This window comes from Salminus brasiliensis, chromosome 14 (genome assembly GCF_030463535.1).
Source record: "Salminus brasiliensis chromosome 14, fSalBra1.hap2, whole genome shotgun sequence".
Taxonomy (NCBI): domain Eukaryota; kingdom Metazoa; phylum Chordata; class Actinopteri; order Characiformes; family Bryconidae; genus Salminus; species Salminus brasiliensis.
In genome coordinates this window covers 14,847,963-14,960,134 of record NC_132891.1, presented here as the reverse complement: position 1 = coordinate 14,960,134, position 112,172 = coordinate 14,847,963, and the positions used below count along the sequence as shown (strand labels likewise).

Below are 112,172 nucleotides of genomic sequence, written 5' to 3'. Positions count from 1 at the left end.
CATTTACTCGGCAAAGGTAAAGAGACAGAGTTAGTTCTGATGTGTGAAGTGTTTCAACTATTCAATTCCTCTATTTACAATCAGGTCCATAAGTATTTGGACAGAATTCACACATTGTTTTGTAATTGTGTCTCTGTACCAGATTGGTCTTAAGAGGAATTCATTCATATGTGACTAAAATGTTTCAGGATTTGTACTATATATATATATATAGTACAAATCCTGAAACATTTTAGTCACATTTTAGTCACCAATCTACACAACGCATTGCCCGCTGGATCATGCATCAACGTCACCGCCATATTGATCCAGGCAATTTCTCATATTTTTTATAAGATTGTACTGGAAAAAATGTCCAAACCAGACTTTAGGGAAATACCTTTCACAAGCAAGACTGAGCAGTCCTCTTTTGCTGTTTTTGGCCATTAGTTCGATAGCTAGAATATTATATCACTATACTACCCATTATTTTATTTACTATAGTATACTACTATTTACACTACATATACTATTTACTATAGTTAATCTATTATTATTACTTTATTACGTTATTTATTAGACTACATCTCATTGTATTTATAGGCTAATAATATTCTTTACTGCTGTACTATACTTTATATTGTCTACCACTACATCTCATTTCTTGGGGTACACTTTTAGTTATTTATGTGTACATGTTTTATGAGATCTTGTTGTCTGTACAACTCCACTATGGATCCGAAATGAACCAATCAAAATGTGACTGAATGTAGACCTCCATCGATAATTCAAGGCCTTTAACAAAAACTATTATATTAGTAATTACTTCAAATGGCTGATTACCTAACATATGGGGACATTACATTTCTGCCTCTCTGCACCATACTATATATATATTTTTTTAAACTTTGACCCTATGAAATTAAAAATGCACACCAAGCAAAGGTCCGGGTGTGTAATAGGGTACCTTTACTTATTATTTGCTGGAACTTATTATCTACTACTTATTACTTTATTATGTTACTTTTTACAACCCAAAAATCCAGGTTGTCGCCTTATACATACGTATGGACAGTGGACAGTGGACAGTGACACAAATTTTAGTTTACTGTTGGGACTTTAGATATAATAGCTTTATAGAGTTATAATCTATCAGCAATGTTGGGGTTCTATGTTTGTGTAAATAAATGGATATGTCAATAATAATGAACCACCTGCTTGACTCTGATCATTTTGGAACAGCCCGTTTGACTAAGCTCTACTCTCTGATAAAAAAATAAATAAAAACAAGTACATAAATGTAAATGTAAAATGTATGTATATATAAACATATTGTTCCATGGTGTCAGGGATATGTCTGTGCTTTACTGGGGCCTCAAAGCAATGGAGACACAGCAGCTTTTGCAAATGCAGCGTTTTTTGTGAAGACCCCTCGACACCCTACTGCCCACATTCTGCTCACTCTCATTCTGCTATCAGTGAAAGACACTGATCAGTTCTGTGAATTACCGAGCTACGGACGGAGCACCAAAGCACAACGCATGACAGCAGTAGCTTTAAGGTTGTTTGGAACTGAGGACAAAAGAGGGGGGAGAAAGAGGTGCTGACTTAATGGTTTTTATTTAAAACTACTGCTTCCTGCATTATGGGGAAATCTGTTCTTTTAGCAGGTGTTTTAGTCTTTTTGTCCCAACACACACAAACACACACATGCACACACACACACACACACACATGCGCTCGCTTACATCTACGCCTGTCTAAACAAACTCTTGCAGCCCTTTCCTGAGGCCTGGGTTGGGGAGGCAATATTGACAGGATGCTCCCAGCAACAAAGTTTGGGAAATGGCACACACACTCTCACACACACACACACACACACACATTCTTACAAAAAAATGAGGAGCAAACAATAGCCGCTTGGCTGTCGCAATCTGGAGGAGCCGACGGCCGTGTTTTTCTCAGCGACCCGTGTCTTTAGGCCTGGTGTTTCTGCCTGTAAAATATTAAGGCATTGTTTGGCACTGGAGCCCCCTGCAATTCTTACACCTGCTAGATGCATTCCGTTTCATCTCACAATGCTGGCGTGCACCGGATCACAATGGAAGCCATCCATATTTTATACGTCTAGACGCCTCTTATCTCGGCACCGCACTACTGCATGGAGGAAGAAACCCATAGAAAAGAGTCCATGCAGGCTCTGGAGCTTTGGTGCGTGGGTAGAGGGCATAATGCACTGATGTTTAAGTGTTTGTTTTTTTCTCGTTGAACTGTTCTGAAGAACGGCATGATTAGTCTTTCAAGTGGATAGTTGTAAACTTGAACAGTATTCTTTGACCCCTTAAAAAGCCTATGGCCCGCCGGCGGGCCGAAAGTGTTATTGCGAACTTCTACTACCAAAGAATAGCTCCACCAGTTTATACAGAAGTCCCTGTAGTTACTAAGTAATACACTCTAGTGTGTAATAAGCCTTGCTGTGCTAAATCTGTCACATGAATAATTGACTCTCTAAGAATAGTGTCTGAAATGTGCCAAAACTAAGGCCGCTTTCGAGCCTAAAAGTCATGTTTTTTTTACTTTGTATACATTTGATCTGGTTAGTACTGGTTTCTGATTGTAGCTTAGCAAGCTGCCGGTACGTAGGTACTGTAGGTAGTGGATGTGTTGCACAGCTCCAGGGGCCTGGGGTTGTGAGTTCGATCCTCATTCCAATAGTTGTTTGTGTGGCGATTGGACCTCACAGGTCCACACAGGTTTCCTCTGGGTACTCCGGCTTCCTCTTACTTCCCAAAAACGCACATGATAGGTGAATTGGCCATGCTTAATTACTCCTAGGTGTGAGTGAGGCCAGGAAGAAGCAGATCAGAAGATGGATGATGGTAGGGACTAAAGAACTTGGGATGATATACCTACCTTCCATCAATATTTCTTTTACATGGACTACGTCTCCCTATACTGATCCCTATATTGATTGGTTTGTAGAAGAACATGCATCTGACTGCGTTTACAATTGGGTGGGCCTTTCTCAGTAAAATTGAATTCAACTGAATTTCTTGCCACTGTATTGATAATATTATGGCATTAATACCAGCAGCACCGACTTCAACGAAGTATTTATAACTAGGTCAGTTCTGCTTAAATTGTAAATCATTGACAACAGATATCATCGCTCCCCAAATCCCCCCCCCCCCCCCCCCCCACACACCCCCCAATGTGCTCCCATTATTTTGACTTCTTTTCCAGTTCTTTTTCATCTTCTTTTGTTTATTTGGATGATGAGAGCCTGTCTCAACTTCCTGTAATTGGTCCGAAAGGCTGAACCATCCAAACCATGGTTCAGTTTGGTATGGACTGAAAGCACCTCATTTGGTCCATGGTATTTCACACAAAACATCAGAAGGTCCAGACCAAACAAAGTAGGTGTGAAAGCATCCTAAAAAGCAGTGTGGCTGCAGAATCATCGTAAGGTGAATCCTTCTATATATAGTCCATCAGCCAGGACACGCTTAGCATTCAGGCCTTGCACCAAATGATGTGTGGCATGAGTAAAGATATGTGTCCATGAATGGATGCACATGGTCAGCAACGGTACTCAAACAGGCTGTGGCATTTAAGCAATGATTGAATGGTATCAATGGGCGCATGAAGACATTCCCTACACCTTTACATCACCTCCATCAGCCTGGACTGTCATTTGTCATGCCAAATTCAGGCCCTACCATCTGTATGCCTTCTGAACTCGATCAGAACAGCCTATGTGTTTTCTAGTCTTCAACTGTCCGGTTTTGGAGAGCCTGTGCCCACTGCAGCCTCAGCTTTCTGTTCTTGGCTGACAGAAGTGAAACCTGACATGGTCCTGATGTGTTTTGCAGTCTGAGATGTGTTTCTGTGCATCACACACAACTGTACAGGTCAGCTCTGTTGACCTTTTACATCATTAATTACACCATTCTGAGTAAACTCTAGTGACTGTTGTATTGAAAATCTCAGGAGATCAGCTGTTATAAAACCTTATACTCAAATCTTACCTTCTGCCACCCTCAAAATCACTGAAATCTCTGGTCCGTATTTGCTTGATTTTGTGCACTGCCCTGCTATAGTCCATGCAGTAACCATTAAAACCATTAAATTGATACACTTTTTGAAGCACTTGTTCTATTAGCTGTGTTGAACTATTTAAAGTGGTCTTGTTTGATTGGTTTATTGCAAACAGCTGAAAGTTTGGATATTTTGTTAGGAAACCTGATTCACAGTGGAGGTTCAATCATTTCGTTGTTGGGATTGAAGTGTTGAGACTTTCACCAGATAGTGTGTAAACAATTTGAACATCTGTCGTAAGATCTCAGTTTACAACACATCAACACATGTAAGTAATATAGGCTCTCATCTGGTCATACTGAGGACACGTTCTAGAGAAAAGTGTTAAACCTAAGTCTATCCAAACATCAAATACATTATAAGTTGATGTATGATGTAAACAAGTTCACGGTGAACACAGACGGATCACAGACAGCTCCAAATCTAGTGTACACACAATTGGGTACCGAAGGGAACAGACCACTTGCAGTGCAGAACGTCCTCTGGTAATTCAGTGATCACTATAGTTTTTATACAGTTCTAAAATGTACTTACTGTGATGATTTGGACCCAATTTTGACCACTTATGATTTTTTTTATTGCATTGAAAAGCAGTACATTGTGTTAAAGCTGTGTATGTGGATAAAATAAGCTTCAGCAGCTTATTTATAACTTTAAATAATTTAGAATCATTATTTTTAACGAGTAACGGCACATATCAGAAAGCACATGAGCATGAAAATCTCTGTCAGAAACCACAATAATGTCCGGGTAGTCTGCCAAGGCACAAACAGTGTGAATGTACCCTCAAAGGCACATGGTCTTTAAGGTCCAACTAAATGAGATCTGAGCCCTTAAAAGGTACATGAGAATACACTTCTGAAAAAGTAGGTTGACAAAAGTACATTGTCGCTGTCCAATGAAAAACATGGTTTTCATTGGACAGTCTTGTTTTTAGAGCAGCTTCCATTTTTTATTGTAAAGTATTTTAGGCAAGTGGCAATCTACAAATGTAATATAACTTGTTACAATATTAATACACTGCATGTGTAGCACAAACCATATGTTATCAATGTTCTGTCTTCAAACAATAAAGCTTTTGGATGCCTTTTGTGTAATGGCACAGCAATCCTACTTTTTTACTGTCTTAAAACCGATTTCTGCTTCTGCATCGCACCAACGCAGAGTCTACGCTGAAGCCTGTGTGAGTGGCCTACGCCGTTGTGAGCGTTTATACTTGTGTGCTGGCCAAAATCCTAGTCTGCAGATGGGGTTTCTATGCCACTGTGGTGACATCTGTGACATACTACAAAAAATGGCGGCTAAAACTAAGTGGATTATACGTTGGAGCTGAAGCTAAAAGCTGTTGCTACTTTTACTGAAAGTTCTGTGATGAAAGAGAAAGAAGCTGTCCGAGGAAATTGAACTGACTGAGGCAGAAGGAGGGTGATTTTTCTGTGATTGTCTGGCAACTTTGAATGGAGTAGTTCTGACCAGGGTAGGATAGTCCCCCTTGTGAGTCTTGGTTTATTATATGAACCTACACCTCAACCTAAACCTGAACTTAACTTAACCGACACCTAATTCTAAACCTTTTCTAACATACACTTACCCCAACCTTTACCCTAACTCATGTTATTGTATTACCTGAACCCACACCTCAACCTAAACCTGAACTTAACCTACTACACCTATTTCACTCCACTGCTGTGTTCTCTTCACTGGCTTCCTGCAGATTCCTTCCAGCTTCAAAACCCTGACGCTGGCCTACAAAGCCAAGAATGGACCAGCCCCTCTGTACATGATGGCAATGGTCAAAAGCCGATCCGCACCACGAGCCCTTCGAGCTTCAAGTATGGCTCAGCCTGACCCACCATCCCTCAAACCCTTAACCTAACATAAACCTACCCAAACCCTTACCCTTAACCTAACATAACCTTACCCAACCCCGTACCCTTACCTAAACCTACCCAAACCCTTACCCATGTAATTTTATTACCTGGATCTACACCTTGACCTAAAATGGCAATGGTCAAAAGCCGATCCGCACCAAGAGCCCTTCGATCTTCAAGTATGGCTCGGCCTGACCCACCATCCCTCAAAATCTGCAGAAGACAAGCGTCGAGGATTGGCACCAAAGTAGTGGAACTCTGTCCGAACAGCAGAGTCGCTCGCTGTCTTCAAATGCAGACTGAAGACCCACCTCTTCTGAGAATATTTGTGCGAATAGTAGAGTAAACTTGTGTTTAGTAATGTCTAAGCTTAGAGGCTTTGAATTATTAGTCTACTCAAACTAGCTGAGGTTATTATTGGGTAAATAGCAAAGCACTTTTGTAAGTAGCTCTAGATAAGAGCGTCTGCTAAATATCGTAAACGTAAATATAAATACCCAAACCTTGCCTTTAACCTAACCTAAACCTACCCAAACCCTTACCCTTAACCCAACCTAAACCTACCCAAACCCTTACCCTTAACCTAACCTAAACCTACCCAAACCCTTAACCTATAACCCAACCTAACCTAAACGTACCCAAACCCTTACCCTTAACCTAACCTAAACCCTTACCCTTAACCTAAACCTACCCAAACCCTTAACCTAACCTAAATGTACCCAAACCCTTACCCTAACATAAACCTACCCAAACCCTTAACCTAATCTACCCAAACCCTTATCTATAACCTAACCTAAACCCTTAACCTAACCTAACCTAAACCTACCAAACCCTTACCCTAACCTAAACCATTAACCTAACCTATCCAAACCCTTACCCTAACCTAAACCCTTAACCTAACCTATCCAAACCCTTACCTATAACCTAACCTAAACCCTTAACCTAACCTATCCAAACTCTTACCTATAACCTAACCTAAACCCTTACCCTTAACCTAACCTACCCAAACCCTTACCTATAACCTAACCTAAACCTAAACCCTTACCCTTAACCTAACCCACCCAAACCCTTACCTATAACCTAACCTAAACCCTTACCCTTAACCTAACCTACCCAAACCCTTACCCTTAACCTAACCCCTTAACCTAACCTACCCAAACCCTTACCTATAACCTAACCTAAACCCTTACCCTTACCCTAACCTAAACCCTTACTCTTAACCTAACCTACCCAAACCCTTACCTATAACCTAACCTAAACCTACCCAAACCCTTACCTATAACCTAACCTAAACCCTTACCCTTAACCTAACCTACCCAAACCCTTAACCTAACATGAACCTACCCAAACCCTTACCCTTAACCTAACATAACCTTACCCAACCCCTTACCCTTACCTAAACCTACCCAAACACATACCCATGTAATTTTATTACCTGGATCTACACCTTGACCTAAACCATAACTTAATCTACACCTAAATCTAATTCTAACTTTAACTTAACCTAACCTTACCCAAAATCATATATTTGTTTTTACCTAAACCTAAACCTGGACTTAATCTACATCTAAACCTACTACTAACCTTAACCCAACCTACATTTACCCAACCCCTTACCCTAACCCATATAATTTTATTACCTAGACCTAAAACTAAACTTAATCTACACCTAAACCTGAACTACATCTAAACCTACTACTAACCTTGACCTAACCTGAACTTAAGTTTTGTAACTGGCCTATTTACCTCTGTTTTGGTTGCTGCATTTTCTTCTGAATGAGTGAACAGTGTTTGAGGTTCACGGTGTGTCACTTCCATGTATCGAACTCTCGTCCTATTCAACTATTCCAAGATAAATACAGAGTTCCGTTCTAGGAACCGCTTTAAGAGTGAACCAGTGCATCTGATGTGAACTTCCACTGTTTCAAGCCCACCTTTTCTACCTTCCTGAAAGAGCACACTATTCTGACTGCATGCAGAGCAGCACATGTGCTCACCTGGGAGTCAGGCTGAGTATTTCTTTCCCCCGTTTTCACATCAAACCAAAGGGGCGCGTCATTTCCAAACTCCAATTCCCATCACATACACATGTGCGTGCACATGCACACACACGTACACAGACACAGACACACACATACATAGACTAAATATTGCTCCCCTGACGCTACTTTTCAAAGGATCCTTTCAAGATCAAACCACCACCGTGTTTGTGTGAGTGTGTGTCATGTGTGAACCTCCGCAATGTAGTGCTCACACCAGTAGGAGGCGTTCAGCCGTGTGGGAGAGTGGCCTACACGGACAGGCGCGCACACATACACACCTCCACACTCATCACTCACACTCATGTGCACACAGCGGGCCTTGGACAGCATTACATGGCGATCAAAGCTCAGCGCTACATGCGTCGCCATGGCATTCCGACATTTCAACCACATTTTCCTCACTCTTTATCTCCTTTAACCCCACCCTACCCCACTACAATTCTTGTTGGCGAGACCCCCCACCCACCCTTCTTTTCTCTACTCGCTGGATTTCTTCCCCTATTTCATTTCAGCACTCCATAATCAGCCCATCTTGTACTCCCTTTAGCCCTTAACTCTCTCTCTCTCTCTCTCTCTCATGCTCTATCATTTCTCTCTTGTGTTTGTTGTGTTGTGTGTGTGTGTGTGTGTGTGTGTTGCACTGGTCAGGCAGCTGCAGTCGGGCTGATAAGAGCTCCTGACCTTGGCAGATGGTGACGACTCCTGGAGAGAGCTAATCATAGCACTTCCTCCAGAGAGAGAGAGAGAGAGAGAGAGAGAGAGCGAGAGCGCGAGAGAGGTGAAAATGTGTGAGAGCACCACGCACATGCTCAAGTCGACCACTGTGTGGCGGCACTGCAGCATGTTTTGCAGAGCAGTCAAGGACCCTATATACTGTGTGTGAGGGAGAGAGAGAGATTGTGTGTGTGTGTTGGGGAGGGAGATTGGGGGGGCTGACTGTCTATAAAGCACCACCCAAAACATTACCTCAAGACTGAACAATGTGTGTATGGGAGAGTGTATGTCATTATTTGTGTATTAATGACCCTCTTTCTCTGCCGCCTCATACATCACACACACACACATGACATCACATTGTGTACCTGAGGTAATGTCTTGTCCATTGCTTTACAGAGACACACTCAAGTCTCTGTGTTTAATGTTATCTTCCTTTCCCTCCATTCCAGCCTCTCTCTCTCTCTCTCTCTCTCTCTCTCTCTCTCACACACACACACACACACACACACACACACACTCTCTCTCCTCCTGGGGTTGGCTTGGAATGACGACAGTCTTCTGCTCCACTGCTCTGATGAGATTTTGCGGTGTCTGTAACACTGCTGCAGTCACTCACAGAGCTCAGTGTGTGTGTGTGTGTGTGTGTGTGTGTGTGTGTGAGAGAGAGAAAGAGAGAGAGAGAGAGAGAGAGAGTGCTATATAAATGACATCTCAACCACATAAACAGCGCATTTGCTCGTCCCTTAGACTTCAGGATATAGGAATGTTTATAATCCAGTTTATTTCCCAACGACACCTCCATCCATCATTCGGACGTTTAGCGTATTCTTTCATTACCTCACTGAAGCATGCACACACACACACACACACACACATGCACATCTGCAAACCTCACACCTGTGACAAATGCCTGAAGGTTCAACACTGTCTCCCAGATCAGCAGAGAAAAATTAGCCACTTCATCCTCACTCATTCCGCTCCTCTGCCTTAATCCTCCTCTTCCTCCCCTCGCAGGAAATGAGTTTAGGAAGGCCCTTAATTAAATCGGGTGAGGAGAAAGCAGAGGTCGTGGGCATCTCTTTAATGCGGCACACTCCTTCGTTTCAGCTTTCTCTTAGGAACGGTTTGGGAAAATTTCGATTTGCTCTGAGATGTAGTCAGCCAACCAGGGCACGATCAGGGTCTAAAGTCTCAGACCTTGTTTACACTTCGCATAAATGTGTGTTTCGTGCCTGGACTGTATCTGGATATAATTTGGTAGGATGTTGCTTACCTTTCACAGTGTGACTGGACAACCATCAACATGGACAAAAATTAGTCACCTTGCGAGTTTCAGGTGGTAGTAATTCCAGGCTCCTGCTGATGGCGCTGCATGAGGATGACAGGGCTATAAAAACCTGCAGGGTGCGGGATAGGTGCTTTGCTGTTTACTGCTGTTTACTGCTTAGCTAGTTTTTAATAGCCTAGGGTCCACAGATACTCCTAAGCTTAGCTTAAGTTGGCCCAGTGCAGCAAACGTCTCGTTCGATTTGTGTTCTCTCTTGTGTTCTGTAGGGGGAGCCCAGGAGCAAGAAATACCAATTCTCACATAAAGCTGTTTGACCCTATCCCTGCAGTGAACCCACACACATACACACACTAGTGAGCACATACATGCTATGGAGACAGTGAACACACATGCCTGGAGCGGTGGGCAAACCTAGCTGCAGTTAGCTGTTGGGGGTTGAGTGCTTTGCTCAAAGAGTGCGTGCTATTGGTTCAGGGGATTGAACCAACAACCTTCCAGTCACAAGGCCACTTCTCTAACCTTCAGGTTATAGCTGCCCTACTTTCAGTTACCCACTGTAAACTGGGAAAGTTGAGGCCTAAAAGTTGGAAGCCTAAAAGAATGGGCTTGGCACTAGAAGGTCTCTGGTTTCGATCCTCTAAGTCGACAAGACGAGAGGGCAGGGGTACCGGGAGTGAAGGCACAGTGCTTTCTTCTCCTTAACAGTGAGAAGAAAGGCTGAAGTGCTCTTAAGGAAGGCAACTAACTCTCAATTGCTCCCTATGTGTGTGTGCGTGTGTATGTTCACTACTATAGATGAATGGGTTAATTATGAAGGCTGAATTCTATTGTACTGCTATGCATTGGCTATAAAAAATTATCTGGTTTGATCTAAAAATATCAAATATCACAAATCTGGTCATTCTAGCTTCACATCACCATTTAGGATGCAAAAACATGCACATTCTGATATGGGTCTTCACTCTAAAAATGTGATATATGAAATAGTGATGCATATATAAGGAAAATCTCTTTAATCTCTATAATCTATTATACCCCTTTCACACAAATGAAACACCATTCCCTGAGAGTTTATTGAGTCTGTGGCATGCTTTGGTCGGAATATATCAATGATTAAGCTCCACAGCACCCTTTTCAGCCTAAATAACCAGAATCTTATATATTATAGTTCAGAATACTGTAATGAACCACTGCTCACCCCACCCCCACGTTTGAAAGCCCATGCCTACAACATGCAGTAGAGGTTAATGCTTCTCTAATAAGCTTTTAAAGAACGTTATTCCATTGGAGGTTTAGTGTTTTACAGTGTTGCTTTTGGGCCAGTGTGAGCTTTACACAGCTGGTACAGTCAGATGTTGTTCATAGTTAGATCATAGTTTAGTTTTTTTCTCTTAGTGAAGATCTGAGGTACTCACACATTCTTATCAATGAGCCAGAGCTTCACAAGTCAGCAATAAACTTTGGCGAAGCAAGAAAAACAGTATTGACGAGACTAATGGCTGAGCTGCTCATTAAAGTAAATTAGGATACATAGAGTTGCAGGAGAGAACAGAGAATTGAGCAACCAAAGCTGTGTTCTTCTAACCAACATATCAATAACCTTCCTGAAAACAACAGATTCTGACTACGTTTTACTGTGCTTGTGTTTATTCTAATAAACCAAGCGTTGTGGCAACTGCAATATTTGGCGTTTAGGCAGCAGTGTTGTATCCAGGTGAAGGGACATGAGACGAAATGTGTCCCAATTCTGCTCTAAACTCTCAGGCTCCAAGATAGCGCCAAGCGTGACTGCCGTGTTGCAAACTCCTTCTAGTCTTGGTAGTTTTTTGATAATTGTGTGTTTGTATGTCACTTCTATTGCACTGAATATTACTAGAACCTTCATTCAGATTCAAAACCCTGACGCTGGCCTCAGATTCAAAACCCTGACTCTGGCCTACAAAGCCAAGAACGGACCAGCCCCTCCGTACTTGATGGCAATGGTCAAAAGCCGTTCCGCACCACGAGCCCTTCGAGCTTCAAGTACGGCTCGACTCGACCCGCCGTCCCTCAAAATCCGCGGAAGACAAGCGTCCAGGCCTTTCTGTGTCCTGGCACCAAAGTGGTGGAACGAGCTTCCCCTGGGTGTCCGAACGGCCGAGTCGCCCGCTGTCTTCAAACGCAGACTAAAGACCCACCTCTTCAGAGAATACTTGGACGAATAGCAGAGTACTTTGGTCATCTTATTGACTTGTGTTGAGTAATGTCTAAAGCTTAGAGGTATCTTTGAACTATTAGTCTATTCAAACTAGCTCAGGTTATTCTTGGCTAAATAGAAAAGCACTTTTGTAAGTCGCTCTGGATAAGAGCGTCTGCTAAATGCCTTAAATGTAGATGTAAATTTATGACCGACAAACACTGATCACTCACCAAAGAATTTTCCAACGCAGACCCTTTATTTGTAAACACTGAAGGAGCACCATTTATCTGGGCCGCCTGGCCCCACGCACCCGCCGGAGACAGTGGAGAGCTGGAGTATTCCTCAGGCTGAGGGGACACTGTCTTCGTCCACCTCTCCCTTACCCTAACCCTAATTTCTAGCTCGACGAAAGCACTATCAATTGTGTATCCTCTGACGGCAAAAGCGTTGACACTTGTATCTATACTACATCCTTCACACTTAAACTAGTAAATAAGCAATTGGGACACAACCAGTGATTTCAAAACGGGCTTAGTTTCCATATGTGGACTGTATGGACCTGAAAGTAAACAGTACATTTAAAAAGTACATAAAAATAATAATAATTAGATAGTACTTCAAAGCCCTTTATGATAATAGGGGTCTTTTAAAAGAAGAAAGGACTTTTTTTTAATGCTGAATGACATAGTGAGAGAGCAGCTGAGTCTGCCCTAAAGTTCCATCTCAGTAATCACAGCAAATGCAATTAAAAAAGTGGGTGAATGAGAGTGAGAAATAAATAAAGCATCAGTAAACACTGTTCAATAAGTGGAGTGAGCTGGGAATGGAAGGGAGGATCTGTGAATAAGTGTGTGTGTGTATGTGTGTGTGTGTGTGGTTGGCAGTGAGAGCCAAGAGACCGTTTTCATTAAGATATGGGTCGAGATGCTGGCGAATTGCTGACAGGGGTGTCCGTACCTTCCTGAAGTTAATCTCCTTCACTTGATAAAAACTTCTCCCCCTGTTCTGCTAATGGCCCATTAATTCATTACAGACCCCCCCCCCTCCATTCTTCCCCCCTGCACCTCCCTTTCTATTTTCATCTCCTACAGCTCTCCCCAGTCTGTCATTCTCTCTCCATCTCTTTCTCCTCCCCGCTGCGTGAACTCAATCTCGTGTGAACTCAATTCTGTCTTTTAAGACCTCTTCAGTTTTGCTCACTCACTCTCTCTCGCTTTTTCTTCCTCTCTCTCGCCCACAGGCTCAGTCACAAAGAGGGAAAGGTGTACAGTGATTAAAAAAAAAGCTAACACACAATTTGTGTCAAATCATATGCTTGGCGACGGAAAACATGGCATTCGGCTGGCATTTGCCAATCAAATTGCTTTGTGCTATGACGTCCGTGTCCATTCATCCCCGGAAACCCATTTCAATCATTAGGCTGACTGCAGCTACTTGAGTCATGTACCTCAACAGCAAGTCTCCAGTGGCTACAGCAAATGTTTGCAAAGGTGAGGTGTTCCATTTTGACTTCTTTTGCATAGTAAACCTTTCATGTGCTACTAGTTTAAGGGTTCGTCCAAAGATCATCCTACTATATGGTTCTGTACACAGTCTTTGTACACGTTACCTCTACAAACCAGTTCCAAGGTGGTTCTTTAGTAGCCACTTATGTAAAAAAATCTTTCCTTCTTGGCAAGGGTGCCCATTTATCATCCTGGGGATAGGGCTGTTAATGGAAAATTAATCGAAACCGACATGTAGAACCTTCAACCTCTGATTCTTCCCCCCAGCAATTTTAGATAGCCACTCACCCAGCCCACTCATTAATACTCCCCAACACACCCTATTTCACCCGACACTTTCGTCACTGGAAGGGTAAGGACTGACACCTCTTTTCAAACTGCCACCCACGCAACATCGCCGCCCGACCAACACGCTCACAGGAAAACACAGAGTATCCAGCTAGCAGACACTGAAATGATATGGGCAGAGAGAGAGAGAGGCATCTTCTCACCCGGAGAAAGCAAGGCCAATTGTGCTCTCTCTGGCTCCGACTGCTGATGGCAGGCAGCATGACCTGGGATTCGAACCAGCGATCCCCATAGTGCCAGCACCTAGTCCCCAGTTGATGTAGTTTTGCTTATCTTCATTATTTCTATTATTTTTCCCACTGTGTATAGTCACATGACTCCACCCAGTCCAGTCTGCAACATGGAGAATGGAGAAAACACTGAGCTTGATTCAAACAAATCAAGCTGAGCAACTCCAGCAGCTTATATAATCGTTCATTAATCGTTATGGAGGTTAAATGTTTGATTAAATGTGATATTGACACTACCTGGAGATATACCATCCTGGAGAGTTTAGATCTGAAACACCTGGGCAGCCCTGCTCTTTCTGGCTCCTTCATTTGTATTTTTGAAGTGCTTATGGCATCACCAGAACCTTCAGAGCAGTTACGAGACCATAGAGACGAAATATAAAGAGACTACTTGACTAATGTAATCTGGTCCATTCATCCCAGAAACTCATTTCAATCATTAGCCTGTCTGGAGCGACTTGAGTCATGCACTGCTACAGCAAGTCTCCAGTGGCTATGGCAGAAGCGAATAGGGCACGTTTTCAACCATGAACAGAGGGGAAAAAAACCCTCCAAAAAACAACCAACAACTGCAAATGTTCCATTTTAGCTTCTTTTCAATAAATGTGTCCATTTGTATGTGTGGGCATTCGAGCATGCTAACACATGGGCCTATACAGTTGCATAGAAGTCACTTAGCTGCAGGCACATTATCTTGCACATAGATTGCACGCCCTTCATCCAAAGAGTGTTTGAACAGTGTTCGATACTGCAGTGCTGTCTGTGCTTCCGCTGAGATGATCGACGTATTCACAATACACATGATTGCATAAGCCATTATTACACGCCTCCACTGACAATTTCATTCGTCCACCAGTCATGCTGGTCTACAGTAACAGCAGCCGTGGTGTATTAGGGTGAAAACAACCATGAAAGAGGACATTGTAGGAGTTGTATCCTGAATAAAGTGCTTTGGTGCTTTGCTGTGATTCGGTCTTACATGCCTGGGCCGCTCCTTATCCTGACCCCTGAGAGTCTGGCTTATGAGGCAAGCTAAGTATATTGGAGAACGGGGCACAGCCTAACACATTTTGGTTTTTGCTAAATCACTTTTAAAGTACAGTCAGGTTCATAAGTATTTGGACAGCGATAGAGTTTTGTTGTTGTTATTTTGCCTCTGTACACCACCTTTATAAATCTGAAATAAAGCAATCAAAATGGGATTTATAATGTAGACTTCAGCTGTAATTCAAAGAGGTTAACAAAAATATTACATTAACCATTCCAAAATTATGCCCATTTTTATATAGCCCTTCTGACTAATAAGCAGTTTCATGGCCAGGTGTGGCCTGGTCCTTCATTATTGGTCTTTATTAAATAAATAGTATTTATTAGATAAATGACCAATTGTTGAATTGCATGTGGTATCTTCATGGGATCTCTCACCACTTGGTCCCAAAGAGGTGATGGTGCAAGATGCAAGTTGCACAACACATTCACATCCATTGAGGTGGTGTACAGAAGCCAAATGACAAAAATGGTATCACTGTCCAACTACTTATGCACTTCACTGGATTTGAGCATGGTTAGTACTATTTCTAAGCAAACAACCTGAACATACTAGTATCTGCTACAAATGGCAGTTTAAACTTCCAGTGCCATAGCATTAGGAAGCTCTTACAAAGGCATCCACTTAACTGATCAGATGTTAATTGGTGCTAAACTCTGCAGGACGACAGACTTGGTCCAGGCACCAGATCTTTTTTAGATATTTTTTTAAAGACCTTATGACACCACCAGAATCTTTACAGCAAGCATAGGAAAGCATTATCTAGGTTGACCAAAATATCAAAGAAGAAGAGACTGGGGATACGTGCAGGTACATGCAGGGTACATGCAGGTACATGTAGGCCAATTATGGTGCTGAGAAGGCGGGACTTGTCTGAACAATGGCTGATGTAGATGGAGGCACACATAGACCAATAGTGGCTGTGAAAGGGCGGGGCTTAAGCAGACAGCTGTATAAATCCGCACACAGAATGACGACTGGCTCAGAGCATCTCCAAAACAGAAGGCAGGTCCTGTGGGGGGATTCCCAGTATGCAGTGGGCAGTACCTACCAAAAGTGCTCCAAGAAAGGACAACTGGTAAAACGGCAACAGGGTTATGGGCACCTAAGGCTCACTGAGGCAACCCATGGAGGCTCCACCTCACAACGTGCAGGACCTTAAAGGATCTACTGCTAATATCTTGGAGCCTGACATCAAAGGACACCTTCAGAGGTCTTGTGGAGTCCATGGATTGAATGCTCAGATCTATTTGTTGCAGCAAAAGAAGGCAGTTGGTATTAATGTTATGGCTAATTGACATATTACGAGACTACTGAGATGATTTAGAACATTTCATCATCAACAATTCATCATTTATTTATTTTACACCATATAGTTTATTTACAAATGTGAAAAGCCAAGATCCAGTTTATTAAAATAGGCTAAGACTAGGGGACTTCTTCCAGGTATACACATTGTAGCTCTACATTCCACATTTATTAACACACAAGTCATTCAAAATGTGAGAAGCCTGTTTATGTATTTGATCTAATATACTGAACAAGGCTCTTCAAAGACCATTTCATTCAGTTATACACTCTATTGCTCTCAGTTCATCATTTATTAACATGCATTTTATTTAAATATGTCAAACGCCAGAAAAAGCCAGTGAATCCAGCATAGCCAAAAAGTCTCTTTACAGAGGACTTTAAGTATGCAGACTATTGGACTTCATATATCATTTATTCACTAGCATTTTGTTAGGTTTTATTAACGTCTTTAGTGCTGTGGTGCTTTGGGGAAACTGGGCCCCATAAGACAACTAAACTAACAGAAAAAGAGAGAAGCAGAGGTATTCATACAATGCTTTGTGGCCTACATTTCAAAAACAGAGAAAAATAGAGGTGTAGCCAGAGGGGTGGTTGGTTTGCCACCCTGAGTGCCACCCCAAACTTTCTTTCATGTAACTGGCTGACTGGAATGCTGCCCCCCCCCCCCCCTCCCAACACTCATCTGGGAGAGAGTATTTCAGCACATCATATTGCACTCATTCCGACACCAGCATAGTGAAGCAAAAGCATTTTGAAAACTGAAAGTGTGATTGCAATGTTTTCCCCATGCCCTCCCTGAATTGGTGGCTTGCTAGCACCGGCTCTTTCACTGCATTCATTTCCAGGAATCTCAATATGAATGATGTGAGCCACAACTGCTCCACCATTTAAGGTGGAAAGGAAAGTTCAAGGAATAAGAGGGTGTAACTAAATAAGAAGCCAGCTAGAAGAAGCTTCCTTAGAAGATGTGATGTAAACATTTTGTATGTGTAGGGATGTGAATTAAAGACATGTGCTAGTACAGACCCCGTCTGAGGAGATGGTAAAGGGGGGTGAACTCAGTAGTCTTTTGGGCTGGAGTTCAGGGCAGCTTGTGGCAGGTCTGTGAAGCCTACCCCCCAACCTGCCTGTAGTTTAGGTGAGGGATTAAACAGAAGGGAGGAGATGAGGTGGTGGGTGCAAAGTGTTTTCATCACACAGTTGAGGTGGAACTGGAGGGTATATATATGGGGCGCTAACAAGTTGATCTTTTTTTCAACCTTTTTAGGGAACTTTTTTTTAATTGTTTACAAAAATGTTGACATTTACTCAACTGTTATTTTAAGTATTATGCCTATAATTACAAGTTATAATAATTTCTTTATTTGTTATACTCATTATACAGCATTTCTGTCTTGAATTACATGGAAATGTATGTAAAATTTATAATTTAATAATTCACTGTATTTAAACATGGCTAATTCTGTAAAGGTATGTGCCCATACTAATTATCTATAACTTTTTTTTTTATATATATATATAAAAACACCCCAAAAAGATCAGCCAAAAACAAGGTACCTTCCCCATGACTACCTTCTCATTTGTGTCCTTTATTAGATGTATTTTACATCTTCCTAAGACTACATCTAAGATGTAGTTTGACCTGGCCTTAGTGTTGTAGGCTGTAAGAGCAAGGTCCCATTTTCTGTGTTGTTGAGCGTGATTTGTTTCTGTCAGTGTTTGACAGAGCGTTTAGTGTTTATTGAAGGTGTTTAAAATAATTCAGAAAATAATTGTGAAATAATGGGTATTTCATTGGAGAACCACATGCTGTCTTGTCACTTTCTTGAAGGTGTATGATCAAAATAGTTACATATAGGATAAATCTGTAGAATAATGTTTTTTGTTTCCTGAAGAAAATGTGTTGTTTTTTCACTGAATCTGAATTAGGATATTTGACTTTTACAGTGTAGGTCCACATGTGCCACCAAAACAGCTCTGACCTTTCAATGTATGGACGCCACAAGGTCTAGCCAACTAATTTTTTTCAGAAATTTGTGCTTCAGCAGTTCCTCTGTGGGATCGTACCATATGGGCAAGCCTTCGCTCCCCACGCACATTAATAAGCCTTGGCGCCCATGACCTTGTCCCTGCTTCACTGGTCGTCCTGCCTCTGAGCACTTTTGGTAGGTACTAACCACTAACCACATACCAGAAATGTTTTGGAGATGCTCTGACCCAGTCATCTTGCCATCACAATTTGGCCCTTGTTAAAGTCACTCAGACCCTTACGACTAAATTTTTTCTGCTTTCAACACATTACGAGCTTCAAGAACTGCCTGCTCATTTACAGCCTAATATTTATACCCTAACCCATTGCAACAAGATCATCAATTTTATTCATTTTGCTTCACGTCAATGGTTTTAATGTCTGAGCAGTGTATACAACGATCAGCCATAACATTAACACCATCTGCCTAATATTGATTAGTTCTCCATTGCGCTGCCACAACAGACCTGACCTTTTGTGGCATGGACTCCACAAAACGTCTGATGGCGCCTTGTGGGATCCTTCAAGGTCTTGTAAGTTGTGAGGTGGGGCCTCCATGGATTCCATCAATAAGCCTTAGGTGCCCATGACTAGTTCACCGGTTGTCCTTTCTTGGAACATCCGACAAGACCTGCCTAATGAATTGGAGATGCTTTGACCACGTCGCTGTTTCACCCTTGTCAAAGTAGCTCAGATCCATATGCTTGACCATTTTCCTGCTTTTAACACATCACCTTCGAGAACTGACTGCCACTGTAGATGAAGATCATCTACAATGTTCTTCACAATGTTCTTCACTTCACCTGTCAAGAAGAAAACTTTTACTGTAGACCCCATAAAATTGTCTTGGCCACCCAGTTGCCACCCCATTCACACAGTCCTGGATATACTTCAGTCAGGATAGTCCTTCACAGAGATTTAGGTTTAGGTTTGTCGTCATGACTCACTTTGCTTGAGGGCCGGTTTGACCATCTTCCTGACCAGGCCGAGATGAACAGGCAAACAATGCAGAGAGGACATGACAGCTGACAGGCGGCACATGCTACTGATACAGAAACCAATGTTGAGTCGTTCACGTGATTGCACAGCATGCTGCCATGAGCATTCTTCTGCCAAAGGTTTTCGCATTGTCACCAGTAGTAGCTAGGTGGCAAATTCCAGGGCTTACTGTGCAGAATTGAAAGTGGAGGAATGCCAGACGAGGTTTTGACAGAGATTTTAGGACATTTCGTTTGAAACTGGTGAGTCAGAATATGGCTTTGAGTCACACACCAGCCGCTACCATGTGAAAGCAGGCTACTTGTGGCAATGATGTAACTGGGGGGAGGCAAGGTTTGACACAAGTGCTGACTCTTATAGTCAGCCCATCATATCATTCCACTACTCATCCATTACCTCTCTTTTACTCTAGTTAAGAACGTTATCAACGTCTTCCCAATCCTGTTGCTGCTGATTTTCTGAGCTAGCCTAGATAGCCGCCAGTATTTACAATTTATCAGATATGTATATGAAAATATGGATTATGTAGAATGGCACATGTCAAGGGATTAGATTAATGTGTTGGCTGCAAGAAAAACAGGATAGGATCTGAGACATTTTTACATGACCACAAGTCCAAATTGTGATTGCTAGACGTCTGGATCAGGGCATCTCCAAAACGACAGGTCTTGTAGGTTGGTACCAGTTTGTAATGGTCAGTACTTACAACAGTGAACCAGCGACAGGGTCATAGACACCCAAGGCTCACTGATGCACAAAGGAGCGAAGACTACCCTGTCTGGCCCGATCCCACAGAAAAGTTCCTGTAGTACAAATTACTCTGGCTATGCCTTGTGTAGTACAGGCCTTGACAGATGAAAGCTGGTTTTGTGGCTGATCTTTAAATTTTACACTACACTAGCAGGAGGGGGAAATCATATTAACCAATCCAAGCCAACACAGTACCAAAATATACATGCAATATTAATGAATGCATTTCCAATGGGATGTACTTTTTTGACAATGGCAGTCATACGTTTTTGGACTGCACTGGTCTGTCTCTGCACTGCATTGGTCATGTTTGCATTGGTCTAATCCTGTTATTTTTAACAAAACATATATCTGCTGTAAAGTAAAAATTACTTTAGCAGATGAAATTTGTCACTAATATTTTTTATTAGTATAACTCTTCCTGCTGGTGGCTCCTGAGTGCCATAGCTGTCTAATCATTGGCCATATAATGTTGCCATTTGTAACATAACTAGCCTAACGTTTTCTGGGTGGGTGGGTAGGTAGGTAGGTAGGTGGGTAGCATCACTCACGTCAGGAAAGCTAGCCACGTCAGGTTCCACTCAGTCAAGAACAGAAAGCTGAGGGTGCAGTGGGCGGTGCAAGCTCATAAAAACTGGACAGGTGAAGACTGGAAAAATACCACAACCTATTTGAGTATTGAGTATCATGACCATGTGCATCTCGTCACAGCCACAACTGACTCAGGTTCAGCTGAAAGCTTCAAAAAGAATGTTTGCAACATCTTGTGAAATCCATTCCAGCATGGATGAGGTTGTTTTGAGAGCAAAAGGAGGTCTCACCCAGGATTAGTATATTATTATTATTATTACTATTATTATATTATATTTAAGTGCTACATAAGTGGATTTTTTAATGTAACTCGCTATGTAATAAACATGCCTTCACATTCGACCAGAAGAACAAAGCAAAACCCACAGCTCTTGACTTCTAAGGGTTAACTGGACTGGCTTGATTAGGAGTGTAGGGATACACATATTGAAAAATGCTCTATCCATTTGCCTTTGTTTTCTCTAAATCCCCCTCAGGAGTGACCATGTGCTGTCAAGAGCAGGTCAGTGGCCTTGCTTGTCCCAGGCCAACGTGCAACGTTTAATCCAGGGCTGCAGCTTGCCTTTTGTTCAGGTTTGTAGCAGATCGGTAAGTCACACAGCAACATTTAGCAGGATTTATGTCTGCTGGATGTTAAAGAGCTTACCCCACAACTACTGCGCCAGTTCACTGAGTAAGCTACAACCCTAATAGACTTAATGGAAACAAGGATCATTAGCCCTATTGCACATTTCTCAAGCGCATAGGTTGGGCAGACACTGCTTTGAGATTATATGGACTTAAAGCGGGATTTCATAGTCCATTAAAACATGAAAACATAAATGCTGGCTGTAAATGAACACGCACCTTGCAGTTGCATGTTAGTCTACTAACATGCTAATCTTACTGTGAGCTATTATATCTGCAAACGTATCAAGACACCCCTTCTAATTAGCGAATTTAACTACTCAATTTAATCTCCATAGAAAGCCACTGCACATAGAATGGGAGTCCTTGGAGCAGCCATGCCCAATGCCAAGCACCAGCTAGAAAAGTATAAATCTGAGCGTGCCACCAAAACAGCTGCGACCTGCTGAGGCACGGACGCTGTAAAACCTCAGAAGGTGCTCTGTGTTGCGTGGCACCAAGACATTAGCAGTGGATCCTTTAAGTCCTGTAAGCTGCAAAGTGGAGCCTCTGCAGATCAGACTTCAGGAACATCCCCAGATGCTTGATCTGATTGAGCTCTGGGAAAAATGGAGGCCAGGGCAACACTAGCACTGTTCACCATGTTCTTCAACCATTCCCGAACAACGTGTGCTGGAGCCATAATCCTTCTAAAAGACGCCGCTGCCGTCAGGGAATATCACTGCCATGAAGGGGCTTACCTAGGCTGCAACAATGTTTCCACAGTCATGGAAACATTGTTGGAAACATTGCACACCATCAGACCCCTGCAACTTATCCAGAACACAGTGGCACGGGTTGTCTTCAACGTTTCTAAATTCAGCCATGTCACTCCACTGCTGCATTCTCTTCACTGGCTTCCTGTAGCTGCTTCCCGCATCAGATTCAAAACCCTGACTCTGGCCTACAAAGCCAAGAACGGACCAGCCCCTCCGTACTTGATGGCAATGGTCAAAAGCCGTTCCGCACCACGAGCCCTTCGAGCTTCAAGTACGGCTCGGCTCGTCCCGCCATCCCGACAAGCGTCCAGGCTTTTTTCTGTCCTGGCACCAAAGTGGTGGAACGAGCTTCCCCTGGGTGTCCGAACGGCCGAGTCGCTCGCTGTCTTCAAACACAGACTGAAGACCCACCTCTTCAGAGAGTACTTGGGCGAATAGTAGAGTGGTCATCTTATTGACCTGTGTTTAGTAGAGTCTAAACTTGGAGGTATCTTTGAATTTTAGTCTATTCAGACTAGCTGAGGTTTTTCTTAAGTAAATAGCAAAGCACTTTTGTAAGTCGCTCCAGATAAGAGCGTCTGCTAAATGCCTTAAATGTAAATGTAGTCATGAATACATGCCATGAGTCAAACTGATGGGGCCATCACTATCCCACGTAAACTAAGCTTCACCGGAGTAAGCATGGTTACCCTGGCCGAGCCATAACGCAGCAGGATGTGCAGCACTGTGTGCTGTGGCACATTCCTCCCATCTTTAAAAAAAAAAACATTCAAATGTCTGACTTGTGCCACAGTAGCCCATCTGTTGATTCCAGATGCTTGGACACCCAGTTGCCAGTAAGTGGATTGACCCTCCAAACACATCTGTCCACACAAGCCTTGCCATTACGGAGATGCTCCAATCCAATTGTCTGGTGGTAACGATTTGACCCTTGTCAAATTTGCTCAGGTTTTTGTGACATCACAAAAATAATCAATTGAAGCAGGCGGTTAGTGCAGCTTCATTTTCCAGATGCAGGAGAGAAAAAGAATGTTTCACAATATGAGCCCTTTAATACTCTTAATTTCAGGAAAAAAAAGACATTGGATGAACCGGTGTCTACAAACTTTGACATGCAGTGTCTGTTAATATACACTTGACTCAGCACACTGAACAGGTCTGGAGTGAGGCTCTATAGGAAGGGATATATTAGGCAGCGAGTGAATACTCAATTCTTGACGTTACAGTGGACAAATATAGGAATCAGAGACCCTGTTTACACCTGATTAATTATATACATATATATATATATATATATATACACACACACACACATGCATTTACACTGGGTTGTCAATGGATATTTGGTTAGACTGAACTCCAATTGCTGCATGAGACGAAATATGCAAATCTGGATGTTATGCAGCAAGCAGTTGTTTATCCGTTCAGCCTCTACCTGTGCTCAGCTAAAGATGGTTTCTGTCTCGAAACATACTGTATAGGTAGGTGGTTGGGTTGTACTGGGAGAGGTTTTGGCTGTCAAATGACTTGGAGAGATGGATGTGTTTACACTGCTGCAACATGTCTCAGGCTCAAATGCGTCTCAGACCACCTCCTGAAGTGGTTTGAGTGATGGGATTAGTATCTGGTTTAAATGAGTCTTGGGTGTGTTTACACCTGCATTTATATGTAGCTTGGCCTCATCCAGATATAATCCTGATACTCAAGACGCGTCAAGTGGCCTGAGAGACTTTGACAAGAGCCGAATTGTGATGGCCGGTCTTGTGAACATCAGGCAGGCCTTGAGGGGTGTTCCAGGTATTATTATGGGCACCTTAGGCTCACTGATGCACTGATCCATGGAGGCCCCACCTCACCTCACTCTTTGTGCCAGAGCTGAGCACCAAAAGCACAGAGCAGCCTTGGGGGCACAAGGGCAGCCTACACAATATGAGACCCTGGTCTAATGTTATGGCCGATCGGTGTAGGCCAAGCAGCAGTGTAAAAGTGCTCACACTCTCATGCATGGAGTTCATAGCTGCAGGCGTATTCCAGGCTTTTTCTCACCCAGCGCTTTCCTTAACTGTCCCGAGCAGCCTCATTAGAGCTGAGGGTCTTTTGAGGAGCAAATCTATTTATGACTCGCTTGTTTGTGTAGTACGACAATACGACAACCACTTCAAAGAGTGAACTAATTTGATTAATTATTCACTCCTAATTAAATCGTTAATTATTAACACGCCAGAGTTTTAATTATTACTGTAGAGATTTGAGGAAAAACATAGAGCCAAAAGAAGCCCCCAACCACCACCCATTAACAGATACCGTGGGGGGATGTGTATTTACAAATGTAAAAAAGAAGGAGAGGCTGGTTTTTGGGTTAGTTGAGCTGGCTATCTAGAACCAGGTTCTGTTCCATCAACCTATTGATCAATTGGATGGAACGGCTCAGCGGATGCGCGTGTATGCGAGCGTGCGCGCGCAGTTACTGAAGAGCGGCTGGTAGCCTAGTGTAACATAAGAAACACACAGCCAGCCTCTCTCTCTCTCTTTCTCGCTCTCTCTCTCGCTCGCTCGCTCGCTCTCACTCGCATACGCGCGCGCACTCACACACACACCCACCCCTCCCCTCTCATCCTACCTCGCGCTCCTTTTCCCCTACTCTCTTCCCCCCTCTACCAACCAACATGGCCGCTAAGTCGGACGGAGCGGCGGCGTGCGTGGCGGAGCCGGAGCGCGAGCGGGAGAGCCGCGAGGATGCGGAGGCACGGCAGGGCGCGCGCACGGGCCGCTCGCCGCTGCTGGACTGCTGCTGGGTGGTGTGCGCGCTGCTCGTCTTCTTCTCGGACGCCGCCACAGACCTGTGGCTGGCCGCCGACTACTACGCGCGGCGGGACTACTGGTGGTTCGCGCTCACGCTCGTCTTCGTGGCCGTGCCCTCCGCCGTGGTGCAGGTGCTCAGCTTCAGGTGGTTCGTCTACGACTACACGGAGATGGAGGAGACGGAGGAGCGGCCGCGCGAGGAGCAGGAGGCGACGGTTGAAGGAGGCGACTTCCATCACATCGGCGGGGGTAAAGGAGGCGCTGGAGGAAGAGGAGGAGGAGCGGGAGCGGGAGCGGGAGGCTCGGCGGCGCGCTCGACCAGCCGTACCCTGCGGTGCTGCAGGGCGTGCATGTGGCTCTTCCAGTCCGTCGTACACATTCTGCAGCTGGGCCAGGTCTGGAGGTGAGACAGCCTCACATGGCACCGCGACAGAGGGGGGAAATGCAGCAGCGTCGGCGTGCAGCGTGCATGAAATGAAAGGGGAAAAAGCGCTGCATAATATGAGTCGTAGTGTGTGTGTATGTGTGTGTGTGTGTGTGTGTTTGAGCGCGTTCACGCGTTTTCCTCTTCGTACGTGTGCTTGCTGGCTGTTGTAGTTTATATGAGACAGATGGGCGCGCGGCTCTATCGCTCCGCCTCGGATGCACGCGCCAGCCTGGACCTCGCCGTGTGTGTGTTTATGTGTGTGAGGGACTATGTATTTAGGTCATTGTGGGGACCAAATGTCCCCAGTATGGCGGAGAACCTGCACATCCTTAAGGGTCCCTATAAATCCGTGCAAACTCGGATTTATTTATTTTTTGTCTGTGATGGATAAGTGCTTGTATTTTTTTTTAAAGAAAAAAGTGTATGCTGCTCCACACGAGGAAAAAGTTACTTTATTTTAATTAATTTTTATTTATTTATTTGACTAAAATGCAGCTTTTGTAAAATACTCATTTTGGTAACAGTTGGCTTGGGGTCCATTACTGGCCTGCAGAGATACTGAAGTCAGTGGATAGCCTGCAAAGAGATAAATACACACTTGTGTGTGTGTGTGTGTGTGTGTCCGCGGGCTCCCACCCAGTGTTACAGTTCAGTGCTGAAACGGATACGATTGGCGAAGGCGGCTGTTCTGTGCGCCGGTGTCGGATTTCTCATATAAACAGGACCTGTGAGGGTGACAGAGCTGAACCAGGAACTAACGCTCAGTCCAGCGGTTCGACTGAAACAGGCTACGACAGATAGCCTACATTAGCCTTCATGAACACACCGGTGGTAAAAAGTAAGCCTACAGCCTGTGAGTAAATGAATGTGAGAGTACACACCTGAGTCAGACCCATCCACGTTTCAGGAGTGTGTTTGTTTTATTTCTGAGGCGTTCTGATTGGTCCGTTCGATGAGCATCACTTTGCTACTGGAGCTGTTAGCCAGCCGGGTACCGAAACTCCACAGAAAATAAAACTTCTCCTCAGGCTCGCAGAGCTCTGGCTGCCTGTTTTGTCCACAGTCTTCAAAACTGGTGTGATAAATAATGAATGTGGGACTACACCGCGTCTCCCTCAGAGAACACGCAGAACACACACTCTGCTCCACTCCGCCTCCGCAGATTTGGCCGCCGTCTCGCCGCTCCGTCGTTTTTGTGGTTTTTTTGCTAATGCTAACTGGAGGGAGGCTCGAGTCGCGCCTTCAAAGCGCCTCCTCGGTCGGCCAGCTTTCTTCTCCTGAGAGGAATCGTTCACTCATCTTCTCCTCGCAGGCAGTCTCCTTTTTGTCGTCTTCATGTCTTAATCTGCCTTCCCGTGGTTCTCTGTTCTCCAGTTTTGAGATTTAAATTGGAGCTACTGGAAGAAACGGGTACTGTAAAACTGGCACGCCTCAGTGTGCTTTTGGTCCCCTTAGCTTAGTGTGCTTTCAGTAAAGCGCTCTCACTCTGTGCTTTCAGTAAAGCGCTCTCACTCAGTGTGCTTTCAGTAAAGCGCTCTCACTCAGTGTGCTTTCAGTAAAGCGCTCTCACTCTGTGCTTTCAGTAAAACACTCTCACTCAGTGTGCTTTCAGTAAAGAGCTCTCACTCTGTGCTTTCAGTAAAGCGCTCTCGCTCAGTGTGCTTTCAGTAAAGCGCTCTCACTCAGTGTGCTTTCAGTAAAGCGCTCTCACTCAGTGTGCTTTCAGTAAAACGCTCTCACTCAGTGTGCTTTCAGTAAAGCGCTCTCACTCAGTGTGCTTTCAGTAAAGCGCTCTCACTCAGTGTGCTTTCAGTAAAACACTCTCGCTCAGTGTGCTTTCAGTAAAACACTCTCGCTCAGTGTGCTTTCAGTAAAACACTCTCACTCAGTGTGCTTTCAGTAAAGCGCTCTCACTCAGTGTGCTTTCAGTAAAACGCTCTCACTCAGTGTGCTTTCAGTAAAACGCTCTCACTCAGTGTGCTTTCAGTAAAGCGCTCTCGTTCAGTGTGCTTTCAGTAAAGCGCTCTCACTCAGTGTGCTTTCAGTAAAGCGCTCTCGTTCAGTGTGCTTTCAGTAAAGCGCTCTCGTTCAGTGTGCTTTCAGTAAAACACTCTCACTCAGTGTGCTTTCAGTAAAGCGCTCTCACTCAGTGTGCTTTCAGTAAAACGCTCTCACTCAGTGTGCTTTCAGTAAAACGCTCTCACTCAGTGTGCTTTCAGTAAAGCGCTCTCGTTCAGTGTGCTTTCAGTAAAGCGCTCTCACTCAGTGTGCTTTCAGTAAAGCGCTCTCGTTCAGTGTGCTTTCAGTAAAGCGCTCTCGTTCAGTGTGCTTTCAGTAAAACGCTCTCACTCAGTGTGCTTTCAGTAAAGCGCTCTCGCTCAGTGTGCTTTCAGTAAAGCGCTCTCACTCAGTGTGCTTTCAGTAAAGCGCTCTCACTCAGTGTGCTTTCAGTAAAACGCTCTCACTCAGTGTGCTTTCAGTAAAACGCTCTCACTCAGTGTGCTTTCAGTAAAGCGCTCTCGCTCAGTGTGCTTTCAGTAAAGCGCTCTCACTCAGTGTGCTTTCAGTAAAGCGCTCTCACTCAGTGTGCTTTCAGTAAAGCGCTCTCACTCAGTGTGCTTTCAGTAAAGCGCTCTCACTCAGTGTGCTTTCAGTAAAGCGCTCTCGCTCAGTGTGCTTTCAGTAAAGCGCTCTCGCTCAGTGTGCTTTCAGTAAAGCGCTCTCACTCAGTGTGCTTTCAGTAAAGCGCTCTCACTCAGTGTGCTTTCAGTAAAGCGCTCTCGCTCAGTGTGCTTTCAGTAAAGCGCTCTCACTCTGTGCTTTCAGTAAAGCGCTCTCACTCTGTGCTTTCAGTAAAGCGCTCTCACTCTGTGCTTTCAGTAAAGCGCTCTCACTCTGTGCTTTCAGTAAAACACTCTCACTCAGTGTGCTTTCAGTAAAGCGCTCTCGCTCAGTGCTTTCAGTAAAACACTCTCACTCAGTGTGCTTTCAGTAAAGCGCTCTCACTCTGTGCTTTCAGTAAAACACTCTCACTCAGTGTGCTTTCAGTAAAACACTCTCACTCAGTGTGCTTTCAGTAAAACACTCACTCAGTGTGCTTTCAGTAAAGCGCTCTCGCTCAGTGTGCTTTCAGTAAAGCGCTCTCGCTCAGTGTGCTTTCAGTAAAGCGCTCTCGCTCAGTGTGCTTTCAGTAAAGCGCTCTCGCTCAGTGTGCTTTCAGTAAAGCGCTCTCGCTCAGTGTGCTTTCAGTAAAGCGCTCTCGCTCAGTGTGCTTTCAGTAAAGCGCTCTCGCTCAGTGTGCTTTCAGTAAAGAGCTCTCACTCTGTGCTTTCAGTAAAGAGCTCTCACTCTGTGTTTTCAGTAAAACACTCTCACTCTGTGCTTTCAGTAAAACACTCTCACTCTGTGCTTTCAGTAAAGCGCTCTCGCTCAGTGTGCTTTCAGTAAAGCGCTCTTACTCTGTGCTTTCAGTAAAACGCTCTCACTCAGTGTGCTTTCAGTAAAACGCTCTCACTCAGTGTGCTTTCAGTAAAGCGCTCTCACTCAGTGTGCTTTCAGTAAAACACTCTCGCTCAGTGTGCTTTCAGTAAAACACTCTCGCTCAGTGTGCTTTCAGTAAAACACTCTCACTCAGTGTGCTTTCAGTAAAGCGCTCTCACTCAGTGTGCTTTCAGTAAAACGCTCTCACTCAGTGTGCTTTCAGTAAAGCGCTCTCGTTCAGTGTGCTTTCAGTAAAGCGCTCTCACTCAGTGTGCTTTCAGTAAAGCGCTCTCGTTCAGTGTGCTTTCAGTAAAGCGCTCTCGTTCAGTGTGCTTTCAGTAAAACGCTCTCACTCAGTGTGCTTTCAGTAAAGCGCTCTCGTTCAGTGTGCTTTCAGTAAAACGCTCTCACTCAGTGTGCTTTCAGTAAAACACTCTCACTTAGTGTGCTTTCAGTAAAGCGCTCTCACTCTGTGCTTTCAGTAAAACGCTCTCACTCTGTGCTTTCAGTAAAACGCTCTCGCTCAGTGTGCTTTCAGTAAAGCGCTCTCGTTCAGTGTGCTTTCAGTAAAGCGCTCTCACTCTGTGCTTTCAGTAAAGCGCTCTCACTTAGTGTGCTTTCAGTAAAGCGTGCTCGCTCAGTGTGCTTTCAGTAAAGCGCTCTCGTTCAGTGTGCTTTCAGTAAAGCGCTCTCGCTCAGTGTGCTTTCAGTAAAGCGCTCTCGCTCAGTGTGCTTTCAGTAAAGCACTCTCACTTAGTGTGCTTTCAGTAAAGCGCGCTCGCACAGTGTGCTTTCAGTAAAGCGTGCTCGCTCAGTGTGCTTTCAGTAAAGCGCTCTCGTTCAGTGTGCTTTCAGTAAAGCGCTCTCGCTCAGTGTGCTTTCAGTAAAGCGCTCTCGCTCAGTGTGCTTTCAGTAAAGCGCTCTCACTCTGCTGTCAGTAAAGCGCTCTCGCTCAGTGTGCAAACATTGTCACTCACTGCGCCTTTGATAAAGCTCACTCACTGCGCTTTTGGTAAAGCTCTCTCACTCACTGCGCTTTTGGTAAAGCTCTCTCACTCACTGCGCTTGTGGTAAAGCTCTCTCACTCACTGTGCTTTTGGTAAATCACGTTCTCTCACTTTTTTGTCTGAACACCACTCTCCTTCATTATGCTTGTGTTTGCGAGAGAGATTTGTTTATTGCACTACATTTTGTATTTTTGGGAAATGTTCTGAAGATCTATGAACACATGCTGATCGTGTGCTAAAGAGAGAGAGAGGTAGAGAGGAGTACACCAATCAACCAACCTCTATGTATCACAACAATGACCCTGTCGCCGGTTCACTAGTTGTCCTTCTTTTGAACACTTTTGGTGGGCGCTGAGACCTGTTGTTGACACAGAAATTCACTTGCACACATACAGGCTGTTTAGAGGTGATCATTACCAACAGAATGGGACACTCTGGAGCAGCCAATGGCAAGAGTCAACTAGAGAGGGATAAAGCCCCCTAGCATTCTCCAGCTGCATTCTCTGAAGTGATGGAGCATCTCTGAATACCACTGGGATAAGTTTCCTGATCCAAAAGAAATCATCCAGTACCTGACCTTACTGATGCTCTGCAACTTTACAGGAGAAAGAAAAGACCTTCTTAACTTTCAGTGGATGTCAATGGAAAATGATTTTATTTCAAGTCAGGAGCTTTTCTATTGGTCCATTCATCAGGGAATTTGAACACAATACAAGGTTTTTGTGATATTTGTGGCCCAATAGAGAAAGAGCGGGTGAGTGTTTTCTGGTGTACTATGCAAGCTCCTAAAGCTGAGCAGCGTTGATAAAGTAATCTGTAGATAAAAACTCATCATTGGCAGTTTGGCTTGCCTGCGTTCCGGGCCCTGGCGAGAGAGGCCGAAGGAGAGAAGATCTGGACCTCAGCCCAAATTCAGCCTTCTATCACAGGGGATCTCTCATACTGTGTGAGTGCCTGGGCGGGGAGGTAATTCACTTGTGTGTGTGTGTGTGTGTGTGTGTGTGTGTGAGAGAGAGAGAGAGAGAGAGAGAGAGAGTAAGAAAGAGTGAGAGGGGTTTACTGATAGTTAGTTGTTGAATTATTAACAGGGGGCTAGAGAGGACTTGTATGCCTCAGCGATTGTCTGGGAGAGGATATAGCATTTCCTTTCATCTTTCTCCTAAATGAAATTGTTGTCTCTTTCTCTCTCGTCTCTCGGTTTTGGTTCCCAACTCAGGTCAGTTTAGGTCATGTCCGTTACACCTTTCCACAATATTTAAACCAGCATCATGGAGAACTGGTATTTTGGCAGTAGTGGAATTCGCGTTTTGAGCCACCACTAAAGGACGCATTTCTGGACATGCTGAGAGATACAGTACCGGTCAAACGTTGGGACACACCTGGTTGAATGTGTGCTGATCATCATTTTAAAAACATTTGCTAGAGTGACCATATTTCTATTTTCAACATATAGGAGCTCGAGGGTTCAAGTAGACCTAAGTTGTAAGTTGAACTGAAAGCAGATGGTTTCGTCATATATGCTTTTAAGGCTGTTTATTGGTCTTGCTAAATGAAACTGTGTATGTGTTAATGTACATTAACATACTGTAGCTGCATGCTAAGAGGTATTTTCACCCCCATACATACACACTGCCACAGTCCGACAACTTAGGCCTTAAAACCCTCTTGTCACAACATCTCAACTGCAGTGGATACCAGTGTGTCCCCAGTGTCCTCTTTTTTGAAAACCAAAATAGGGTCACCCTAGCTTTTGGATTAGATGTTTTTAAGATGATGATCAGTACACATTCAAGCAGGAGTCCATTGTCTGGTACTGTATCTCTCAGTATCTTGTATCTTGTCAAGAAATGTGTCCATTTGTGGTGTCTCAAAGCGCCCAAAGCTCAAAAATCCCACTTCCCAACTGTAGGGGAAGCCCAGGAGCAAGAAATAGCAGTTGCCCATGATGCTGCTTTTGACCGGTACTGTACAGAATTCAACACAATTATGATTCATATACACAGCATTACACTTTACTCACAAGCATTGCCCTGCCCACATCATGTCAGAGTTACATAGTGCAGTTAGCAGTGTGCCGAGGCCGGTGCAGCAACAATAGAGACGCTGTTCTCCCTATTACAATAAATTAACTTAATTTTGGGAGGAGGACCATGCCCTTAGCTCCTCCTATGTACCCAGCCCTTACAGTCTATCCCTGCTCAACAAACTTCTGACCTACCTCCTCCACATTCCCTCTTCATCGGACCACTACTCTAATGGCAGGGGTGGGGGGGGTGGGGGGCTTCACACGCAGCCCACAGAAAAAAAAATGGCCCGGACTCCTTACCAAAACATCAAGTCCGCCCTCCCACTTCACCTCACTAGCAAAATAGGCATTAAGCACATCAGCCATCAATCTTAAACAACAATCAGTTGCCTATGTCGTCCAACATAATCTTCCAACTGTCAAAATGTTGTTTAGTGGAAAAGCTCTCTGATTCCTGTCTTGTCTCTTCCTGATTGTTTAGTACCCCTACTGCTAATTGTGCACCCCTAATGCTAACTGTGCACCACTAATGCAAATTGTAAGTTCAATTAGAATAAAAATGAACTGAGTACAAACAGTAAGAGGCTGCGCATAAGCAAAAGGTATTAAGCAGTGCCAATATTTATCACAGAATCAAACGTAGCTGGATATAAGCTTGTGTGTGTATGTATGTGCGAGTGTGAATGTGTGGATATGTGCTCGTCCATGCGTAATAGGGTCTCTCACTGTCTCCCGGTCTGGGGCAGGCAAGGACGTACTGTGCTGGCAGTGTACAGCACTACTTCTCTCCTGGCAGATAGGATATGCTTCCTGTGTTGGGGATTCTGCCCAATATGGATGTTTCTGGTGTGATTTTTTTGTGAAACCGATTCTGGGACGAAATCTTTTTTTTTTTCCCACTCACTGTCTAGGACTCCTCCCATCACACTATGCCACCAGCACTAGGACTGTAAAGGCTAGGCTGTGCCTCCTCCGAAACACGTGAATCCACTCAACTACTTCTTTCGACACAAGGGGGTGCCTAATTGGGGGATTTAGGATGATTCTAAGGGGCTGTGACTGACATGGGCCCTAAAATGTCTTAATTGGCAGTATTTTGGCAGAAGTTAAGGGGCCCAAAATCCCTGGCAGTGCCCCTTTTTCAAACAGCTGAATGTGCTTGAAGAAGAACACTAACTGCCAGTCCTGTTAAATTAGCTAACATATGTCCATGCCCACTATCACTGTACTAAGAAATGAGGGAGATGTAGGGTTAGATGTATCTACCATTTTAACTAGCAGGCCAAGCTACAAAGATAAGCTGTTCGCCGCTTGATAATGTCAATACAACGGCTAGATCAAAGCATGCAGGTGGCACTGAGGTGTGTTAACAGGTCATTTGTAAAGCTAAACTCAAAGGTAGTCTAAGTTTATAAGCATATCACAGACAGAAAACCCCGTTCAACTAGGGAGGGTAAGGCGTCTTACTACCTTTGTCCACCATAGCCCCACTGCAAAACCTTCCAGTTGATTTACAGTTGAACATTACTTACTACCATTTTTTTATTAATACAATATACTGGAAGTAAATTCATTATGGACCATTAATTTTTTTTGCTTTAAAAGAAAGTCGTCACAGAGTGAGGAAAAGAAAATCCTATGTATTAAATAAAGATGCATCAATATTAATTGATTATCATATTATCATCCCATCACCACCCGCCTAGAGATTCCCACCCCTAATACATTGCTTCAGAATCGGGTGGGGCAGGGGTAAGATTAGTCCCACTAACAGTGTTGAAGCAATGCTAATTAGGGACGCACTGATCGTATGTAATAACTGATTCCGTTTCTTTTCCAATCGATTTGGCACATAACTCTCTGTACGCTGTATGAGTGAAAATGTGTGTGCACTGTACCCCACAACATGCAGACATCTGTTGATGATATCTTTCCATACTTGGTGCTCATAGATGGCCAATTCTGTTGCACCACATACATGTGTCACATGCGTCGTGCAGAGCTCATCTCCTCGGTGGAACTGGCGAGTCAGCAATGCTTGGAGTGACAGCAGGATGCATGCGTGACGTCCTCCGCTCTTATTATTGAGGGTTGCATCGATCATTCATTGTTATGGTTGTTTCCCATTCCGATTTCGTGCCACATTGGCCGATGGTCCTTTTTTTGGCCAATTTGTATTCACCAAAGCCTCAGGCCGCAAACACAACAACACTGTTTATCTGCTGCTTTGTCAAAGCATGGCCTTTGCGGGCTGAATAACGCATTGAAACACACATGCTGGTGGGTAGAATTAACTCATGCAGGGACGAGGGACGCACGCACTTGGCATTCAAATGCGGCAAATGCGCTTCGGTGGCTCACGTCATTTAAAATCGCAAGACAGGTCGGCCCAAATAAAAATAAATAAGCCGACTGTCAATCACACGCAAGGAGCCCCGAATCAGTATTCTCATTCTCAGCGCCCTGCTCCCCTGCTTTATTCACGTCTTCTCACGTTTCAGGCATGCAGCGGCTTGACGCTGGAAGCTCCTCTGGGTCGGCACTAAAGCACCCGCGAAAAGGAGCGCCTGCGAAAAAGTGTAAATTGTCATCCAGAGAGTGATGCAGGGGCTCAGCCGAGCGAGAGCAGATGCAGATCCTCGCTGAAGAAGGGAGTCATGAGAGTCAGGAGGGAGCCCCAGCATCAGTCCGTCACTTCCAGCCCTGTTCGACCCTTACTGAAAGCACACCCACGCTCTCACACATATGCAGCACACCCGTTCACACACACACACACACACACACACGCACAGCAGTTGGTGGTGGGAGCGTGACGTGTGCGTTGCAGGTGTTGGGAAGCAGCCGCGTGTATCCGCGGGGTCATTAAGGGAGTTGATGGGGATAGTCTCTCTGAGCTGCAGGCAGCAGAGCAGAGCCAGCAACCGTGAGGAGAATTCTAAAGCAGGGCGGCCTCGCTCGGCCCCCTCGCCCCCCTCGCCCCTCAGCCTGCTCATCAATGCCACGCTTTCCCTCACCCAGAACGGGACTGCCCTAAACTGTCGCTCTTGGTGGTGGGAGCTTGTTTTTGTTGTCTGATGGTTTAAACTGTTTGTGTGATTTAAGGTGTTTACAGAGTTTGGCCATCCTTTGTGGAAATACCTCGATATTCCAGCTCACTTTCCGAACTTTGAGACACTTTTTTCGTCTGTCTGGGCCGCCTTCTTCATGCTCTTGTCTTTATCCTCTTTCTCTTTTGTTCTCTCTTCACTCTCTCTCTCCATCTCTCTCTCTCCTCTCTTTTTTTCCTCGATTTTGAGGCTTCCTGAGCTGACCTAGTTCTCTTCGAGCTCCTTACAGATGCTGGAAACACAAACATCACAGCAGAGTGACATGAAGATTGGTGTGTGTGTGTGTGTGTGTGCGTGTGTCATTCGAGAGTGTTGATTTATATGAGTGCTAAATGTTTGAGTACTCTGCATCTTTACTGAACTGAGTGATGGAGGATTTGTGTGTGTTAACAGCTGTAATGGGATAAGAGCTGGGAATGTCACATATGATACCGATGCCTCATAATGCAAGTGCAAAAATCAGGTTTTGTCTTAATGGTGTGTCTGATTTTGTGGTATTTGCGTGTGCAGCGGTTAGTCTGGTGCAAACGGGGTGGAGTAAATTAGTAGCTGCAGTGAGACTGAATCAGACCAGCTCTTCTCGTTCCCTTTAACCTCTGTCTAAAGGCCCCACTAGTGGCCATTCTGCCGGTGGAATGGAAATTAAATAGTAAAGCATTAATTGTACAAAAGATGCACAAGGTTTTGTAGCTTGTTGGATGTGCTGTGTTTTTTGTACTCTAAATGCCTTAATGTAGATATTTTAGTCTTTTGTTGTCTTAACTTTTTTTTTTAAGTTTATGCTTAAATGTTTTATTTTCCATTTCTTTTTTATTGTTATTTCTGTTTTACATATTTTTGTCTTGTATTCATTTTTTTCTTTATCACCCATGTTTTTATGCGATTATGTGCCTATGTGTATGAAATTCCTTTGAGCTATCTAAATAAACATGTCTTGCCTTGCCATTCTTCCAACATAAGCCATTATTTTGGGGGAAAAAATGGATTCATTACACTTAAAAAAAAAAACTAAGGGGGCAAAAACCAAAATGTGCTGGCCTATATACATGTAGAAATCAGGGGCTTCAGCGACCTGGGACTACTAGCAATGCGGCATTGCCGGGCAGCCAACACACTTGGCCCCCAGCTACACCACACCAGCTAACAGATGCCATCTACCTATCTGGAGAGAGCACAGCCAGTTGTTTGGCCACTGATGGCAAAAAAAATGTTCCGATTGCTCAAGGTTCAAACTCGCGACCGCTCTGTGCTATATTTTGAAACACAGAGAGTTAAACAGCACTGACTACACTGTAATGGAACATGGCCTTGGTCAGTTTCCTTGAAGCACTGACAATTTCCATGATATGCTCAGAAAAAGTACATTGTGTGTCACAGTTCATCACAATATGACGCAATGCCATATTGACCACTTCTAGTTTCAGGTGTCAGACAAATCTGAGGAACTACCAGATGCTGATCATTCATTTTTAAGCAATTGATTCTGATATGATTCCGATATTGTGCAGCTCTTTCTGAACAATACCCAGCCTTAGCCCTAGTGTTTCACCACTAGTAGAAGACTCTGAGGGAGATGGAAAAGGGGTATGTGTGTGTGTGCGAGCATTAGTTATCCTGCCCTATAGGTTGTGCTCGTCCTGAAGCAGCAGTAGATGTTAGTATGGGCCAGTAGACACAGAGCTGCAGGCACATTCTGGTTGAGTAAGCAGTGCAAATACAGTATAGCAGCTCCCAGCAGAACGCAGTCGCTCACTGGAGCTTTCATCTGGGACATTGTGGGGTTAACAGGGCTGCAGTCAAACTTTATGATGCCTTTCATTTAAAGTGTGTGTGTGTGTGTGTGTGTATGTGTGCGTGCATATGTGTGTGTGTTGCCCAGGTCTAGATTGAAACATTTAAGCATAAAGGCCGGAAAAAAGTCGCTTTACCTCAAGACGATGCTTGAAGGCAGCTCTGGAAACTGGAACGCTATCCTGAAACCATCACATCAGAGGCAATACATCCTGGTAAAAATAAATAAATAAATAAACAACATGCTAATTTTCCTAATCTGCTTAAGCGCTCGAGTGAGGAGAGGGTTAGCTCTTAGCGGTTACTGTAATGCCGCACAGAGGACGAGCCATTGCGTGTTCTGTTCCCTCGCTACTAATCCATCACTTTTTTCACAATTGCACCTGTCCATCACATTTGCGGGCTTTGATAGGCTGTGACGGTTTTGTGCTCTGAACATCTGGATTAATTACCAGTTCACAGATGTGGACAAACGATGTTTATGTATCTCTCACATGCTACTCACACGCACCCCGTTTACGGCAGGTGGTTTCATGTGGCAAGGGTACGTATAAGATACTGTTTGCATGATATCTGCCCCTACCGGCTGTTCCCGTAATTAATTAATTGTGCTGTGAGCAATTCATAACAATAAACTGTCATGTAAAAATGTAAAAGAGCAGCACATCACCTTCACACTCTACTAGTTTTCAAAAAAAAAAATAATTATGGCAGCTTTTTCTGTACCAGTGTCCGCAAAAGAGCTGTTTGACAGTTAAAAGTGAACAGCTGACCAAAGTTAACAGCTGACCAAACTAGCTAAACCACTGGAAAGCCAGTGGGAGCTAGGCTAAAAGCTAACCTGGCTACATTCTTTCAGCTAGCAAAACACACACTGCACTGAGAGGACACTGAGAGGACAGCAACACTGTCGGATAAAACTTAAAAATGCTAAATGCTACAAACAAAACTATGCTACGTGACTACTGTGAACCGTCATGAGGACAGGGGCGTGAACCGTACTGTAAAAGCAGAGCTCATAATTTTTTTCCTGAGCCTGTAAAATCAGCATTTTTCATTCTGAGTAATGTAACAAGGTTGTAAACAGGCTTGTAAACCCATATCTGAGCATTTCTGCTCCAACTAAAGTCACATACTTACTGCTTATACTTTAAACAACAGCTTCCACATCCATTCTGTGGCATGTTTAAGCTGACTAGCTTCACAAGGAGAACCTCATGTCAAGAGTTGGGCCGGGGGAAATTAGCGCCCCTTTAAATGGCAGCAGTCCTGGGACCAATCTCGTCCCCAGATGCAGAACAAAAGAGGAAGGTAGTGTCCCAGTACTGGCAGGGTTTTTGTGTGAATAAGCTCTATCCTGACATAATCCTGATACTTAAGGTGTATAAAATGACGAGGAATAAACTGGGTTGCATATATGCGCACAAGAACACACACAATCTATGCCTAGACTGGTGCTGCTAGGTGGGGCTATGAGTTGTACCCTCCCCCCCCCCCTCTCCCTCTTTCTGTCCCTACCGTTCTGCAACAGTGAGCTGTAGATTGTAAACCTTTTATGCGGCAGAGCGCAGCAGCCATTCCTGCTTTATTTGGCTGATTGCAGCATGTTGAAGGGTTTCACGTTTATTTTCTCCCTACCTCCACCAGCGGAGGGGGCACAGTGCCAACGTGCATTTGGTCTATAAAATGTGCGCCCGCATCTGTTACGTTAAATATCAACATCCCCCGGCGCTGCTCTCTTGTCTTTCCTCCACCCCGACTTTCACTCTGCTGCTCTCTATTTTTGTCACCTTTCAGCAATACAGTAGGGCCTCCCCGTGGCGTCCCATGACATATCTCCATTGCCATCATCGCCAGAAGACGAGAGCGCGAGAGAAAAACAGACCGAAGGAGGGAAAAAAGGAAAAACATCCCACAGAGGTGCAGTGACAAACTGTAAAGGCCTCAATATAAGATTTGTCTGTTTATAATAGGAGGAAATTGTAAATGGTAAAGGTTTCTCTGGAAAACGTGCCAGCTTCACCTGATGGTTTTTTTATTGTTTTTTTTTTTTGGAGCAAGGGTTTCCTCCTTGCTCACCTCCCATTTAACCTCGAACGTGTACAGTCTCTCTGGCTGATGGGAGATGCTGTATTTTGACATTATCAGTAGCTAAGAGCTTCCTGTAGGTCCTGTATTGACGCTGTGGAACTGTTGAAGACCTTGTGGTCTGCTCTTAGGCTGAACTAGCTACGCTATGTGTCCAAATGTGTGTGGACAACCCTTCTAATCAATGCAATAATTCAGCTACTTTAAGGGGCTCCCATTGTTGGCACAGATGTGCAAATGCATATACACACACACAGCTTGTCTAGTGGCTGTAGAGAAGTACTGTCAATAGAATAGGACTCTCCGGAGCAGATAAACATGAACCTGTTGGCACCTTGCCTAATGTCAGGGGTGGTCTAGAGGGGTATAAAGAGCTGTTGAGCAGTGGAACTGTGTTCTCTGGAATGATGGATGGTGCTCCATTCAATACGTTTGAGTCCAGATGAGCTGGAGACTCGTGGATGAGAAGGAATGGGCAATTGAAATTTGACCGTGAGCCGTCCACCAAAAACGAATGTAAATCCCAGGTTTGAACAGGTTTTAGATAAGACATCCTCCTCCAAAATTCTCTCTAAGGATGACTGTAGCTGAGAAAGAGAGTAAAGGAGTAAAAGTCTGGCAGAGTGTGTGTGACCTCTCTTTGACTCAGGCCTATACATATTCATAATCATCTCATAATGATATTCACGTTCATCAAGGCTGAGGTTTGATTACACTATCTGTAGCTCTTTCCTTCCCTCTGACTGTCTTAGTTTAGTTACTTTGTCGGGGTGTCAGGCTCGCTTAGTGAGAACCCGCTAATAACAGAGCGGAGGAGCCAAAATCACTGACAGTCTTGTAGAGGAGAGTTCATCAGCTATGAGAAGGTTTTAGACACTGCATAATGTGCAAACGCTCATAAAGCAGGTGTTGTGAGGAATGTGCCAATCTCTCTCTCTCTCTCTCTCTCTCTCTCTCTCTCTCTCTCAGTCCCAGATGGATCTTTAGTTATGGTGATGGAAATACGTTTCCAGGCTTTCTATGCAGTCTGGTAGAGTAATCATGGGAAAAGTCTCTTGTATTCCATCATCCATCGCATACTTTCCTTCTGCTGCTCCAGGCCTGCATGAAGTTGAAGTGTGTGTGTGTGTGTGTGTGTGAGTGTGCAGAAAGAGAAAGAGAGAGACTGTAAATCATTTTAGATCAGGTCAGATCTTGCCCAAAAGGTAAGTAATACATATGATGTGTGTTACAGTGTTTGTAGTTTGCCCTTTATTGCATATTGTAAGACTCCTTCCATTCGGAATCTAGAAGTCACACGGTTAGTGAACCCTCAGAAGTGGCAGGTTTAACAGCGGTAGCGGTTTCTGTAGTTGGATACTGCGATATCCGCTTGGAAGTAAAAGTGAAGTGCATTTGGTGCCACTACTGTTGTGCGGTGTTGTAGTGGAGACCATTAGAGCTGAGGCTGAGACACAGAAACACTGCATCTAAGTCAACACTTGCCTTAATGCGATGCTGGAAACAGGGAAATACCAAGTTTCCCTATTATAAATTACACTCGTGCAGCCAGTGAAGTGATTTTTTAAAGGATGGAATAGTCCATTCTTTAGATACTAGATGGTACACAAGATGTGATGTGTGTTGCACCTAGAGACGAAACAACTTGGTACTCCCTTGCCCTCTCACTTAGTGCCCACCCCATCTCTCTACCTAGGATTTCTTCCCGAGACATGATTAGGGTATAGAACCTCCCTATCACTACATGAGAGATTTTTTAACATGAGAGTGTAACTTAGGCTAGCGTATGGTGTTTACCAACACTAGTGGCCAGAATTTGAGGAAACTGAAACAGAATGGCGCTTCACTCTGTATAGCAGCGTCATCTCAACCAGCTTTCTCAACCAGCTTTGTTAAATGGGGAAGAGAAGCGACTGGAGAAACGAAGAAAAAGAAAAAAATAATCAATAGAAAAGCTAAAAAAAATAGACCTCATACATGAAATACATGCTTTTTAACGTAGCATATATTATATTGCTGCTGTAAAATGAAAAACATGTATCTCCATTTTTGTCTGTTGTGTTTGTGTATAAAATTCAGGATGAATGTACCAATAGAAATGCTCTAAAGTACTGGGGGGGGGGGGGGGTTCTTTTGACTTATTTGACATTGACATTGACATTAAAAGTCACTGTTTTGGAGATACATGTTTTTCACTGGACAGTGATGATATTGCACGCTTGTTTTATACCAGAACCATGCAGTTCAACAGTATAGTGGAGGGTTTCGTCAGTCACAAGTGCTTCTACACTTTACACAGCTGTGCTCTTATTAAAAAAACACATTTTCTTATGATTGTTACTCTCCCTTTACCTCAAGATTACAGTGAGTGTAATTACATGCACTTAATAATCTGATCATAATCAGATTTCTGTTAGCAGTTATCTGATTATTCAATTAGTCCTGTAAACAGCATACCCCTTAGATTGGAGTCACGTCTAGAAATCTAGTTATGTTACCTGGAATTCTCTTGGAACATAACCATTGTACCAGAAAAAAAGAACCATTTGGAGCAACGCTGAAACTTAAGCATTTAAATATTTTTCATCTTCTAGATGAAGTATGGTCATATTTTCAGCTAAATTTGCTCGATGTTGTAAAAGAAATGTTGCATGGAGTTTGGATTTTACATGACGTCTAATTCTGCAAGTATACTGGCTGGTTGTAAAGCAGAACTCTGATTACTGCCTGACTCATGTAGACCCAGAGTTTCCTATGATCTCATTACTCAGGTGATGTGAACACGGTGATCGGATTACTGACAAAATCTGATTATGAAGTACATGTAAATGCCCTCATTGCGAAATACCTAAAATAAGTAAAATTCTTTCGAAATTGGAGAAGTTTTGCCGACACCGACGCAAACAGCTAAATATCGTTTGTGCGGACGGCGTAGTATGTAGTGGTCATCTAATTTATACTGTTGAGCCAAACAACGCTAATACTTTTTGCTGCGAAACATCACATGACCAGTGAGGGCCAAACCCTTTGCTTGTTAGCCAGCTTACTGTGTTACAGTTCAGCTTGTATCCTCAGTTGTGTTCCTTTGTGAAGAATACAGTCACATGAGAATCAGCAGATAAATGGTTTGGAAAGGAAAACAGTGTCTGGAGTGTACAAATCAGTGGCCATCTCGCAGAGCCAAGAAATTTGGCCTGACCACATCCTTTATCATCATTATTCACACAATGCCACGGCCGTTAAAATGGAGCGTTTAGCTCTAATAGCACAGCCCGTTGCTGGTCGTTTGGTTTTGCGCCTGAGTGTCCTGATAAATGGATGTATAAATAAATGTGGAGTGGAAGGTGTATTTTAAGGCCAGGGCTGAGAGAGTGTTACACTTTATTCCCATTGGTGCCGGGTTTGCTGTGGAGGTAGTTTTACGGGCCAAACAATACATTGTGAAGAGTCTGCATTTCATGCACACACAAACACACACACACAGGTACACAAAAGGCCACAACTCGCCTGTATTTGCCCTCACAGCATACAAACGCCCTCATACAAACGCACAGCACAGTGCCCCTTTGGAAATGCTTTTTCATATACATCTTGTTTTTGCAGATATACATCACGAAAATACACATCCACATACAGTACAGTGCCAAACTCAGAGGCGTTGGAACGAGTTATTTCTTTTTAAGCAGAAAACACGGTGGTTAACAGAAAATCCCACAGAAGCTTCAGCAGCTAAATATAATATCAGATGATTCAGTATTTAGTGAGTCCAACCATTACCTTCATTATAGCTTCTGTTCTTCTTAGGAACCCACTTTCTGCTCCTCTGCAGGTGATTTTTCAGATTTTTCCACACATCCAAAGTTCAGCATCCAATGAATACCAAAAACATTCAGCAATGTCGAGGTCAGGACTGTGGGGTGGTAAGTCTACTGTTCTGAGAACACCAGCAGCTTGATTTGCAGATGTTTGTCTGTTTGCTGTTTAGCACTACACCCTTGAGTCTTCTTCTCACAGCAGATCTTTTCAGCTTGAACGGAGCTTGATTTTCTCCTCTTTCGTAAAGACAAAGCTATAAGTGCTGAGCTTTGAGGCTCATTTATCCTTTCTTCAGGTCTGAAAATTCAAAAGTTGTACCCGCTGCTGCCCACATGCTTTCATGCGTCCTTTGCAGTGGCATGGATGTAAAGCTGTACATCCACTAGAGGGTTTCTGACAAACAACAAACATGCCGATGCAAAAAAAAAGTCATGAGTTGCTAGGAGTTTTCCATATTATATGGATATATGGATATATTTTCGTATCCATATTAGCAGTGGTCATATTATATTAGAACTATTGGCTACACTTGCCCAACGTTTTTTAGTGGTACTGCTCCATTTCGTCCATATCAGTAAGCTGTCACGTGCACAAATACGCCCGAAATGAACACAGAGTACGGACAGAACCCCCTGTCTGTATCCGTATCCATATTTAACCCATTAGCAAGGACGACCCCACCTGTGGGATTTGCCATGGCTGGTCCCTGGTTGGTATGGTCCCATCAGTGGGACTGGAATGTGATAAAGCTTTAATTCCTCTAGTTCATCTAAGCCGCTTCTCCTAACACACAGTGTGTCTCTACGACTGGCATACTGGCCTCACACTTGCTCGTTTGAGATCCATTAGCTCGTCATTTCTATCATTTAAAAGGTAGAAACAGCGTGAAGAGTTGAGAGAGCTGTGCGCTTATCCCACAGCATTAAATCTATAGTCCACCTTAAAAGAACAGCACCAGTTACGCACAGAAGTTCTGTCTTCCGCACCTTTTAAGGTGGAACAGAATATTCTGGTAAAAAGCTGGATAATAACTTCAGCCTTGTGAATGCAGCTCGTCACTTAACCTTAGTATCTATTTCTATTTCTATCTATAAAATGATATTCTAAAGCATTTCATATCAATCTGATGCAGTAAACACATGACTCAAAGTCAAGGGGTCATCTTCTACAAACGGCTTCTCTCTGAATATCACAAAGGGTAAAGGTTTCTAGACGGGTCTTTAAAATCTTCCGCCACTGTCAAAACAGACCTTTCAGCAATATTCCTGTTGGAAAATTGGTATTTCTGGTTCCTGGGCGGCCCCTACAGTTGGGAAGTTTTTTGTTTTTTGTTTTTTTGGAGGAGGAGCTGAGCGATACAGAACCATTACTGAAAGTGGGCTGACGTGGTACAGTAATAGTGCCCGAATATGATTTGGGTTATGCAGTGTTACACAGTTCTCGCTGTCCTGCCCACTTCTCCAAAGTAACATGCTGCAGTTAGAAGTGTACCCAGCCCAGAGTGGAAATGATAAAGATAGTAATCTCACTAGTACAGGTCAGCAGAGCATCACAGCGATTTTAAAGCTGAGATTTTAAGGTAAAAATGTTACATAATGTTGCTTTAAATTGGCTAGAAATAAAGAAAGTTTTAAAGTAAACTTGAGCATGGCCTTATTTAATCTGATATGATGGGAAAAATGAAAATGATGATAAAGATATTAAATATAGACACATATAAAAGCCCATTCACCACTTAAAACCATTCCTAAATCTGATTTTCATTCATTCCTAATTAAAAACACAAAATATCACACAATAATGTGAAAGAATCTCAGAATAATGACTTAATGAAATAATGAGATAGTATCACAAAAAAAGCATCTTAAAATGATGGCATAGCACCTAATAATAAAAAAATAAGTGCTGAATTTTTATTTTTAATATTGTATTAATTTAATATTATATAATATATCATTAAAACATTAAATTATATATTAATTTTATATTTGAAATATATTTAAAGTGGTGGGAAAGGCTTTGCAGAGCTATCAGGTGGAACATTTTGGACATGTTCTCACATGTTTATGATGAAACAGACCTACAATAAAGTGTCGAAATAAAGGTTCAGAGATGATTTCAACGCGATTTGGCCAAGATCTTTAATTGCAGTGCATTACGTGAGCTTCTCCTCTCAGAGGGAGCTCAGTGAATGAATCAGAGTGAAACAGCCTCGTCCTCCTCCTGCAGGAACAACACAGCGGCAGGGCTGGCACTTTATTGATCTCAGATCCCTGATTGTAGTTTTAAACCCATGCAGGCCGCATCAGCGTGGATCAATGAAAGTGGGGGAGGGGATGTTCTCAGCTTTGGGTGAATGAGGGAATGAGAAACGTGAGCAAAAGAAAGCATGAGCTGTCATCGAGGCAGAGGACCAGGCTGAAAGGGGCACCGGCGGCACACACAGCAGTCATGCCAATTTCTCTCATTGTCAGCAGGTGAGGTGTGGTGAGCTTCTACCCTGCTTCTGCTGGATAGAACAACCCATCGGTATTGACCCTGTCTAACAGAGCCGTTCTGCTTTAGGCTCTCTCACTTGACTGAACTACAAGCCACACACTCTTAAAGCTACGGTTCGGCACAGTGTGCACGATTACACAATTTGCTCCACACTCCAAATATAGTCCATGGGATTTTCCCTGGTGTCCAGAGTTTTCTTGCTTAGTTTTGCACTGGCTTTTTATTTAGAGATATGCGTCCGCTGTAAACACACCACAGACCAGCATCTGCTCTCCACCAAGCTTCCATGACATACAGCAGATGGTAAATGCATACTTCATGCCTCAAAGGAGAACATAACCCTTGCGTGATAGAACAGATATCACAGAACTACAGTAGGAACATACTGGAACATAGGGGAACATGTTTGCAAGCAGGCCATTGAGCACATTGCAGTTAGCTAGATCTTTAGAAGCTTTCTGAAGTGGTTAGATATATATAATAGACTCCTGACAACCCTGCAAGATCTAGTAGAGCACTGAAGGCTCATTTATGCTCAACGTTAAGCTTTTTGCAAGTGAGTTCTGGCTTTCTGTGGTGGTCTGAGTGAGATCTTTGGGGACCAGCAGTGGGGAGTTCTAGAAATCGACCATTGTTCAGCCAGGCAGCTGTACGTCATCTGTAGAGCAACGTGAGAAATCAGCGGGCGGTAATTACACAATCAAGTTTCCTGTGATATATCGTATTAATATAGCAGTTGTAATAAAGAGATGACCCCTCATGACTTTAAATCATGTGTTTACTGCATCAGATTGATATAAAATGCTTTAGAACATCATTTTATAGATAGAAATAGAAATAGATACTAAGGTTAAGTGACAAGCTGCATTCACAAGGCTGAAGTTATTATCCAGCTTTTTACCAGAATATTCTGTTCCACCTTAAATGGTGCGGAAGACAGGACTTCTGTGCGTAACTGGCGCCGTTCTTTTAAGGTGGACTATAGATTTAATGCTGTGGGATAAGCGCGCAGCAAACTCTTCACGCTGTTTCTACCTTTTAAATGATAAACGAGCAAGTGTGAGGCCAGTATGCCAGTCGTAGAGACACGCTGTGTGTTAGGAGAAGCGGCTTAGATGAACTAGTGGAATTAAAGCTTTATCACATTCCAGTCCCACTGATGGGACCATACCAACCAGGGACCAGCCATGGCAAATCCCACAGGTGGGGTCGTCCTTGCTAATGGGTTAAATATGGATACGGATATAGACAGGGGGTTTTGTCCGTACTCTGTGTTCATTTCGGCCGTATTTGTGCACGTGACAGCTTACTGATATGGACAAAACGGAGCAGTACCACTAAAAAACGTTGGGCAAGTGTAGCCAATAGTTCTAGTATAATATGACCACTGCTAATATGGATACAAAAATATATCCATATATCCATATAATATGGAAAATTTCCAGACGGGGACAAAGCTCTGATTCTAAAGACCCGTCTAGAAACCTTTTACGATTTTCCATTGTGATATTCAGAGAGAAGCCGTACGTGGAAGTCAGGTACCTATGAGAAGCACAACCTTGGATTTTATACTCAGAGATCTGAAGCTAAATGAAAAAAGCTGTGAATATAAATGATCACCTTAGTCACTTAAAAACCAAGCGGGCAAGTAAGAAGCCAACTTCAGTTTCATAGCTGAAGTAATGGCCTCCAACATGTTGAGTTGAGGCTTTTGTTGACACACATCCAGTGTCAGTGTCATCATTTCTGTTCACGTTAAGGAGGAAATGTAGTTGCCCACTTTTCAGCCTCGTTTTTCAAACATACACACATTTCTGGGGGGTTTATGGTTTATGGGGTTTACTTTAGACTGCCTTAAAATTGCTTTGCTATAGTTCTACAGTTGAGGATGTGTCACTTCTAATAGGAAGAATTTAAAAGAGTATGGGTTATAAAAAGGCATAAATGGTATATTATCTGTGCATATGCTCCTGCTTACTTCATATCAGGAGCAGCAGGCAAAAAGCTTACCGTAGAACCCTGCATTAGCAGCAGTTCGGAGGATGCATGTGCTGGGCCTCACTCTTCTAGTGCTGGTAGCATCGCGTGATAGGAGGGGTTCTAGCTACTGGATGGGGGAAATAAAGTTGTTTCCAGGATGTTCCATTCACATTACATCAGGGTACTTTCTTTAATTTGATGTGAGTGTTTGAGCGGTAAGCTCTATTCTCAAGGACATTTTGTGAAATGTAAAAAATGCACCTCTTGCCATTGACTTCAATGGAGACAAGGCACTAACAGTTGTGGAAATTACACTCCTACCGTGCCCTACGTAATGTTTGGGACAAAGGCAAATTTTTTCTTGACATGCCTCTTTGCTCAATGGTGTAAATCTCAAATCAGACCAAACATTCAGACATGATTAAGGTACACTTACATTTAAAGATTAAAGACTTAAAGAAGGGTATTTTACATACCTTTTGTTTTCACCTTGTTAAAATTACAATGCCCCCTTGTGTCAGGACACCATTTTTAGTTCTTTGTTGCATTTCTTCTGCATGCAGCGACTGCTCGTAGTCTGCAAATCATAGACATCGCTTTTCCCAAGCCTTTAATGCTGCCGTCTTCAGCTCCTGCTTGTTTCAGGGCCTTGTTCCCTTCAGTTTTCTCATCAGCGAATGGAAAGCATGCTTAGTTGGATTTCAATCGGGTGACTGGCAAGAACTTTCCAATGTTGTATTTTGGAAGAAAAGACCTGTCTTGCTTTAGCAGTATGCCCTGCTGTAAGGTGGAGCACTGCCGCTTACTGCAGCTAAGGCACCTCCTTCATTCAGAAAGTTGAGCAAGATGAAGACGGAACGAATTGCTGCTGTTGGCTCACATTCAGAGCTGTACAATACAACTGCAAAGATCATAGAGCAGCTTGGCTTGGCACACCGTCAGTGTGTATCCAGGCTTATTGGGTTAGTAGACGAAATACATACATACATTCAGCAAGTGTTCCTCCAGCAGTATTTGCTGATGAGCCTTTTGTGTTTGAGTTTCCTGCTCACTTGACTCCCAGTCTTGTGGGTAAAACATTGATCTTCACCCCCAAAAGCAAAACCAAACCAAACCAAATCAAACCAATCTACAGCACATATTAGTGTGCATCGTTTACCAGATACTAAAATGCCCTTGTGAACATGGCCTTAATATGGGAGTGTCTAAATGAATAATATGATTCACTAGAAGAAAGTGACTGCGTTTGAGACACGCTCTTCCTATCCCAAAAATAAAGTAAATAAATAAATAACGGGAGGGATGATTCCAGTCTTGGGGTGCCAAACCGCTGTTATGGGGCGGAGGTAATTTTCCCTCATTACATCCCTGCCGTGGTGCCTTATTAAACACGGAGATGAAAGAACCATAATCAAAGCTACAAAAATGACACTGAGAGAGAGGGATAGAGGGGATACTTTGATTCCGAGTGTCGCTCAGGACCACACACACACACACATATACCGAAAACGTGCTTTTAAGAGAGTTTAAGAGAGCGGAAATTGCTTTGGAAAACTGGTCAACTGAACTAATTAATCTGTGTGTGTCTGTATGCGTGTGTCTGTATGTATGTGTGTGTGTGTGTGTGTGTGTGTGTGTGTCTAACCCTAAACCTTAAAAGCAGTTTTGTGTCTCTTTTGGTGTATATTCCCAGTTTTCTCTCCATTCAGTCATTCTCAATTCCCATCATATGATGGTAATCAAAACACTGGGAGTGTGAGGGCCAGCAGGTGCGTCCTCTGAGAGGCATGAAGCATCACCACCAGAACTGCCAACACAACATCACTGGACAGCTCAACACACTTGGAGGAGAACAATAACTGCCAGTTCTGTCACAGCAGCTGACTAGCATCAAGCTGAGTGGTGGTGGTGGTGGTGGGGCAGGCAGGAAAAACTCCCCAAACCAAGGCATAAAGTCACCTAGCTGGCCTAGATAGAGTCCTTATGTGCAGTGGGGGAAGTCCCACTCAACCTGAGAGTCCTCAGAGCTGAAAAGTAGAGTCATTCTGGTGGCCAGAATAAAGAGGGCTCAAGGCATGATTTTGATGTTTCATGGTGTGCCTGAGTAAAAACAAATACAGTCCCACCTATACATCCATCCATTCATCTTCTTATCTGCTTCTTTCTGGTCAGGGCCAGGGTCAGGGTCATCACTGGGCACAATGAAGGCACAATGAAGGGGCACACTGGGCACAATGGAGGAATATGGTCAGGGCCAGGGTCAGGGTCATCACTGGGCACAATGAAGGAATATCCCCTGGACATAAAATGGATCCATAAAGATCCATTTTACAGGTATAGCCTGAGATCTTTACTAATGGAACTGTCACTGATCTGAAGTACTGACTGGATCTGACACTTGGGATACATTCGGAAAAGTTTGATGGGTGTAGTAAGGTGTAAGGTAAGGGCTTTAGCACCCTAAACTGTGCCCTGAAGTCATTTCAGTACTTCTAGCCCTGCTTGAGAGCAGCGACACTTAATGATAAAATTCAAGCCCACGTCTTCAGCAAGCTCTCAAAGGTGAAAATGGGTAGCGGCAAGATGCTGCTCTTCTCTTTCCCATCTGAGGGGAGAACAGAGCATGAGTATTTTTTGGGGGGGATATAATTACAGATTTTACAAAGAGTCAGGGCTGGAGAGAGGAGTGGGAGGAAGAGAGAAAGAAAGAGAGAGGGAGAAAGAGAGAGAGAGACAGGAGGGAGGATTTGTTCCAGGGGTTTACTGTACAGATGAGAGGAAAGATGGTTTTATCGAACCTTGGAGACTCGCTCTCTAGTGCGCTTTAGAAGAATCCCAGCAGGCAAAATAGACACACACTCAAGTTTAGGCTCACTCTCTTTTGTTTATTTCTTTGTCAATATCCCCCATGAAACTCTACGTGTGGATGTATTTTATGTGTGGATGTGTGTGTTTGGACATATACATGACAAAAACACCAGAAACCAGGAGGAATCAGTATAACAGGGTGTTTTTTCATACAGCTCCAGAAAAAAATAGGAGACTTTTTTTATTATTATTATTAAATTTGTATCTCTACATGTATGGCAGCCATATCCCAGGCATTTCATTAAACAAAGCTGAGTTATCTGAATTTGCAGACTATGAATGGCATAAAGTCACCAAACAGCAGTGTGAAAGACTAGTGGAGAGCCTCCTAAGACATGAAAGCTGTAATTAACAGTCAAGGTAATTTCACCATAGTGTTTTTGAATGCTCTCAAAGCCCAAATATTAGCACTGTGTTGTTGGTTAGATTTGAGTAATAACTTCTTTGCATTATAATTATTATAATAAGCAGTTGTTTTGGGGCAGTTGTCATTTCTGCAAATAAATGATCTAAATAGCAATATATTTATTTGGAATTTAGGGGAAATGTTGTCCATGTTGTCCACACATTGCCTATATATAGTAAAACCAGAGAAACTGATAATGCAGGGTGGTTTCTTAATTTTTTTTCCGGGGCTGTATATATCTGTATTATTAAATGAACTGAGCTCAGTTGTGTTGAAGTGAATCTGAAAGGGACCCAGCAGCAAATGATCTCAGTGACTTTTTCTGGTCCTCTGTAGCACTGATAAGATCTCAGACCCCTTTTTTGTACACCACACGACTCATTCAGAACACTCAAGGACATCTATGGGGTTTGCACATGCTCTTATCCACAAAATGTCATCTGGGTCCTCAGAAAGGACATGCGTCCTTAATTTCCTTAAATACCGGACTCTCTTCTTGCTCTGCTTTTGGCACATGTGTTCATGTACTTTTGTCTAATTTTGTTTACCCTTGTGCAACAAAAGAACCTTAGTCTGTAGAAGAACCCAAAGCGAAAGTTTCGGCACCCTGCATGGTCACCCTGCAATCCTTACAGTATGTACAGTTTTTCAATTTTCATAATTTTAAGAATTGAGTTTTTCCATTTTTGTTTGGGGGATTTTCGCCCATTGTTCCTCGCCTCCATTTCTGTGAGAGTTCCAAGCCGTCTTGCTGAACCTCTATTATGAGCTCTAACCTCAGCTTTCCCATCATGTTTAGGTTGGGAGAATGTAAGGGCCATGGCAAAACCTTCAGCTTTGCCACTGACACACCTACAACACAGCCCCAAAGCTGGGCCAATCCACCCACATGCAGTTGGCCAGGTGTTCTTTTCATGAAATTCCGCAACCTTTTTCCTCCAAACATGCCTTTGCTTATTGTGAACATAAAATTCTAGTTTAAACTCCATCAGTTGACAAGACTTGTTTCCAAAACACATTAAGATTGTTCAGATGTTCCTTTGAGAACATAAGACGTTACATTTTGTGCTGAAAAGGTTTTCTTATGATGATTCTTACTGAAGGTCATATTTGTCTCCAAACTGCCACTAGGGTATAGGTGAACGTAGTTGTCACTGTACTATGTACAGTGAAATGTGTTCTCCACATTTGTGGTAGTGCGTGCACACACACACACACACACACACACACACACACACACACACACACACACAGCGGTGGGGAGCCAACTCCAGCACCCAGGTCAAGGGCCCAACAGTGGCAGCTTGCCAAGCCCGGGTATTGAACCCACAACCCTGTCATCAATAGCCCGGAGCTCTAACTGCTGAGCCACCACTGCCCCTAGGGGCCATGTCTTTCACACTGCTGTCATTGCTATCTTACACCCCGCCAACAGTCTACTTTCACGCCTGGACGTGGTGGTCTCAAAATGATGTTGGTGTTCAGGTAAATTTCTGGTGTATTGCTATCTTGTCAAAGGAAAACACAGGTGCGCCACTGACTGAAAACAACCTGGGCAGACGTCAACAGTCAGACGTTCACTGCTATCTTGGCAGTGAATTGCCAACACAGGCACGTGCTCATTGCGCGTACGCCGCGCTTTGCACTATTGAAATAGCAATCTGCCAAAGTCAGACCGCATCTCGCTCTTGAAGGATATGGCAAGTGACACGCTGATTGGTTTATTGCACGTTACGCCCAAAACACACCCATGATTAATTAAGAGTTTTGAGCCGTGCAAGGCGTACTTTTCCCATTATTACGATAGCAAGGACACACTTACACGCCCTAAATTAAGCTGTGCGGTTGACGGCTCACCTAAGTTTGCTAAAATAGGGCCCCAACCTTTATACATATTATATACATGTATATGTTCGACATTTATATGATCCTATGTCTTGGCCAGTGTGTGTGTGTGAGATAGAGAGAGAGACTTTGGGTCAGCAGATGGGCATCGGACACAAAATGACACATCTCTAATGAACCTGTAAATGTATTAGTGGATCAGACTGACGAGGATGATGGGAAGTAATACAGATGACACTGCGGTACCCTAATGCAAAGCCTCCTGTGAATTCACGACAGGCTAAAAGCTTCTCCAAATATGTCATCCAAGCTATATTTTCTAGCCCTGTACGTGTGTGTGTGTGTGTGTGAGGAAGTGTGGTATGATCTTATCTGTGCACACAGTGTATAATTCATGTTGTCAGCAGCGTGCTATCACTTACAGTTCTGCTCTCTGATGTTGTGATGATTATGTAGGAAGGTGCTCACAGATATAAAGGGTATAATCCCTCCTGATTGGAGCAGAATACTAATAGAATTCTCTCCATCACACCCTGTTTCTCTCTCTTGCCCTCTCTCTCTCTCTGAGTGCCAACCCCCCAGCTCACGCTGGAATGTCCTGTTGTCCTTGTTTCCTTGTGAGATGTTGGCACAGGAACAGTTGCCAGGTGTCCTTAAGGCCTTTCTCCACCAAACGCAATTTATTCACTCAGTTCATTTGTGATGAGGTCTTGCATGCCGAACACAAATTTATGGACAGTGACCTTGTTTGGTCCGAAGCTCTGGTGCAAAAAAAGGTGTCCCTGACCTCGGTTTGGACCAAAGTACCAAAATTTGGTCCTACCAAAAGAGGTGGTCTTAGTCTGGATCAAACAGAACCAGGGTTCAGTTCATTTGCAGTGAGATGTTTGGATTTTCTGACCAATTACAGGACACTGAGGCAGACTATCAATGTGCAATGTGAAACTTATCGGATCGGATCCATACAATGTAACAAAAGCATGAGTTGACTTGGTTCAGGCCTTGGTCCGGACTTTTAGGCATGCATATGCCTAGTAAAACGCCCTTTCGCAAGCGTCATAAATGTATTCGACCAATCACTGCTGTCTCTGGCATAGGCATGGCCCCAGCAAAGGCGACAGATCGGTTGCATCCCAGCAACCAGAGGTATTTAATAAAAGTCCAGTCCAAGTTTACATGTGGTGCTCCAAAATATTTCAAACTGAGTGCTGGACCACTGAGTTGTGTGCAGTAAGCTTATTCTCCTGAATGAGGCTGTAAAGCTCTCTCTTTTTTGAGCTGCGTCCAAATACTTTCTTAAAACTTCCTTTCCTGTCTGCTTTCTTTGGCTTGGTCTAATCTGCAGCCCATGGGCTCACTTAAAACTGGCAGGACTGAATAGCTTGTGGATTCATGTGGCTACCGCAGGAAAAGCATGGGAAAGAAGGATGCAGCCTGCTGTTCTTTGTTTAAGAGCCTACCCAGAGTCACCATTTGGCCTGTTTATGAGGAGCAAAGGATATCATTTTGCACTGGAAGACTGGAATTCTGCCTGTTTGTTTGTTTCATGAACAACATGGCAAATGAGTGATAGCTGTAGGCTATGCTTGCTAGGTTAGCTTTGTTTGCTAGTTTACCTTCACCTGCTGAGGCTGGAAGAAAGTGAAATCCTTCAGGGCAAGGCAGGGCCAGGGACATCAACTGGTGAGTTCATGCAAGATTAGGACTGCACACTTAACATCAAAAGGGAAGAAATTTAGGGAAAACACAACACTGGAAATTTCATAGGGCCTACTTTTGTACTTCTTATATACTAAGAAGACTAACATTAACCTAATTAAAAAGCGAGCACAGATTAAGGGCCCCTGGGGCTTCAATTTCGTTTGGGACTTTAATGAGACAGGAAAACAGGCAACGGGAGATTATGCTGTATATCTAGCATCTCTGACCAGTCAGTGTCCCTCAAACTAATTAAAAATATAAAACTCTGTTGTATTGCTGTGCAATGACTATAAAGAGTGTGTTTTTAATTGTAACAGGTTCATTAAACCAGTGTGATTTAAGAATAATAAAGAGTGACAAAGATATACATGATTAATGTATTAGTCCAGTACATTTTTAGAATATATGAAAGTGCACCTATTGCTGACACAGATGGTCAGCCGCACACACACACACACAACTTGTGTAATTTCCACAGAAAAGCATTGCTAATATAATGGGACGCCCAGGAGCAGCTGCACATGAGCCTAAGGTCACCGTGCACCAATGGCAAATGCCAGCGAGAGGTTAATAAAGCCACCCTGCTTTTTTGTGGTTTGTGGAGCAGTAACACTGTGTTCTCTGGAGTGCTGAGGCTCCATGCAGTACCTCTGAGATGAGTTGGAGTGGCTTTCGTGATCCAGAACTCACTAATGCTCTTGTGGCTCAGTGCGATCATATCCTCACAGCAAGGTTCCACAATATAGTGGGAAGTCTTTCTAGAAGAGTAGAGACGGACACCGGAAAGCTCCCTTTGAATTTGGAAGAAACGTGAATGACGAACGGGTGTTTTCATGAAGGTTTGGGTGAAAACAAAGTTGTATGTGTGTTCAGCTCTACAGCCTCATGTGCATGTTCTCTTCATCGCTCCTTTATGATGCTAAGCTGATAAAGCTGTAATTAAACACTTAAGGCCTGCCAGTCTTCAAAGGAATGAAGCCAGGCCTACTGTTCGCTTTGTCTCAGCGGGGGCAGCAGAGAACTTGGCTTTGCTCTCATGTTCTGATGTCAGCAAAAGTTGAGCCTGGGCGCTGTCCGTGGTCCTGAAGGGCAAGCGGGTTTCCGGGGGCCGCGTCTGTGTATGTGATGGGTATGGTGTTTAGAGCCCAGCGCTGGTATTAAACGGCCGAAGAAAAGAGCTTTGTCTGTCTAAGAAAACGGAGAGGGTGCGAGCGAGAGAGAGAGAGAGAGGGAGAGAGAGAGACTACAGCACTTGAAAGCTAATTTTGGAGAGTTTTGGACTGACAATGGGAAAAGACAGGCATTGTCCCGCAAAGAAAGAGGAACAATCGACAGAGTGTTCTTTGGAGAATTAGACAGCGGAGTTTAAGCGAAACAGAGCGTTCACACAAGCTCTGAGCCCGAGTGTGAAAAAAAAGCCAAACAGCCAAACAAACTGCAGCTCTGTTTATGCTTTTTATCACAGAATTATTGTACAAGCTGGTGAGTGTAATCTACTGTAATGAATGCTCTCTTTCTCTCTCTCTCTCTCTCTCTCTCTCACACACATACACACACACACACATACTCACTAGCACTTAACCTCCCAACTTTGAATACAGATATCATTTATGCACTTTATGAATATTCATGCAAACACTTGCCGTTTTATGATCTCATGTTATGTATGCATAACTGAACAACTGTGTGTGTGTGAGAGGGAGGGAGAAAAAGAGAGCGAGAGAGAGAGAGAGAGAGAGAGAGAGAGAGTAAGCATATGCGTGACTAAATTTCAGCGGGTGTTTTATTATCTGTTGTAGCTTAATAAAACATCAGATAATAACGGAGGAGACGTTCTGTGTAATGGTGCTATTATGAGGGGCAGGCCGAAGCCTCTAAAGCACTACCAGCTTCAGTAAAAAGGACCAGTTATATTTGACCCGGAGGGAACTGGAAATGCATTATTACCTTACCCAAGTCCTTGTAGAGCACCAAATATGCACACTGAACACACTGAAGAAAAAAACAGGAGGAACAACCCCAGCCCAGTGCTGTATTCATACATTTCTGTACATAATCTAGTGCTATCTAGTAGTAAGGCTGCGTTCAGACTGCAGGTTGTCATGGAAGCCAGGAGAGGGGCTCAGTGCCCTCGTCTTGGCGACCAAATGTCTGTGAGGAGCACACACAGATACACACATACAGCGTAGGTGAAACTGAGGTGCATTTATTTAAAGTCCTCAGAGAAGTCCCTGAGGCTCTCGGGCTGAGGTTCTCGCACCACCAGCTTGACAGACTGAGTTTGTAAGTGTCCAGACTCCTCACCGATTCTCCTCAGCTCTCCTTTTCAGGGCTAGGAGCTCTCTGCATCCACCACAAGGTTTTGGTGTGCTTCTAAAGTGACCTACAGACACCCAAATGACCACGCTGAACCCAGAGGGCGTTGATCAAGGAGAACAATGAAGCTCTGGATCATTACATTATGTGTCCAAATGTTTGTGGACACCCCTTCTAAATGTAGGTTGCCTATTGCCGACACAGATGTGCAAATGCCCAAACACAGCTTAGAGAAGCCCCACCAATAGAATAGGACACTCTGGAGCAGATAAACATGAACATATTGGCACCATGCCTCCTAATGCCAGGTGTGGTCTAGAGGAGTATAAAAACCTACCCCCCCCCAGACATTGAGCTGTGGAGCAGTGTTCTCTGGAAAGATGGATGATGCTCCATCCAATACTTTTGGGAGGAGTTGGGGATGAGTTGGGGTGGGGCGGTGACCGTCCAACATCCTGACCTCACTAACACTCTTGTCGCTGAATGCAATCAAATCCTTGCAGTAGTGCTGCGAAATCTAGTAGAAAGTCTTCCCTGGACAGTAGAGACAGTTAGTCCAACAGAAATAGGATACTTTTGTTTTTCAATGCTCTTGATTTTAAATAGAAACAGTGAATGAGCAGGTATCCAACAACAGAGCAGTTTCTATGTGTTTGAGTGTGCAGTATTTAAGCTTGCACTGGCCAATCACTATCCAGTTGCTAATGGCAACAGACTAAACTCAATCAAATGTTCACCTGACTCTAAAAGACTTGGAGTTGGAGTTGGCTGGGCAGTGACATAAGGAGAGCCGGGTTGCGTGACAACAATTATTTTATTTTATAATTCGATTTTAGCAGTACAGCAAGATGACCATAACAACTGGGGTTCTGAGAGTTTAGCTATGAACAAAGTGAATGGATTTCTGTAGTTTGCTTTTTTCTCCTTTAATACAGATGCTGTTGGAGCATCCGGGGCAGCACAAGGTCTGACAACACATTAACCGGCAAGCTGTCGTGACGCTTGAGAGACGTGGACAAGCACACGCAGACCTTCTGTTGGCTCATTAAAGGTTTATTTAACATCAGGCCTTTAGTGGCACATTGCCTCTGAGTTTAGTGTCTGGAACAGGGCCGGTGTGTGTAGGTGTGTTTGGCCAAATGGCCATTCTGCATTCCTCAGGTAATGAGAAGAGTCGCATCCTATCAGGTTAACGTCAAGCCCAGCAGGCCGGTAATGAGGTGTGTATGTGTGTGTATGGTCGGGTTGAATGGACAATGATGGAGGTATTGGACAGACATGAGAGGGGAAAAGAGAAAGAGAGAGAGATTTTAAAAGGTTCCTCCGGCTCTTGGCTGATAAGCGGTCAAGAGAGAAAAAGATAGAGAGAGAGATTTGTGATGGTAATCTTGATGACAGCGACTACTTTGATTAAAGAGAAGAAACTGCAGGCATAAACTTTTCCCACCATGCATCAGCACCGCCTGACTAATGGCCTTTGGTGATATGCCTCATTCAACAGCTGATTTACATCACCCCTCATTACACACACACACTCACACACAGATTCATACTAGGGGAGGGCAATGTGACAGTATGTTATTGTTATAATAAATTACATTTCAAGGCGCTTTTCTGAGGGTATTCTGGCATCATCATTACTTCTGGAACACTGAACTGCTACACATATCACAAAAAGACACAAAAACGCGAGCTGTGCCGGTTTGTTTGTCAGGGGTTCAAACTGTTGCTTTTTTCATAGGTTGCTTTGGATTGTTCTTCTCACCGTTGCTAAGCAACAGTAGCATCTTAACTGTTCGCCGTTCGCTGTGTTAGCAAGCTAATTCGTCCCTAATCGGAGTGGCTCAGATTACGATGCTTCAAGAACTGACCGTTCACTTGCTGCCTAACATATCCCACACCCTTAAAGATGCCGAACTAGCTGAAGACTTCACCTCCAGTGGGGCTAATGCTATGGCTAATCAGCTATTGCTAGTACGGACCATGCTCTGAGATAGAATGGGAGGGTGGACTCCGGATATTTTTGGCTTGGAGTTCGGGTTGGCTTTCCTAAGGTCTGTGTGAAGAGCCAGACCCCCCCCCACGTTGGTATGGTGAGTGAAGGAAGAAATGAAGGAGAGGTTGGTGCGATGTTTGTTTCTGGTGGACTGAGAAGCGGGATTATATAAGGGGTTTGAGGGCCTAGAGGAGGAGTTTGTGGAGGAGTTACTGGAAGTTGTGTGGAAATGTCATGATGAATAGACTAATGGAAATGCTCCAAAACGACTAAATAAAATCTTTCTACACAGATTTCCATTAGCAGTTAAGACGTTTGACAGCAACAACATAATTTTTCCCATATAACCCACACTTAATGTGCACATTTCATTCAGCCCAATGGTGAAATGGCCCTTAATGTGGTTATAGTGGTGGATAAAGAGTGTATTTGCATGTTGTACGTCTATAGGGAAGACACATGTCACATACTGAGTAGACAGCCATCCAGCGTCCTTCAGAAACTCACAAAAATGAAATTATGTCCATGTTTATTTATTCAGTACAAAGCTCCATATGCACCAATCTCAGCACACAGTTCTGCGCACCGGTCTTCAGACTCTGCATGAGCCTGTTCATATTGCTCTGCTGTATTGGATCATTAATGGCTCATTTTAATTAATGGAACTGTTTGTTCTGTGTTATTTCCTCTATTAATTATTTTCTCCATTCTTAGAGATGTGCCAGTGACTAGAACTAGCTTTCACTGTTACTCAATTACTGTCCTAGATTGTGAGAAACATTCCACTTTCTGTAACAGCATGGGAATTTAAATGTCCAATAAATATATAATTTCCAGACAGATAAGTTGAGAGAAGTAACCAATATCTGAAGAGTAATTTTGTGCCGTTTTTGCATGTGTGTATGTGTGTGTATGCCTAAGCGACTGAGTACTTATTTGCACAGACATTGATGTGCATTAGCTTGTTGATTTACTGCACTTTCTTTCTATCTGCAGTTAATAAGTAGACCCTAGGAAGTAGACAGGGGCTTGCTGTGACAACATTATGTCCTCCAGTGGCGTCCATAGTTCACTTAACACTGAGGCCTGACGTACCAAGCCTTCTACTACTGGTTCAGACACAAAACGGATGAGTTTTGCCTGTGGGTTCTGTGCAGAACTGGAATACAAACCTAAATGCAAAGCTTAAAGGTGACATTGAATTCAAACCCTTAGGATCTCACAACCCTAAACATACCTTAATGCTCTATGACTGTAGCTCCAAACCTTGCCTAAGCTCTCACATGCCTAACTCTACCTCATTTACCTAAGACTTTACTAACCCTAACACTAGCTGCAAACCCTAAAACTATTACAATCCTTACCTTAGCTCCAAACTCTAAGGCTAGCCCAAACCTCTGCTGCAGCCGAGGCTTTGGAACACAGCTTGTGTGACTTTTCATTATGCATATAAATTTAAGGGAGGGACATGTGAAATGTGGGAGGAGACATCAGAATTGAGGCTGATTTCATTTTCTGCTTGATTTACTCATGTTTAAGCGGTGTCCAGTTTTGCATCAGACTTTAATGGCCACATGGCTCCCTTTCCACAGGGCCACGAGTGGCCGGCGTTGGAGGCTGATTGCTTTTACTTCAGATTTAACAGGACAGATAACAACAGTAATCTGAGCTACATAAATGAAAACACATCCACTTAGTTTAAACACAGTGAATCAGCACAAGGGTCCTTTTCGTTGTTACGAATCTGTGTAAGGCAAGAGGCAGTGCCACTCAAACCTGCTTAATATCATGGAGATTGCAGGGGGAGGGGACTCGAACGTGTAACTGTTAGAGGTTATCTATCAGTGCAGTTTCTAACACTGAACAGTTAAATAGTTCAATCAAATATCAGATCTAAAAAGATTCACGTTTCCATCTCAGCTCAGCTCAGTTTGCCTTTCACACCTGCCCACCCTCCCCACCACCAAAGGTTTCATCAAGAGAATAACCAAAGGATGGTCAAAATGCTTCCAAGGGCCGTGGCCTCGGCCATAGGTGAGGTAAAAGAGGTAAAGAAGGAGAGGTGTAATTCAGGCTCTAATAAGACACTCACTGCTGAAGAGACTTCCTTCCTGTCTTGCCCAGGCCTCTAACTGAAACGAATGGGCCTGCGAAGCCAGACGCTGCCCCAGACAGCCTCATTTCCTCCACTCTAATGGCGTGCAGGTGAATAATTGTGCTGATCGATGGCAATATTCGCTGGCCTTAGCCCACACACGCTTTAGAAAGGAGGTGGTTTCGGCTCCTTTTCTTTGCTCCAAGTAACCCATCGCCTCTTCCTCTTCTAACCTGTCTGACCACCCAGTGCTGACATCTGACAGACCAGTGCTGGCGTAGCCATACTATTTAACAGAATCTCAATTAAGTCAATGTCTGCATTTAATCACGAGAATGGGATCCAGGGTAATTACTGAATTAAATCGATCCACAGCACTCATAAACTGACCTTTATTTGATGTTCGTTGGTAAGGAGAATTGTGAGGCGTGTTACAAGAGACTATCATCAGCATTCCCAGAACAATACACCACAACTGAGCAAACCATAGTTTTGCCTTGTCATATGGTATTATGTAATTCCATAAATACATCCATCAAATACACAGTTTGTTATGTGATAAATTACATTTGCATTCAGACAGGCTTGTATCTGGACTCAGTCTTTACACTGATGTAAAAACACAGTAAAAATGTAAAGGATGTTTTCTCTTCAGTGTGTTTTGAAAGCTTAGAGTGCAACAGTGTATCTCTGACTTCCAACAAAATCTCTCTGTCTGTTTCAATGGGCTGCAAGGCAGAAATAATTCATGTGAAAATTGATTAAAGTGAAAGGAAAACTCATCTTCTCTGGCTGATCAGGACAGTGTAATGCGGTAAAAAAAAAAGCACAGCACCCTTTTATGTATTTTTTAAACGTGCCCTAGAAACTGTGTTTTCCATGGCATAGTTAAGAATGAGAGTTCAGTACATGGAAGTGACACAGCGTGAACCTGAAACACTGTTGTCTCTTCACGGGAAAGAAAATCCAGCATAGGCAAAACTGGCTGATGAGCTGGAAAACTGGCTAATTACAAAATCGCGAAACTTGTTATGTAACAGTCTTGACTCGTCATATTAATACCTCCAAAATGTGCCCACTGCAAAAGGCTTCACTTGACAAGTGCCAGTTTAGGACATTTTTGTTTAGGCTAAAATTGAACGCCAGCCAACCGATTTTACCATCTCCCCAACGTCTGCTCCACCAAAAACAACCATGACTACTTCAGCTGACCTCCAGACTGGAGCTAAACACACATTAAAAGGGAAAACGCTGACTTATCATTTGTTCATTTTATTGTAGGACATGAGGAGGTCAAACCCGGGGGGCAGGCCAGTGGGTGCTAGTCTAAGCTAGTCTATGTTAAGCTAACCCAGCTACAATCTTTTCAGTGTCCTAACAGCACACTGCACTGCAATAACCAAAAGGAAAGCAACACTGTCCAGTAACAACAAAGAAATTGTGTAGTGTATTTGTTACAGTGTTAAAAACAATGCTATGCTTTGCGGCTCCAGTGAGTTCATTATTTAGCGAGCTAATCATTTGTTGTTTGCTTTGTTTGCTTTTCACAAGCCTACGATAAACAGAAAAACTGTTTCATATTTTTTTACCAAGTGCGTTTTCAACCTTTGCTAGCCCAGTCAATTCATTGTGGTAGTCAGTCAGGCACAACTAAAGAGACTTTGGTTTGTATGGTGCAAACTTCTTAGACCACAAAACCCTTCTACTGGAAAGTGCCCAAAGCTTAGCCCAGCATAGAGAAATACTCAGCATGTTTATGTGGATCACTGTGGATCTTCTTGGAAGCTGTTTGTATATGGAGGGCAGGCTAATGTATTCTAAAATGATTTTTCATCATTCGCACACTCTTTCATCCCGTTGTAGAAGAAGAAAAAAAAGAAGAAGAACAAAAGAGCAAGGGAGTACAAGGGAAAGAAGGCAGTTCCTGAACTCATTTTGGATAATGCATAATCAACAAGTTGTCTGACGTTGTAATGCTTAATCATCACTGTCATTTTGACCAGTCTCTCAGTCTGAAGGTCCTTGATCTTAGGTCAAGAGTATTGTTACAATTTTGCCTGTAAATGAATGTCATTTAAATTGGATTTTAAAAATGGTGTGAAATATTAGAGACGCCTATCAACTAGATTGGTCTAGATATCTACAATGCAAATATAGCAAATATTTCATTTACCATCCAAAATGACCAGTGAGCCTACACGTCTTCTAGTCATGTTGATTGTGATGAAGTCAGTCAACACATTTGACCAATATTACAGTCTAATACACTTTAGTATAATAATGTTTTGGCCTAAATCGTATCTCAACACCACTGTAAAACATCTAGTATGAGTTATTAGGCACTTTTTCAAGGCATTAATGCCCAATTTGTATCGCCAATTACCTAACGCAAACATATCCTCCCTCTATCACATGCAGTGCTCCTCACACTGGGAGGGTGAAGACCAACATACGCCTCCTCTGACACTTTCAGAGGAAAGCACTAGTACTGCACTTGACTGAGGTGGGGAGAAAGTGCCACCCTGGAGAGAGCAAGGCCAATTGTGTTCTCTTGGGGCCCTGGCTGCTGATGGCTAGCAGCATGACCGGGATTTGAACTGGTGATCCTCTGGTCTTAATGACAGCTCCGTATTCCGCTGGACCACTCAGGGCCTTAGAGAGGCATTAGCAAAAGACTACAGGCGAGTCATCTCAGAATCGATTCACAAAGAAGAATCAGAGAGTCGACTCGTCAAACCCAACGTTACTGTAACCAAGCAGACACTACAAAAAATGTCAAAGATAACGTGATCACTATAACCTACACCTTATTTTACACCTAAACCAAACCTTACTTCTTAACCATAGTAAAATCCTTATCTTTTTATCTTAATGTCAGTCCATTAATTTATATTTTTATAAGTTTAGAAACACCTGGATTTTCTCCACCATCACCATCATTTTTTCAATTCCTCTTCAATTACATGACAGATGAGTTGTGTGAGTATGTGTCTGAACAGCGCTACCAGTGGACAGATGAAAAAATGACCAAACAGGTTGTATTTTTGGAGTGGAATGCTATAAATCGCTGCTGTCCAATGAAACCATGTATCTCCATAATTGTCTGTTTTAAGTGTTCTCCATCATTTGAACCCTGTGGCTGCTCTTTACACTGTGTAAATAATTCTGGATGAATTGACCAATAGAAATGCTCTGAATTATTTGGAATAAACTCTTATTTTACCTTGACTTCCATTCAAAGTTCAGAACGTTTTAGCCTTCTCCTGTAAACTCACCATTTTGATTCTGGCCAGTCAATGATTGTTTATTGGTTTATATTATTAGAATAAACACAAAAACAGTACATTGGATTCAAGGCATTTAGTACCGGAGTGTCTGTAGAAGCAAAGCAAATATGTTTCCTTCTTACTTTTACTGTATTTATATGATCATATTCTATATGTGTATGTATTATACAGCTATATAGTGGATTACTGTCAAAACAAACACATACTGTAATATATGGATTTATACCATTTTCACTTGCACAAAAATGATACAGTAATACTGATTACATGTGTTTAATGCTTATGTGTAAAGTGATGAAGCACTGGAGTTAAGAGCTGTAAATTAAAGCTTTTAATTCTCACCTTTTCTTCAGTACTGTTTGGTAAAGTGTTTGAGAGAGAAAGTGTAAATTTGAGAGAGAGGAGGTATGAGAGAGAAATTGTTCACATTTTTTTTTGGCCTCAGTCCCACTGAATACTTTTCAGAACAACAAATGAATGACAGTAGAGTAAATGATGAAGGGCTCAGTTCTATGCACAGACATACGTGTGTAATAAAAGAAGTTAAGTGGAACATACACTATAAGGGAAAAAATTAAGTATTGGGACACCTGCTCATTCATTGTATTTCCTGAAATCAAGGGTATAAAAAAGGAGTTAATCTTGCGTTTGTTGGAGTAACTGTCTCTACTGTCCAGGGAAGACTTTCTGCTATATTCTGGGGCATTGCTGTGAGGATTTGAGTGTATATAGTTTTATAAGTTTGAGTGGCTGAAGCCAGAATGTGTTGCTGCATTGAAGTGGTTTTAAATCGGAAACCATATGAACTACTTGTAAAATTCACACCAACAGCTAATGCAGGGGCTCTGAGTGGCTCAGTGGATTAAGTTGGCCTGGGGTTGAGTTAGAATCCCGAGCCATGCCTCTTTGCCATCAGCGGCGGAGTCTGAGAGAGCACAATTGGCCTTGTTCTCTCTGATTGGGTAGATGGCGCCCTCTCCCCATAAGCGATGTTGACTGGCACAGGTGTCTGTTAGCTGGTGCAGTGGAGCTTTTGGGGTATCCTACAGACCTCGAAACCAGAGTAAAGTTGCATTTACCATCTGCTGTGTGCATCCGTTCAATAAGCATGTGTTGGATGTGCCTGGATGATGTGTGGCTGGGGTGGGTTGTGGGTGGGGTTGCAGAAATTACATTTGCAGTTCTTCTCTAATTAGTTTAGACTGGAGTAAATCATTCCTGTGTGTGTATATGGGTGGGGTTGGTGTGCTTAAGAGCCAGTGTAAAGGTGTGCGTGTATGTGTGAGGAGGGGGGCTAAGGAGCAGTCACTCTGTGGATGAGTGGGCAAGTGGGCCAGCGGCTTCAGGAGAGACAGCTGATTCATACTGAGTGGCACTGGAGAGGGCGCTATTTATAGAGAGAGAGACACACACACACACTTGTACAAATTTCAACTACACACTGTCACACACTATAATCTGTTTCAGTCTCTTATATTTATATTTGTTACACAGCCTTAATCACATTTAATACAATGCGTTCTTACACACACACATCACTCCACTACAGATTCTGAGCTCCCACATAGGATTCACAGGTGATCACAGAAAATGTTGAACATTGGAGTCTACTGAGAAGCAGAATCTAGACCTATGTTGCAATAGGGAAGGATATACAGGCATTGATGGGAGAGGTCCATGGTCAGCTTGGTTAGAGCTGACAGAAAGGCTACTGTAACCCAGATAACCCCTCTGTACAACTATGACATGCAGAAAAACATCTGAAAATGCACAGCACCTCCAACCATGAGGCAAATTAGGCTACAACAGCAGAAGATCAGGTTTTCTGGAAGACCTGGAAGACCTGGAAGACTTCAGGTTTCACCTTTTTCAGCCAAGAACAGAAAGCTGAGGCTGCATTCCTTCATGCACATGGTCAATATACCCATCTTCTAATGGCCATGTTCAGCCAGTTCAAGAAAAGGATTTCCAAGTCATATGAATCCATGAGAACCCCTTTGGGACATGGTAAGGGGGGAGATTCATGAAAGTGCTCCTGAAAAATCTGCAGGAATTGTGTGAAGCAATCATGGTAACATGGAATCATGGATCAGAATCTCAAAGGAATTATTCCAACATCTTGTGGAATCCATGCCATGAAGAACTGAGACTGTTTTGAGAGCCAAGGCTGTTTTGAGGCCCTTAATTCTCTTAATACAGTGGTCATATATGACATAATAAACATAATGTCATCTCACCCACCCCGAACACGCATGGGTTGTACGAAGCATCAGTGTAGATTGGAATGTCAGCAAAGAAAGAGAAATGGAAAAAAGAAACACTTAAAAAAAAAAGATTACACATCTATAAAGCTCCCTCTCTCACCCGCTGTGTCAAATACTCCCACAGGAAGACTGTTGTGAAAAGTCAGTGCCAGGTGTTGTAGAAGGTGTTGTTTAGAGAACAAAGGATTAAAGTTAGTAGAATGTGACTTGAACAAGGTTTTGCCTTCACTGTATCTTCAGGCAAGCTTTTATACTGTATATCTGCGTCACAGCCTGTAAGAGTAGTGTACGTGTTAAGCCCTGCAGGCCTCATCTCTTTTCTTTCCAGCCCCGTAGGCTAACTACACACAAGCTCTTACCGAGCCTGACACATCCCATAGTGTATTCGTAGGCTCGCAGCATTTGACCCTCGCTGTCTCCCGTAACCACTGCGCTTTTTTAGCATTCATAGAGCAACAGCCAAGGCCAGTTAGAGGCTCTAGCTTTCCAATCTAGATCTATGACACATTCAGTAAAACGCTAGCTGTCAGGATGGCCTTCCTGAAATCCCGGCAGCGATATTGAGGCTACACGTCGGGACAAATTCCTCAGAGTTACTGCAACAAGCATGGGTTTCTAATTTATTCAGCTTGGTTTTATTTTGCATCAGCTTTGCATCAGTCTCCTGTCAAATGTGAGTACGCCCAATTAGCGAGATCCAAGGCAGGTGGAGTGGATATTACAGCGAGAGAAAGAGGTTTTGACTTGAGTTTGATTCACACGAGAAAGATCAGTGGGTTTTTAATTGCCCCGTGGGAGAGAAACAAATAGAATAAGAGAAGTGTAGGCTAGTGTGTTTGGCATACACAGTGCTAATAGGCATTGTAGGGTTTGGTCAGATATGCTGTAGTGTCGTCAGTTGACTCTGCAGGTGGACGTTTTGTGTTTGACGTGGCCTGTTTTAGTGACTTCAGCCATTACAGTGTGTTTCTTTGGTAACACTCCAACCATGCTACACACTCTTAAAACTTAAGGTGCCATTGAAGAACCATAAAGAACCATGAGATATGTGAGTGTGAAGAGCCTTCGAATTGGTGAAGAACCTTTCAAGTGAAGATCAAGAGAAGATTCTTTAGATCTGTAAAAGGTTCTTTACGCTCACACATTTCTATTACTCACATACTCACATCAAAACACTGACATAACTACACCATAGATATGTCAAGGTAGATGTCATATGCTGTCATACATTGTCCTGACAGATTATTTCCATTAAAATAACAGCGTCGTTATCTTTGCCAGAGGCCGAATTGTGGCCAAGTGTCATGACTTTACTTTAGCATAGGACAATAAATGTCATGACTATACATTGAAACATGACATAAAGTGTCGTAACTTTACATTAGCATGGGACATAAAGTGTCATAACTTTACATTGAAACATGAGATAAAGTGTTGTAACTTTACATTAGCATGGGACATAAAGTGTCATAACTTTAGATTGAAACGTGACATAAAGTGTCGTAACTTTACATTAGCATAGGACATAAAGTATTATAGCTTTACATTGAAACGTAACATAAAGTGTCGTAACTTTACATTAGCATGGGACATAAAATGTCATAACTTTACATTGAAACGGGACATAAAGTGTAAAGTAACTTTACATTAGCATAGGACGTAATGTGTCACGACTTTACATTGGCATGGGACATAATGTGTTGTGACTACTTTTGCATGAGGCAATAAATGCCATGACTTTATCTTTGCATGGGACATAAAGTATCGTAACTTTACATTAGCATGGGACATAAAGTGTCGTGATTACTTTAGCATGCAACAATAAGTCTCATGACTTTACATTAGCATGGGACATGTGTTGATTTTATGGATGCTTGTTTTTCATTCACCCTTATAGGACAGCAGAACCCCTGCAGAGGGTAATGGTTTGGCTCAGGTGATGCAGGGGTGGGGCTAAAGCCTAGGTAGGGAGGTAGGGAATGGTTTGGAAAATGGGGGGCACATTCTCACTTCAGAGTGGTAAGAGAGTTAAAAGAGTAGAGCTAAATGCACAGTCCTATGACCTTGCGGCCTAAGACTTAGTGGTTGGTGTGGCGCAACAGATAACACCACTACCTGCCAGTGTGCTACCACACCACGTGGAATACTGGGGCTCGATTCCCGGTCTGGGTGACTATCCTGCGCTACACCAATAAGAGTCCTTGGGCAAGACTCCTAACACTACACTGACCCTCCTCTATGATATGAGGAACCTTATAAGTCGCTCTGGATAAGAGCGTCACCTTAATGCCATAAAAGTAAATGTAAGACTCATTCTACCTGTACTGCCGTAGAGTCAGGTTGACATTTTAGTTCGGTTTCATTTGTGTTTGTTTTGTCTTCACTGTGTGAATAAATCACGCCGTTTATAAAACAATTATTCAGCATCGTCCCTATTCCAACCTACCACTACATCCCACTCCCTCATCTTGCCACAAACTACCCGGTGGCCTTGTATCTCCTCACAGGGTATCGTCACAATATGGTGACAGTGGTATCTGGTTCCCACGACACTCATCGCAGCAGAGCAGCAGCAGCCTCTGCTTTCAGTGTACTTTACAGCTTTGTCTCCTGTCAGTGTAGGTTTAATTAATATGACGGGAAAATAACGGAAACATGTGGCGACAGGACACAAGGATACAGCAAGATACTACAACAGATACTACTGGTTTTAGCTACGTGGTGTAGTTTTGTCCATTGAAGTGCAAAATTAATGAAGCAAACTTCAGACTACGGTCTTGGTTGATTGACCATATTTGGCATAGGAAGAAAATTGTGTAAATTTGACCTTTTCATTTTCCGCTTTTCCCTGAACCCTTTCCTTAATGCTCCACTAGTTGTGTAAAACCCCATTCCTGAACCCAGTGCAAAAGCAATGCTTAGTGTGTGCTTTACTATATATTTACGCAGAGACACCTGTCAGTCATGCTGACTTTACTCTACTCAAGGCCATGTGAATGTGAGGCAGTGTATATATATCTGTGTGTGTGTGTGTGTATGTGTGTGTGTGTGTGTCTAATATCTTAAATGAGAATTGATTTTTCGTCTAGTGTGACTGACCTCCTCTTCTCTCCTTTTTACAGCAAGCCCTTATAACAGTGAGAGGCACACACATACTTAAACTGACAGCCTGACTTTTACTGACTTGTAGGACAAAACCTACGCACACACACACACACACTCACACACATTAGACACAAAAAAGTTGGATACATTGATAACACCACATAACACATCACATCATACACCTCATACAACAACACACTAATGGCCTTCCTAGCTGCACAGCACCATGCTTTACGCTCTTCCAGCAATCCGAAAGATGGATCCTGGCTTGGATGCACCTGTTCTCTTAAATCTGTCAGAAAGACCCCCAAAACATTTGGAGGCCCCTTCATCTCGTATCACTCACATATATCATTTAAAAGAAGGTTTCTCTACAGAACTTTCTTCTATGACTCAGAATAACTCTTTTTGGCTCCTTGTGTTTTTTAGGTGTGATGGAACACAGTCAGTAATACAGGAATACTGCCTCACCGGTGAGAACTAAAGAGAAGGGTTGTCGGTTCCAACCCTCATACCAAAATGTGATCTGGTAACTTGCCAGAGCTTCCGTTTCCACATTCAGCTTGCTTTAGGTTCACACTCACATAGCCTCTTGGGCCTGAGGTTAAAAACACAGCTGTTTCTGATGTCATATCTACCGTTGCCCATTAAAGCCACATTATATAGCATTTTTACCTAAAAATAACAGCTTCCTAAACCATCGTGATGATCCGCTGACTTGAAATATGGAGAACAGCATCACTGTCATTGCCACTCCAGGCTCGGCAAGTGGCTAATTGCACTATGCATCTTTGGTGAAGTGGGCAGGACAACGCTTGTGAGAACTGCGCATTACTCTGATTAAAAAGAAGCGTGGGCAGCTCGGTCGCGCAGTAGGTAGTGTATGTGTCGAAAACAGCTCCAGGGGGGTTGGGGTGCGGCTTCTCTCTTGAGTCCAGTCACTGTCTGTGAGAGGGTTGGTGTGTTTCCCTTGTTGTCTGTGTGAGTTTCCTCCAGTTTCAGTTGGTGCACTATGGTGGATAACAACGCGGCCTTCACCCATGGCAGACTGGGGTTTGATTCCCTGGTCAGAGAAGACCCCAACACTACGCTCAAAAACACACGGTACTTAATACGGTTCTTTGAGTTATACCATAGAAGAACCAGCCCATTGGAACCATGGTAAAAGGAATTTAAAAGGTTCTTCACACTCATTCACATCTCAAAGGTGGTTCTTCTGTGGCATCACTTTTAAAGCACCTCTATGTGTGAGTGTGTCCATGAGTGAATGTGTATGGACTGCCGATGGCCCTGTCCAGGTGGTATTCCTGCCTTGTGTCTAGTGTTTCTGTGTAGGCTCTGGACCCTGACCAGGAAGAAGCAGATCAAAATGAATGAATGAATAGTAAGTGCTTACCGATCCAACCTGGGCTCTAATGCGAGCTCAGGCTACCACCCCAGGTGTGGAATGAGCATAGATGTGACTTTTTGCCAGAGCGACTAGAGGGTAGGCCTATGATTTTCTCGTACTGATGGTCTGAAGACTACATTTTGCCACAAAGTTAACAAGTGTGTCTGTGCTACTGATTTATGCCACAGCACCTTTTTCTAAATAAAGAGTAGATATTTTGGTCCCTAACTCCAAATGAAATGCCATTGACTATTGACGAGGTCAGATTTGGCAAATCTAGGCTTGCCTTCTGTTACTACAGAACATGACATTAGTGTAGACTGACCAGGTCAGCAGATCACTTTAGCTAACAGGCTAACTAAATGACTAAATCCAGAGACAGCTTTTTTAAGCTCAGGTCTTCTTAATCCTGCTCAAATTTGATACATCTCCCTGAGCCTTAATGATATTAGAAATGGACAAAGGTACATTAGCTTTACATTAGTTCAACTTTAGTTTAATCTTAGCTTAGTCATCAGCATAACATTAGCTTAACATTAGTTTAACATTAGCTTAACATTAGTTCAACATTAGCTTAACATTAGTTCAACATTAGTTTAACATTAGCTTAACATTAGTTCAACATTAGTCTAACATTAGCTTAACATTAGTTTAACATTAGCTTAACATTAGTTCAACATTAGTCTAACATTAGCTTAACATTAGTTTAAAATTAGCTAAATCATTAGTTTCATATTAGCTTAACATTATTTTAACATTAGTTTAGCATTAGCTAAATCATTAGTTTAAAATTAGCTTAACATTAGAAGTCCTTGTGATATTAGAAATGGACAAAAATTTTGGTAAGCTAGCTAACATTAGTTTAACATTAGTTTAAAATTAGCTTAACATTAGTTTAACATTAGCTTAACATTAGTTTAACATTAGTTTAACATTAGATTAACATTAGTTTAGCATTAGTTTAAAATTAGCTTAACATTAGTTTAACATTAGCTTAACTTTAGTTTAACATTAGTTTAAAATTAGATTAACATTAGTTTAACATTAGCTTAACATTAGTTTAACATTAGCTTAACATTAGAAGTCCTTGTGATATTAGAAATGGACAAAAATTCTGGTAAGCTAGCTAACATTAGTTTAACATTAGTTTAACATTAGTTTAAAATTTGCTTAACATTAGCTTAACATTAGTTTAACATTAGCTTAACATTAGTTTAACATTAGTTTAAAATTAGATTAACATTAGTTTAACATTAGTTTAACATTAGTTTAAAATTAGATTAACATTAGTTTAACATTAGTTTAAAATTAGATTAACATTAGTTTAACATTAGTTTAACATTAGTTTAAAATTAGATTAACATTAGCTAGAAGTCCTTGTGTCCTTAGAACACCTTCTGACACACACACACTTATACACACACACATATACTCTGTATGCTGTCTTCAGCTCTCTCTGTCTGTCTGATATCTCTGGCTAATTAAACAGTACAGCTCACAGAGAGATCTTATCAGAGCTGAGAGGTTTGGCAGAACACATTGATTGCTTGCCCTCCTCTCTCTTGCTTTCCCTCTCTCTCTTTCCCTCATACTTTTGATGGATAGATCGCTGAGTTTTCCAGTAAGAATAAGAGTGAAGGTGGCAGTTAGCAGCTGTAAATATACAAAGAGGCTCCTGTAAATAACACAGTCGATATCTGAGTCCACACACACACACACACACACACACACACACACACACACGCACAAACAGCACTAAGGTCAACACAGCAGGTGTATCCTAATAGCACTTTCAACCTCCCATTGAAAAAGCATTTTACGACCCAAATGTTGGCTGTTACTGATCAAGCGTCGTACTATAATTCAGAGCTTGCTGTAGCTCCATTAGGAGCAGCGGTCATCTTGAGTGGCCCTTTTAAAACATCCCCACTCTTCCAGACGTATTAATTATTAAGCAGCCGTGTATGGCACTACTCTGAGATTGCCATGGCAACAGCGGAGGGTCATGGTGGGGGTTGACACCAAGTGGCGGACCAGGAGGGAGAGAAAATCTTCATCGTCTTATAAAGAAAGTTCGTTAGCTCACAAAGATTCAGTCTCACGTTAATCCAACTCAACGGAACAGGATCAGCACTCAGCAGTTCCACCTGTTGCTTTTTCAGACTGTCAAAAGTAAGATGAGTAGATGCTGACTGATCTGGGACAGATTTATACAGGTGTCATTGCTCACTTAAGGAACTCGGCACATACGGTGGTTATCAACATGTTGGCTGTGTCTGAGGTGCACTTTATTTATATGGAAGATGCTTAGATAGCCTATATGTGTGTTTGTGTGTGTGTGTGTGTTCTCATCGCCAAGCAATCCTTTAATGAGGAAAATCCAGGAGGAAAAACAATGCTTCGGTTGCTGTAAAGACTCTCCGCACGTCCCTTTGTTCCAGACCACTGGCTTTGCTAATTGGAAGGATTTGTTCCGTGAGCACGCAAGGAGATACAGATACCCTAACGCACGTGCCACAAAGTCATGTGACCAAGTTCCCAAGTTTCACAAAATGTAGATATAGGAAAAAGGGTAGCATTCATAAGAATACAAGACACTTACATAAGCCTCTAACAGCAACCAGGAGCACTGCTAAAAGGCCCCCATGAAAAAGTGTGTGCTACACTGGGCCCTACAACTCCAAATTCTCAATTCCAACATTTTTTAGGTCCCCTGTCAATCACAGGCCCTAAGAATCGTCCAAACCCATAAGATGCACCCGAGAGCAACTGACATAACCCTACATAAACATTTATAAAGGCTTATTCCAACTGACATCAGTTACGTTGTATGTTTATACCAGGCCTATGTGTAGCCTTACGAATGCTACTGTATGAATGCTAAGTGTTTCAGAAAAATACATTAAATTATAGCACTTCTCTTCATCCAGTTCCTGTGACCCCCTCTAACTGAGCATATAATGCTACTCACTGTATGTTGTAATCATTTATCGCCGTGGTTGACCTCTATATCTATATATATCTATCTATCTATCTATATATATATATATATATATATATATATATATATATATATATATATATATATATATATATATATATATATATAATAACTGATGCTGAGTGTTAGAGGACGGTGGCATTTACACAGGCACTTTTGTGTGCATCAAAAAGGCCATTGATTTTAATCAGAGCAATGCAGTGACGCGATGATAGACAGCAGTCAGGTTTGTTGTGGGCGTGTTTTTTAGTGGATATTGAAGCAGACAGGAAACTCATTCATAAGGTCATAAGCAAAAATCAAGAGCAGTTCGAGTGCTCGAATCGAGTGCTGAGCTTTTCATTAAAGGCAGCAAAAAAGACGTGTGAGTAGTTTTAATCGAACTGGATATCTTTTTTAGTCAGAAATGATCATTTGATCTTTTTAATGTTGTCAATGAGGTGATGACAATGATGACTTAAGTCTTATTGGAAAGTATGAAACACCAGTATTTGTTAATGAGTTACATGCATTCACATCATCTATATTAATATATATATATATATATATATATATATATATATATATATATATATATAAAGAGAGAGAGAGAGAGAGACTTCATATGTTAATTGTGACTGAATGATCTGATTTGTGACTAATAAAAGCTCCTGTTGGTGTTAGAAATGACAGTGTAGAAAACTCATGAGACTCCTTAGTAAGGGAAGCCTTAAATAAGAATTGGTACCTTAATATGATACAATTACATTTCCACTAGTAAGAAATCAGCTCAGGCAACAATTCTAATTAAATTACTAAAAAATTAAATAATATAAAAAATATAGGTGGCACAAAGGGTTCTTTGAATGGTTCCATGAAGCACCTTTTTTTTTGGTAAAACTGAAGTTCCCAAAGGGAACATGTCTTTTCTTATCTTTGTCTGAGCAGAAATTGCAGCATTGTTTCACTGGTTTGTGGAATCTTTCTCCTAAACCCTTTCTCCTTGGAGAATAGAGGAGATCAACATCGGCGCTTAACTGTGAGGGGTTTTGGACACAAATGAGAAAAGCATGAGATCGCCTTCTGAGACCTGTAATGGTTCTGAGATGTAGAAGAGACCTGTAAAAAAAAATACACTTGTCTTCTATTCAGAGTCTTATTCAGCTGAGACTGAGGTGAGATCGGTCTGACCATTAAAAAAAAGGCTCAGCCTCCTGTAAGACGTTATTTTGATTAAAGTGAGAAAACTCAGGGGAGCTGATTTTCAGAAACAGGAGAAAATTGCTGTAGTCTCAAACAGGACATGTCTAGGAGAAAAATACTAAAGCCCAATCCGGACCTCAGTGATGCGATCTCATGTCAGTAGAGATTCTGGTGTCTATAGCTCTATTTGGACGGGATGATTTTTGCATGGGGAGGTGGGATAATGTAATTATTACCAGAGTTTCTCAGTGATTTTACTCTCGAACTGCACGCTCCCATGACGCTAAAGATTCCGGTGCCTTTTTACCTTCAGTAAACAGAGCAAAAAAAATAATCTCAAATTATAAGAACCCTGTGTGAATTGACATGAGGGTAAATATTCCATCATATCCTGTGGAAAACGAGTTTTCCGTGGTTTTCTCAGGAATGGATGAGCTCGAGGAGGCAACCCAAACACAGATACCTTGGGTCCCTCACGTCTGTGGTAAACACATAACTCTTCAGAGGCATGACGCTTCTGGCAGCTTTAGGCAAGTTATTGTGTAGAGTAGCCTGCAGCCTACATTTGTGTTACAAACATGAATAGTGTTATTTTCATTATAAGTGAGTTATAAGGTTAAAGGTTTTTTGGATGTGATTGCAGTGTGTAAGCTGAGTATCAACTGCCATCTTATCTCCTTATCCCGAACCAGTTGGTCATAAACTTTACAGACGCCCTGTTGTAAAATTACATTTGTAAAATTACATTTCTCCACCTCTCCATGTAAAACGAATCCCGCATGGATAGAGTTTAAAAAGAGATCTTCCCTTAAATATTTCTTTCATCCAGATGTGTGTTAAGAACCTTTAAATTGGTAAGCGATCTTTACATGGCCTTCTTTAAACTTTTAAAAAGTTCTTCACACACATCTTTATTGAACCAAAACTGGTAGAACCCTTTATAGCACCTTTATTCACTAGAGTACAGCACTTTAGAAACGTCTCCTCCCATTGAAATAAAGGTGGAAGCCATGAATATTTACTGCTAAGGCCTTAAAATTGAGAAATTTACGATGTAAAGTAAAATGTAAAGTGTAAAGTTAACATTAAAAGTAATAACATTATTCCGAGTAAATTCCTGATGCGGATCAAAAGCCGGAAACCTGCTCACTACCAACAGTGAGTAACTTTCTAATGACTCAATGCTCTGAATGTTTCTCGTGGACGCCTCCCTCGAGCTGTCAGTCTCCATGGAGATAATAATCGGTGTGTTTGATTGGCAGGCGTGCTGAACGGGGAGAAGGCAGAGATGGACGGATAGCGCGCATCAGCGAGATTGTTTTATGACGCTCAAGCTCTGAGAGGAAGACTGACAAAGGCATAAAAGGAATGAAGAGATTGTATTTATCCAATTGATTGGAAGAGTCTGAGTCATTCCGTTTCGGCTTTAAACTCCGCTCTCGCTCTCGCTCTGTCTCATACAAACATGCATACACACAAAACACTCGCAGGCTGGGTGCACTTGTCAGCATGCGGTTCTCTCCCGTCACTTCTAAATACAGTTGAGTGGATGGGAGTAAAAAGACTGGCAAAATATGAGAATTTCACTCACATACACCTCTCTTTCGTGCTCTCTCCCCATTTCTTTCTCTGTCTCTCTCTCTGTCTCTCTCTCTCACACACACACACACACACACACACAAGCAAGCCCAGAACAGCAATTCCGCTGTCAGTTATTGAATTCTATATGCACTGCAATTTATAAGTGAAAGTGCTAGATAAGTTATCCAAATACTTTGGGGAAGTACTTACTTTGCAGTAGTTGGTTGTTTTGAAGATAGATTCAGATGGGATTATTTTCAGTGTAGTCCATACTAGTGATGTCACTGTATGGCAATGGTCAATTTAGGATTTACGTGATACTTATGTTATATCTATAATCGCTATCAATATTTTCTGTGATGGGGTTAGTGAGTCTACCCCATCACCGGGTTTGTGAAAGGATACTGGGTTTCTTTTCTCTTTTTTCACTTATTTGTGCAAGTTTTCCAGTAAATATCAGTTATAGTATGAAATCTACTCCCAGAGTCTGGCCTGATCCTTGCAGGGCAAAACCTGCCCTCCTAAATGGAGTGCTACCCAAACTGTGAACTCTAACACTCCACAATACTCCCACATTTCCTTTGTACCATAAAATAACATGCTTTGCGATGCTCCACTGACTGTAACAGGGAGAGTAGCGTCTCTAGCGTCTCTAGCGTCTCTAGCGTCTCTATCAGTATCGTCTCTACCAGGCTCAGCACTCTGCTAACTGCACTATGTAACTCTGGTGAAATGGGCAGGCAACGCTTGCGAGAATTGCTGAACGCTGCGTAACCCTAGTCATATTTGTGTAAAATCCTGTCATTACTCTGCCGCATTAGTGCACATGCTTCTTTCACTTTCAGTGATGGTTGTGTATCCCTCAGCTAGTCCAGAAATGCATGTGTGAAGCATGTCCTTTAGGAGTCGCTCATCAGGTTTTAGAAAAATGAACACACGTATATTAATGATGTCTTTTACAGTCAGAAACTGCCAGACCACTAATAAAGTATTAGGCCTATAGGCCTCAGAGGAGTCCTAGGAGGAGGGTTACTTTCTGGATTACAGGTATCTGTACCATGCACAACGAAACTCAATGCCTTCTTGATTATTATTATAATAATTTGAGGTTATTTGTATGGCTTATATTACAGAAGGTAAAAAGGTGCTGAAATCTTTACTAATGTGGGAGCACACCGTCTCTATAAACTACTGACATGGCGCATTTGGACGCAACTAATATACCAGAGAAACTCACCCCACCTCCCCAAATCCCTCCGAATAGGGCTATAATAGAAAGCAAAAGACACCAGTATCTCTAGTGACATGAAATCACACTATTGAGGCATATATAAAAATATATCAATATTTTTGACAACACTAGTCTAAGCCCCAGAAAGCTATTCACAGTTCTAGTTTCTTGGAGTTTGTGTCCTACAGCAGGAGCAGGAGTGTGTAGAAGTACCCTAAACCCACTATAAGGTAAAAGTAATTGTATCTTTGCAGAGATAAATAGCAGATCAAAAACAGAACCCTTTAAAAACAGCTATTTCATGGGTTCTTTAGTAGCTCAATACAGAACCATAACTGAATGAATATATATACATAATTGAATGCTTTAAAGAACCTTTCTAAATGTTCTAAATGTTTGTCAAAGAACCCTTTCGTAGTACTAGACACAACCCTTTTTGCTGATTTAGTTTTTTCTCAGAATGTGTTATGAGTTCAGGCCCTTGAGATGCAAACAAAGTCATCCCGAGTATTTTAATGTGACATGGTGCACTGCAGAGAAAATGAATGCCTTTTTACCAACATTTCTTTATATTGGTGCTATTCGGGATTATTCTTGGTCAGTGTTCCTTCTGTTTGGCAGCACTCCCACCAGTCTGGGAGTTGCAGTCCTATCACGCAATCTTCTGCTTGAATATCAAATCCAGAGGTTTTATGAGGCCATAGGCCTTGACTGGCCAAGTCAATCACCTGATCTCAATCCAATAGGGTGTGCATTTCACATGCTGAAAATAAGTCTAGAGACTAAAAGCTCCCAAAAATAAGCAGGATGGAAGGCCTGTCAGAGTGGAAAATAACCCGGTTTAGTGCCGTGTTGGGGGGATAACCCCGTGCAGAGCAATGTGTTATAATAATGTTATTTCCTAACTTGAATTACTTTTATGTCAGTAAGAGAACTCGTAAAAGTGTCAAATCATACCAATAGAAAACTCCACCCTGCTCACCTATATGGACCACGCTCGATTTTCATTCAAAAACAGCTCTGGTTTTGTATTGCTGTTGAATTTGTCTTTTAATGCAATGTTTGTAAAGCTGCATGACATGTACAACATTGGGGCAGTGGTAGCTCAGCGGTTAGAGCGCCGGGATATTGATAACTGGGTTGTGGGTTCGATTCCCGGGCTCGCCAAGCTGCCACTGTTGGGCCCTTGAGCAAGGCCCTTTACCCTCTCTGCTCCCCGGGCGCTGGAGTTCACCCCAGCCCACCGCTCTGGGTGTGTGTACTCACTGCCCCTAACACATGTGTGTGTGTGAGTGTGTGTTCACTACCAGATGGGTTAAATGTGGAGGACACTGTAAAAGTGTACACTGTACAGTGACAAATACGTGCACCTTTACCTTTATGTACATTCAGTTAGAATTTCATGAAAACACCCATTATCATCTATAAGGCTTATAACAAGTGTCCAACAAGCGTCAGTTGTTGTAACACTTTCTGAGGTGAAATGACCTCAGAACTAACAAAAATAAACTGACTAACCTGATCAGGTTATTTTGGCCCCCCGGTTTGATTTGAGTCTCTTAATGCTGAGTATTAAATATGTTCTGTTGATCTGTTGTTGTTTGTCAACTTCTGAAGTGAAGTAACAGGTTAATAGTGGGTGAATGGGCTATAAGTGTTAGTGTTAGCCTCCTCCCGGTTCTGAATGCACTTTCCAGTGCTGGTTTAAAAATGGAAAGAAAGTGGTGCAGCTCTCCCGCTGGTAAAACAGAGCACTTTTGTGATAGTTTTATAAAGTTCCAAATAGCTCCACACTGCAAACTCTTTTATTTACCTTCTGAGAACGTCTGCACTGCTAATGTCCATATAATGGTGTGTAATGTACAGTAATGGTGCCTTGAAGCCACCACATGGAGCTCTGAACACATGAACGACATACTGCATGGGGAAGGGTTTTGTTGGTACTGGAAGGGTTGTTTACACTGTGTTTACGCTGCTGTAACATGCAGCTCAAATGCGTCTCAGACCACCTCCTGAAGTGGTTTGAGTGATGGGATTAGTATCTGGTTTAAATGGGTCTTGGGTGTGTTTACACCTGCATTTTTATGTGGCTTGGCCTCATCCAGATATAATCCCGATACTCAAGACTAATGAAGTTACCAGGTGTAAACAAAACAGTGGAGCATGAAGGGGGAATGGATGGATGCCTCACTTGCGTCCTGGATTAGGGTTAACTAGCATTACCAGCCTAGAAAATAGAAAGATGGAAGTTGGTGGAGAAAATTGGATGGAGAACATGGGTCATGTTCGAAATTTTGTGCAACAACTTTAGGCCATCTTAATTTTTCAAAGCTTGCTTTACTTAAAAAACAATCAAGGGGGGCTAGAAAAGTTCATATTTACCACTTTTACCCCAACATTTGACCAATGTTCTTCTTCTTAAACCACTTTCTCCACTGCTGACTTTCAGTCGGCATCTTTTCCCCTTTTTTTCATTTAGTATTTTCAGATTACTTGCTTTCAGAAGTTTTCCCACATCTTCAAAGCCAGGAGCACTAAACCACCACACTTGATGTGAAGCTCCAGGCGGTTGGCTCTCAGCATGCTGTTGCTTTCTGCCCACTTCTATTCCCTCATCATCCTCACTTTTCATCCCCACACGTTTTTTTTTTTCTTCATCCCCGTTAGTGTTTTCATGATGCCTACGCTTCTTGGGCAAGTGCCACCGAACCTAGCGTCTCCTGGAAATGGGCTGTGGAGCTTTATCGCTGAGGGAAATCGTCTACTATCTCTATCGGCTATAGATGCTATAGAGCCCCTCCTTCAGCTGCTGAAGGTGGGCCACAGCTTCAAACTATGCCAACTTAGCTGACTCCTGTTCTTTCTTTCATCTTCAGTCTTTTCCACCCCTATTCTGATATATAAATGTGTGATTTTGTATGGCTTTTTTTCATAAGTTTGAATGATAGCGCCATCAAAAGTGACATGACTTTGAAGCGCTGAAACTTTCCAGACTATTAAAAGCTTGAGGCCCTTCTTAAATCGTCCTTTCTAGTCGCTCATCTCCACCACTTGGCGCTAACGTCATAGGCCTGCGGACGTGCCTGTTTTTATAACCCGTTTTTTTTATATATCGCCGTAAAGGCACAAGTAATTACTGGGTTGTGTACATTATGATTGGCTATATTATGCGCCCAATTTCCTGTATTATGAATCTGATTGGCTATATTGTCTGAGTGACTGGAGTATATGGCGTGTCTGATGAGGAGTATTCTATGTGTGACTTGGTAGTATTGCAGAAGAGGGTTCGGTGCCAGTAAGCTCCTTCTGTTTGCTTTATTTCCGCTGCGATCCCGGCTGTTCCCAGAGTCGTTTGCACCTGCTGTATTTAGTGTCATTCAAAGAGCACAGGTTGGCAAACTACTCTACCGCTCTGCTCTGCTCTGCACTGCACATTATGCTCTCTCTCTCTCTCTCTCTCTCTCTCTCTCTCTTTCTCTCTTTCTCTCCTTCTCTCTCGATCTCCTTTTGTTTCATCACCTTGAAGAAATTATCTCTCAATTGCTTCTCCATGCCCTTTTAGATTTGTCATGTCAGGGGAAATTACAGCACCGCAAGGCACATAATTATCAATAGAATAAGTGTTAGTTTGGTGTACTTCAGTGGGCAGGTTGCTGAGAGGCTCATGATATTGGGCGGCAGAGGGCCGAAATCCCACCCCTTGCGCTCTCTCTCTCTCTCTCTCTCTCTCTCTTTCTGTCTCAGGGACATGCAGGTGGCATGGCTGTTTAATGAGCTCCTCTCTTTCTCTGTCTCTCTCTGTAATGGACTGTAATGGGGGGATGTCAGTGTGTCGTTAGCTGCATATTTATTCTCATTACAGCTGAATGATGATGATTACTTTGTCAGAATCAAGATGACTGAGTACTGAGAGAGAGAAAGAGAGGGAGAGAAAGAGAGAGAGAGAGATGGAATGTTTTGGAGTTAGTTTCTAGTAGTGAGAAACAGGCAGGGGACAGTTATCTGTGTCTAATTACACAATCAGATAGTTTTACAGTGGGGATTTGGAGTGATGTCACATTCACACACACAGCTCTATTTTCATACAGTGTCAGGACCTAGAGCGATATACCTTAGTAGATCTAAAGATTATAAGTCAATTGTCTATTGACTTTTGTCCATTTACTTTTGAGCTTGTGAAAATGAAAGGACCTTGTAAAAATGGCTGTAATTCCTGAATGCAATATTTTACATTACATTTATCTGACACTCTTATCCAGAGCAACTTACAAGGTTACTCGTATTATAGAGGAGGGCCAATGCAGTGTTATAAGACTTGCCCAAGGACTCTTATTGGTGTAGCGCAGCATAGCCACCCAGACCAGGAATTGAACCCCAGTCTCCAACATGGTGTGGTAGCTTAATGGCAGGTAGTGGTGTTATCTGTTGTGCCACACCAATGATTTTGCTGTTTTGCTATTTTGCAAATCCCCTTGAATAAAAGCTAAAAGCCTACACTAAAATCTCTAATTGATTGCTTCATTTCATATCCAATGAGAGAATTTAGAGAAATTGTCACTGACTAACTACTTAAGGACCTGACTTTCCTGTATATACTGCACAAACACACAGTACATATGACCCTGACATTGGCCTCTTTTCCATTTTTTGTACTAAGGCCGCACCGTACCATTCCACCCCATTGAGGGCCGCACTGAAGCGAGTGTGTGACGACATTGGCATGCAGTTAGCACTGTGCTACTGGATAGTTGTAGCTGTGGTCCTGGCATAAGAAACGATATACAGTCACAAAATCATGAACATAGTCCAGCACAGCTGTTACACATCAACGTTTAATACAGAAACCCTGCAGTTAGCTTTTAAGTATTAGCCTCGCAATGTAATACTAGCTTTCACTAAGTGAGTCGGGCCACGACTTGGGGTTCTGTGGCCCCAAGTATGGTTAGCCAACCTCGCTGAGAAAACCAGGCCGAGCTCGATTTATAAGCTTTCCGTCCCAAACCATGGCCGTGTGGAAAAGCCATTGGGATAGTTACCCTACGTGTTCAGAACCGTTTGGCCCTGCAGTGGAAAAGAGGGCATTGTTAACTGCAGCAGAGACTGAATTAGTCCCTAAAAAGCCTAGTAAACTGATTTAAGCACAGTGAATTAATTAGTGAATGTCGTTTGAGCCAGACAAGCTTTCCAACCTAAATACATAAAAATATCTGCATCCAACTGAATATAATTAGAGAAAAGAGGCTGTGTCTAACCGGACAGATCTATTTTTTTACAGCAAAGTGAAAAGGCTATTCTCAGAATTATTATGTACAAATTTGATTTGCATGACATCTGTAGTCCATTTTTACATAATTCTGTAGATATAAACGTCCACAACAACGGTTCTGAATGTATAAAGTAAATTTTCTAAAGACTTAGTGGGAACACTGGTTATATGCTATAACATCACAGTCTTAACTAAAATCACAATCCCAAAAATACACTAAATGGACAAAAGTATTGGGACACCTACTCATTCATTGTTCTTCCAAATGGGTATTTTAAAAAGTGCTTTTCCTGCTTTCATTGGAGTAACTGTCTCTACTGTCCAGGGAAGGCTTTCTTCTAGATTCTGGAGCATTGCTGTAAGGATTTGATTGCATTCAGCTACAAGAGCGTTAGTGAGGTCAGGATGTTGGGTGATCACCACCCAACCTCATCCCCAACTCCCCAACTCACACCAGAAATACTGTCAGGAGCACCATCATTCCAGGATCACAGTTCCACTGCTCCACGGCTCAATGCTGGGGGGCTTTATACCCCTCTAGCCTACCCATGGTATTAGGCATGGTGCCAATAGGTTCATGGTGATCTGCTCCATCTCCATCTGCATGTGTGTGTGTGTGCATTGGCACCTCTGTGTCAGAAACAGGTGCCACTTAAAGTAGCTCAATTCATTCATTAGAAGGGGTGTCCACAAATATTTGGACATATTCTGTAGTGCTGCCCTTACCTGCATGAAGGATGAAGGCTAACAATACTGTTCGGTGTCCAGTTGTAGGTTAGCCTGGTTTTCCTATAAAGTGTGGACAGTTTGACCAGACGACATATATGACTGCCCACGCACACACACACACACACACACTCTGCATGCATCAATAACAGAAGGCACCGAATCCCTGAGCTCTTTATCTCAGTCAGTCAGCACAGCCAAGCAGTTCCGCTATTCAGCATCTGCCAAACTTCTACAGCATTCTCTCCCTCTCTCTGTATCACACACACACACACACACACACACACACACACTTTCACACTGCAGTATAAGTACAGATATATGCAGACACAAGCACACAAATTACTACCCATGGAGCCACACTATAATGGCTTAGTGAGCTTAATTTACAGCTGAAACCGGGTCATTCAGAGGGAAATGCCACTTACCTGAGTTTAGCCTCTAATCTATGGCGAGGGCTGCTCAGACTCTCTCTCCTTTCTGGGTAATTACCCTCATTTAGTTAAACCCGCACAGATAATTCCACCTCTACTGGAGTACTAAGCTCTCGCTCTCTTCCACTTGCCCCCACACGCACCCCACCCCCATCCCCAGTGTGAGTGTTTCTGTATCATCTATCCCAATTAACTCAACTGTTGCAGTATTATCTTAACACTTCAAATCAGAAGCCCCCCCCCCCCCCGACACATCTAAATGAAAGAATGCTGCTTAATTAAGTGTTAATACACTTCTTGAAAACAGGAACACAACACATGAGTGCATGTCAGTGTGTGAGTACAGCTGGGTGTTAGTAGCAACTTCACAATAGAATACATGTACTATTTGGACAAAAGTATTGGGACGTCTGCTCGTTCAGTGTTTCCCCTGAAATCAAGGGTATTTAAAAAAGTGCTTATACTGGTTTTGTTGGAGTTTCCACTGTCCAGGGAAGGCTTTCTACTACATTTTGGAGCATTGCTGTGAGAATTTAAATGCATTCACCAACAAGAAAATTAGAGAGCTCAGGATGTTGGATGATCACCACCCCATGTCATCCCCAACAAATAGCATTATACCCCTCTAGCCTGAGCCTAGAGTTGAGTTGAGCTGCAATGGCTGCAACTCAAAGTAGCTGAATGCATTTATTGAGAAGTGGTGTCCACAAACATTTGGACATATAGTGTATCATGATACAAGCATGACAGTACAGAATGACTCAGAACTGACCCTCAAGATGGTGCTACAAGCTCATGTAGCAAGCCATTGTGAAAATGCTATCTCACGAAGGACCGGTATGCTAAATCTTCAGTTTCTATCCAGTGATATGTTTTCCATGGCTACATAACACACACATAAGGGGAACTTGTGTTGGCTGAGCATTGATCAAGCACAGCGCTCATGATGGCGTGGACACCTACCACAACACTTATTGCTTGTTGTTTCCAATAGAGCACCCTCTGGATCGGTAATCACTTATTATTGTTCTTTTAAAGTAAAGCAATGATACAGTGCAATAACCATCTAAACACTGTCAGTGGGTTGTGTTTTCCACAGCAGCAGTTCATAACACTGCTGAGTCTTCAGCCTTAATCGTTGCACCGGCCATGTTCATTGTATATCAAAATAATTACAGCAACGGCTTCTGAGAGATCAGGTATATGAGGGAAAAGAGTAGATGTAATGACCAAAATGGCTACGTTTTTATGCAAGAGCCAAGTGGCTACTTCTATAAGCATGTTTTACATCATAAAAGCGAGAAGACAGATTACACTGACAAACATAACAGCTCAGGAAATGTCTACTAATCTGTACCAAACACCTTATGTCTGTTTACAAGACAGATGGTACCTTGAACCTTCTGTATTTTGTCACGCTTCGCAGCTACTGTCAAGCACAGAAAAGAAAACACTTTGGATTTGTATTATGGATTCGGCAAATGCTTTTCCATTGAATCTTATCAGAACACAATACAATGACATTGGTGGATCAGTGGTGAGAGCTCCAGGCTATTGATGACAGGGTTGTGGGTGCAAGCTGCAACTGCTGGGCCCGTGAGCAAGGCCCTTCACCTTCTCTGCTCCCCAGGCGCAGCAGCAATGGATGCTCACCCCTCCGGGCATGTGTACTCACTGACACTGTGTGTGTTTGATCACTAGTGCGTAGTGCGTAGGCCAAACTCCATCTGTGTCCAACACAAAATGCTTAATATGGTTGTGTTGTCTTGTCTTATAACAGCACGACCTGGGAGAGAAATAAGGGAAACTGCATATCATTGTTGTCACGCAAAAAAGCCTTGTATCTCCAAAATATTAACTTTACAAGAGAAGAGAAAATACATTTGGAATGGAAGTCAATGTGAAAACATTTTGTTTCAAGTCATTTGGAGCATTTCCATTAGTCCTTTTGTCATTCAATTTTAACAACAGCCAGATTCAAATAATAAAAATAAAAATGGGGAAAAAAAGAGATACAAGGTTTTGGCAGGCCAGTGACGGAATGCAAGTCAGTGGCTAGTTGGACAAACAGGCAATGAGATGATAGAACGAATGGACGAACAGCAAAGTGAATGAACAAATGAACAAACGAACAGCGGACAGACTGATGTTCAAGCTTGCTAGCTGTTGGTTATACTGGATTGGTAGTGGATTAGCTTTAGCCTGCTACTTATCTTTAGCTTGCTAAGTGCCATGAACTGAACAGAAAGAAACGGTGAGGATGTTTTTATAGTTTTATTAAAGTTGTGTGGGAGGAACAAACCACACCAGCCTTGTGATTGGTGAGGGTAATGCTTACCTCCCAGATTACACAGGGGAGAAATATTAGGGCAGAACATGCCAGTTATTTACAAGCTATTGGAACAGTATTAATGGGGCGAACACTGTAGAGGTATACTGTGTGCCCACAAGAGCCAGATAAACCTAATTAAAGCATGGATTTAGCTTTCCTGGGGCCCCTTTAACCTGCCCCCCCTAAGAAGCACACCCTGCTTCTTTTGAAGCCTTTTAAAAGGCCTCCTGAGTAACTAGACTTAGCATTTATGGCCTGGTGCCAAGGCTAAGTGCTTTGTTTGCTACTAATGGCATGATTTTCTTTCTTGTACTTTTGTTTAAAAAAAAGAGAACAAGAGATGTAGGATTGTCTAGGACACTGTAAATATCAATAATAAGTGTTTCAATACAGTCAGATTTATACACACACACAGTGTTAATGTCATGGTTAAAAATATAATTGTAATGTAATGCAAAGGATTACTATATTAAAGTACCATAATCTGATTACTTGTCCTTTTAAAGCTGTATATTCAAATTGAAATGAAAAACCTAACGTATGAATTGTCAGCTCTACACAGAGCCTCTGTCAGAGCTGTATAGATATAGCATGTCCCAATTAACCTATTTACGAACAGTGCCCGTGTTCAGTGTTTTTTACAGCCCTGCAGGTTTATTTAAAGCTTTAACTGTGCTATCTAACATTTCTGTAGACCATGAGGTCTTGTTGTACCATAGTAGTACCATAGTGCCGATGGACATTAGGAACTTCCACATGCTGGAACATAAACTGTGTATTAATATTAGTTTATGACTCACAGTAAAACCATTTACCGGATTCCTAAGCTGGGACAGTTCTGTCGCTGAATCGGAGCTCACACTGGCTTTACTATTTGGGAGAAGTCCCACCGTTTCCCTGAAATGGAGATTCTGATTAGTTCTGTCTCTGACTTTGACTCTTTGTTGTCCCGCCCACAGCTAAAATAGAGATTCTGACTGGCTATGTTGTAGAGTCTGACTGTCTCCCTATTCGTGACTGTAGGTCAGTCTCAGTCTGATCTTGGGAGGGTTGATTTCTATTAACTCATAGTTGCTGTTGAGAACATGGATTCTGAATTTACTTATTGGTCCGGATTAGAATTTTTATCGGGCCTTATGTTTGACATCCCTGTAATGTAATCCTTGCTAGTAGTCATCTTAGTTTTAAAATGCATATATTGCAATATTTTAAAAGGACTTTTCACTAGATTTGTCCAAACATCAGTGACCCAGCATGTCAGGATATTATTAATGCACTCTGTGTATATAAGAAAATGGTAGATCTGTAATGGAAAATGAGAACAGTTGTAGCATGGTGTGTTTAATATGCCTTACGTTACATTGCACATCCTGCGATGGGACTATTACGCATTCACACATCACGATGTCGATGCTGAAACAATATATTGTGCAGCCCTAAGCAGATTACAGTCATTGTTTTTTTATTTTATTTTCATATAATGACTATATAACACCTTTACATTTATTCCGCCACTGCATAACCCTGGTTAATATACGCTGCAGATTTTCAGAAGCACTTTTATTTGCCATATTCCAAATGTTTTGCTTTGGATACAAGTCCAGTGACTGCAAAGGTCCCTGATGAGCACTGATCATATTGGGATTTTAATGAAACCATGTGGTCATGAAGGGATGCACATGGTCAGCAACAATACTCCAATAGTCATTAACATTCTACGGATGACTGGTATACATCACCTCCACCAGCCTGGATTGTTGACACATGGCAGGTTGGGTTAATTCATGCTATTGGTGCCTCACAGAAATCCAGATTCACATCGGGCTGCATTTGTCCAGTCTTCAACTGTCAGGTTTTTGGTGAACCTGTGCCCACTGCAGCCTCAGCTTTCTGTTCATGACTGACAGAAATGGAACACCCCACCCTTGTAAAAGTTCAATTATCTGCGTTATGGTAGCATTTCTGTCAGCTCCAGCCAGTCTGCACATTGACTTACCTCATCAACAAGACGTTTCTGTCCACAGAACTGTTGATTACAAGATGTTCTTTCTTTATTACTTGCTTTATTGCTCATTAAATTAGGAGAACTGTTCAAACTGAGTGAGTAAGTAAAGTGAATGAATGAATGAATGAAAGAAAGACAGCTAAGCAGATAGACAGCTGTTTCACCTGCACCAGCCGGCCCAGCTGTGTCCTCTCTGGCTGTTGGAGCAGCGCATTTTGAATAATTAGCCGTATTTGGACAAGTTAATGAGCTTCCCCCTTACACAGCGCATTCCAGCCAGAGCCAGAGTAGTGCTCAGCGAGCAGGCCCTGCCTCAAATGCAATCAAGTATCTTGGGTATAGTGTGTGGGGTGTGTGTGTGTGGCATGAGAGAGAGAGAGAAAGAGAGACAGAGAGAGAGTTCTAGGTGGGCCTGCCCCCTGTCCTTATTCATGCTCAGTGTTAGCATTAATCTTCTTAATGACTAGAGCTCTGGTTCCAGAACCTGCGGAACTGAGGTTGAATGGGTTCTAGACTGGTGGGCAGAAGGTGGTGCAGGTTGTGTGGCTGGTTAGCAAACACCAGGGGTCCAGGAACTCAAAGATAAGGCTGACTTGCTAGTTCAGGATGTCTACACCTTTTGAATTGTCGCAGATTCAATGTCACTGGGCAACCAAAGTATCAGGTACCCAGCTCTGATGCATTAGCTGGCAAATGCCCGTGCCGGCCGGCATCCCTCTGAATTCATGTGGCAAGAGAGCGAGCCATCTACTCATCTGTTGAGAGCAGGGCCAGTTGTGCTCTCTCAAACTTTGGCTGCTGATGGCAGGCAGCATCACTCAGGAGTTGAACCAGTGATCCTTGGCTCACAGTGGCAGAGCCTTGATCTAGTGGACCACTCTGAGCCCAGGGTTGAATCATTTTAATTGCAACTGCTATCCAGTGGAAGATGTTATTTAAACTATACAACTGCAGCCAATCTTTGGCGATTATTTTAACCTTTTTGACCTTAAATAAAAGGTTAGTAATGTACTGCTGTAAGTAATGGGATTGGTTAATAACTATGGATGCACTGATCATGATTTTTTTCAGGCCAGTTTTGGCTCATTTTCATTAGCCATGTTTATCCTACCTGAAGCTCACACTGTAAGAGTAAATAAGTTCCACACAGCGAGCACCAGATAAATCACACTGTTACACCTCACCTGGAAAGGCTGTGGAAGGCTGCCCAGGAAATGTAGCGAAGCCTTATCCTACTCTCCACAGCACACACACACACACACACACACAAAAGACAGTGCTTTGAATCCACTTCTGTTTGGATCTGTTACTTGGGAAATGCACAGCTGCTTTAAGTGCTGTAACACTGTACAATGTCAGATTGCTTCAGCTATAGTTGTTTGGAGCGGAAATGATTTCATGCGACTGAAGCTTAACTGGAGAGAAGTGCTACTCTCAAAGAGTAGCCAGTCTATTGCTGGTTTTCGTGTTCAGAGCAAAATTGGACGACTAGTGTAAAAACAGGCCTAGATTTCCACAAGTTGTCACTGGCAACTGCTGTGAAAAGCTTTGTGAGGAGTGATAAAATGCTAGGAAAACAGCTTATACTTAATGATTATACTAAATAACACAAAGCCAACCAATCACAACACAAGACAAGAAATAATTCACTACAAAGTAAAAAGTTCAACATACAGTTTTACTTGAATCCATCATGCCCTCTGAATTTAGTACAGTTTGACGGCTGCTGTAGATTTACAGTTATTGACTGCAGCTCTTATGCTGATCAGTCCTCCAGTACCCCCCCCCCCCCCCCCCCCCCAATTCAGTCAGTGGGAAAGGACCCCTGTAGGGCCTCCGCTCAACAGACATTATTCGGCTATTGGTCTAATCTTAGCAGTGACACCAAGATAGTAGTAGTGGCATGTCGGATGCACTGGTACAAGTCTATCAGGCACAGCAGCACTGATGGGCCTTTAAAACACTACGGGCCAGATTCCTAAAACACACTGGCAGATGTACCGTGACGTTAGGAGGAAACAGCATCATGGTAAGACATCTGCTGATTCACAAACAAGGATTAACAGCAGTTTAACGGGGGGTTTTATCGCTTTCCTGGGAACTGGCAGTACAGAAAAAAGAGATCTAGATAGAGGAGAGATAATTCTGCTGCTCTGTCATGATTTAAGATAATTAAAGCCACAAAGATAGTGCCTTCATGTTTGTGTTAAAAACTAAATCTGTGTGTGCTCTGTTTCATGTTTTTGTCTTGTTTTTTTTTTGACTATGGATAGAAGTTGCATTTGATACCATTAATATAGTCTGTTTACTCAACATCAGTCTTTTTCTGCTATTGGTTGCTGGATTTTACCAAACACTGTTTTCGCTTTTTTTATTAGAACCTGTGGCTTTGATTCTGCGATTTACAGTCCTTCAGGACACTCAGACGGGCACTGGGCAGTGGTCATTAATATGCATGAGCTCATTAATATGCTGCATTTTATCGGATATTACTGAAATCACATATAGAATTACTGTGACCACCGTAACTTTATGAATAGGATATTAATGCAGTGGAGCACATTTTGCATGGCGCAAGGCCATTACTGTTGAGATTTATGAAGCTGGCTTCATGTAAAGTATGGTTATCATATTTTAGTTTTCAAAAAAGAGAACTCTGGGGACACACCGGTGACACATCCGCCGTGGTTGAGATGTTGTGGCCGGAGTGCTTCAAGTAGGCAATGTAGGACCATGGCAATGTGTGTGTGAGTTTATTAACCAAGACCAATGAAAATGTAGTTTTACTTTCTCTACTTTCCACATTTTATTGTCATGCCAAAACAAAAAACATAAGAAAACTTTCACTAGACGCTGTTCAGTCTTCCTGATGTGTCAGTCAGGCTATAACTGTGCGTGTGACATTAATTTGAGCATTGATTTGAAACCACGTCAGCCCCTGTTTACACGTGTATCTGGACCGTATCCTGATTTTAGCCACATGCATTTACATTTGGTAGTCAAATGTGTCTCTGGTTTTCAAATATCAGGTCATGCTGTCTGCCATCAGCAGCCGGAGCCCAAGAGAGCACAACTGGTATTCCTCTCTCTGGGTGGGTAGAAGCTCTCTCTCTCTCTCCCAACATAACTTCAGTATGATGCTGGACGGCATGGGAGTCTGCTAGCTGATGCATCAGAGCTGGCTACCTGGTGCTTTCCTCCAAGCGTGTTTTCGTCCAAGAGATGGTGACATGCAGGAGGAGGCAGTCCTCACCCTCCCAGTGTCGGGAGAGAGGGAAGAGTACTATTGAGTCTCCAGTTAGTCAGAACTGAACTCTGAACTCTGTGTGGGATGGAATATGCAAATTAGCTTGTTGTGCAGCAATTATTACTGGTGGTTAAATGTGTTGTGGAGAGACAGATGCATTTACACCGCTATAGGATGTGGCTCAAATGAGTCTCAGTGAAATTCGCTTTGGGTGCATTTACACTTTTTACGTGGCTTGTCTTTATCCAGATATAATCCTGATACTCAAGATGCATGAAGTGACCAGATCTTAACGGGGGTGCCAATAAATTAAAACCATACATGTGGTCAAGTGCCATGTGCTGCTCTTGTTAAACAATCTCCTGCTCTCTCTCTCTCTCCCTCTGGAAGATAGTTTAACCAAATGTTGCATTGAGATGCAGGTACATATATACATCTTATGGCAAAGAGACAGCATTTTACACAGCTATGAAATTGTGGTACACCCAGGCAATTTCTTTACTTCCCAAAAATAGGATAAAAGAGAAAAAAGAGGACATATGGTCACCACATGCAAACTTACTGTCCACTGTGTTGGTAACTTGCTGGTAAACCTTGTAGGCACTATAGCTCAGTTCGTTTCACTGTGGTTCAGTCTACCTGTGCACTTGCCAACCCTCCTATGTCCCTCATGGTATACAGCATACACTGAAAAAGTGTCAAAAGCCATGCCACAATACCACACTGGTGTATGTGGATTGAAGAGGGATTTGAATTTGATTAATAAACAATTTTATCATAAAATATACAGTGAAACAATAGTAAATCTAGTCCATTGAACCATCTTATTTAAAATGCAGGAGTAATGGTGAATATTCATTTAAAAAAGGAATATAATCCATACATAGTTGTGAATTCAGTACCTATGAACCATGTAGGTTGTGTAATTTATGAGAGTAAAGAACTAAATTAAGAGCCTACATGCAGGCCCTTAAGGGTTGAGAGTCTAGATTCTTTGGATCTAATGCAGTCCTGAAACTCAAGAGCTTACCTGACAACATTCTCAAATATCCTTACAAAGACCCACCTGTCTTCTTATCTGAAGATGAAAATGCTATGTAGTGTATTTGACGTGGTCTTGCTTCGTGGGCCACCAAAAGTAAATGTTCCACACAGATGAGAAGGCCTTACTGATCTTCACTCACTGTGAAAAATGATGAGTTTTTAGCACTAATGCATATTTTAGCATGTTTCTGCTTGGCTAATTGGTTTTATTGTTTAAGAGAACAATGTGTAATTGTTGCTCAGGCCCAAGCACATTACCCTGGCAGTGCTTCACTATCTCCCTCCTCATCGCCTCCGCCTTTGACAGTCTCGCATCGTCAAAGTAGGTCAGCTTCTCCAGGCTGCTTTCCTAACAGAGAGGGATATCTTTGGACCTCAAGCATGCCACCATCAGAGCTATGAGGGACATATGGAAGTGCTTGTCAAATCCTTTTCGCAGTGATTCATAAAAAACATTTGCCTAATAAGACTCTGACGTTAAACACCTGGGAATTCCCCAGTAGCGACCAGCTGCAGCTTCACAGACGAAGCCCCAGGCTGGACAGAAGCGCCATGCTGGGCAGAAGAAGCCCAGCACTGAGCGAAACTGTTTTCACTTCACTGTAAATTACATCCACAAAACAAACGAATCCAGCATCTACAGTAAGGTCTCCATAGTGACTTTTGTATTTAGTAGCATCCAAGCTTAGAGGTGTCTTTTGGATCCAAGCCTGTGGATCCAAAGTGGAAAATACATTTACATTTAAGGCATTTAGCAGACACTCTTATTCAGAGCGACTTACAAAAGTACTTTGCTAGCCGAGCCGTACTTGGTCCGTTCTTGGCTTTGTAGGCCAGCGTCAGGGTTTTGAATCTGATGCGGGAAGCAGCTACAGGAAGCCAGTTAAGAGAACGCAGCAGTGGAGTGACATGGCTGAATTTAGAAACGTTGAAGATGACCCGTGCCACTGTGTTCTGAATAAGTTGCAGGGGCCTGATGGCGCGCAGAGGGAGACCAGCCAGAAGAGAGTTGCAGTAGTCGGAAATCTTTGGTGGGTTAATGTAGTGTTAGGAGTTTTGCCAAAGGACTCTTATTGGTGTTGCACTGCATAGTCACCCAGACTGGGAATCAAACCACAGTCTCCTACATGTGTGGTAGCTCACTGGCATGTAGTGGTGTTAAGCTGAGAGGTACAGAACCATCACTGAAGGTAAAAGAATCACATGGACTGACACGATACAATAATATTACACAATTTTCTATGACTATTACTCAGGTTATGCAGCGCTGCGCTCTTGTTACTAGCGTTTCCCTGTCCGCTTCACCAGAGTTACAAACCCACAGTAGCAGCGATAGCAGCACTGTTCTCCCTAATACAGGTCAGTGGAGCATAACTTTGAATCTGTTACTTTTGATGAAAAATGCTAATTTTCTAAATCCTCTGTTCACTTTTATATTCCAACAGTTCATGCATGGAAACGAAGCTGCAAAAATTAGTCCAGTTTGAATTCGTCAGGTTCCCCACCGATTCACGTGGAAGTGATGAGTGTTGTTATTCCGGGTAGTCTGTAACGCAGCCATTCTAGCAGAAAAGTGGAGGGAGAAAAACAATTTGCGCCCTTCCTGGTTGTCAGGAAGCAAATGTGTCTTTGCAGCCTTCCACAGGATCTAGACATCTGAAAAAACGTTGCCATAGTTTATCTTTTCCACGCCTGAAGATTTCAATCAGAACTTGACAGTTTATTTTAAACATTTCTGCCTGGACTGATCAGCCAGTCAGAATACAGACCATATTCATATGTCAGGTTTAAGGGAACAGTGACAAGAAGCAGCCAGTTTCATTTAAAGGGACTAACAGAGGTTGGGAAATGGTCATGTTAATCAATTCTAAATAAAAAAACAAGACAAGTGTAGGATATTGGTCCTTTATCTATTGGTCCTTTATTTATTGGTCCTGCTTCTTTTTTTTTCTTTTTTTTTTGCGTCACTATCCAAAGGTACTACATATTTAATTACATAGTACGTATGCAGCTAGTTGTGTGTATACTGGGCATACAGCTAGTTGTGGGTATTCAGGGTATACAGCTTGTAATAAGCACACCGGGTACAACTAGTAAAAAGTATACCAGCTATACAATTAGTAGTGGGTATACTGGGTATGCAGCTAGTAGTGGGTATAAAGGATATACAACTAGTATTGGGTACACTGACTATACCGATAGTAGTGGACTTACATGGTATATAGCTAGTAGTGACTATACAGGGTATATATCTGGTAGTGTGTATACTGAGCATACAGCTAGTAGTGGGCATCCCAGGTACAATTAATTACAATTAGTAGTGCATATGCTGGGTATGCAGCTAGTAGTACGTATACAGGGTATACAGCTAGTAGTGGATATACAGGGTATACAGCTGGTAGTGGCTATGCAGGTTCTTGGCTGTCAAATGCAAAAATGCACACCAATAGTTTTTCATCCAATTCCTAATCTAATCTAAACAAAATATCTCCTCCTCTAGTCATAAACACAAACATGCTAATGGCTTGAAAGCTTACAAGTCACAGTTCCGACAGAGGTTCTCTGCACGTTTTAATGAGGTATGAATGAGAAGGAGTTATTATGGAGTTACACCACGCTTTTGTGATCACTGGCGATAACTGTGACTTCAATGAGTTTACAAATTCTAGTGATTTGCCTGAAGGGGTGTTTCTGGGTAAGTCCTTGGTGGCTCTAATAAGCCTGCTGGTGTTTGCAGAAGAAGCCAGTTCCCAGTCAGCAATCTGCTGAATACAGCATGTCTCGCATGGTACATTAAAAGAATGCACAGCAAAAGTGGATGATAATAAGAGTTTGGTTTGTTTGTTTGTTTGTTTGTTTGTTTGTTTTGGGAACTGCTCAGCGTGAGAGGGAAATGATAGTGACTCAGCCTGAAACGCTCTCCATATTACCCAGTGGGGACAGAGGTCACAATTAGTGCACATGGCAAACACAGACACACACACATACGAACAAAACAAACACAGTTTTTCCTCGACAAGCCAGTCTGCATGTACCCTCTTAGGCTGCTGTCTGAATAATAATCAGGATTTGTTATGGAAGAATCAATAATGTCTAATTAAAGTTCTCTAACAATGCTTGTCGGCTTCTCACATTATGCTACAGCTCATGGACTGCGGAATAGAGGCGCCAGTCAGGCCATGTCTGATCTGTTTGTTTGTTTGTTTGTTTGTTTGTTTATTTGTTGTTAATGTCTAGGATCTACTAGCTGGTCCAGACAGGTCAAGAACTCTTAAAATGTAGTTTTCTAAAGAACAACTCACTGGACATTTTTCAGATCTATATTAATATTATTGCTGACAGGAATGGGAACATTTCATGATGAATGGAGCAATAGAAATGGTCCAGAATTACTTACAGAAAAAGTAATTAACTGGTTTTATTACCTGTATTAATTTTCATACCCTTTCTGTGCAGTCCTACAGAATCCACCTGTATGGCCTCAGATCGACGAGTATCAGACAGCTCAGTGCAGCTGCTGTTGACAAGTGTTGACAATAAAACCCTGAGCGACACAGGTCAGTGCAGCGTTCTTTAGATTCCATTGTATATGAGAGCTGAAGATCCACCAGAGTGCCTCTGTTAACACCACGACAACGGACACAGTTCCTCACCTGGGCTTATAAGGTTGCTAACTGGACCCTAGAGAACTGGGGGCCATGGAGCCTAATAGTCAACAAGGCACTGTGTAGGCTGGTGGTAGTTTCATACTGCTGTGGGGTGTATTCTCATAGTATGAGTTGGATCCACTGGTACGTCAAAACACAACCGGTGCTCACGTTTCACTGCTTGTTGACCATTTGCAGCCCTTCAAGGACTGTATGTAGCCCCACAATGATGGGATATTCCAGCAGTATAATACATCAGACCCAAGTTGTCCAGATGTGGTTTAAGGAGTTCAGATGAATAGTGTGGCCTGCATGTTCTCCCAACATAAGCCCAATCAAGCATTTCTGTGAAGTGGTGGAGAGGTCCATTCGCATTCAAGATCTTGCACCTACAAATACCACAAAGCTGTGGGTGGTTGTCCAGATGGCTCAACATTTCTCCAGACATCGTCCATCCACTTGTGGAATTAATGCCACATCGAGTTACTGCACTTTGCCAGGCTAAAGTCCTACACAATACTAGTTCCTGTCCCATGACTTTTGGCATGAACGTATATTTTGCACCTTTGCTTTGTTGAATAGTTTAAAAGCCTGGTACATGGAAGTAAACCAACACTGTAAAACAGACCAATTCCAAACCCTAACTTTTACATGACAATCTTAACACCCAAAAAGTACCTGTGGGATGGGCTAGATGGACTATTTTTTCATTTACCATTAGCATGAATAAGTTTTCTTTTGGTAGATACTAACCACTGCAACCTGGGAACACCTCACAAGACCTGCTGTTTTTGAGATGCTTTGACCTAGTCATCTAATTATCACTGTCTGACCCTTGACAAAGTAACTCAGATAATTACGCTTTTCCATTTGTCCTGCATCCACAACATTCAAATATTAGCTTCAACACAGTCCCTTGTCCCTTGCTGACTAATGCTAGCCTGCCTATTCTAAGGAGATAATCAGGGTTATTCAGTTCATGTCAGTGAATTGTCAGTCAGTCATATCAGTGGTGCTAATGTTGTGGCTGGTTGGTGCACATCCAGAGTAAGGTTTTTGGTTTTGGCAATGGTGGCAATGATGGTGATGCCTTTCTCCACCTATTAAAAGCAGTTTCAGTTTTTTCCGTGGTTGGATTTCAGCACCACTGTTATGACTCACTGGTCACTCTAGACGCTGACTGGCTCTAAAAGTGGGTGTCATTGAGACACAGGCCTGGAGAAACTAGATCATGTCTCTGTCTGTTTGTTCGCATTTCTGCCGATTTACTACTTCAAACCACTTATGCCCTGCGAGCAGGGGAGACCTCATGATTAATGCAGTCTTTTCATCCAGGATGGAGAGAGAGTTGCTGGCTCAATGCCCATCCTACCACGCAGGCCTGTGAACAACTCAGCACACACACACACACACACACACACACACACACACACACACACTTCAGCTCAGTGTTTTGGCTGTTTTAATGTGAAATGTTCTTGTTCTGAGGCGTTAGACAATGCACTTAGAGGCCTGTTATGTGAGCTGACACACATACACACATACACACACACACACATGCAGTAGAATCAACTAGCACTGCCTGGCAAAGGATCACTTTAAAATCTCCCAGAGTACCATGCAAGCCCAGTTTCCCCTAAACTCTTTAGCCTATCAGAGAGTAGCATGAAACTGAATCTTCTCCAGCAGGCCTATCAGGCGCTAGGCATGGCCCAGAGTTCCTTTCGCTGCAGCCTATCAGCTGAGAGGATGGCACAGTGCCTTTTCTGCAGCCTTTTAGATAATGCACCCTCCCTGAAGCTGGTTCAACAACATTAGACTAGAAAGAGAGAGCGACAGAGACAGAGAGAGAGAGAGAGAGAGAGAGAGACACAGACAGACTCTACTCCTCCACAACACATTCTGTGGGGCTGAGCTACAGGACTATCATGTGCATGTGTGTGTGTGTGTAAGTGTGTGTATGCATGTGTGAATGAAAGAGATCAGATTGTCATCTTCTCATCTCGCTCTCTAAACGCTGCTGACAGGTTAAGAGTCGCTGCACTGCTGTCACGTCTATTCAGCTTCCTGCTCACTTTAACCCTTAGAAGTCTGCAGTGTAGAAAGGATTTGCTGCTGTACCTTCTGGCATGTCTGATGTGTGAAACCTCTGTGTATATCTAGTACATGGCCATAGAAGATCATTCCCCATATGCATTTAAGAGAGCCACAGGGTGCGAGCTCTGTGGGAGATCACTGATTATTGATGTCATGTGGTAAAAAGCCAAGCCCACCGTACTTGCGAGTTTAGAGACATGCCGAGTTCTTTTAAAAGGGAAAGCAAGCAAATCTGGATGAAACGGTCTAGTAAATGTGTCTGAAAACAATCGAGAACACTCCTAAGACTATGTACTCAACGTTGTGCTCTCAGATACAAGGCTTTATCCTCTGAAGGTGTGTGATTTGAGCCCCAGTTAGCTGGAACACGGCCTGTGCTGCAGTGTTTAGCCTGGTATCTAATGTCTCTAAGCCTAGATAGCTAATACTTGGTGGATCTGTAAGCTAGCTAAGCGAAGACTGCAGATCTAAAACAACAGGGGGGGGAAAGCTGTCCTTTCAACAGCAGTCGCTCAGTCTCAGTCATTCCCGTCTAAACTGGTGTTTCAGTCAGCCAGACTTGAATTTGTTCTGTGGTGAGCTAATGCTAACCAGCTTCTCTCTCCTGATTCAGAGCATTTTCAGACCTACAGTTTAACATTTATTGAATGATTGGTTCAAAATTATGCTTGTTAATTTAGTTTGTCACCCTTTGAGCAAACTGAACTGTGTAATTTAAAGGTTTGTGATGTAACGTAGGATGAGATTGTACAGAAGCCACATAAACGTAGAACCACCGAGGCTACTTCCCATCCACGGTAATACTGTCTACCATGGTAATACTTTCAGGCAGTATGATGGTATGAAAAAAGTGGATACTGCCAAACTGTAATCATATTAAATATAAAATTTGTCGAACTTCATATTAAATAGATACATAAATAAATACATGTTTTAGAGATGTGTAAGTGTGAAGAACCTTTAAATTGGTAAAAGGCTTTAACATCAAGTAAAGGTTTTTTAGACCTTTAAAAGGTTCTTCTCAGGTTTAGGTCTGCACTTTCTATATGTATTCATTTCAACAGAAAAATGCATGAATGAATGTTTCATCCAAACAAAAAAAAATTATTGATTGAAAGCTCAGAATGTACCAGCCAATAAAAACAGAGCCCGTTATTTTTTGTACTAGCCCAAAGCATGTTTCATTCTGAGGCAAAATAACAGGGTTGTAAATGGGATCCAGATGTAGTGAGAGAATGTTTGGCGTTTGTGGGCGGGGCATGGATATCTCAATTACATTTGCATTCATTGCACATTGCATATCGACATAATGTCAACTTGTTTCCATTTGTTTCAATGTGAAAAAAAAGAATAAATATGTATCAGTTCTCTATTCTTGACAGTTATTGTGAGCATCTGAACCCAAATAACCTTCTTTCTTGCCCTGTGTGTGTATGTGTGTGCAGGTATGTCCACACGCTGTACCTGGGTGTGCAGAGCCGGTGGCACACTGAGCCGGGTCACCGCCACTGCTACTGGCGCCTGATGTTTGAGACAGCTGACATCAACATGCTGAGACTGCTGGAGGCCTTCCTGAAAAGTGCGCCCCAGCTAGTGCTGCAGCTCAGTATCATGATCCACAGCAGACACATACTGCCCCTGCAGGGTGAGACCATGCACACACACCCCCACACACACACACTTGGGCTGTATATGTATACAAGCCAGTGGACAAAGCTTAATTTTTTCTAAATTAGTAGTCTAATCAACTACTTCTCTGATTACCAGCTGAATGGTAGTGCAGTATAACACACACACACACACAAGGCTTAGCTGCTATTTCTCAGCATTATGATCCATGGCAACCGCATACTACCGCATACTACTTGCAGTGTACACACACTCACACTCACATGCATTTGATTTTCAACTGGGGCTGCAGCTCAGCATTATGATCCATGACAGCCTGCAGGGTGAGAATCCACACACATATGATCGTTAGCAGCATTCCTTTACATCCTGATACATGGCGACTGCATACCGCACCTACAGTGTACTCAACACATGCTTTTCTACTGGGGATACTACTCAATATCATTATACATGGCAACCTGCATTTTATGAATTTTTTTTATTGACTTGAGTTAAAGGTAATTTTTTTCTACAAATCTCACAGTGAGAGATTATGCTTCTGCTATAAAAAAGAAATTTATTTGTAGACTTTTAACACATCTTAACCAGGGGTGCCAATAATTGTGGAGGGGGCTGTAACCATGTGACCGGTTCACTGGTTGTCCTTTCTTGAGACACTTTTGGTAGGTACTGACCACTGCATACCAGAAAAACCCTATACCAGATAACGTCCCGCCTGGTGTTTTGGGTTAGGATTCGTTTTAGGGCTGGTATTGGTTATGGTTTGGGATAAAGTTAGTGTGGGGTTAGTGTGGCTAGATTCAGGAATAGCATGTTTAGAGTTAGGTTTAAGGTTACTATGGTTGGGAAAAGGTTTATGGTTAGTAGGGTTAGGGTTAGTATGGTTAGTGTTAAATTTAGAATTTAGTACAGGCAGGGTTAGCATGGTTTAGAGTTATATTTAGGGTTAGTACAGTTCGGGTTATGTTTATGGTTATTAATGTTAAGGTTTATGGTTAGAAGGGTAAAATATAAGGTTAGTATTATTATGGTTAGGTTTATGGTTAGTAGGTTTAGGGTTAGTATGGTTAGTGTTAAATTTAGGGTTAGTACAGTTCGGGTTATGTTTATGGTTATTAATGTTAAGGCTTATTAGGTTGTGAGGGTTAGGGTTTATGGTTAGTAGGGTTAGGGTTAGTATGGTTAGTGTTATGTTTAGGGTTAGTATGGTTAGAATTATGGTTAGAGCTTATGTGTATTAGGGTTAGATTTAGGGTTAGTATAGTTATGGTTAGGGTTAGGGCCTATGGGTATTAGGGTTAGATACGTATAGTTAGTGTTATGTTTATAGTTAGTAGGGTTAGGGTTAAGTTTGGGGTTAGTATGGTTAGGGGTATGGTTAGTTTTAGAATGGGTATTAGGGTTAGATGTAGGGTTAGTATTGTTAGTGTTATGTTTATGGCTATTAGGGTTAGAGTTAAGTTTAGGGTTAGTATGGTTAGGGTTAGTATGGGTATAAGGGTTAGATGTAGAGTTAGTATTGTTATGGTTAGGCTTAGGGCTAATGGATATTAGGGTAAAATGTAGGGTTAGTATTGTCATGGTTAGGGTTAGTATGGTTATGGTTAGGGCCTATGGGTTTTAGGGTTAGTATGGTTAGTGTTATGTTTAAGGTTATTAGAGTTTAATTTAGGGTTAGTATTGTTATGATTAGGGTTAGTATGGTTAAGGTTAGGGCCTATGGGTATTAGGGTTAGATTTAGGGTTAGTATGGTTAAGGTTAGGGCCTATGGGTATTAGGGTTAGATTTAGGGTTAGTATGGTTAGTGTTATGTTAATGGTAATTAGGGTTAAATTTAGGGTTAGTATTGTTATTTCTATGGTTAGTATGTTTAGGGTTAGGGTGTATGGATATTAGGGTCAGAGATGTAGGTACTTATGGTTAAGGTTAGGGCTTATGGGTATTAGGGTCAGATATTTAGGATGAGTATGGTTAGTGTTATGTTTAAGGTTATTAGGGTTACATTTAGGGTTAGTATTGTTATGGTTAGGGTTAGTATGGTTAGGGTTAGGTCTTATGGGTATTAGTGTTAGATTTATGGTTAATGTGGTTAGTGTTACAGGTGTGTGAGGTTTAGATTTACCTCTAATGAATAAAACAGATCAGTGTATGTACACTGCACTGTGCACTGTCATATGATATAACAGTGTGTTCCATTCTGTAGGGCTGGATGGCAAGTGCAGTGGGAATTGGGTCTTTGGAGCTGACCACAGACACATGTGCACACACACAATAAAAGTGTGGATCATTTCCACATCTATATCTGTAGAGACTGTTTCTATGACTAGCCTTACTTTGCTTCTTCTGTTTATGTGTGTGTGTTTGTGCCTCCCCCTGTCAGTCCCGCTGTAACCCACTGACCTTTACATTGTGTGTATGTGCTGCAAATGCAGCGTATGTGTTTCCTTTCCGAGGACCTTGACCTATCAGTCGTTTAGGTCAGGACCTCCAAGCAGGGCCAGCGCATGCCAATCAGACACCCTGATTCTAAATTCCACTCTTAAACACTTTCCCAAAGCAGACGAAAAAATGAATGTTTTTCAGCTAGTCACCTGATATGATCCCAAGTCTGCACTCTGTCAAGATCACTCCGTATCAAAACAGAACATGCTGCTGATTCATTCAGAACCAGGCAGAAAACATTAGCAACAACTGTTTAACATGATGCCAGTGTCAGGACTGTGTAAGTAGTGGAGCATCCTAATTAATTTTAATACATTATAGGGACTCTTGGGGACAATGGACCGTTACAGAAAATAGGGATGGGGTGGGTGTATGTGTGTTTAAGGTGTCTGCCTTTTCTTATAGAGAACTGTCCTGTTCTTCCACTTTCTTCTTTCTGTATGATGACTAATCTGAGATGCTTAAATAGCCTATGGCCTGTCGTCGGGCAGGAGTGTTATTACAAACCTCTATTACCAGAGAATATCCCCACCAGCTTGTACAGAAGTCCTGGGTGTTACTGAGTAATACACCTTAGTGTGTAATAAGCCTTGGAGTGTTAAGGGGTTAACCAGTTACTGACAATGTCATTTTTATCTTAGATATACAAGGAGCGTCCTCAGGCCTTTTCAACCTCATATATTATTTCTAAAATTTGCCAGTGAATCAGAGGTCCAGATGATCTCACATTCAAAATGCATGAAGAAAGATTGCTTTTAAAAAGGACAACAGTCTGGGTTCCTTGCATGGTCAGTACCTAGGCTATGTTCACACAGTAGATGGAAGTGTCCCAAATCCAATCATTTTCGTCATATGTGACACAGGTCTGTTCTGTAATGTGGAAGTGGAAGTGTGAGCAGCAAGAACTGAATCTGAGACTCAGGCAGCGGTTGGAGGTTGGGTGCCATCTTCAAGGGCACTTCCTTTGTGTCCTGTCAGTACAGGGAATCGAAAAGGCGACCTTCTGGTCACAAGACCACTTCCCACTTACCCTAATTTTTGGTTAAATTGAGAAAGACCCTTGTTTGAATTACCAACCTGCTAAAATTAGGCATCCCTGAGCTAACCTTGAGCATTCATTGAAGCTTCCTCCACTTCCTCTAAAACAAAATGCACCATCTGCGTGTAGGTAACTAAACCAGTGTTCATGCTTTTTTGTCTTTGACCTGGTTGGCAGCTGGTTTCACTCGTTTATGCTTCGTCTAATCTCAGTGGCGTCCTGCTGGCTGATTTCATTAAGATCAGCGCCACCTTCCACCAGAGTGGCGGGAGCAGAGAGTGCAGGCCCAAGCAAAGAGCGTGCTCAGGAAAACGGCAGCTAATGCGATCTGTACACTCTAATTAGAAGCTCTGCTAATCTGGATGAGTTCCAAATGAGGGAGAGAGAGAGAGGAAGAATGCTGAGGTAAAGAGAGAATGGGTTCAGCCATGAATGGGCTATTTTTGTGAAAGAGAAAAACAATGAGAGAGGTGTCTAGGTTCCTTTCTGTTTTGGGTATCTGTGTGCCAACTAGCAAGTATTGAGAGACATTGCTGTAGTGAGGATGCTAACCATCAGCTGGCCTACTTCACTAAGACTTAATGAAGATGTTTGAAAAAAGGCCTCCATTTCCAAAACCTCAGAGAAACACAGCTACAGTACTGTGACAGCTTACAGCAGTGTGTCGGGTACAAGCTAATTAACCAAAGTCCTATCTTTTCCAGCACTAGCTCTGGGTGTCTAAAAGCTGTAGCATAGCAGATGTGGTACAGTGAGGCACCTAAGTAAGAGCGCCAATGAACATTCGATACGCGAGCTCCTGTACAGGTTCAAACTGACCTCAAGCTCAAGTTTAAGATGATGACTAGTGGCATGACGTTCTGGGTATTTCCCCACTCAGCCTGGTCTCAACAGGAATTTGTATATGTGTGACTTAATGACCAATGGAATTTAAGTACCTGAACCTACACCTAAACATAATTCTATCCTTAACATAGGCTAAACCTAACCATAACCTAACCCTAACCTTAACCACAACCACTTACCCTGACCTTAACCACAGTCAGAGTAGAATGTGAAATGCTTACAGCTTCTGCAAGAATTTTCCATCCATTATTTGCTTTTTGAGGCCTCAGAACAGAGAGAAACAGAACTGTTTTCTAAGTTCGAGTATATGAAAGGCTAGGTTGTGTGGATTTGGCAAAACAGCACTGGATGGGAGCTATTTGTGAATCATAAAATATGTGCGAAACACGGACAGGAGCTACTTTATATAAATTTGTGTGTGAAAATGCCATGCATTGCTTTATTTATAAACTTGGTGAGATATTGTTGGCCCACATCAGCTTCTCCTCATCGTACATTAGCTGTACAGCCTATTCCAAATGAAAACTGTCTTTTGAAATTTTGGGATTCTTGCATTTCTTGTAAATTATTAGTTATGATGTTATGATGTAATTAAGTTATGATGTATAAATGTATGTGGTATCGTTTGACTTTAATTTAATGAGTAATGGAACAGCACTCAGAGCCCTCAGCTGTGTCGGGACCTCCATTAAAAACAATGGTCTTGATTTTTTGGATGACGGCCTTAAGGTATATGACTGATAACTGTGATATTCTTGCAGTTCTTTCATAAACTTGAACTCACTTAACCTCTTGAGACCCTGTGTCCTCATATGGGGACATTACATTTCTGCTTCTCTGCACAATGATACTTCACTTTTGAAAACTTTGGCCCTTTGGCCTCATACTTCCTGTACAAAGACTGCTTTTAGTTTTTATACTCGTCAGGTTCTACTAATCCCGAGCAAAAGTCCGGGTCTCAGGAAGTTCTGTCACCACAGTCAGGAGGATTGGTCGAGCAGGCTCATACCGTGTTTACATGTTTGCATTCAATAAAAACAGCTGTGAGAACGCAGAAATCTTAATAGATAGATAGGCTTAGCTTCCAAGGTGGGTGGCCTAGGCCCCCTCAGGTGCGACCTATGACGCTATATGCCCCTGGTGTAAGTGCGTATGTTTGTGGGCTAGTGTGTAGACATGTGAGGACCAAATCCTAAGAAACAGGCTCATGTTGTTGGGACCATCAGTCTCTCCAATATTATGTTATTTTTTGGTTGAGGAGGGTATAGAGCTATACAGAAAGAGTCAGAATAGAGAAGTCAGTGGCAGTAGCTCTCGAAGAAAAGCCAGCAAGGGTGTGTTTATGTATGTATGTGTGTGTGTGTGTGTGTGTTGATAGCAAGGGACAAGAGCAATAGAACAAAGAATGTCTGCAGGGAATTGCAGGTAAACAGACGAACAGACTGTATAAAAGAGCTGATCTCTGTGATACCATCAGCTCTATGGAAGCCCTCCAGATAGAGCTCACTTCTCGCTCCATCTCTCACTCACACACACACACACACACACCTGTTTCACCTGTTCACTCCCTTGCATACCCCAGGGTACCTGTAAACAAAATATAAAGCATCTGTCTGTCAAGCCAATAAACAGTGTGTGTATATGTGTGTGTGTGAGAGAGAGAGCTCCTGGGAGGCACTATCCCAGGCATTTACTAAACACAGTTATGCTGTATTGTCTCTGCAGGTGCTACAGCTCCTCTGAAATATAACTTAAGCCTTAAAGCAAGAGAATCAAACATGACAAACACATCATGATTTTCCGCTCTGAATGTTGGCGTCCCCGCTGTCCCTCTGCGCTTGAGCAAGAGCCTTGCATATCAATCTAACGTGTGTTTGTAATGTTGCGCAACACTTCTGAAGAGTTACGAGCCTTTTCTGAACCACCACTTCAAATATCGCTCGAAGAGCAGGACATTTTCACAGATTCGTGTGTCATGAACCACAAGCAGCGAGAGTCATCATTTAATGCATGAATTATTCATCGTCCTTCCATTAATAATTCAGCCACATGTCCAATTAGCAATGAATCACAGATCTAATTAAAAGTTGAGGGGTGGAGCTCCGAGAATGCGCAAATGTATTTTTTTCGTAATGATTCTGATTAGGTTTTATATTTAGTGCCGCCGGACAGATCATACTTTTAGAGTGATACAACTGTGATGGTAATCAACTCTTTCACAGCATATTTAATGAACTGAAGAGAGCGCGTCTTGATTAGGGTGAGCTTGCGTGGAGAAAGCGCCATCCTTGGTGTTCTGAAACTCTTTCCAACCTCTAATTAGGGGTGTGGATCTCTCTCTGAACTCATTCGTCATTTGATTTGATTACTATTCTTCAGTGCATTATAACAACTTTAAATTCACCTCAGTTCAGTTGAGTTACCTGAATTCAGTCACGATATACAGTTGAATCACCACCGTCCAACCTAAAGGTGGAAAATATGACCATATGTTATTGTAATACATTTTTGTTATTGAGATAAACAGTAAGGTTTTCCGAATATATCATGGAAATCATCAGTCCTTGAAAACACTGTCCTGTTTCATTACACAGCACATAATTAGTCACATCATTTGTGACATAGACTTTTTTTATGGCACTACAGGTGTATGTTGTGTTTTAAAGTCATGAAGGGTCATGAAATGTCACAGAACTTGGATCTGTGAATCTGTGTTGAAGTTGTCACTTGTGATCCCAAACTGATCACACCAACATCAGTACCTGACCTCACTAAGGCTCTTGTTGCTGAACCAAATCCTTTTTAATCCCCCTTCATTTTTGGAAGATCCGGATTAGCAGGTGTCCACAAACTTTTGGGCAAATAGTGGGTCATTGCGGTCATATATATATATATATATATAAAAAAAACTCTGGTCGAAGTTTAAAATTATTAGCTGATCCTTGCATTTAAATGTTGTGAAATAAACAAAAAGTTGTTCCATGAGAGTGCATTAAACTGTTCGAGTCGGCAGTTGGAGTCAGTCGGAGTTGGCAGTTGGAGAAAGAATTGGGTAGTGAGTAGTGTGTGAGGGGTGCAGACTCAAATTTGTGGCCTCCCAATTGCGTTTCAGACCAGTTGGTGTACAGCAGACTTTTTTTTTTTTTTTAACTTGACCCTGAGATGTAATTCAGTAGTTTGTACTGGTCATTCGAGTCTCTTGAGGTGAGTTTTAAGAATCCTAATAAACGTGTTATGTGGAAGTACTACACACTGATATACACAGTGTGGACAAAAGTATTGGGACTACACATTACACCTCCAGTAGCTTTTGACAGTTCACTCGAAATCCACAGGCATTAATATGGAGTTGGTCCCTCCTCTGCAGTTCTAACAGCAGGTCTGGAGTTATTGAGTCAGCAGAGCGTTGGAGACTTTTATACACTATGAGCCTCAGCACTCTGTGCCCCTACCCTGTAACTTTACGTGGAGTTGCTGTTGCTCATTAACGCTTCCACTTTTGTAAAGGCAAAATGCAAGTGCTTGATTTTATACACCTATAGGACTGAATGAGACACCTGAATTCAATGATTAAGAAGAGTGTCCCTATACGTTTGCCCATATTAACTATATTTGGATGTAGTGATTCAAACTATGAATAAAAAAAAACATTGTTATAAGACAGCAGGGTTTCAATTCTGCCTCTACAGATGCATTTTTGTCTGGCACCCATTGCTGACACAGATGTGCTAATGCACACACACAGCTTGTGCAGTCCCTGTAGAGAGGTATTGCCAATATAATAGTCCAAGACTCTTTGGAGCAGATAAACATGACAATATTGGCACTATGCCTAATGTCAGGTGTGGGCTAGAGGGGTATAAAGCCCCTTTAGCTTTGAGCTGTGGTGCAGTGGAACTGTGTTCTCTAGAATGATGGATGGTGCTCCATCCAATACTTTTATGGAGGGTTTGGGGAGTTGGGGGTGAGGTGGGGTAGTAAATATCCAACTTTCTGACCTCCCTAATGATCTTATCACTAAATGCAATCAAATTCTCACAACAATGCTCTAGAATCTAAAATCTCTTTTTCAATGCCCTCGATTTTTGGGAAGACACAATGAATGAGCAGATGTCCCAATACTTTTGTCCATATTGTGTATCTCATGTACAAAGGTTGCTTATCCTCTCTCTCTCTCTCTCTCTTTCTCTCTCTCTCTCTCTGTCTTGCTCTTGCAGGTCTCTCCGCCTCTGCCTCTTTGGTCTCCTTGGCCTGGATGATCGCCTCCTACCAGAAGGTTCTCCGTGACTCTCGTGACGACAAGCTCCCCATGTCCTACAAGGCAGTGATTGTGCAGATGCTCTGGCACCTGTTTACCATCGGTGCACGCACCATCGCCTTCGCACTCTTCGCCTCTGTCTTCCAGCTCTACTTCGGCATCTTCATTGTGGCACACTGGTGCGCCATGACCTTCTGGATAATCCAGGGCGAGACAGACTTCTGCATGTCCAAGTGGGAGGAGATCATCTACAACATGGTGGTGGGCATCATCTACATCTTCTGCTGGTTCAACGTCAAGGAGGGTCCGGCACGCTTCCGCCTGGGTGTCTACTACTGCGTAATCCTGGTGGAGAATGCTGCACTCACGGCAGCCTGGTATATCTACCGGGGCCCGCAAACGTCAGACTTCTATGCCCTTATTATTGTGTGCGTGGTAGTGTGCAGCTACGCTCTGGGAACCTTCTTCATGTTCGTCTACTACTGCCTGCTCCATCCAGATGGCCCTATCCTTGGGACTCAGTGGAGCTGTGTAGAGGAAGGGATGGGGGTCATTGGTTTAGGGGGCATGGACCTTGGGACGCCTCTGCCCCAACCTGATGTGATCACTAGTCCCCCGAGAACTCTACAGAGGACTACGGGTGGGGAGAGAGAGCCTGGGATTGGGGACCGGGACAGTTGCTTGCCCGTGTTTCAGGTGAGGCCACCGAGTGTGCCTCTAGTACCTTCCCCCCGAACACCCAAAACAGAGGGTCCAGTGATCCGCATTGACCTTCCCAGGAAGAACTACCCTGCCTGGGATGCACACTTCATCGACCGCAGGTTGAGGAAGACCATCTTGGTGCTAGAGAACACGTCTCCAGTGACGCCACGGATCCAGTACCGCAGCCTCAGCAGCCCTAAAGAGGTCACAGAGTACGAGACTACTGTGTAGTGCAAGTTAGACATCCCGCTACCAGGGGGGCTCCTCTTGTGACTCTCTGTCTCGGAACGCGTCCCTTGATGTGTAGAGACAGGACTGAGAGCAAAGCAAGTGGGCAACACTGGGAGATGGAGTCCCAGAACATGGTTGGTGCTACAATGTTGGACCTGTGCATGCATGGGGCACGGGACACTGCCATTACCTGGCAACAATCGCCTGTTCTGAGAGGGTCTCTGATAGGGCACAAGAGGAACATGAATGAGGTTAGAGTTTAATGGGAATGACATTTAAGTAAAGATCAGTGCCACGAAGCCAGCGCTAAGTACTGTTCTTAAAAGAGAAATGCCAAGATGATTTGGTGGCGAAGATGAGGAATTTAATGATGATAGGTGGGAGACTGCAGAAGAGACATGTTAAAGGCTAGAGGAATTGGCCAATCAGCTCAGCCTAGGACATCCCTGGGTTCCCTGAGCTGTACTGGTCTCAATCTTTATTGTTATAGTGACTTGAAAACAGTACCAGTTGTGTATTACTTTGCTTCTGTGAATGGTGAGAGTAGCCAGTTGAATCATCCATTTTCCTTAAACAAGTAATTGATTTATTTATTAATCTATTTATTAGATTTATTTTTTATTACTCTGTGGCCATGATACAGTTCTTCTTATAATATATTCATGTATACATATAATCTTTTTGTTATATGTATACAGTATATTGGAATGGTGCCAGTGTGTTGGTATGAATGTTTTTTGGGTTGTCTGTATGTTCAGTTGGTCTTGATCATACTGCATTGTTTATCTGTAAGGATAAAAAAAGCAGAAAAGTACATACGAAGAAAAAAAAATACGCTATGATCAAAATGTAGTTGGAAAAAAGTTTGTCGTAGTAAAAACGGCTGTGTCGACAGCCATGGGGAAAAAAAGAGAAAACAAGACGTTGTGTTGTTTGGTTCTTTCTTTTTTTTTAACCAAGGTTCTTCTCTTCCTACTTTGTGAAGCACAGGTTCTGTTGCAGGGTGGCGTTTGATTTGAATAACAGGAAGCATTTGACATGCAGCGTTGTAAGGATGAAGGTGGTGGATTTCAGAGCAATGTATGTCTGAATGTCTCACAGCGTGATGCTGCTGCCTCTGCTAACCAGCACATCAGCTGCTTTGGCCATAAAGAGATCTTTACGCCTCTGTGTGGACTGTGTGGGGGTACAGGCTGTAAGTAATCCGAGGCCTCCTGTGCAGTTGGGAGAAATATTGGTCCCTGAGTGTTGGCCCTATTGTCAAGAGATGTGAGGTTAAGTTGGTAGGATGGCCCTCCCTCTCCCCCCATCACTAAGCATGTTGCTATAGCTGACTATTGGCAGTTAGGTTACATGATTAATAAAGCAAGGGATTTGACTATGGGTCTCCAAATATTTGCATACCACTGTACAGTGTCTGTATTCTGCACAGGTTATAAAATCTGGGAGAGCCCCCTCAGCGCCCCCCACTTCCCACATCCTTTCCTGTACTTGTTAGCTACATTAGCCTCATTGCTGCAGTGCAGATCTGTAGAAGCAAACTTCAGACACCAAACCTAGCTGATTGACTACATTTGGGTTAAACTATGTAAACTGGGTTGCCACTTTGTGTTGTAACCCTAGCCTGCATCATTTGGTCATCAGTACATAAAAGCTAAGGACCAAACAGGGTGGAATACAGACCGACCGAGTTTTGCCCTTCTATCCCAGCCTTTCTCCTCTTCTCAAAGTTTTTTTGGGAGTTGCTAAAATTGGAGAATAATCAACTGGGCGGCAGACTGTTCCGCGACATTAGCTGATGGGTGAGTCTGCATCAAAAATGAATGGGATGGCGGCGCGGCACCTAGAGCAATAGAGGGTAATTACCAGTGACATCACTCCAGCCTTTCTGGTGGAGAGCTGAATTTGACGTTCTGTCCACAGACATGCAGCCATTCGGAGGCACATATTTCGGCGGGTTGCTGTGGTAACTGTAGACTGGTTAAGCTGAGCTCTGTTGGTTTCCCATTCGTGAAGAGCGTTCGAGTAGCTCACCTCTCCAGAGAGCTGACCCGTCATTAGTTCCACTCCTGTAGCCCACTTACTGCGAGCCCCAGGGTCAAGAGCACCCTCCTCTTCACACACACACACAATGTACATACACTTTCCCACTGAAAACTTTAAGGCCTGCTGTACACCTAGTAGGCAATGACTCAGTACTCAGTACAGACACCTTTTGCACATGCATATACAGGTTCATATACATGCCATATGCTCTGCAATTTGTTTGGTAGTCTTTCCTTCAGCATCATAGAAACAGTACGCTTCATGAAAAATGCAGTCAGTTGACGGCTTGATGAAAGCAGTGTTGATATCTGTGAGAATGTGAGAATTAGTTCTCAAAAAAAGAAGTATTGAAGTATTGATATTTCTACAGTGGTTCAACCACCTCAATGCACAATGTATTTATGGGCCCCAGTGGTGGAGTCATGTCTGGATAGGTGAGTATACTGTGCCTTAAGGGGTTCACAAGTCAATAAACTCCACAAGTAAAGGATCAGAATATCTGAAAAATATGTGTAA

General features: G+C 42.7%; 1 protein-coding gene across 1 annotated transcript; it reads left to right on the top strand.

Moving 5' to 3' along the window:
• The first annotated feature begins 24,842 nt into the window (after positions 1-24,842).
• On the top strand, positions 24,843-110,511 carry xkr7b (XK, Kell blood group complex subunit-related family, member 7b). Its single transcript, XM_072696974.1, has 3 exons — positions 24,843-25,575; positions 99,905-100,104; positions 108,637-110,511. Exons 1-3 carry the CDS (start codon positions 25,037-25,039, stop codon positions 109,608-109,610), a joined length of 1,713 nt encoding a protein of 570 aa, XP_072553075.1. The 5' UTR covers positions 24,843-25,036; the 3' UTR covers positions 109,611-110,511.
• Positions 110,512-112,172: the final 1,661 nt, after the last annotated feature.

Excerpts from the sequence above, each read along its gene's own strand:
- xkr7b (XM_072696974.1), top strand. The coding sequence starts at position 25,037 with ATGGCCGCTAAGTCGGACGGAGCGGCGGCGTGCGTGGCGGAGCCGGAG. Across the intron at positions 25,576-99,904 it reads CAGCTGGGCCAGGTCTGGAG|GTATGTCCACACGCTGTACC; the intron begins GTGAGACAGCCT and ends ATGTGTGTGCAG. Across the intron at positions 100,105-108,636 it reads ACACATACTGCCCCTGCAGG|GTCTCTCCGCCTCTGCCTCT; the intron begins GTGAGACCATGC and ends TTGCTCTTGCAG.